The sequence below is a fragment of the Harpia harpyja genome, chromosome 14, assembly GCF_026419915.1.
Source record: "Harpia harpyja isolate bHarHar1 chromosome 14, bHarHar1 primary haplotype, whole genome shotgun sequence".
NCBI classification, from domain to species: Eukaryota; Metazoa; Chordata; class Aves; order Accipitriformes; family Accipitridae; genus Harpia; species Harpia harpyja.
In genome coordinates this window covers 37,800,153-37,941,580 of record NC_068953.1, presented here as the reverse complement: position 1 = coordinate 37,941,580, position 141,428 = coordinate 37,800,153, and the positions used below count along the sequence as shown (strand labels likewise).

General features: G+C 48.4%; 4 protein-coding genes across 7 annotated transcripts in view; 2 read left to right on the top strand and 2 right to left on the bottom strand.

The window, feature by feature from the left end:
• Positions 1-47,189, bottom strand: part of NPTN (neuroplastin) — a 59,115-nt gene extending 11,926 nt beyond the window's left edge. Inside the window, exons 1-6 of the mRNA XM_052807093.1 lie at positions 46,950-47,189; positions 21,613-21,960; positions 15,894-16,062; positions 11,355-11,449; positions 2,112-2,245; positions 296-569 (exon numbers count right to left, since the gene is read on the bottom strand). Of these exons, the coding sequence (XP_052663053.1) occupies positions 296-569; positions 2,112-2,245; positions 11,355-11,449; positions 15,894-16,062; positions 21,613-21,960; positions 46,950-47,037 (1,108 nt within the window). The 5' untranslated portion in view covers positions 47,038-47,189. The remainder of the gene's footprint in view (positions 1-295; positions 570-2,111; positions 2,246-11,354; positions 11,450-15,893; positions 16,063-21,612; positions 21,961-46,949) is intronic.
• Positions 47,190-64,639: 17,450 nt separating this feature from the next.
• CD276 (CD276 molecule) lies at positions 64,640-75,554 on the top strand. 3 transcript variants are annotated; one of them, XM_052808771.1, is made up of 8 exons: positions 64,640-64,701; positions 67,229-67,376; positions 68,780-69,130; positions 69,526-69,822; positions 70,674-70,814; positions 72,468-72,509; positions 72,990-73,025; positions 74,417-75,554. In XM_052808771.1, exons 2-8 carry the CDS (start codon positions 67,328-67,330, stop codon positions 74,437-74,439), a joined length of 939 nt encoding a protein of 312 aa, XP_052664731.1. In that variant the 5' UTR covers positions 64,640-64,701; positions 67,229-67,327; the 3' UTR covers positions 74,440-75,554. The 3 variants fall into 3 exon arrangements, with proteins under 3 accessions (XP_052664731.1, XP_052664730.1, XP_052664732.1); XM_052808770.1 differs by lacking the exon at positions 64,640-64,701 and adding an exon at positions 64,717-64,834; XM_052808772.1 differs by lacking the exon at positions 64,640-64,701 and adding an exon at positions 65,095-65,406.
• A 5,760-nt stretch (positions 75,555-81,314) lies between these two features.
• LOC128150664 (zona pellucida sperm-binding protein 3-like) lies at positions 81,315-84,629 on the top strand. Its single transcript, XM_052807025.1, has 9 exons — positions 81,315-81,722; positions 82,564-82,682; positions 82,767-82,870; positions 83,078-83,255; positions 83,331-83,451; positions 83,555-83,646; positions 83,716-83,861; positions 84,144-84,263; positions 84,499-84,629. The coding sequence occupies exons 1-9, from the start codon at positions 81,315-81,317 to the stop codon at positions 84,627-84,629; spliced, it is 1,419 nt and encodes a 472-aa protein (XP_052662985.1).
• Positions 84,630-97,912: 13,283 nt separating this feature from the next.
• INSYN1 (inhibitory synaptic factor 1) lies at positions 97,913-110,978 on the bottom strand. Of its 2 annotated transcripts, none has more exons than XM_052808767.1 (4): positions 110,793-110,978; positions 109,919-110,084; positions 108,839-109,601; positions 97,913-98,862 (listed from the first exon to the last, which is right to left on the bottom strand). In XM_052808767.1, the coding sequence occupies exons 3-4, from the start codon at positions 109,019-109,021 to the stop codon at positions 98,182-98,184; spliced, it is 864 nt and encodes a 287-aa protein (XP_052664727.1). In that variant the 5' UTR covers positions 109,022-109,601; positions 109,919-110,084; positions 110,793-110,978; the 3' UTR covers positions 97,913-98,181. The 2 variants fall into 2 exon arrangements, with proteins under 2 accessions (XP_052664727.1, XP_052664726.1); XM_052808766.1 differs by having other exon boundaries at positions 110,808-110,978.
• Between the last annotated feature and the right edge of the window lie 30,450 nt (positions 110,979-141,428).

Below are 141,428 nucleotides of genomic sequence, written 5' to 3'. Positions count from 1 at the left end.
CTACACCCCTTGTGCAACAAAAGCTTTAAAGATAGTGAAATAACCACCCTCCCACCCCATAGTCTGAGATCTGTGGGAAATCCAGTGTTAGGACTTCGGACAACACTTGGACCCTCTGTGCTTGCTGGGCTTTATGTCTGGAGAGGGAACAGATGAGAAAGCAAAGGGCTCAGAGCTGAATTAACTGGGCTGCTGATCCTTCCTGCCACAAAGCCCCACTCCGTTCTGCTTCCATAAGTTTGCTTTGCCTTTTTTTTTTTTCTTCCTCCTTACAAGTGGCTTTGAGCACACTTACCATCTGGGACTTCATCCGGCCGCTTCCTTTTCTCATAAACAACTATGATGACAACGAGGATAACGATTTCTGCCAAGATCCCCAAAAAGGGCCAGAGGGGAGCCAAGTGGCTGCGGACACGGAGGATGGTTGTGACCGAGACAGAGCCGACCTGGTTGGTTGCGTTGCATTGGTACTCGCCAGGATCCTCGTTTATCTGTAGGTTTGTGATGCTGAGCTCAGTGTAGTTGTCTTTATTTGAAATAAAGAATCTGCCGGAGGAGTTGTTGATGTCCTGATAAAAGAAGAAAGGTGGAAAAGGAGAAGAGCAAGAATTTTTGTAAGTTCTGGTGCCTTTTCATTTCTGTGTCACGGCAACTAGAAGAGTTTTGAGGGATTCTTGCAAAGAGGCTGGTTCCTTAATGCAACAGAAAAGCCTACTACTAGTGTTTATTCTGTATCTCTTACTAAAGTGAACTGTGCTTCAAAACAACAACAAAAAATGCCAACTTAACTGACAACCTGTATTTTCATCCTACTTTAACAGTATCAGCGATGAAATGCCAGTGCTTGTGATCATGTAAGCTACCATGTTATGTTCCCACCCTTTTGCTTCAAGAGAAACCGTTACACTCCATTCACCAGTGAACAGCAGTAAGATGACACAGGTTGACCTAAACAGATGAGACAAGTAACAGGAGAGAGGATACATTCCCTAGCAGGGGACAAAACAATTTCAGTGTAGAGGGGGGAAAAGAGAAAAAGCAGTACCAGTTAAGATTATTCCACACCACATTAGATAGCATTTTCTAACTGAGGTACGATGGCCCTAATAAAATTTTGCCTTTGCTATGTTTTTAAAAAGAAACACGCACTGCTCACAGATTTGTGGGCAGGGCAGCCTAAGCCACTGACTTTAGGAATATTTATAAAAGCTGGAATTCAAGGCACCACATTCTTTCTGCATTTGAAAAAGAGAATTCCAGAGTTGCTTACATTTAAAGAATCAAAAAGGGGCAAAACTTTGACAAAATATGGATGTTTGACCTTCCTGAAAGTTAATCTTGATAAATTTATCAAATAACTTCACCAGAAGAAGTGTGAAGGGAAATCTGCACACCACCACAGAGGACTCTGATGACTCACAGCACTTGGTAAGTCACTCATATAGCACTGTCCCATAAAAATTTAAGCTCGCACTTAACAGTGAACAATCAACCCATACTGTTATTTGCTTAACATTTTTTCTTCATCTATCAATCAAATTGCTACCTCTCTGGCAGATCGTACAGCAACGTAAAAATAGGTGGGCTGAAGGACTTAGCAACTTCCAGCTTCTCTTCTGCTATTCCAATTGCTGGTCAAATTTTCTTGCTCGCTAGGTCAGTTGCTACATGGAAAAAATACGATCGCTTAAAACACTAGTAGGTATCACTACCACATCCTCATAGTAAGTGTTGTGAGCTCAACCAGTAAAACTGAAAAACAGTTTAAGAAATTTATAACCAAATGCATTTTTAAATCACATTTCATAACTCACGTCTTGCAATTTGTAGCAGATACCCTGAACATCATATCTTTCTGGACAGTTCATAACTTTGCCCAGCAGCAATGCAATGAGCAACTCTGTTCACACAACAATATAAATACCCATTTTATACTCACTGCTGCTGAAAAATTTCAGCTTCACTCACTAATGTATCAGACTTTTGAGGAACTGCATTTTGAGAAGTTATAAGGCACCCTAAATAATACACCCCTAAACCCAAGGTGCTCATTTCCTTCCTTACTGAGGGTTTTGGCAGGTTAATACATGCCCGACATGCAGTTTTCTTACCTCAAATACTCCATTGACCTTCTTGCGCCACACCCACTCGGGATGTGGGAAGCCCACAGACTTGCAGTACATGAGGGCCTCCTGCCCCTCATTTTTATTTTCACTTCGCTTGTGGCCAGTGATGTCAGGAGTAGCTACGAAACAAAAGAAAAACTGTGTTTACAAGCTGCTTGTTAAAGAGAGAGTTATTACAAGCTCTGAGAATTTGAACAGAAAATAAGTGCCAAGTTCCCTGGAAGCTGTTCCTTTCCCACATTGAGCCTATCTTAGAGAAGAAAAATTGTGATTCCCATGTCTCTCCACGCAGCATCTCAACTGAAGATCTGCAAGAATGTCCTTCAGGCTTGGTTTGCCAGACAAATTGATGGACAAGGGAGAAATCTCAACATCAGACTTATCTACCAAAAACCTACAAAACTAAGACAGCCCAGCCGTTCCCCAGTGTGGGAAGCTGAGAAACATCCATGTCTTGCTCCCCACTGCTCAGGAGGTCCCTGCGGCTCTGCAGTACCTTCAGCTTTAAAAGACAGCTGTCAAGAGATTCTGGTTACAACTTGCCCATGGCATCAGGACTCTGAACTGACACTGTCTTAACAGGAATTTCTGAAAGCTGAATCAAGGTACTCTTCCTTGCAGCAAGATTTGGTCTGCACACGTGCTGTGACTTGTTACGCTTTATGCTTGTTACACCTTACAGTGACACTACTCCTGGGTACTGTTGGGTATCTGTAATGCAGCAGAAGTCAAAATCCCTCCAACACAGAACCATTTCATTTAGCCTATGCACAAATACATATATTCTAAGGAGGGTTGCAGGTGAAGCTGGGCAACCACAAGCAAAACACAGCCCTGAATACCAACAGAAGGTTTTCTGAATTAATTTCTCTATAAATAATGTCACTGCTCTTTGCCACATTTGTCACAGCAGCCCATTGCAGCCTAATACCTCACGAGAGATTACAATGGATCAATGGACCGCCTGAGCTGAACCTTGGTTTAAGCAGATGGCTCTGGTGCGGTAGTGATCACCTTTAAAGCCCATTCGCTTTCTAGCTTGCTAATTATGTCACACATGGCCTGCTGTGTGATCGCAGGACACTGATCTGTTAATCCAGTCAAAGTCCTATCTGAGTGCTCCAGGAAAAGACCCCCAGACACTGGAATTTATTACAAGGGTCTATTGAAGGAGAGTTCCCTTTACCACCAGCAACCCCTACAGACAGATATAGAGAGGGAGCACAGGTTTGTGACAGCTTATCTAGAGCTGCAAGCTAAAAGAATTAAGCAAATTTCACAGTTCTGATCAGTTGCAGCAAACAAAAACAAGTAAAACATCTTGTGCAACCAGACAGCATCAGCTGAACCTGCTCTTTCCCCAAATTACATGACAACTCTTTGGGAAAGTGTTCGGCAAGTTTAAGTGCTAAAGGAATTATCCTATTTCAAAGGCAAGGGCTTTTCAAATGCAGAAAGCATCCCACGCCTTACTCCTGCAAGATTCTTTTTGGACAGTAATGCAGCTGATTGATAATGTTGTTAGAGGCAGAATTAAAATAAGCCTCTGAACAACAGAAAAATCATGGTTGTAAGAATACTTAAGCTACAGCCTTCCTTAGTATGTGTGTATTCATCTGAAAAGACACCATCAGGAGAGGCTGATCAACCCAGGCTTTTCTCAAAATGCCTGTGTAAATTCAAACAGGATTTCCAACATATGCGTGAGCTTTGCAGAAGTTCTGACCATTTGCCATATAAAGAAACATGCATTTGCTGCTTACAGAATTATTAACTCTTAGCTGCATTTTCTAAGGCATGATTTCGCTCCAACTCAGGAACAGCCAGAGCTGTCAGTATGCACTGACAAGCTGAACAGATCCTCCACGCTGGATGCTGCTGCAGAGGATGCAGAGGCCAGTTTCCTTAGCAGAGATACTGCTCACTGGAAATTAAAACTAACTCCAGGCCTTCTGGTAGAACCCTTAAGGAAGTTCTGCCACTTTAAAATATTTTAATATGTTAAGCATCTTCTCTTTTTTTCTGATTTTTAAGTAAACATCTCTTCAGCAGGGAGCTGAAAAAGAGCTCATTACCTAAGAAAAATACTATGGTTTTATCATCCCATAAGGATGATAGAATACCTAAGAAGGTAAAGGAAATACTTGACCAAAGTCTGTAAGCATCCACACAGGCAAAAAATGGCTTTGCTAACAATAGTCAATATACATGATCATATAGCAAGACCAATGGATGAAGCTAGACAAATGCTGACTAATTGCAAGATGATGCTAACCATAACCATGATATACAAGAACAAGGTACTACGGGTTTTATTTATCTTTAAGAAAACTGACACCTAAAATCTATCTTTACACACCAAACATGAAAATACTTTGCGATACATTAGACACAAACTGAATGAAGACACCAGATCATACTAATTCTCTGGTCTTGTGCAAAAAGAAGCTGTCAGGTATAGAAACTGAAGCAAGCTGGACAGGAAAGAACATTCCATACTTGCTGAGTGATCACATACTACCTGTCCCTACAACGGGCAATAATACTTGGAGGAAATTAAGTTTTCAAGCTGAAGGTCTCCAAGCAGAAAATAAATCAGCTTTAGCATTGAAGGTGCTACATTACATCTTCGGGATACTAAGCACCAATATGCACCTGCAATGTCCTTTCAAACCACCATCTGCAGCCTCAAAGAGGAATATAACATTTATTCCAAAAGATGGTGGCTCAACAAGAAGTGAGTTTCATCTTGTTATCTACTGAAAGGCGTCATCTCTTCCTTGCTAGGCTCACAAAGTTCTCTTTTAAGCAGAAGCTAGGTAAGCCCAGTGACTTCCCTGCGGTTTTTGCTTACTTGAGGATGATATGCAGAGATCTCATCCAACATAGTGAAAATGAAAGGCCAGCAGAAGCATAGCACAAGAGACAGACTTAAGGTGGCAAGGTGATGGTCCCAAAACTGGCACTGATGGGTTGTCAAAAGCGATTGCAAATTACCCCCATTAGGAAAAGAAGAAATAGGATTCGTCAGCTTAAAGTTGAAGCCCCATGGAGTCTCCATCTGTCAGCACTTTGGTCTTCACTGCCATCTACCAGCAGACAGCGAGTCAAAGCAGAACCTTGCAGAGGAAAAGGGTACAGTAAGTCAGCACTCTGCAGCTGGCCCACTTTTTCTATACGGCTGCTGACAGAGAAAGAAAGAAAAGAAAGAAAGAAAGAAAGAGGGAAAGCTTTCTAGGACACCTTAACTTCTACTGCAGGGTGACCTAGTGTTCTCCTACAGCCAAGAGATAATTATATTTCTTTAAGAGGACATCTTCGCCACGTTATCCCAATAAAAGCATAAGTGACAAGAATACATTCTGCTCTTTCCTTGCCAGGCACAGTTACACAGCCGCCATTTCCAGCTCTACTAGGACAGGGACTATTTTTGTACACAGTCTGAGGGGAGCACTACATGAAATATTAATATTTCAGGGCATGATGCTAGCCAGTTTCAAGCTATGGCTGATTCAGTACTTATTCTACCAACCTATTTGGCTAATTGTGTTTTGCTGTACAAACTACAATTAAAATAACGCTGCAACTGACCTCAGTCACAGATTTAGCAACAGAGCAATGTTTGCTTGTGAAGCTTTTCAAGTCAACATTCTTCTTAACACCATTCTGCTCCAGTGCCAATAACAGATAAAGCACAGAATGAAGCAGGTTTTGTTCAGAAAGGATTTAGATTTCACTTCAGCTTTTAAGCAGCAGAATCCACAACTCTGTTCACATACAGTTGGCTGTGGAGACGTGGGCACAAAATGCTATGTCAGCTCCGACATCAACGAAACCAAGATAATGCCCCTGATAAAAGAAAGCAAGTTTTTTATTCTTACATTGTGAAACAGGAAAACTAAATACTGAAGGTTTGTTTGAAACAGCATAAGGAAGAACAAAGAGAGGCAGGGCTAGGTTAAATTAATTGCTACCAAAACCAAAAAAAATCAAAATACAGATTTAGTCATTCTTGACACAAGAGTAAACTTCTGATAAGCATCATTCTTTTGATAGGCTTAAACTGAATCACAACAGAAAGCGGGTTTGTGCCAGAGCAAACATTGGACCTCCATGTTTCAAGTACCCAACAGGCACAAAATACACTGTACAGCAACTTTCTGAATGGTATGCTTTTAATACAGCCCTGAAAAGAGGGGGTTTCTTCTTGTTAGAGGGCATGCAATGTCTTTTCTTGATATATAGGAGGTATTCAGCCCTTAATTTCCAGGTATTTTCAAGATATTTTACTAGCATTGCTAAAAAGGAGAGGAGCACTAACTTGCATAACACCTCCAAACCATGTCCCAGTTCACAAAACCCCTTCAAGTTTTCCCATTAACAGACAAAATTAAAGCAAGGGCAAAAGCACCTAAAAATATTCTTGCATGTAAAAACTATTATGTCTTATGGGTGACCTACTAAAAGGGCTCTGGAAGATTTATTTTTCTGCATTGGAATTCTAATCCATGTCTACCTTTATAGCCTGGGTGGAGAGCTAAGACACCAAAGGTACTGCAAGAAGGGAGAACGTGACATGCATTTTCTGTGTAATGCTTAAGATCACTCTAAGATGCCATTGTGCTAAGAGAATGCCTGATTTCTTAATTAATTTCTGGTACAGCATGGTGAAACTGCAGCAGAGTTTTCTTAAGACAGCCAGGATTCAAGAAACCAAGATCTTCCGAGGCTGCTGAAATAACCACTCATTTTCCAGCATGCTGCTTGGGCTGGAGCCAGAGCAAAAGTGGAAGAGTAACATTCTGAGTGCAGGCATTGTTTGTGAAACAAGAGCCCCTGGCTCAGCTGAAGTTAGGGGGTATAATAAGCATTTTTCAAAAGTGGTAAGTTTTATGTCTCTCAGAAGGAGCTAAGAGGACTGGTCTGAGCACTTGCCATTGGGAAATCAATAGCAGCTGGGGAGGATAGAAGAGAAAGGTGCAAAACAAGCAAGGGCTGAGGAGGGAAGTCGGAGGAATCCCCTTGATGAGATAATGGCAGAAACGCCTTATAGGAAGAGGCATTAAAAAGCTCTACCTGTCCAGGTGCACAGAAAGAAGGGAGCCTTTCATGGGAAGGCAGGGCAGAGAGAACAGATGCCCTCCATCAATATCTTTCTTGATGCTTGCACTACTTCTGGGAAGCCAGGGGGAACTGGAAGCATGTTCCTCCCCATCTGGTTCTCACTGCTGCTTCTCTGCACCGGACGATGGTTTGGACTACCAAAAGACAGAAAGACAAACTTGTTTCCTCCTCCTTCTACCAAGATCTTCGTAAGAGCAGAAAGATTGCAGAGGCAGAATTCTTCAGGGTTGCATTTTGGGGTTTGTTTGGTTTTTTTGTTGTTGGGTGTTTTTGTTTTGTTTTGTTTTAATTTTAATCCTCAAGTTTTCAGAGCTCTAGCATCACAACAACACAGCAAAAGCACCGCAGGTATTTCCACCATGTGGCAACGGAGCAATTAAAAAAGCCTACTTCCAGATGGGGAGTAGACAGCACACTGCATTTTGGCTACTGCCTGGCATGATCATCATCGCTGTTCCTGCTGAAAATAACCACATCATACATCACAGCCTGCTTACCTGCAACGCTCTCAGCCAGATGACTTCACTGCAAAAGCAAAGGGTAGGAAAAGATCCCTATTTCAAGGCAGAATCTTCCCAGTATCAGCATTTGCTCAGCCTGTTGTTTCAGGCTTAGAGCTGCACTCACACAATGCCCCTAACAGCTCTGAGAATTTGAGCAAGAATACTCAAAGTCTCCCCCAGACACTTCATCCAAAAGCCAACTGTATGAGGGAAACCAGACTTATGCCATTCCTGGGAATTCCGACAGACTGACTTAAACCCCAGTATTTTCAACTGCTGTTATACTAGTGCTGCCCTAGTAATTTTTTTACCAAGAAAATCTGCTTTAAGTATGCAAGCACACCTAGCAATTCTAACAGCGACGCTCGTGCTTCTGCATTTTTATCTTCTTACATAGCACATACAGAGATTCAGGAAGAAAATAGGCAACATTACATAAAAGGCAAATGGCACTGGTATATCCTGGATTACATCTGCTGCGAGGCATTTGTTAAAGTTGTTCACAAGTTGTCAGAAAGTCACTATTTTGGTCCACAAGCACTTTCATATTCAGAACCATCTTTTCTATGTGCATCAGCAGTTAAAAATTGCAATATAATTACAATTAGCAATTAAATTTGTGCACAATTGCTTAACCATAAATACTGTGACAGGCCACACATGCAGGTAAGCATTAAATTATGGCATCTGCATGGTCAAACAAGATTCGTGCATCACTGATACATCACATATGCCTTGATTAACAACTAGGTAACATCTCTACACATGAAGTAGTATCAAAAATCTGTTTGCTTTGAGAACTAGAACTGTTTTGGCAGAATGTGTAGAATATTTACACCAAACTGCAAGAATCGCAGAGAATGGCTCCCTTTGCAAAGTAAAAAAAAGCCTGTGTATCCCTTGCAACTAGCATGGATATTATTCAGAGACATTTACATCCAAGAAAATACGTGCAATACCATACAAGTTTAGCTGTATGGCTCTTCCAGGAGCAGTAACTCAAATGAGTACCCTGATCAGAATGAATTTATGTCAGTGCTAGGACTGCAAGGAGACTGCAAAGCTCTCTAACTTGTGCTTTAAATGCAGTCCCAATTTACCACTATGTAAGTTTCCAAGTAACAGGAATTAGATAGGATAGATCTTTTCAGTCTTTTCTGTTTAAAAGTATACATGCGTTCCAATTTCCAATTTTCTTTGTGGAAGACTTGACAAGGCACTTCCCACTCTAGACAACCCCTGGTACTTCTCTCTGCCAAGAAGGAATTCGAGGCCCATCAGCCACTCTTGTGATGCTGTAAGGAGGAGCTGGAGCGTAGGGTTACTGAGTCCTGAAATTGCAACTGCTGAGCAAGCTGCAGGTGTAATACCTCCCAAGAGCAGTGCTGGAGTCATTAACTTTTAACTGATGACTACTCATTTGTATTTATACATAAATTACCTGTGAAAAGTTGTTAGTAGGATTAGTTATTTTTCTCCCTCTGCCCTTTGTGCCAGTACTTCAATCAGATATATTGGCTTTTCTTTCTACAATGTTAAATCCTATGTCCCTGTAAACCTCTCTGCCAAGTTCTCTTGGTGTCCCCGCCTGGCACCAGACAGCAGAGAAGCCCTAAGCCAAACACTTCCAAAAGGTCTTTTAAGAGATTATACAAAGCTAAAAAAGGTCTTAATCTATTACCAAAGTTAAATTTCCTGTCTCTGGAAGTGGTTTGACACCCAAAGCAGACTAGAGAAGGCAGAAAGTACTTAAGATCTTAATTAAGATAATATTGGAAGATATAGCAATTAGAGCATAAAAGCAGAATGCAAAAAAATCCCAATACAAGAAAAAATGTATGCCTATGTACCTTGAACACCCAGAAGATAAGTTCACCAGAAACACAACGTAAGTTTGAATTCAATTTGCTGTAAGCAAGGCAATAATTATTTTTAGAGGTACAGTTGGAGTCTTTTTTAATCCTAGGCCAACAGGAACTTCTGGTGCATTTGCATGAGCACATATTTTAGATTTCCTTTTTCCTTGCAGAGATAGCTTCTGCACCAGATTTGGTTAAACACTAGATATATTTTGATAGGTTGTTTTATGCAAGATCATTAAAAAAAAAACTTTTTAAATCAACACAGGAAAGCAGAAAGCTTTTCTTGGTACAGTATCACTCAGAATGCTTATTTATATGACAATATTTCTCTTCCCCAGGAAACTGTTTGTATGGTTCAAAAGATGCTGTTCTCTAGAGAGGGAAGATGTATTCAGCATAATACTGTGCATTTGTCATTTCACACAGACTGCTGTATTACTCCCACTTCCTCACTTCGGCTTCAGGAACCTGACCATGCAGTCTTCAGTGAGGCACCAGAAATTCCCAGGAAAGAGGTCAGCTTTCAGCCTTTGCTGCATATCTGTGGTACCTAATTTAAACAGTAATGATAATATAGATCAGGATAGGCTGCATCACTGCTACAGGGATGCTAAGAAATAGTGTAAAGCACCCTCCTTCCCATTCACTATTTTCAAACAGCAGCAGATGAAGCTCTACATTTAAGCTGCGGATGTAAGGAAGATGGTAGGTAATGTGAACTTAGATTTCAAGCAAGTTTACAGCATGCCTTCATAAAACAAGCATCAGTATAGTCCCAGGCACGCACAGGCTGGTTGCAAGACTTTTTTGCACGAACTCATCTGCCTTTGACTAACAAAGCTGCCATAATGCATCAATTCCATCTTACTGCAGCACCTAAGGGGCAAACCATGGCTACTGCAGAGCAGTGGGCCAGTAATTTCCACAGTTATTGAATGAACAAACCACTGTATTGTGGCAGCAGTTTAACACTGTATGAGACACCATCATCTCTATGTTACCTCTATGTTTTATGTCTAACAGAAACACTGTTCTTTTTTTTCAACAATTACAGTAAAACTCTGTGGAAACCTTTCACATTTTGCAGTTTCTATCCACTACTTTAGGGTCCTAAAGATGTCAGAAGACTACTAACGTGCACAAGACAGAAAAAGGTGCATGAAAATAGAAAACCCCAACCTGGTACAGGGCACCTGTCCTAACCAGAACCCAGGCTTTCCCAGCAACTGAGATAGTCTCTGCAGACAAAAAACAGTTCCAAGATGCCACATGCGAGATATGGTTCTTCTTTTTTCCCTATTCAGAACAGACAAATTCAAAGTACATTGAAAACATTCACATGGCCTCATTTACTGTGAAACAGGGAGGAATCCACAGCTGTCTTTGCATGAGCACAGACGTATTCTACAGCAACCTTGATCCTGCTGGACAGGCACACTCTCTTGTGATAGCCAGATTTACCAAAGGAGTGCAGAAGTGCGTGCTAGAAGGTGTTGTAGTATCCCCTGTGTGGACCACAAATGCAATGGTGATATTCCCGTATCTGTGAGATGTCACCCCTACGACTGCATGCAAGACTTCCCCTTGAAATTATAACCAAGGATTGGACACAGGCTCTATATAATGAGGAAAGGCCTCCTGAGTTAGCTCTCTTGTACGGACACCGAGCGAGATGGCAGAGGCAGTGAAAGCACTTCACTTTCAGGGAGAGGAAACAAAACAAAACAAAACAAGAGTACCTCTCACTTCTATAGTGGCGTTGGCTATAGGAGAGTTTGAAAACACAAACACGCACAAGTATTCCCCTGACTCTTCTGCTCTGGGCTTCAAAATCCTGCAGACAGGGAGAGAACACATGAGCCATGTTAAGTACTGTGTTAGCAACCAAAAATGAGCAGGCTAGGAATTTATTCCACCCCCACCCCCCCCCCCAATTTAATCTTTTAACTGAATTTCACAGCTATTACTTGTTAATTCAAGAGATGTTGTACAGACGTACCTACTTGAAATAAAGGATGTTGTTTGCCCAGAAGAAGGGTGAGCTCTAGTCTGGAAAGTCAGTATCAATTTAGCTGGAAAAGCTGCATTTAACTGAAAAGCAAAGAAGGAGCCTGACACCTGTTAATTATGCACTACAGTTAGCTTGATACAAGTCATCGTCAAGTCACTAGCCTATTAGGCAGGTATCACCTCCATTGAGGGAGAAATGTGATTTGTGTGTACTACCTGCATTGAAAAAAATCATACGTGGCCAACTGGAAAGCGACAGACTACAAATACAATCAAGGCTTACACTGTCATCTCATAAGCTGTTTTCTTTTTTTTCATAACCAAAATGAAACTGGTCCATTAATAGTTTTCTCTGACTCAGAATTGATGCAGAAAAACTGCAAAAGCTGGTCAACTCATGAAGGAAGGCACCACACAGGAACCTGCTGCCACTTAAAATTAGGAAAGACTAATACAATAACAACTAGTAGAGGAAAAAACAGATGCAATCCAGCCAGAAGAAAATCAGAGCTGCAACAAATGCAAATGCAAAAAAAAAAAAAAAAAAAAAAATCAAGATGAATTTACACTCGAGGTGGTGCTAACTTCAAGTCCACCAGCTTTTGCTGTCCTTTGAAAAGCTTTTGGATACAAATGACTTAAAAGCTCTATGCATATGTTCTTCAGATTTACCTACAAAAGACATCTTAGACTACAGACGCATACGATGATGTGAGGCAGAGTTTACATCTCCACACATCACAGAATAAGGCAGACTTCTCCCCACCTGCCCCTCCCATTACTGAAAGGCTGCTTGGCTCTCTTTTTTAATTATTAATTTTTTAAAACACATTAAGTAAATAGCATGGAGATGAATAGAAGCCCTGCAGAAGAGCATTGTAATAAAATAATTTAATTACACATGGAAACTGCGTAGACACGTGGAAAAAGCTGCTCAGTTTAACACAATACTTTGACTCAAGTCTTCACTGTGTTTACAGCACTTCCACTACAGAGTCGCCAGTGAAACTTTGAAGTTAGTTATAAAGTTAATATGTCTTTCAGATAAACAATAATATTACCACTTTTCACAGAGTTAAAGATTATCTTAATGACAGAAAGAATGATCATTTAGTATCAAACATCAAAGCGGTAACTGTGTTTAAACTGTAGGCAGGTACAGTATCCTTAGAAAGTACACAGCAACCCTGAACTAGTGCCTGCTGACCTTGCTGGAAAAAGGTGCAGTCCTCACCCAGCTGCAATGGGGCAACTCCACCCAACTATTTCCATTACTAAGCTATCCTACAACTCTGCAATAGTGAGGGAAGGCAGAGAAAAATACCTGGCTTTCTGTAATAGCATTTAGGACCTTAATAGTTAAATAATCATAGTCTGGCCACTGCTTTTTTATCCACTACAGTCAACGCTTAAAGCAGGGGGGAGGGGAGTAAGACATTGTATTCTTTCAGTTCTACATAAGCTTCTTTTTAAAGTGTGAAACTATGGCAGCGTCTACTAGAGTATTATTACTGTAAACCATTAAAGCAAGTGTAAGTTGATATAGCTGAAAAGTTTTATAGACAAACAAGCACCTGAAACAAGTTTGCTTAGCCAACAACTTCTCTCAGTCCTGTGGTTTTAGGAAAAGCCCAGCTTTTTGTAGGTGTAGACTTTTCAGCAGATGCAAAACCACCCAAAAAACCATTTTCTTCAATTTAGCTCAGTAACCTGCTACTTAACTCTGAATTAACTGATGAGGAATTTGAAAAGAAATCACTACTTTTCTCCTCCAAACTATGAACATAGACTAGGGGACAGGTCTCCAGAATGAAAGCACAGGATGGCCAGAACCACTTCCAGGTACTTTCTGCTTGTAGAAGAATACACTACAAATAATTCTTCCTCATTTTTAATTAAAATGGTGAACTAAAAAGCTGTACTTAACTCTGAGCTTTCTGACTATAGCTGCCTACCAGCAAGAGCAGCTACATCAAGTTTGAATGAAGAATTCTGAAAGATGTGTTCAATTTCTAATGTTGTATGATGCAGGATTTTTAAGATACATGGTTTCACTTACAAATTCTGAAGCTTTCTGAATGGTAAACAACACTGAACTTCAATGAACTAACTACATTTCATAGTGAAACAACACATCTTAATGACTGAAACACCAAGAACCTGAAATATTTTTTAAGAAAAATAAGTAGAATGCAAAAGACTAATCAATCATGTAAAAAAAATGCTGAATTAAATAACCTCTTTTAACTATAACTATGTTGACAATGCTTGCATGAATTTGGTATTTCTGGATCAAAAAAAAAAAGTAACCAAATCAAGCTAGAAGTTAAGGAACAAATCAAATGCAGTATGACCACATGCAATGAAGAAATGCCACAGAAAGCCTGAAACCACAACATACAACAAAGCAGCTTATAAATGAGCAGGAATTTGAGGTCTACATTGCAAATGGAAATTTTCCCAAATTCTCAAGCTGTCCTGTGATTGCAGCATGCTCTACCAACCCTTCATTCATTGGGAACAAAGTGACTGTCTTACAGTCTGCCCACCTTACTTCCTCCTTCTCCAGAACATTAAAACTGAAGGCAAGTTTAATTCTTCCTTTACTGAGAAATTTGAAAGGAAAAATCCACCCTAGCTTGGAATAGATTAGAGAAGTCAGCCTTGATACTTAGTTTCCTGAATAATAATGTGCAAATTTCAGTAATCTTGATGCAATGTACCTTTAGTAGCACTCAAGCTCATGCTTTTGAACAAAACTGCTCATCAAGTTAATTACCAGATAAGAAAGCAGAGCCTTTAAAACTCAGACCCAGTGTTAAACATTGTACTGAGGAAATAACAGGATGTAATTATGGAACTAAATGAGACTTTTTTTTTTAACTGCAAAGCTGAATAGATGATGCAAAGTGAGCTAAAGTGGAAAACAAAAGGAAAAACTTGAACACATCTTTATCAGAATCAAACACAACTTCCATAATCCTGTGGATGAAAGGATGCTTTGCTAAGGCACTGAAAGCCTTGATTATTTCTTAATCCTGTGCCAGTAAGCAACATCAGCATGGTAAAGAACCCACAGTACTATGCTAGAGACAGAAAAAAGCCAGTTCAGTGTGTAGGCATGTTTCCTTGCTTTAGTGCAGACAAGGCACAGTAAACAAGATGCACTATAATACAGTGGGCCTTGCCCAGACATAACAACCTCTTTCTGACATAACAGCTGAGTAAGAGGGTCTGAAGTGGTCTCATGTCTCCAAAGAGTAAGTTACCACCAGTGGTTAAGACAGTCCTTAAGTGATCTTTATCCTAGCTTAACACTGAACAGAAAGTTCTATTTGCTATCCATGCTGGCATCAAGAGAAGAAAATGGGGGGGGGGGGGGGGGGGGGGGGAGGAAGAAAATTACACATACAAAACAGATCTCTGATAGCATCACTGAGCAAGCTTCATATGCTGTCATCAACTCCATGGCAAGAAAGCCCCGTTTCAGGAATACAGAAACCCTCAAAGGATTTCTGCTCAATGCAAGCTACAGTGAAACAAAAGAGGTGGCTGCACATGTTCTGTTCTCCTTCACACCCTTAGATGGAAGGTAGAAACAAAGCTAGAGCACGTGCACATGGAACAGATTAATGCTGAAAATGTGGATGTGCTGACAAATAAGAAGCACAAGTGATACAGCTGTACTGGTTTAATCAAGATTTGGTATAATTTTGTAGTAGTGGTCTGACAACTCAGCAGTCACAACTCAGACAACACCATCTTTCATCTCCCAAGGCCAGAAAATTACTAAAACAGCTTATTTCAGCAGTGATTTATGTGCTGCATTTCCCTGCACACTAAAAATGCACAGCTGCAGATCCATCTTCACGTAGACATAAGCAAGACTAAGACTGCACAAGATACTCAGAGGAAAACTAGACTATATGTCTGTGCCTATGTCCACACATTATGTATACTCTAGAAAAGAACTAAATGAGTTTAGATTGAAAAGAGAAGTTTACGGTATGTTTTTGTTGATATTATGTTTACATGAGCTAGCTGGGACAGCTGTAGACAGCAATTTTTCCAGAATTGTTCTTTTAACGCTATTCACAGATGTGCTTTTTGTGGAGCCTCTCATGCAGATCAACTCAATTTGTCTGACCACTGTGAAGCTGAACCAGGGACCTTGGAGTCCCAACTTCCCATTGTCTATTCCAAAGCCGTATGTCTACCAGGCTTGTTGTTCTCCAGTGTAACATGGAGGTTATTCCAAAGAGACTTACTTGTATTCTGTAGTGTTTGAAGATTTTCTAGTGCCAGGGATCTCCTCTCCGTTCTTCACCCAGTAACTGGCAGAAAGGGGGCTGGGACTTGTGGTGAGGTTACACTGCAATGTGACAGCCGGACCATACAGATGAATGACTACATCCTCGCTGGCATTGATCCTGGGCTCTGAAACAAAGGACACATTAAATAGCAACAAATCTTCACTGGCAATTGTGCCACACTGGTCTAAAATTCAAAGGGAAATCGGGAAGGGAAAAAGACTACACAAGGAATGTCACTGCACTAATTTGGGAGACATCAAGAAAGTCACAAGAAAACAGCTGACCACTAGTGAAGGCAACACCTTATGGATCAGCAACCCTATATGGAAAAAAGAAATTTGTTTAGATTGTTTATCTTAATATTTAACATCACTACAGATTTCTGTGTAACACCATTAATCATTTTTTACACACTACTGACCATAACATGGGAAAACACTTGTCCTCTGACTATACATAAGAGATCAGCTGGCCTCAGCTGCTGGAAGCAACTTCTTTCTGGCTATTACTTGGTTCCTCTACTTACTTTGAGGTTTAAAACAAACCCATTTCCTATATAGAATAACCCTCAAAATTAGACAGTCTTATGAATAATATTTCTGGACATCCCCCTGCAAAAAGACTAATGTCTACCTAAGGAAAACATCCTGTGCACACAAGGTATTTCAAATAGCACGACTTTTCTGATGTCTGAAATTCAAGCAAGCACCCAGTGTGAATAAGGCACAAGTCTGATGAAGAATGGCTGAAAGCAGCCCTTAATGCTTAATAATAAAAAGTAAGAATATACACCATGTTAGAGTCGGGAACAATTTAATTTCTAAAGTAACCTTAATCATAAACATTTATGAAGGGAAAAAAAAAAAAAGTGAGCCTCATTGCATAAACAGACCACAAGAGTTACACACTTTGCTGGTTGCATCAGGAACTGAACTCAGGCTGTTTTACATTACATTTGATGGTAACATCAAATTCACATTTTTTAGGGGAAAGCCTTTCAGTAGTGAGAAGATTAGTATGAGGGCACTGTCCTTACATTTGATAACCACGTTTTCTTAAGACGATGCAGACAGATAATACTCTCCAATAAATAAGGCTGATGAATTTTTAGAATAGTTGGAGACACACTTCTTCCCAAACTTGGAAAAAAGACCTTTCTCTTGAAGGTCTCATGGCTCACAGCTGGTTTCAAGTATTCTGTAAAAAAAAAAAACAAAAAAACAAAAAAAACCAAAAAAACCCCCAAACCAAACCCCTAACACAGGATGACAGAGCTTAAGGGAAATTTAAGAATTCTTGCTATTTGTCTTCCAAAAATATCTAGATTTAGTATTGGCTATACTTACAGCTTGAACTAAAGACCACTGCTATAGCAGTCTCTACCATGTAAATGCTGCTGTGTGTCCTCTCTCTGATGTATTTCCTTACTTTGAATTCCAAGGAGGTAGCTGTCGCCAGCTGCTCTTTTCAGCGACCACATTCCTGCAGCGCCAACCTCTCTGAATGCAAGGGCTGCCTCCTCTGCATTCTGGTTAGCAGCAAAGGGCAGGAGGGTGAGAAGTCGGTCAGTAATGAACATCTTCATGATTTTTGCAAGTCAGCAAAGGATTTTTAATTCTGTAAATTTTGTTATGCCTTGTGGTAACATATTTGGAATATAAATTTTGTCACATCCATGCAGTCTTTTGGATATTCATCTGCTAAGCACTTGGAACACAAATTATGAAACGGAACAAGGGGAAGTGGAAAATACCAGTACCGTCAGAAACACTGCATTTTTCATCACATAAAACATTCACCTATCCAATAGTACAGTACTTAGATTATTGCCCAGAGAGGCAGGGAGAAAAATTATCTACCTACTAATAACCTGACAAAGCCATTCGACTCCTGTATATCCTTTCCCCCTTTCTTCAGCAGGCCAGCTACATAGCTTCTTTTCACAGCTATTTAAAAGTAGGACTATCATTTAACTGCAGAAAAACGCAGATACTGTAGTAATGGAGTGGTTTTTGACACTTCTCATAGACACTTTGCTATTATCACACATTTTCAACTGTGTTTCTGCCTCATTGTTACCATACTGGGAATTTTAACCATGCAAGGATCTGTTTGGGTCCTATGGGGTACAAAATTGTTTTGTTAATTTAAGCCATACCATTACTGGACTGCCCTAAATGCTTCTCCATACCCAACAAAAAGCTTGTGTCCATTCTCAGAAAAACACTAACAGAGCTCTGGAAATATTTTTAGTAATGTATTTGGAATAGTAATTCAGTGTCAGAACACTTATCTAGAGAAATAACTTTTGGTGGAATACACTGATCATACTGGGTTTTGTTTTAAACGTTTTTCTTTGATGATGAAAGCAGTGTCTTCAAATCTGTAGCCTGCAAAATAAATGCAGTGGTTTCCTTTCAGAAGGAGGATGCTGGCAGGACAGGCTTCAGGCCGCTGTAACAGACTGCAACACATCTAGCGAGCATTGTTACAACAGATGCTGATGCTGTCTGTGCTGTGCTGAGACGCAACCTAAAGTGCTGATCAGCCTGCAGCGATCCTGGAAACGGAAAGCATGCATACAGAATGCTACCATCAGAAAGCATTACACAAATGCTAGCAACAGGAAAAAGTCAGGGAAAAAAAAAAATCTGAATCAAGTCCCTAGAGAAACTGGAAAGTTACAAGACTTAATCCAGAAGGGTTTTGACAGTGGTAATCTTCTGGCTTTCATATTCTGTTGATAATGGACTCTTCAGCCTCTAACACTGATGAACCAGAACATAGAAGAAAAACCTGCCTGGAGCTCCAATGACTACTTCTGCCAATTCATACCTATTCCTACCTACATCTCTGCTAAGCTGCGATGTTCAGAGTATATTTACAGCTGTGTCAAGCTTGCTTTGCTGGGAGTTTGCTGGGGCCTGTTGTTTCTGACTTGCAACTTTTTAAGTTTTAGGGGAAGAAAATTAAAGGCAACTGCAGTCTCATTTACATCTTTTACCTGCATTTATGTTACTTTAGTTTATTTAAAAAAAAAAAAAGCAGCAATCAGGCAGTCCTAGCGTGATTTAATTCTAGAAGACAAACTGCAAATGGAATACTACTGGGACAGCGACATCCAAAGAAGGATGTCCACTTGGAAGAGCAAGATGCTGAAGAGTCTTTTCTTAAATATCACTTAAACTGCCCATTTTATGTAAGATCAGGTTGTAAAGTTAAAAAACCAACCAACCAACCAAAAAAACCCCTACCATCAGTAAGTGAAATTCTTTATCCAAATTAGGAGTAAGATAGAAGCCAGATGCTAGTTCTTGGATGCTAACTTTTAAAAATCAAGTTCCACTTTAACTCTCTGCATTCAAGTTCTGGTATTTGAGACAAGATGTGATTTAAAGGACAGTGAAAGAGGTTGTGCTCTTCTGATACATTTAATGTTTCCTTTCAGTGATGTTGATGTCAAATAAGGCCAGCAGCAAAATGTCCACCATTAGCTGGAAACTCCAACACTGTTTAGTCAGGAAATGCCCATTTCGAAGACAAATTGTGTTCACACACACAGTACAGCAGCTGAGACATTTTGGGCAGCTTCAGATAAGATGGTCTCCACCTTCCAGGGACAGCTTAGAAACCTGCCTCCCCCCTTATCTCCGTTTCCAGCATGGTCACGCAGGAGTTTGATGTCCAAGTGGTCTGTTTCCCAAGCAGTAGCTGATCGGCTCTCTTAACATACACAATATTACAGAGTAAAAGCATTAAAGTATTTGGTTCAACATTTCCCCGCACCATGAGTAAAACACAAAAGCAGAAGAATTATCCCAGGCACAAGGCACTTAGCAATGAAGTCACAATACACACACTCCAGAATTAGTAGCACCAGATGCAACAAGACAATGTTAACTGGGGAGGAAGACGAAAGGTTAAACTTCAATCCCTGGAGCAGGTTAGTATCAATGGTCTGAGAGAAGAAAAACCCACTTTCCATATGGACACATTTTCACAACAATTCATTCCCAAATGGTGACTTTTCATATGAAAAGGATTTTCTCCCTCAGTAGGTTACTAAAACTGACTGGACACAAAGAGAGGAACACAGGACCACCACAGACTTGCCACACTCAAGAAAAACTAAAGGTCTCAACAGGGGCAGAGGAACATTTGCAGGAGACATTACTTCCTAGAAGACAAATTTTTTTAGCTTTGTCTTAAGGTAGTATCATTTCCTAAAATTACATGGCTCTTGCTGTGGTAGGTGATGCAAGCAATGTACCCATCTGAGTCCTTTGGGACCTCAAAGGACAAAGGAGAAATCAAGCATTAGGACTGAAAGCTGAGCAGGTTTGAGCTGAACGACCCAATGCCACTTAAGTTTTCAAGTCAATCCACATCACTGGGTTCACTGTCTATTTTTCCACATATATCGATGTTGTTTCCATGTTCCAGAGGGAAGGTCTCTGATCCAGCAGTGCCAACTGCAGCACCACACTTTAGGGAGAGTTTTGGGGTGGTTTGTTGTTTTTTTTTTTTTTTTTTTTTTTTTTTTTTAAGGTATCCAAAAACCATAACTGAGACATAATTACAGAGTTTGACAATTTTGTACCCAGACAAAACTCAAAGTGGTACAGAAAAGGTTTATTTATGCTATTGTGCTCTGTGCTAGACAACACCTGTGCTCTATTTTTTGCCATCTTAGGTCACTGAGAAAGCACTGAGAAAGCAAGTTCAGTACCTCCATGCAGCAGGCTCATGTTGCAGATTTAATTCACTCGACCTATAACTCATTAGACATTTGCTTCATCTTGCTAGCAAATGCAAGAGTTTTGCATCTTACACAAAATGAAACACGGTTCTTCTCTACTGACTCTGATGATATAAATTTTCAAACTCATTTGGGACTGCTTTAAAAGCAAGCTGAATGCAGAAAAGCCTTGTAACAAAAAAGAACAAAAAGCAATTCTGGGTCAACCATATTCTCTGCTTTTGAAAGCTTTGCTGCTGCCAAAAGTTGCATTCTCAGATGAAAGTCATTTAGCTAAAGTTATTAGTTCAACACTGGGGAAGGATATTCCCCCCCCCCCTTTCATAGGCTGGATTAAGAATAGCTGCATCAGTTCAGTGCTGCTGCATCAGAGAACTCATTAGGAACATGCTGCTGTTCAGAAAGGAAAAGAAACACCACGACTTCATGGAAAAATCCAAACATTAACAGTCACAGGTAACTGAAAGGGAAGGATTTGTACAGAAGCACATATGCAACCAAAACCATGTGAGAAGGCATTCAGAGAAATTCCAAGAGAACGGAAGAAATAAAACAGTTAGACCTGGGAAGAACACCGAAATCAAATACAAAGGCACTCATGGAGAAGCCAGCATTAGCGTGGCTGGAAACCTACTACAAAACTAAAGGGAGTAGGGAAGAAACATAAATTCAACACCAAGCTTGTTTTCACACAGAAGCTATAAAACAGATCCATAGATTTTCCCAAGTCCTTTGATCCTAAGGAGAAGAGACACAGATGGCAGACAACGTCAGCACTACAGGCAGAGGAGCAGTCTCAGGTTCAAAACAACAGGACAAGGTAGCAGAGGGTTTTTACTGGGGTAACGGGAGGGTAAGGGTCACCAGACTGCCTCTAGATACTACAGTACCACTACTGTAGGGTGCCGGACTCACTCTGAAGGACGCTTATAGTAGCCTGGGCTCGAATCCACGTTATGGAGGGATTTTGCCTCAAGTCATTCCTCCTGGGATCGTTGCTGGCCCTGCACTCGTAAGTCCCAGAGTCTTCCAAGGTAAGGCGGGTTATTCTCAGCACACTCACCCCATTCGCCCCGTAGGCAGTGTTAATGGTGACACGGCGCTTCCGAGCGCCATCCCACAGCTGTTTGAAAGACTCAGCCCGGTTGACTTCAGCATACCACCACTGGATCTCTGGAGTGGGGTTCCCAACCACATCACAGTACAGTTCAAAGGCGTCCCCCGTGAGTTTAGTTTCTGACATGGGCGACTTGACAAACCCAGCTAGAGGGAGGGGCAGCAGAAATGCAGTGACAGAGTGGCAGAAAACAAAAGATCTTATAAAGAACAAAGCAATGAGGTGCAGAAAACAAAGTTAGATAAGACATTAGCATCTACAATAACACAACTTGCATAGAAAAAGCACAACACGGAACACGTGCGGATGGAGGTCAATAGTTTGAGAGCAGCGCGCTCCCACTCAGAGTATTCATGGGAAGCACAGCTTCACGGTATGAAGTGCTTATCCTCGCCACTCCGGGCGATCCATCCATGGCAGCTGTACTTGGGAAGCCATGGGCTGCAACGCACACCAGCTAGGAGGTACCTCAAGCCGCAGAGCAGACTGATGGGTTTTCAAGCCTTTTTCAGTCACGTGGACCTTGTAATTGGCAAATGTTAAGTGTTCATGACCAGATGTCTTTTCTCTGAAGAGTTTTCTTGCTTTATATGACCTATTTACAGGGGGGAAAAGGGTAAAACCCTAACCTTCTGCCCTACGCAGCTCACAACTGTGAACTCTGCTTTGACCTCTTCTTCCATCTATTTTGGACTTCCGAGGCAGGGAATTCCCCAAGATACAAGCAACCTACTTTCCTGAAGTAGCTGGATCACCACAGCTCCAGGAGTCTCATAACCTTCTAAGGTGAGGGGAATTTCAGTGATATATATATACACACAGATCATTTCATTAGTTACAAAACAGACAGCAAAGGTACTTCAACAAACCACATGATTTTGGCCTTCTGAAATGAGATGCCATGCTGACATTTGTGACCAGGCCAAAATATCCTTATTATGGCATGAAATCCTTCAATACTTACCAGCTTCAGAGCTGTGTTAAGAGCACAGACATACTAAATTGTCCTTCAATCCTATTTTCAAAGGTATCTATTGAAAACAGTGTTGCCTTAAAGCTAGTCTCTTCCCCCGCCAGGCCCCCCCTAAAACTAAAAGATTAGAATACAGCTGGCCAGACAGATTATGCAGCAAAACCCGTCATATTGCTGTGTTCCCTGGGCAGCAGGACTTCTCATCAGCAAGCAGAGCTAAGAGTGCCACACAGCTGATAAAACTCAGATTGTTTCATCCCTTTCCTCAAATTCACAGCTTATTTTCAGGAAGAGGATTGAAAGACAATTCAAAGGATTTTAGAAAATGGAAAGGTGGACTTAAAGCCTTGTTCTGATGCACACTCATTAAATAGCATTCATTCCCCCCTCATCATTTGACCACACACACTCATGAAACAGTGAAACAAACAGTTGTACACTGACAGACAATGACATGGGAAGTTTGCGCTATAGATGCATCTCTAAAGAATCATTTGGGCAAGAAAAGACCAAGAGTCTCTAGAGCACACACACAAACTGTTCCTTGCCGGCACAGTCCTGTTTGAAGAGCAACTGTGCCGCAGCTGTGAGTAACAGCTACAAGAACAAACACTCAAAAATAAAAAATACTAACCTCAGAAATTGTTTCAGTTACAAACTCATTTGACAAGGATTCTCCAGCGCTAAAGGAGATGAGCTCTACGCTCAGTACAAATACTACAGCAAATAATCCATTGCTGCAGGGAGAGAGAGGAAAAGCTATTGCTCTAGAAGTGCCCTAATTACTAGCAGTTACAAACTGCATTAAGACCACCGTTGTTGTTTCTTGAGGTTAACAAGGATCACACTGTTTTCACGCTGCTGCTTGAGGTAACACAAGAGACCAGGTTATGATCTTGCTCTGCTGGACTGTCCCCATTTCAAGGGATTCTGAACGAGGAAGGCTTTGTATTCCCATAAAGGCATAAATCAAACAGCGAGACTGGCATCTATCTCAATGTGGTTTACTAGATGCAATAGGCTAAAGCAGTAGCATATGGCACAGGCTAGCTTCTTTCCAAATCTTAGGGGTTCTCTGTCCTATACTATAGCCTTTTTTTTCTCCTACCTTCCACCATAATATTGAAATGCCACTCACAGCTGAAGAGATGACTAGCTCAGGGAAGACTGCTCAGAAAGCGATCCCCCTCCTATAGGTTCCCAGTTTCCACTAAACACTGATGTACAAAGATGATGAACTCTCCTGTTGTGAAATGCATCCCTGAAGTCAAAGGCCAAGTGACCCAAACCCGTAAAGCTGCAATTCAATCCTACTTCTCCAGCTGTCCTGGCTATTAAGCAACCATTTCTGCAAGAAAAGGCTTCTTACCTAGCCTTTGTGGCAGGGATAAAAGGGTGTAATTGTATATTTTAAAATAACTGTGAGCTGCACTGTTGCTGGGGCTACACAATAGACATATGTGGTATGAAAGAGTACTGTAAATCCTCTTATTAAAAGGAGTATCAGTAATTTGAATAAAACAGGCTGTCAAAAGCTTTTGGTTTTGAATCTGATTCTGTATTTGCTAAGCTGTTAAAAGTATTATAACTTTTGCACAAAGCCTAAAAATAATTTAAAAAGATTAAACTGGACAACTGCATCAAAAGGTCTCTTTAGTAAATATTATCCCAGTTTAAGTTTTAAACCCTGCCATTTCCATCAGTTTCAAATCCTCTTGAAAAACAATGTCTCAGATTATGATATATTTCAATGCAACACTCTCTCTTTATCTGAGTAACCATGTCATCAGCACAGATAACTCCATAATGATGGCAAAGAAAAAACAAACTGGATTTGGTGGCCCTCCCCACCAAAAAGTGCTCTTTAAAAAGGTATTCCAGGTTAGAATAAAATCCTGGAAGGACAAATGGGAATGAAGGTGGTAGAAAAGCCTCCATATACAAATTAATAAAAACTTTGCATTACAAAGGAATGGCAGTGCTATTAAAAACCCTACACAAGAGCCTCAGATTAATGTTTTGCATTTTCAGTCGTTCAGAAACAGCAAAGGCAATACATCAAACAGCATTGGTAAGTTGAGGTGATGCTTCCAGCTACAGTGTATCTGCCAGAAGGCCATTTCCGATTAAGATATCTAGCCAGAAGCTGCAAAAAGAGCTGAAGTCTGCCAGTACCAAGCAGACATGTTTTTAAAAAAAAAAAAGAAAAAAAAAAAAAAAGGCTAAATATTACAGAGAATGAATGCTCCCTGTCACACAACAGGAGTCTGGAAACTGAAGTACTCCTGCTTTTTGGCAATTGTCAGTGATTTCCATAATTGTTCAAAACCAAACAGAAAATGATACCATACAGATTTCATTGCTTACATAAGAGGCTTTCAGAGCCCAACAGTTTCCTTACTTGGTCTTCTCCAAGCACAGTACTTGCTGCTTTGTTATTACCATGTTCTGCACAATTCTAGACATAAGAGCAGCAAAAGAACAAATATGTACCAAAATACAAACAGATCAAGCCAAGAGGTCAAGGTTTTGTTAAAGTGATTATACTATATCTGTTTAAAACTGAAAACCTGCCCTTCTTTGAAATTTATAGCTGTCTTCTTTCCAAAGTGTAAACTGTAGGAAGCACTGGTTACCAGAATAATTTTCAGCCTCAGCTTGCAAGTGTCAGCCCTCTACAGAATAGCAGAGCAAAACTGCTGCCAATATTCAAAAGCTCACAAAGGTCAGGGCTCTTGGGAGGGTGGAGGAAGGAGGCAATAATCCACAGATCACACCTTAAGATCACATAGACCCATGGGAAGCAGCAGAATAGCCCAAATCTTAAGTGAATCCTTAATACCAAATACAATAGGAATAAGCACTTTTAAGTGCTTACAAGAAAATATTCTTACGAAGTTTTGATACTGTAAATTTTCATTACATTGACAGCTGTATTTATTTCATTATAGTCATAAATGAGTTATTCTGTTACACAGTCTGTTTTCCTCATTAAAATAAAAACACATTTGAGGGGGAGGGTTGTTCAGATTTTGGATATTTTTAAAGCTAATGGCTATCATGCATAGAACAAGGGAAACCTATTGTTAAATACCCCTTACAGGTCTTCATGACATACCAGAATGTAAGAAAAATAACGCACAATGGTCCAGAAGGCGTAGCTATTCAAGTACGCTATTATGTTTCCAACCAATTTTTTTTTTAATTAATTGATGGTTATCTGCCTGAAGGACAGAATGAAAAAGTAGCGGCAATAACATTAAATCACTTCTGAAGTGATGTTTGTTGATTGAAGATTTGATCTCATCCACCAATTGTGAGGATGAAGGTGAGGAAAGCAATGGACTAACGCTCTAAAACTAGAGAAGCAAATTAGTCTCCACATACAATTCTGCCAAAGACTAATGAAATCCAGTGCACAGCAGGGCTCTTCATGTTTACAAACCCTGTATGTTAAAATTTGTATGGTAGTGAAGAACCACTAAATCCAGATTAAGAAAAAATGCATTTTGAAAGACAGGTGCACTTGAACTGGGAGCGAGGGAGAAGCTGAGCTATTCAAAAGGGCAGCCAAAAATTTCCATATGCAGCAAGAAAAACATGTACAGCAAACTCCCAGAGCCAGAAAGCTGGAAAAGCTCCATATTCAACAAATGCAGAGTTCAGAAGAGGAGAGTGGACGTGAAGCCTAAAGATGGAGAGTTTAAATAAGCGTAAAAGCTTAGCTTTACCACTCCTAAGCAACCTGTTTTCATTAATGAAGCTTTATCAATGAAAGACACCTTTTCAGATTAATTTTTGTTCTGCCAATATTTATGAGCTACCTGTTGGCCAAAAGCAAGCAAGGCCAAGCCAAGCTACATTCCAGCTTTGGCATATAACTAAATCACAGCTTTACATACTAGCAATACCCCTTCCAACTTCACACAGCAGCAGCACCTTTTCCAGCTGCAGCTATTTCCCTCATCGACAGAAGCCAGAGAAGAGTCAGTAACCGAGTACCTCTGGAAGAGGTGCAGGTGGGAGAAGGACAAGGCTCATCTTCTTGCTGACATGATCATGTAACTGTAGGATTAAATATGCATATGACTAGAAATTTATACATATAAGAAGTGTGTGGAAATATTTAACTGTAATTTTGACCAGCTTCTGAAGCCTGTAGAGCAGCTAGTGTTCTACCTTGGCTGGAACCCCCCTGAACAGCTTAAAAACAGTATTGCAATGACCAAAGAGCTTCCCAACTTCCTCGCCTGCTAGAATGAACACACAAAATAGGATCTTGATAGAGATCAACAATTATTATAGACTATCCTAACAGTGATCTACCAGTCTAAGAATATACAGAAAGCAGTACCTGACAAAATCATCCTTGAGCTGCAGAAATGATTGCACTATTGATTTAAATATCCTATGTTACTGAAATGTAACAGCGGGTGCACTAGGTTGTGAAAGAATCAATGACAACGGCACTGGAGAAGCAAAGCAGGAAGAATATTGATCTCCCCAAGTTAAAGTCCAGTCTAAAGAAAGGGTTTTAAAACGTAAAGCTACGTTTTGCCTTAAGAAAAAGTAGGTAAGTACTAGCTGAGGAAAGGAAGTGTTAAACCAGTCCTAGCAAAGACAGAAAGAACCAGGTTTAAATGAAATGCAGGTATTGCAAAAAGCCCTAACAATGTAGAACAAACTAATTTCTCTTGGTTTTACGTTTATCAAGCATGAAGACTAAAGCTGAAAACAAGCACAAGACCATCAACATCAAATAGAAAGAGGAGACAGTCTTGAAAAGAGTCTGCAAAGATCAGGAAACAAGCAGCTATGAAGCTCCAAGAGCACAACAGGCTGTTCGGAGAGGTTCAAAGCAGAACACACACACGAACATACAAAGGTGACCTAAACGAAGGAAATACATTGCATTTCCAAGGATGTTTTCAACCACAAGGAATATAGCTGTAACAAAGCAATTTTATATTTGGGGGCAAAGCAGCGCACCTCTCCATCAAGCAAGACAATGCTCCTATCCTATCGTGATCCTGTCTTTATCTTGTGGAGAATTCCACTTACACAAAGAAAGAAAACACAGTTCAAAGCTCAAAAAAAGAGAGTTTGCAAAGCTAGTGCAAAAATAAACCTGATTTTCAGTACGAACCCACAATACACAGATAAAATCTAGACTGCTTAGGGACTGAATGCTTTACTGATTGTCTATATTTACAGTGAAAACTGTCATGTAAACAGCAAGAGGCTGATGTTTCCTATTTGTCCTATTAGACCACCATAAGTGTGTATTTCACTGCTTCTCCACTGCTCTCAGGTGTTTAGCAGAGTTCTGGAGACTTTATTTCTGTGCACTGGTTGAGAGCTTAGCCTGCAATTCCACTTATTTATGGACTGAATAAAGTAAAGCTAAGCTAGCCCTTTTTTTGTTTCCCTTTGTCTCTGAAAACCCATTAAAAAATTTCCTATTAATATAAAGTAATTCATTTTTGTAAATACATGCCTTCAGGAATGCCCTTCCTAAATGGAATATCAAAAAGCCAAATATCTTTGCCAAGGTGAAGTTTTTTATGTTCTATAGACCAGCGTTATCCCAAATGCTCCGGGTGAGATATTGGTATGTTACTCCAGCAAATGCTACTACCCTTGGTATCAAAGTTCTGCCACCAAAAACAGGCATTAATGGTGGAAGCTTTCAGCGAGGTCTCTTCATTAAACTGTTTTCACACCTTTTTCCTAATTGGCATCCTGGATTGTGCAGTCTGATTTTTTAATCTAAAAAAAAAAAAAAAAAATTTCTTCCAGCTTTTCCAAGTACCCTAGGCTCTGCACAGGTAAAATGAAACAAAGCTTTACCACTACTGGCACATGCTTCAGAGTGACTAGATAAGTTGCTTGATCTTCTGTAGTGGAATTAAGAAAAAAACTGCAGTTATGAGGATTCAAAAGGGAAAAATAATATAACCAGATGCAAACAGTTCACATGCTCCTGAAACGCTGCATTTGTACTGTCTCAGAGACAAACTACCTCCTTCTAAGGGAAGTCTGGTCCTGTCACCAGGACTCAGGGGCTGCAGTTTCAGGCAAGAGGATAAAACTAGATGCTAGCTGTAAAGACTTCATTAAAATATGAAACCATAGATGATCTTGGGCAGTCCACAAAGCGCTTCTCAGCTGGCTTTGCTCTGCCCTCTCTTTAGCTTACTTTCACCTTTATTACATAGCAACAGTCTCACTTATAACTTGCATCAGAATATCAAAGAAAACCACAGTAAGAAGCTGCCCTCCTCCTCTCCCCTCTCCATTTTCCTACTGCACCCATCATCTGGGCTTTGAAAACCCGAGCACCAGGTGTTTGCTACTTAAACTGGTATTCTGTCTAATTAACACCTTTTTCTTCTTCACTGAAGGGTGTTAATTAAGTGATAAATTTTTGAGGGCAGAAAAAACCACCATCACTTTGTCAAAGTACTGCATTTTTAATTCATTTGGGATGGAAAAAAAGGCAGCCTAATTAATGTTTAGTTTCTTTCCAATGCTCACCTTTACTAAACCAAAGTATTTGAAATCAGTCGAATCTACAAAACAGTGACAGCCAGCACACCAGCTGGAGGAGAAGATACGTCAAATCCATGGAAAACACTGAAGTATCCTGCCTGTTTTCGCCTATTATCTAGTAGGTTTGATGGTTTCCCATTCTTTTATCACCAGAGAACATCGTCTTTAATCATACCACTGATAAGAAGTGGGTTTGGTCTTAATCACTTCACTGATAAGAGATGGGTTTAAGTTTTACAGTACACTCCCTGTCGTCTTTGCTGACTATGACTCACCAGCTGCCATAGCACCGGTACAAATTATGTGCCACCTCAACCTTTGGCTATAGTCTCCTAAATGCACTGCACCAGTGCCACTAACTAAAAAAACCAGCATTAATTTTCTTGGTCTGTTTTGCCCTACTCTTTAGCCAACTACAGAAGCAGCTTTATAAACAGCACTTTGACATGCATATCGGATACCCAGATGAGTCTATACTGCCTATAGGCATACCGAGAAATGGAGCAATACATGAAATTAATTACTGCAATCTCATTTTGCAGCTTTATATAGCTGAAGGTAGGTTATGACTTACTACAGAGAAACAGTACCCAGAGAGCATCATATAAAACACATGGGCCCATGATGTAGCATTAGATTCATTTCACAGTGATGGAAACCTAAGGATTACTTTCTCTAGGTCCACAGACATAAGGATTAATATTTTCTGGATTCAGACCAACATTCCTCATTTCTCTGTGCATTAGAAAACCCTGCTTAGTTTGACATGCAAAAAGATTTATGGACAAACTAGTTTTATTTGTTTGCTGAAGGAAAATTCAGACAGTCCTTAAGTAAATGGATTCAGAGCCTTTGCTGCTGTGAGGCCATCCTGGGAATATGCCCCACTTAGCCAAGAGACACTTCTCTGCACAGATGGATAAAGAAAGCTGCCCATTCATCTTCTCCCACATACATTCACACCATGGATGCTTTTATTCAAGAGTTTCCTCGGAATAAAAAAAGCAGTGCTTAACTTCACACCACAATGACTTGCAAGTGCAACTATTATTTTATGGTCACTTTTATTGTGCAAAAGCTGATCTCAGTAACCATAATTCACTGAAAAAACACATCAAAGCACAGTTCATAGAGACACTACTGGGTAGAAAAGACACTGGCGTGTCATAGCAATTACAGCTACACACATCCAATTTCAGGAAAGTACTTTCATCCCGAATACATTCTCATTATATAAACTGTTTGGGTTCAGAAGCCTTCTCTGGACATCCTTCTCATATTCACACATAATTTCATGAGTTGTGGACAGTGTTTACAATTCTTCTACTTTTGCAACAACCCCATACATGTATGTTTGATACCATAAGGTAGAAGATGTGAAAATAGATTCAAGTCTGGAATATCCAGCAAGAGAAGAATAGTCAGAACAAGAAATTAGTATCTACTCCCTCATTTTGGCTCCATATTGATGTCAGCCTGCTAGCTATAGTCATATGTTGAAGTGTAGATGTTCGCAGATCTTTTTTCCTAGTTCTCTAGCTGAAAAGAACAAAGCTTTATAGTACCAGAGAACCAGAAGAAGAGCATAGTCTAAAGAGGTAACTTGAACACCGACTTAAGTCTTTTACAAACAACTGGGAAACTTGGTATTTCACTGAGTTACTAGAAAAATGATGGAAGAAAACTGAAATACATTCCACTGTAAAACAGTAAGCAAAGCCTGATATCAACATTTAATTGCTCTCTTTGTTAAGGACCTCTAACTCGCCAATTCCCATATTTTTTCTGCAAAGGACTTAAAAGTGCTGATAACTAAAGCAGTGGTTTACATGTATAAACTAACTATTCAGATGACACATGAGGAGCAGACATGGGGTAAAAAGATGCTATTTTTGCACAAACTTGTCCCTAAAGTGTGTTCTGCAGTCACTACCATAGCTCATTTTCTACTGAGTGCAAACTCTATTTTCAATTTATAGCTTCTTCTTTATCGAAGTCTGCTTTTTCTTTTAAGCCCATCTGCTTAAGAGGTGTTGAAGGAGTATAAACTAAAAAGCTCCAAGACTCTCTGCCCTGTGAGTTTATGTATTAAAGTGATTCTCTCTGCTTTGGACATCCTGGTTGGAGAGACATTTTTAAATATCACTGCAGACATGATATTAAAGCATTCACTTCTATAGTAAGTATAGAAAAATCTCTCATTTGCTTATAATGCCCAGACCAATGCTCTCCAAATAAACAATAGATTGACAGAGAAATTATGAAGCCAGCTCTGATCACTATGAAGCACACGTTAACTTGCCTGTGAAACAGTTAATGGTATCTGGATCAACAGCAAGTCCATGCATTTGTTCAGTGCCTTAAAAAGCGCATACCTTCATATTTCAAAGAAAACGTTAAAAGAACATCAGTGAAGAACTGCTCCTAGCCATCTTTGAAGTAGTTCACATACACCCCAAGTAGCACAGAAGACAACATCCTAAACAGAATGATATTGAGCTATGTGACATTTCAATCACATGCTTTAAAAAAGGCAAGTCTGGGTAACTTCATTCAGCTGTTCATGTAGACCAACAACTTGCCCAACACCAATTAAACAAATGTGGATGACAAAGCCATTTGAGCAATTCCAGGAAAATGGCAAGTTGTTCCTCACAGAGGACACACATCTCAATTCTGGCCAGCACCAGCAGAACACAAGCCAGGCCTAATATTAAAATATCTTAAAATCCTAAAGAGGCTTGTCATCATCACGTTCCTGAATGCTACACGCATGACTAGAAAACGTTCCCCTGGGCTGACTGCAAACTGAAGGGCTCTGCGTTGGAGGATTGATGCAAGAGTCAAGTGACTTAAGGCAGTTTTCATTCTCTAGTCAACTGATTAGGGATTCAAAGCAGACATATAAGTGGTAATCAGGTTCACTAAGTATCTACGCTCTCCCTTTAGTAAGACCTTGAGCTATAAACTATTCTAATCTGAAGGCAAAAAATCCCCTTATCTACAGACACTTACAGAACAAACAAACTGGCTGCTGGTATCAGGCACCCAACCTAATCACCTTAAGGAGCTGGGACTGTTGCTTGCCTGATGCTGGCATAGCACAGGATGCTATGCCAAGCCTTTTTAAAACTATGTAATTGTGTAGCAAACACTGCTTTTGCATGCCTGGTTGTTCTAAAGAGTGCACGCTGTCAGGAAGCTGGTTCAAACGCATCAAGAAGCATTTATCACAAGAGATTTCCTTCCATGGAGAATTTGTAGACTAGTTTCTCAAAGGTTTTTCCAAAGATTAAGCTTGCACCATTCTCAGAAAAGGCAGGCATTATTCTCCTGTTATTTCCATTTATGCTTCTCCCTGGCACAACTTGGGAACAAGACGACTTACAATCATCCACGCAGGGAGGAAAAAAAAATTAAATAATCCAGCATTTATTGGTTTTAATTCCTTTTAAGTCACTACAGAAATATTATTGTTGCAGCTAAGGAATATGCAAGAGTTTCTCTAAAGCAGAAAGATACAGGAGCAAAAAGGCTCCTGTAGATTGCCAAAAAATAATTGTTGACAACTAGGAACCCACTCCCTTGAAATAAGTGGGAAGGAATTCAGCTTCACAACACAAAAGCAGAGTTACAGTAGACAGCAATTTAAATTTGTCCAGTGCTTACATGTAACACAGCAACTGAAGCCTGCATACTAAAGATCTCAAAAATGTTTAATACCACTAGATTTGCATCTTAAAGATATTAAAAACGCTATAAAATGCTGGTGAGGATAACAAAAAATATCTTGTGTTCAGATTAATTATTTAAAATCCTCAGACTATGCCATTAGAGAGCTAAAGGTTTAAAGTACTCCTCAATTTTTTCTTTGACCTTTCCTGATACAACAAATGTGTGTTTGAAAGGAGACTGATTACATTTCTCTTTAGCATGAAGGAAGCACATACTGAATGGCAAACCTTTTTTTTTCTGCTTTTATGCATTCTGCAGAAGTACAAGCTGCTCCATCTCATCCGTGATGAAGAAGCAGGACATTTTAATACACCAACCTTTTAAAAGAAATGCCCTTTGCAGAATTGTTGGATTATGTAACAGGTCACACAATCTGAGGCAGGGCTGAGAAAAAGTCATTCAGGGGGAAAAAAAAAAAATCCTCTATGCCCACAAGAAATGCTATTAGCAGAAGGTATGATACATTTTAGGTACAATACATTTTTAAATGTAAATCAGAGTTCAACTTTTAACAGAGCAAGATCTGCCTAATAATAATGTTTAAAATACTGGCCCCACTGCAGGAGATGGGGTTAGAGCAAGGATGCTTTATTTACTTCAAAAGTTTATGCTCTCCGTAGCTGGACAGAATTACTGCCTACTAACTTCTAACTTCAGGGTAACATCTCTAGCAGGTCAGGTCTTGATCTCCCTCATCAGACAAGCTATGCAGTATATACATGCAACAGTGGACAGCCCAAAGACAGGCTATTCTCAGGAGAACATCATTATGGCATTCCAGTTACAGGGAAGAAGGCAGCAGGAAGGAAATGTATTAAAAAGTAGCAGAGATGCCACTATTTGTTTGCCAGATTTACACTCCTTTGCAAATTGAGAGATACTTGTTCCAAGTTGCATTTTTGAATAATATTTTTTTCCCTGAGCCATTTCTACAGAGCAGTTCAGCTTCTCCCTGTTTTGACACATCTATTACCCTAAAAACATGCCTTTGACCAGAGGAAGGCTTTGCTAACTCAGACATCCACATCAAGCTGTCTACCAACACTTACCACTTGTATATAGGACATGCCAATAGAAATAGCCTTGCCCTTCTCACCGCTTTGTGCCAGTACATGTGGCTGCATCAGGGTTATGTCATAAATCGGATCCTAACTTGGACCGGGGTTTGATCTCACATGGCCTACTGACACCGCTTAGATTATTAGTACAAAAATAAACTTCTGAGGGCAGCTCTTCTACAGCATCAAATATCGCTATTTGAGATGAAATTCAAGTTCCATATCAGCCAAGATTAACGCAAACCTAACTGGTGATTACCCACACTGCGCATCCTAATCCACACACAGAAATCACCTTCCTGCAGCCAAAGGTTGCTCATCACAGGGGACTGAGCCACTCAGATCTCCTGACTTTGTCCTCACACCTCACACAAATTACGTGCTGAAGGGCAACAAAACCCCCCAAAATGCCAGTCATGGTTAAAAGGGTCCATTTTTGAGCTTCTGGGTTTTCTAGCTAAGAGACTCAGCCTTCCAGCTTTAAACACAGCCTACAGGCCTCTTTACTAGATTCCCCTACTCCTACTTCTTTTGCAGCAAAAGCAGCAATCCAATTAAGGGCCAAGCAGATTTTGACTCTTCAAGTAGGCAGCATAAAAGGGAGCTGACATAAAATACTGGGAGAAACCTGTTCCTTTGTTCGGAATAAAGAAGAAAATTTACAAAACACCACCACCATGCTACCAGTACTAATTATGGGACAGGGCGGGGGGAGGGAACCCAAAACTGTATCTGCTGTAAAGCTTCTGCAAGAATAAAACAGGTGAAGCCCCCTAACAGTTCACTAAGCAGTCTTTAAACATTAATTCAGAAATTCTTCTGATTTTTTTCAACTCAGCAGCAGTACCACCACATCACCGATACAATGCATTTACGCAGATAGCTTCATGGAAGTAAAAACCAGAAGCTTGAAAGGCAAAGGTCTGAGATGGCTTCACTACAAAACTGATGAGAAAGGAAAGAAAAAAAAGTACCATACAGAAGTCAGTGGCAAGATCCAGCATGCCCCAACCATTAAGAGAACACAAGTCCAGGCTACTCAAGATACCAGGGAATCCAGACCCACAGCTGAGATATATTTAAATATAAGTGTTCAACTACATTTTAGAGATTTTTTGGTGTTTGAGAAGAGTATAAATGGTGACCTAAACAATTTGGTTAAAATCTAATTTGAATCATCTCCCTATACTCAAGTAAAAAAGGTACTACTTCTATTTTCTATTACAGCACTGTTAAAGAGCTGTTGTACTTAACATGATGACAACACTAAAAAGTCTTTCACATGCTCTTGAACCAAAGACCACATCAAATCGTGCAGTCATTTTACAACAGCATTAAAAGATATTGTTTAAATATCTTACTAGAGACCAGACAAAAGCACTGAAAGAATTTATCCTGTAGCAGGCCTTTAACAGTGGTGGTCGCAGCAAGAATGTAAGAACAGGGCAAGCTGTAGTGATCTTCCGCCAGCCGTCAAAAGTTTGCTGCTGAGGGTTTTCCTAAACTAAAGGTGTTGTTTTCATTGCCATCTTAGAGCAAGTTTACATTTCCACAAAGAAACCAAAAAGCTTTATATAGTAATTTTCCATCTCTGAGAGGCAAGAACTCCGTTTCAGTTTGCAGAAAGAGGACAACAGTGTAATATTTGGAAAACCCTTTGGGAATTATAAATCCACTTCATTTTGTCACACTGAGGCCCCAAAACAGGAGAGCAGCAATGCAGGACAAAGCATGCTTATACTGGTACTGACTGGGCAGCCAATGCCAGATTAACATTTGGTAGGTGCTGTTAAAAGGATAAATCATCTCTGCAGTTAATTTGCTGCCTAGAAGAGGCATAAATAGAGGCAACAAAAAAGAATGTGATAATGCTTAGCTGAAAACCATTAATGCAGGCCACTGACAAACAACTATAACTCCCAGACACTTACTGTGTACTAAAAAGCCACATAACTTACTGTATCTACTTAAAGCAAGATTTGAGAAGATGAAGATGCAGGTACAGGGAAAAGAGAATACTCTAACAAGTACTGTATTCATCCATAGCCTTTTGAAGTTCCTGCCTTGGCTGTTATTTATAGCTCCTTAAAAGCTATTTTTCTCTTTCCTGTCATTTTTGCTCCATTCTCCCAACTAATTCCCTTCCTAGAAACCAAACTGACTCCCCCCCCGCCCCCCTTACTCCATATGGCTCAAGATTGGGGTCACTAAATTGATCCTGGTATTGCTAAAAATAGGAGCTTCAGGAGTCTGAGACCCAAAACATGCAGCTTTGCTTAAAGCTATCTTATACCCCTAAGTGAGACCATAAGTTGCTACTGAGCAACACAGAACTTGCAACAAAGCGTTGAAAAACCTGTCAGTTAAAAATTTAACAAATTAAGTCTGAAAGTCAACCATCTATACTGTATATCTAAGTCTCATATTAGGTTCACTACCCTCAAAACTGGGGAGAGATGCGAACTGTCCCGTCTACATCAAGCAGTTTGTTTCTGGAAGCAAACAGCCAGGAAGGGAATGCTGCATTACCACATGCTGTCCTCTCTGCCAAAGTTACAGGGGAAAAAATGGGGAGAGTTGCACTGTAACCAATCTAAACACAAATAACACAATAGAAGGAAATGAAAATATTTATACTACTGTCATGTTTGACAACAAGCAGAAAAGGTCTCACAGTACCAAATGGTTACAGCCAGGTACTCAAGCATCATTCCCAACCATTGTGCATAAAGAAAGAGTTGGCACAAATATCGTAAAGCTCAAATAATTCCAAAAATACAAGGGTTAGAGGTGATAGCACTTCCACTGGAAGGGGAAATCCAAAGGTGAATGTGACCTAAAAAAGCATTATACGATGGGTGCCAGTCATCAACAGAAACACAACCCCAAATTTAGAAGGGAGAGAAGACAATTTTGTGAAACGCAACTTTTTTTGGCAGTTCTGAAAACGCTGGTGTCAGGCCAGAGACTGATGGTCACCCCCAGGCCTGCGCAAAGGGGTGAAGCTTGTAAGAGCAAAAGGGCAAGTACCCCAAATGAAACAAGATAAACAGAAATAACTTGCAGTGTTAGTTTCTAGATTACGGGGACCAAACAGGCACAAAGTACAGCACTTCCTAAAGCGAAATGAAGCACAAAGAGAGTGGCAACCTGAACGTATTTTTCTTAGTGCAGATGTAGAACGATTATACAAAAGAAAAGCTCTCCAAGTAAAACTAAAATGTCTATTTGTTCAAATAACTGCCAAAGACAATCCTTTCACCTGCAATTTGGAAGTATGTGCACCAAGTCCTCCGGTATGCCTAAGACATACTCAGATTTTACCATTAGGTTAAACAAAAATCACTTGTTTCTAATGGGATGGGTCACATACAGCATAGCAGACAGTAACAACTCCGCTCACTTTGTCAGACTCCCCCCCCCCCCGAAACATGCAGTGGGGTGGGGGGGAAGAAGCCTGACCAGGCAAGGCAAGCCCTAGCTTTCCAAATATACATAAATAGGGAGGAGTCCATCCAGAGGAGACTTCCAAAGACCAGGTGCAGACTGGCTCTGAGTCACAAAACCAAGGTGTTCAGCTGCTTTGGGATTTTGAAAACACTTCCCCAAGGCAACTCTCTTCTAGTGAAGTGGTAAGCCTCAACAGCAACTAACCGCTGAACTCACTGTTTATGTAGCCTGGCAGTCATACCAAGAGGAAGAAGTTAGCTGCAGAATTTGTCTTACCATATGCAAACACCAAATAAAATTATATCTCCAAATAATGAGCTTCCTATTTATTTCCTAGAGTCATTAAGGTAGTTTGTCACAAGTGTAAACTAAGCTGCCTGATAGAGCCTACACTGCAAGTCCTCAGCTACAAACTTGAGAAACAGGATAATGCCTCACTCAGAATAAAAGTTTGCTTATTTGGTGACTATCTGGCTTAAAACTGCAGCTTGTACATCCTGTTACATTTCTTACTATACTAAATCCAGCTGACTTGCTTTATATTTATTTATTTATTTTCTACATGTCATTTATTCCTGGCTTTGTTTGATCTCAACCTCTTAACCCTATCCTCAAACCTCACTGGAATAGTTTTCAATCTTTTCTGCTATACCGTCCCCTTTCTAAATAAAGATTACACAGGACTGCACAGAGTAAGAATCAGTGCAGAACTAAGAAACATTTCAAGTTACATACTGTGATATAAGTTTTTCCCATTTCAAACTAGACCCCCAAAATGTGAATTAATATGTCATTGCACTTCTAGAAAAATCATACAGACACGTAATACTATAAAGTGTGAGAGTGGGAGTCAGCTGCTTGCAACCTTGGATGCTTAAAGAAAAGGAGAGAGGACAAAATAATACTAAGTTCCCTGAGAAAGACTGCTTTAGGTAAACTTTCTGTATATACAGGTTAGAATACCTCAAGCAGAAATCAACAACCAAAGTGTAACAAGCAGAAATCTACTGCCCTTGCTTGAAGATACATAAAGACAAGATCAACAACATACTGCAAAACTGTATGTTATGGATCTTCTAATTCCTTGTTCCATCAGCCTGCATTACCTCCTGGTAACAATGATTCTAACCTGCTCAAACAGGGAATTAAAATCGGTCCATCTTCTGTAACACTATGGATTTTTAGCACCAGGCTACCCTCACCCCACCAATAATTCAGTGGAAAAGATAATCCTTGCACACACAGTAGCCTGGCTAATCTTGTCAGTCTTGTGCCCAAGACAAGAGACCAGCTTTCACGGTGCCATGGAAAGCTATGTATCACAGATCAAAGTAATCCCCATGTAGCATTTATTTTGTCCTCTACTACAGTTCTATTAATTATCCTTTACTGTACTGAGAAATAAAAAAACAAACAGAAAACAAACACACTCATATCCAATTCTCATGGCATCTTTCCAAATCTTCAGATGCTGTATCAAGGCACCTTCCTTTCCTTTCCAAGCCAAGCAACCTTAACTTACACAACCACCTCTGGAGCAACTGCTCTTTTAAGCTCTGGACTGTAATATTAATTTCAGATGTTCCTCAAGCAAGAAGGTATCACATAATATTTTGTACACTTATGTCAGTCATTACATACTATGTTCAGCATCACAGAAAGACAAGAGCTTCTTAACATTACAACACTTGCATGAATTTAACGAGACTAACAGAAACAGTGCAGCTGAACTCCTATTTATAACTGCATTTAAAGTGGTTTAGCATCACTTAATTCATTATTAGGAGTTTTGAATGAGTATGACAGGCATTAAAATACTTCTACATTCATAACTTGAACCTTCTAAGGTAGATTATCCTAGTTAACTACCACAAAGCTTTTCTAGAAAACTAGGCCAAAAAAAAAAAAAAAAAAAATCCAAGAGTGATCAGTCAATATGGTATCTACTTGCTTTTTAAAAATGCACTCAAGCATCTGCTTTTTCAAACTCCTGCTGTACGCCTTCACCGAATTATTTCAGTCTGCCTTTGGTCTGCCATGATGTCTGTTGGGAGCCTACTGCATTGCCAAAATCCTTGTCAAGCTCTTTTCTAGGCATTTAAGTTCAATTTTCTCTTTTTTAATTTAAAATATATTCTTTGTCAGTTTTACCAACCCCCCAGAATTAAATCCTTCTTCACCCACTTCTACTGCTGAGGTTTTGGACTGATTGTATCTTTTCACACCTTCCCTTTTCTAGTCCATTATATTCCCCTTCCTCTTATTTTCTCATGTCTTCAATATGACTGTTAGAAAATGCATTTAGTTTAGGTTTCCAAACAAACGCACAGGCTATAGGGATAGCCACCATGATCCCTCTGTGTACTGAAAGCTAGCAATAATTCACCAAGCGTGGGAAGTAGTAAGTAGCTACACTACTTTGCTACGCTAAGTAGCACTTCGGCTCAATAGATTCGTTAATGTGGCATTTTAAAACATGTAATGTTAAACAAGCCTATGCTAATTAGAGCAATCTAAGACCTTCTTTTTTTCTTTATTCAAACCAGAACAGGACATTATGATCTAATTTTCCTCTACAAAAAGGTCTCACAATGCAAACCCATTTAGCTAGTCACCTACAGTCTTGGGCACTTTCTTCCTCCTCATCTGGAAAATTTATTCTTTCAAAACATCCCTGCTCCTGCTTTTTCTTTGATATATCGAAACGCTTCCAACCTGATATCAAAAACTAACACAGTTGATATAAACATTGTGTCCCTGAGACTCCATCTTACATACCGAAGTTCCAACTACACCTACAAAGAGCAGTAGACAGACACGATGCCTCTTCCTCCCTCCTTCAAAAGCAGCTGCAAAGCAGAGATCTCTGCTATCCTACCCCATTTCAAGATCAAAGCCATTAAGAAGAGGATAAAGGCTCTCCTATCCTACAGCTCTTCAACAGTGTGCATTTGGGGTCATATTTACTCAACGTCTGCTTCCCAGGATCAGAGCCCATTGTTCACACTTTACCCCACGCATACACACCTTCCAGCAGCCAAAATACTATGCTGACATGATGGTGCTGTTTTTCACTGCATTCTGAACAGGAATGGTGGGGGAAAAAAAAAAATAATCCCATCTTGCTCTCAAAAAACTTCTCATTCTTAATTATAGCAGACCTACAGCTTCTGACACCATATGATGAAGAACCCTTCACAGCTTCAAAAGTTATTGTCTTTTTTCTTGAATGAGTTTGCGTCAGTGAGTAAGTGGTGACTTCAACCACACAGATGACCCAAATAAGCTTCAAGCTTATCAACAGGGCATGAATTTTTAAAAGTCTACAGTAGTTATCCTACTAGGGGATAAATACCTCCAAGTTTTGACACAGATACAGACATTCAATCCACGTTGGAATTATATTTAAACTCAATGTCCTTCAACACCAAAAAGACCATGCAGTACAAGACATCAAAAAAAAAAGTGTTTAACTTAGAGTGAAAATAGATTTAACATATCAAGTCATATTTTTAAAGGCACACAAATAATGTTTCAGACAATTATCACGATTTGAACAACTGGATGTTATATTTGATACAGAGCTTTGATAACTCCTGAGTTATAACATCCATTCCCCCTCCTCCAACTTTATACAAGTCAGGTTTCATATTCTAGAATTAACAGGGAAAAATCACAAGCCACTACAATCATTATGAAATACTGGTAAGCAGCTTGTTTTAAGAAGTTTGACTGAACACATAAAGGCTGTCCTCACGCATCTAATGGACAGTGTGCAGGATCAGATACTAAATCTGCACATTCAGCCCCCAGCTCTGGCAGCAGGGGCAGCACCGTAACCACTGATGGGTTTCTGCAAACAACCTCAGCACAACTTTGGCAGAAAGCTCAGGTATACAGAAAAGACTGGAAGGAGATACTATCATCACATATGCCATTCAAAACAAAGTATGATCATAGTGATAAACAGTCTCAGGGAAGAGCTCTACAACCAGATTACAGGTTGCTTTGGAAAGTTTGGGGGTGTCAAGCTGCTGGGTTTAATTCAACTCCTTCTGCAGTACTTGTGGAAGATGGGTGAACGGAAAAGGGCAGACAGTGCCCATGTTTAAAACATTAAAATGGAAAGACCGTGGAATTGCAGACCAGTCAATCCAATTTCAGCCTCCAGAAAGAACAGAAGAAATCTGCTTGGAAGTGCTCAAAAATGGAAAAAGGCTCAGGGGAGGGAGGAACCGAGCTGTATTGCCTACCTGAGGTTTGAGACAGCTTGCCCACAACAATCTGACCTCCTACTGTAAAGATAATAAAAACCAAAGGTGACTCTAGAGGAGAAAGAACAGACGCAGTTTTCCTAATTTTAGTAAAGCTTTTAATACTGCCCTATACAAGCGCCTCATAACCAAAAATAAAATCTCATTAATGTAGCTTGGTGTACCATGTGTATGATTTTTATGAGATAAAGTACATGAACAAGTAGATGGAAAACAGAATGAAGTAAGACTGATGATGGGCTAGAGGGTCACTTAAGCTGATAAAACCAAAGCAAGCTAAAGTAGGGGTGCATGCTCGAGCAGGTAAAATAGGACTTTTGACAACTGGAGGAAGACATCAGAAGTAGGTGAGACGCCACTTAATAAGAACATCTAAGAACTACTTGGTTTAGGCAGTAAAGGAATGCAAAGTAGCAGTCCTGCAATGCAAGATCCAACCACCATAAAGGATCCCACTGGATGTGAGTCAATCATGTTTTACTGTAAGAAACCATTTGTCCCATGATGCAAACGGGAATGCCATATGCAAGACACATTGAGTGATCCTTCCACTCCACTGAATCTCAGTCTGGTCCCAACTGGAAGTGTGTCCAGTTTTACACACCACACTCCAGAAAACGTGACTGAAGAAAATCTACAGAAAAGCACCAGAACAGCCAGGAAAATACAACTTACCAAGAACGACCATGACAATTAACCTGGAGAAGTACAGAAAGTAATTGCTGATGAGAAGGTAACACCCTCTCCCCCACTCTAAATTGCATGGATAAAAAGAATAAAAAGCCTAAAATGATAAGAAAGCAGGTTTAGAGAAGAACTTCACTGCTAATAGATAAGCAGAAACAGTTTATCTAATTTTCAGTCTTAACTGTGGGAGCTGCAGCACCTCCAGCACTTGAAGTTAAAAAGAGTTTGAACACTGGCTTTACAACCCAAGGATGAGTCACAAGGCTAGCATTGTCCTTTACAATACAAGTTTTTACAATTGCCTCCTCTAAAGTAGTACTTGCAGCAAAGAAACAGCTCATTGTGAAGGAGAGAATGCACCTCATTCATGAATTTAACAGGAAGGAGTCTTCATACAGTAGTGTGTTGTGAGGACAGTTAACACTCAGTGTATTTCATCATTGAAAAGTAGTTCCACTGAGTCCCTCGATTTGAACTGTTTCTCAACATAACTAAAACTATTGTTTGAAATGGCAATAACTGCTAGTACTGACTTTTTACCTGTTAGCTGAGATCTGTCAGAATTTGGTGCAATTTTCAAGTGTATAGTCATATTGCTTGTATTTAAGTTTCCTATGCGGGAGTTGTAGGAGGAAGGAGAATAGCAACGGTGGGAAAGAGAACAGAACTTTGAACATTTTCCTCGATACTCAGCCCACACTCACACTCTATAAATGCTGTATGAAACTGTTTCTTAGTTTTATCTGGGGACGTTTAAAATCATATCAAAATACAATCAGTGCAAAATGGATGAGAATCAGCAGTCAGAAATAGCATTACAAGGATAAAAGGAAGGTTTTTCACTTGCTCTTTTAAGAAGAAACTCATTTTAAGAAGCTACTCTTCCTCATTTTATGGTCATTTCTATACTGGTTTCTGCCAACAGAAAAGCCACGTTCTATTTTCAGCCAGCTTGTTATCTCCTTCTCACTCATCCAATCAGAGGAAGAAGAGAGCAGAGCTAAACAAGTACCACCTAACTTAGTTTGATTTTATTTCCACTTATGTCTAGCTTTGAATAACCCAAGCAATTTTATTAAGTCAGCTTTCCGTTCTAAAAAATGTGATGAAGTTTAAGAATTCCCTCCTCTATACAATATGTGATAAAGTCTGGTTTTAAGTGCACTTTGCCAGACCAAAGCTCTGAAAAGGGAAGAACTTGAAAAATTGCTAGCAATTCAACTCACATGTTGGTGTGCTGTAGAAACACTGCAGATTTCATGGGGGCAGTCCAAGCATCTATTTTAGACAACAGTAAAAATACAGCTATGGTCCTTTAATTCCAAACACTCTAAGGTGAAAGTATTAACACACTGAAGTCTTTATTTTTAAACAAGCAGCTGGAGAAACAGAGATATTGCAAAGGTTAAAAAACAAGCAATATGTTATTCGTCACCAAACAGTAAGTCAAGCACCATTCCATAAGGAGGATGCTGTCTGTTTTGAAGCGCTAAAGTGATTTTCCAACAAATACCAGTTGGAAACCACAGGTTTAACACAGATCTTCTTGACAGACTGGCTTTTTCCAGCTGTTCCTCCTCATGCTTCCTCATCTCTCTTCCAACCCTCCTTTCAGTCACTTCATCTAAACTATGCTCTGGATACAAGTGACAAGCTAGCGTGCATCAGAAATGCAGCCTCGAAGAACCTGACAAGTTTCTCAGAAGAATGTTCAGGAAAAGTTAAATTTCTGACACGCAAATTTTTCTGTGATCTTTAGGTGTTTATGCAAGAGCTTTAAAAATAATCCATACAAGTGTCAAAAACCTACTTCCAGTTTTCGTAAGCTTAAATCTATAGGTGACTCTGATTCAAAACTTTCTGAATTACATTCACTCTGGAAAAATCACTGGCAATTCAACAGTGATCTCCTGTCAGAAGCAGAAAAAAGGCTGCTTCCCACAGACATTCAGGATTCCACTTGGCATTTTCTGTGCCAGGTGAGTGGTGACCTGCCCTGCAGTTTCAAAAGTACATTACCATTCCTTTATCATCCTAAACTCACATGGTGTTACTGTACATTCAACAGCACTTTGACTATCACCTTTCACTACACTGACAGCTCCATATCAATAATAGATAATGCGATTCTTGCATATACGCTTTGGGATCCTTCCATATACCTTCAAAGCACACACCTGTGTGTTAGATACACTTTGTTTTTAAAAGAGCTGTCACCGACATACTTGCATGTGCCTGTTCAAACCACCAAAATAATTTTTCTAATGACTGACAAGGAGTTTACATAATTCAGGAAATGGCTATACCTATTCTTCATGCCAAAGCAAAAGAGGAATTGTTCCGTTTCATGAAGCAACTCACTGGCCATTATTTGCTGAAAGAAAACAGCTCCTCTGTGGCAGGGCCTACAATCTTTAAATGTTTCCCTCTGTTACAAGAGCATTCAAATTGGGGTAAAAATTCAACAGCAGCAATAAACCTTATTCAGAAGGATCTCTATCTTTCACTTGGCTTGAAAGTGCTCTGCTCCTTTCCAAGAAGATTTTCACTCATCTGTGTAAACTCCTACAGCAGTACAGATACTCAGAGTTTCCCTTACCACTTAATTGCTTGGATGACCCTAGTTAACCAAATAAAAATTAATGAGCTTTCAGGATACACCTGGGGTCTGCAGTCTTACTTCATGCCAAGATCTGCTACTGCTTGGTTAGCTTCATGTCAGGAATGGAAGTCATAATTAAGACATTGAAAGGCTAAAGCTTTCCATTTATCCCAAAAAACTTATTTCATTGTTGACCTCCAGACAACTACAGTCAAACACCAAATGTTTGCACTGCCTACCAGCTATTTGGAATTGTTATACCAGCTGCTGGCATTTGACACCTTGCCTGCTAACTCTGCACAGGAACAGCTTCAGGCACACAACCCATTTAACTTGCATGTCAGAAGACCGCTCACCTCGACTGCTCACCTCGCTCCACCTAAATACAAGGGGAAACACAGCATCGGCAGATTAACCCTGCCACAACGATGCTCAGATGGCACAGCTATCACAGGAAGCAGACAGCATCTCTGCAACAGAGAACCAGACTTTATCCACAACTCGGCCCAAGTAGCATGGTCCTGGGAGCTCATGGAAGTCAGGTCCTTAATTCTCACTGAACTCCAGTGGGATTTGCCAGACTCTTTTAGGTTCCACAAGTAGTCCCTTATATTGCAGAAAGCCTACAGTTTTCATTCATGTAGCGTGGATGCCAAAGCTTCTCCTGTTTGGTTAACAGAGACAGACATGAGGCTCAGTTCTGGTTTCAGACTGCAAAATCTGCACATACTAAGGCAATAATTCTGATCTGGGATCTTTGGGACATTATTTCTTTCACCTACATCTCTCCTATCATCAAATATGCTGAAAGCCTCAATGTGTCTTCTAGAGCAAACAGCCAATGAAGCTGACCTCATGCTGCAAGGCAAAATTCACCTCAATAGAAGGAAAACACTAGGACTGAATATCTGCAGAACAGAAAGGAAGGAGAGAGAAAGAAGGATGAAACAATGAAAACTTGCGTGGGATTAGTATATTAGTAAGGTATCCCTTCCTTCTAGGTAAATTTTCCCAACGCACATAGACCGGAGTCTCTTGTGAGCCAAGATCCCTGCCCTTCACAGCATTTACAGGCCAAAGCATCCCTGACATTCGTTTCACCATGATGCTGCATAAGAAGGTGCTCCAGAAAGACTGTGCTCGGGCACTTCTGGAGCAGACAAAACCTGCCTTCGTGGCTCGCTCTCCTCTTCAGATGGCACGATAAGACACGCATTTTTATAAGCGCTGCAGGACCTTCCTTCAAGCAGAAGGCTCGCGCTCGGTTAGGCCAGCCTCTTGGCCCTGCTTCATTCTGCCACTAATTGTCATGCACTTGGCTGCAAACTCATCAGGGAGGAGGCATGCCGCGCTAGATTTAGCTCATGCTATCCTACAAGGAAGAGAGAAGGGTGGTTTTTTTTTTTTTTCCTCCTTCTTTTACGCTCCTATCAGAGGACCTCTTTAGTTGCTAAGGAACTACGGTTTTATTGCATTATAAATGATTTAAGGCAGCCCGGCAGATGCAGGTTTAGTAGGCGGGAGGAGATGTTCCATTTTACCGGCAGCACGAGACGCCTCAGGAGAAGCGCGCGGGGCGGGGGGGGGGGGCGGAGAGGAGAAACCGCCGCGGTGCGGCCCTGTCAGCCCCCCCTTCTTCCCCTGAGGGATCCGAAAACACGGGGGGGGTTCCCCCCCCAAACCCAGGGTCGGGGACAACACCCCCCCCCCCACCCGGGCTGAAGGGACGGCCGCGAAGCCCAGGGTCGTCCCCCCCCCGCCGTAGCCGCCCCCATAGCAACGCACCCACCCCCGCCGCTCTCACCGTTCTGCGCCGCGGCGGGTCCCGGTAGGATCGCGGCCGTCACCAGCAGCAACGAGAGGGCAGCGGGGAGCGGCCCGGAGCGCGGCATCCTCCTGTTCCGCGGCCGGGGAGGGGAAGCAGGAGGAGGAAGGGAGCGGCGGAGGAGAGGAGAGGAGAGGGGAGGGGAGGGGGGGGGTGAGGCGGGCGGGCGGCGGGAGCGAACCGGCTCCGGCTCCGTCCTTCTCCGCCGACCTCCTACCGCAGCGCACCACCCGCTCTCGCGACGCCGCCGCCGCCGCCGCCTCTCGCGAGATTTGGGGGGGGGGGGCGACGCGCGCGCGGCGCCGGGGAGGTGTGTGGCGGGGGGGGGGGGTGTCACGCGTCAGGCAGCCCGCCCCCCCCCCCTTTCCCTCCCCTCCCCTCCCCTCAGCCGCCATGTTGTCGCCGTTCCCTCAGGCCCCGCGGTCTCTCTTCCTGAGGCGCTGAGCTCCCGGGACGGCGGCGGGCTGCCCGGGCCTCGCACCGGCGCTGAGGGTTTCGCCTGAGGCTGTGGTCCCCTCAGGGGTGCTGGGGTGGCATGGCGGGGGGGGGGGGGAAGTCCATCCCGCTGGCCGGAAAGGTGCGGTGTGAGGAGCACCACACACCTCTTCACTTCTGTTCTTCGTGGGCTTAAAATGCTGGCAGATGGAGGGGAAGGCAGGCGACGGGCCAGTACTTTGGCTCCAGTCGGAGTTGCAAGGGTAGTTAAGGAGTTTTACGTGCCCGTCTGCAGGGGCTGGGGGTGTTGGAAGAACGCAAAATCCACCCCAAAGGGCTCAGCTTTAGGTCCATGTACCCATGAAAGACTGAAGTGACTTTAAATGCCATTTTATCAATCACTGCTACTCGTTTATATAAAAAAAATTAATGTGTTTTTTTCCAAGGGCCCTGTCCTTTTTGCACAGGTTGGAAACCAAGGAGGGTGTTTGCCCCAGGTTAGTGGTGGAGTTGGGGGCAGAAAAAACAAAAAGCTCACTCACAGTTCACCAGACCTGTCAAGCATCCCCAAAAATGACGGCTGATGAGCTTTGGGCAGGTTTTCTCTTTATTTTCCTGTCTGTAAAACACAGATACCAGGTCAGATCTACTCCTTACACTCTGGTTGCTTTGTGCTGCGCTGGTGACCCAAGCTGATGGTAAGCCCAGTGTTGGTGCTTAAGCTGGATTTCTGACTGCTCTCCCTCATGGGACAGCACAACCGGCTGGAGCCTGCTGCTGAATGCTTGTCACTCTGATGCGCATCCAAAGCAGGGAGATACAAGAGTTGCAGGAGACCGTGGGACAGACCAGCAGAGAAGGATGCCGGAAAAAAAGCAGAAAATCTCTCAAAACCAGATATTCTGCTTTCTGCCAAGTCCTCTCTTTCCAATCTTCTGCAGGCATTCGTGAACCCACAACGGGGCGGACTGGAGGAGCGGGCGCAGCACCTGCTTGCCTTGTGGTGCTAACATCCAAAACAGTCATAATTCCTCGCACCACTCTACCACTGCAGCGAGAGCTTGTTTGACCAGGGCATGGCCTGCAGCGGGTGCACAGATCGTGCCCTTGCTCCCCCTCTTCCCTCAAAGCAGCTGCTTGACTTTGCATCCCACATCCTTTACCCTGGCCTGGTAATTCTCAGCTGATCATTAGCAAACAGACTCAGAGTCCTTTTACTGTTGTTGTGACTCAAAACACTGAAAAGGAGGATCAGACACACCTTTTTCACGAAGACCCTGCTGCTCGCTTGAAGCCAGTGAAATTGCTGCTCGAGCACTTCAGGATTTCCACGATGATCCTGAGCTTAACGACTGCAGCTTCACAGGGATGAGGTCACGTGAGAAGCATTTGGGCACGTGCTAGTGCTGTAATAATCCTGGCTGCCCCTAACTCTCCAAGGATGCCGTGGTGCTAGATTTGATGTGCATCAGATATTCCACTGCGCCGTGTATCCTGTGCTGGAGAATTTCCATGGTGCATTTCCATGACTCACTATTCATGCCAGCTGAATTATCTGTGACACTACTTTTTGTTTTCTTGCCGTGGTGCAGAAGCATCCTCTTTTTCCCCTCTCTGTGGGACAGTTCTGACGGTAGTCCTTGCAAACCAGAAGGAATGGGCAAAAAGATCCAGAAATTAGGGTTTCACACGGTGGTGTCCTTCTTTCTGCTTTTTGCATGCTGTTTTGCCTGCTGAATATTAGCTCCAGAGGATTTTGCTGTAACTCTCCTTTTTGCAAACACCCACTCGCTAGTAGGCCTTACCTACACTCGACTGTTTTCCAAGTTTGGAACTAGTTAGCGCTGTACTTGCCTCTCAGCATGGTTTGTATCTGCACAGTAATACTTGTTTCGTAACCATGGCAGCTCACAGTGACTCATGCTGCCAGAGGCCTGGGCTGAAGTTAGCAGAAGGCTTTTTTTTTTTCTCCTCTGTAACCAGCTCAGCACACTGTTGTTTTGCTAGATCTTCTCCCCATAATTGCATAACTCACCCATCACATTCGCATTCCTCTGGCTCTGTCTTGGGGACAACCCTGGGACACACTGCCCTGCTTACCACTGGTTTCACCCTGGTGCACGTGCTCACCGTGAGCTTTGCTCTGCGGGAGCGTGGAGCCGCGGCTGCTGGGGTTTCCCTCAAAGGCTCTGATCAGAGATGGTTACCCAGAACAGTTAACAAAGGCACTGCACAGACTGAGCTAACCTGTGGGTCTGTGGTTGTCGCAGAGGTGCTGTGAACATGCAACACAAGAAACCAAAGCAGAAGATAGCCATGGCCAGAAGAGGACTATGCTGACGGGCCTGATCTGAAGCTTGCTGTTGCCTTCAAGAGCCTTTTGGGGATCATAAACAGGGTTCCTAAAGATCCCTAATATATATAGTGAGATCTCTTAATATATATAGTGAGATCTCTTGCTGCCATACTCGGGTATCCAGCCATGGCTGGTACAGGGTAAAAACCTGTTATTGTACCATGCATGAGTGCATCCTCTTGAAACAGGTTGCACTTATAGTGGAGTTGTGGAGAAAAAGAGGATTTACCAGCAATGGATTCAACATAGTGGCTTGGTAGCGAGGAAAGAGGTTTCTTACAAAGGCTGGTATTCCACCAGACTGAGTCTTTACAGCCTTACAGGTGATGTGTTTTGCTTACATGGGTACGGCAATTCCTGACCTCATGAGTGGCCAGGGGAACTCAGACACGTCAAAGTTTCCAAATACAGTAACTCAACCCCCCTGCATTTTCCCTTCAATCAAGACCCATCTTCTTTTCACCTGGGATGACTCAGTTTTGATTATTCTCTGATTATTCCTTAGGACTGTGGCAAAAGCAGGACAGAAAATCTTGGATTCAAAACAAGCAAAGAGGAAGGAAAAAGCCCCATAATCAGCAGCAAATTTAGGAAAGAGTTTCAGTTCTCTCATTGCAGAGCAGTAAAGAAGCATCATCCTTTTTTCTGTATGATCTTTGAGCCTGTATTCTTGCAACTGGAAATGTTTAAGAGAGCTGTTATTTCAATGTATTTATTGATACGCTTTGGCACTTGAAGCTTTGCCTCTAGAAGTCTCACTTGCAGTCACCTTTTAAATCTATTATTGGCAAGTTGAAAATGTAGGGTAGAGCATGAAACGCTCGCTGACGTCTGGCAGTGCAACTGAGCTATTGCAGCTGTTCTCAGGGCTGAGAAACGCTGAATAATGTCAGTTAATACTTTGAGGGCGATATGCTAGGGAAAACACAGATCTATATCCAACAGGCTCAAATCAGCTTGTAGACAGGCACAGGCACGCAGTGTATTTGCAAACCAGGATGCCTCGGCACTGTAAGACTGCATTGTTAAGTGCATGATCAAGATAACGTGCTGTGTTTGTTTTGTGCGTGCGGGGGAGAGATGAATGAGCCAACACAAAACAATACATGTGTGCATTTATATACATTATAGAAGGCCAGCCAGACTCAAACTCCCAAGCTCAAAACTGTCGGCCCTTGGCGGTCCTTGCCTGCCTTGCAGCATGGCAGAGGTGTGCATCTCTGCAGCGATCAATACTGCTGGAAGTAAAGCATCCCAAGAGGTAGCTCTGCCCTTTGGGTTATACATATGATTAATGTACATTAATCTCCCCAAAGGCACAACAGCAGGCGGGGAACACCATTAACCTAATCAGATAACAGAATGGAGCCACCCAACAGAGGTGACACCCATCCCAGTGAGTCACCAGAAAGGCTCACTGGCTCTTACAGACAGGAGTGTGCTGCACAGGGGAATCCTTACAAACTTTCATCCTAGATAGCCAGAGAAATATTGAACTGAAAAAGTAGCGCTCTGAGGAATGAGAGGCAAAGGAAAAGCTCGTAAAAATCAGAGAAACATGCTCTGAGGAATGAGAGTCAAAGGAAAAGCTTCTAAAATCATAGAGAAATGGGCTTTCTGAAAAAAAGAGGAAACTTCCCAGGGTAGTAGTAAGAAAAGACTATAGATGTGCTTTCTTATTTTGCAGAAAGCTGGCTTTACACATCTCAACCCCACTGGGTAATGGCAGTTTGGTTATTTCAAGCAATCTCCCATCCTCCTACATGTTCAAATGTTCTTGTCAGAACTGGTCAAAATGTTTTAACTGATTTTTTTTTTTTTTTTCTGAGAAGAAATGTCTTTTCACACAAAACAAACATTGTGACAGAAAGGGTAATTTTGGTCAGAATGATTTGTAATGTAAACAAAGAGTCCAATGAGAAATACCAGCATATTTGATTTCATCTTTGTTATGACAGAAATCTGAAGTTCATCTAGCCTTATTTTCTGCAGAAGAGGAGAAAGAATGACAAAAAGAAAGTGTTTTTTTCCCCTCTCTCTGACCCAACCCCAAAGTTATTTCTCTTAACTGCAAATTTTTCATCCAGCTCAGCCATGCAGTAATGTTTTTCTCCACCCATTTTTTTTTTATTTTTTTTTTTTTAAGAGAACTGGGTCTGATAGCTTAGTTTCCAGTTACAGATGCACAAGAGCTATTCTCTGACCTCTTTATCCCAAGGAAAGGGATTACATTATCCTGCTCTCATTGGGAGCAGCCCCATCCAGCCATAGGCAGGATGCACGGGGACAGCTACGCTGCACCCCAACTTGCTCTCACACATTGTGGGTCCCAGCAAGAGGCCTCCAAGAAGGCACAGGGGAAAACCTGAACATCTGGAGCAATTTGCATGACGCAAAGGTGAAGTTGTGGATGATGCCATCAGAAGTAGACGGCAGGTGGCACCCATGGATTAGTGCAGGGCTTGCTCAGGGTGAGCTCGAGCCAGGCTGGGCAATGCCTGCATCTAGGGTTTAGCTTCATCTTGTTGAAAAGGTAGAAGAGCAGGGAAGTGGGCTCTTTTGATTGCATGCAGGGACATTTCTGTGTCCTGTGTGGGGTGGCCTGGGAGACTTCAACACTCAGGCTATTCCCATCACATTTTGTTAGCCTAGGGATCAGGCTTGGCTTTGGTCAAGTGGTGCCCACAGCAAGCAGGGGTATTGTGCCAGGAAGCAGCAAGGGCACTGCTCCCAAAGGGATGGGGAAGCAATGGAGACACCATGGCTGGCCAGGAAGGACCAGCCCCAAGATACCTGAGTAAGGAGAGCAGGAGGCAGCCAGGGTCAGCTAGGAGTCCCAATCATCAGGTATGTTCACAGCAATAAGGTAGGCTTGAGATCAAGCTGCGAAATGAATCCACAGGTCAGGAATGATCCTGGTGAGAGCAACCAGGGTCAGACACAGCCAGGTGATCCCTATGCAGGTCCAAGGTAGCAAAACAGACCTGAGTTCAAGATGGGCAATCAATCTGGATCAGGATTCAGATCAACAGGGCCCACAGTTAGATACAAGTTGAACTAGAGACCAGCACCCCAGAAGCACAGCTCAAATGAGGAGTGAGGGCTCTGGGCTCTGCTTAAATGGGCTCCCAAGCCCATGGGCAGGTGGGTGGGAGTCCCAGGTGGGGCTGTTCAGGGACGTTAGTGCCCCCAGGACCTGTCACCTGGCCTGCAGGCATAGGTTGCTCAAGAGGTAGAAGAGCTTGTGCCATCCCCAAGGCGCTGCACGCTGTTTTTTACATCAAGGGACACCTCAGTGAGCCACATGGTCCCTCCTCTGCTCGTCAGGCCTGTATTTGGCCGTGCCATCCGGCTCTCTGCTCTTCCCTCCTGGGCTCATGATTCCAGGTCCCAGCTCCCCTGCAACGTGCATCTCTTCCTAAAGGAGCACCCACATACAGCCATCACTGTGGGGGTGCTCAAGCCTGGTTTTGGGGGGGCTGGAGGCAGCCCAGTGACCCAAACGTCGATGACAGCTGTGCTATCATGGCTTCGCATTGACCGCAGTCCTCTCGCTGCCTCCCCCGGGTCCCAGCCGCGTGCAGCCAACCAGGCAGAAACGCCAATACGTTTGACTAAACACCGATGATTAAAATGAAATGAAGACGATCAGGCTTGGATCGTTGTGGTGACAACAGAGGGAACAGCCCGGCTAGGAGTTCGTTACCGAGCTGACAAACAACAGCCTGCGGCAGCACAGGTTGCTCGTGATGGTGGGCAGTGGGGGATCGCGCGTGTCGCAGGTGCTGGTTATCGTATCTATTGTACGTCATGCTTATTTTCAGCATCCCCTGCAGGTCATCCTTTACCAGCTAAATCAAAATTAAAGGTATTAGCCGGCCTTTACAGTATGGTAAGTGATACAATTAGATACAATTTTCCTAATCCTGTGTGATGCAGGTCAGATTAGACAGGTGGGTTTTTCTAGCCTTAATGGCTCTCTTGACTTTCTCTGGTCAGGCTTTCTGAGGTGGGGCTGTCTGTGCTGGCCTGGGGCACTTTTATTTTAGCCAATGATGCAATGGCTTAATAAAAATGATTTGATGAAACCTGAGGCTCCTTTCTCCCTTGAGAGTATGACACCTAAAATAAATACCAGTCATGAGAAAGAACTGCATAAAGCCATGCAGGCACTAATAGGCTTTAATGGCCTTGAGCAGCTTCACCTGGGACCCTCACCCACACACCTCCCTCTTCCCATTGCTCCATATAAGCTCAGAGCAAGGTAGTTCCTCTTGGTTTAAGCTGGAGTGTGGGTGAGTCTGTCCTAACTTGGGCTCTTGGACTGGCCTTTCTGGGGTGGGATCTACATATCTTCTTATAATTACCCTTATCTTCTGTCTTGCTGCTCTGGGATGGACCCCCAACACAAGCATCTTCCCTGGGTCTGCTTGGATTGTGCAGGATGCTCTGTGTTGGTGAGGTTCCTGCCTGTGCTGTGGTCACCTTTGTCTCTTGGTTCAATCCTACTGCTGATGCTCCCTGACACTTAGAGATGGCAGTGGGTTTGATGTCATTAAAGGCCAACTTTTCTCCTGCTGGAAGAGGAGGGATGGTGCATGGTGCAGCTGAAAACCTTCTAGAACATCACCTGTGATGTGCAATCCAGATCCAGAAACTTCCTTGCAGATGACTGGGGATAGCTGAAGTGCCTGAGTGAACTGGAATAGCCAAAAAGCATCTGTTTATAACCCCCAAGAACAGGATTCAGGGCTGGGGCTGTGTTGGTCAGTGCTGAGGCCTGGAAATGAGCTAAACTGGGAGAACTGGGGGTTTCTTGTGGAGGCTTTAGGCTGTGCGTGTGTTGGGCATAATGTTTAGGCTTCAGACCTTTTTGCACCTTTGAGAAACAAAAGCTACTGAGGAAGCTGTGGTGGAGAGGGCTTGGGAAGAGCTTTGTCCTGGTTTCAGCTGGGATAGAGTTAACTGTCTTCCTAGTAGCTGGTACAGTGCTATGTTTTGAGTTCAGAGCGAAGAATGTTGATAACACTGATGTTTTCAGTTGTTGCTCAGTAGTGTTTAGACTAATGTCAAGGATTTTTCAGCTTCTCATGCCCAGCCAGTGAGAAAGCTGGAGGGGCACAAGAAGTTGGCACAGGACACAGCCAGGGCACCTGACCCAAACTGGCCAACGGGGTATTCCATACCATGGGACGTCCCATCCAGTATAGGAACGGGGAAGTGGGGGGCAGGGAATCGCGGCTCAGGGGACTGGCTGGGTGTCGGTCGGCGGGTGGTGAGCAATTGCACTGCGCATCATTTGTACATTCCAATCCTTTCATTATTGCTGTTGTCATTTTATTAGTGTTATCATTATCATTATTAGTTTCTTCTTTTCTGTTCTATTAAACCGTTCTTATCTCAACCCACGGGTTTTGCTTCTTTTCCCGATTTTCTCCCCCATCCCACTGGGTGGGGGGGAGTGAGTGAGCGGCTGCGTGGTGTTTAGTTGCTGGCTGGGGTTAAACCACGACAAGCTTCTGGATGCAAATGCAAAAAGAAAAGCAGCTTCTGAGCAGAAGAATTTTTTATCAAGAGAAGAAAATGAACAATGGGGGATAGCAGTGAGTGACCATGGGCTCGGCTGAATATCTTCAGTATCTCACCTACAAAAGCTTGGAGGAGTGTCAATAGGGGAGGTTTAATTGATGGCAAACGTTATGGCTGGTACAGAATTAGAGGCGCTCCAGACTGAGCAGGGAGGACTTTTATAGCAGTGAACAGATGAGCATTGTAAAAGATGACTCTGATTCTTTGGGCATTTCTGGATTAGATTGCAGTAAAATTGCAGCAAAAAGCAATTTTGCTTTAATCAACTCTGTAACAAAGCCCCAACATAGGAAAGAGCAGAGGGCATCAGAAGATAGGAAATCGTCAGTATTGCTGGAGCTGAAAGATAAGATTGTAGTCCCTACAGCTACACCAAAAGAAGATAAATTATCCATAAGGGCAATTCAGAAAGAAAATAACGTACAATTAAAGTTGTTTGAATTACAGTTTTAGGGAAGTACTGGTGGAGGAAAAAGCCAGTTTCAGTGGAAAGTCTGAAACCTCCTTCCCATGTGCTTTTAGAAAGTAGAACTAGTTTTGGAAAAAAAGATGATAAACTGGGCAGGGCAACCCTTAAAGAAGAGCAAAGGATGTGTTAAAAGGAACCTTATAGAGAGATGCTGAGCCTAGGTGATGTATGCATGGAAAGGGAACCAGCTCTGAGCTTGCCAGGAGTAAGAGGCGAGTCTGGGAAAGGCTGAAGAGTGGCAGGAAGGCTGGAAATCTCATCTCCGGAGGTCCTTGCCAGCAGTCCTGGCTGCTTTGGCTCTCAAAGCCTGTGGTTGGGTGGGTGGCGGAGGACGGCTGTGCTCCAGCAAGGCTGGGGTGCTAGAAGCAGAGGTGGGTGCTTGTGCAGCTGCGACCAAGAGCATCTCTTCACCCTCCATCCCCTGCCCAAGGTCTCCAGGCTCCAGCATGGGGCATTGTACCCCATGATGCTGGTGGGCTTTGGGAATGGTTCCCAAACTTCAGATGAACCTCAGTCACGAGGCCATGTGGTCTCCAGAAAAAGCAGATGAGGAGGGTGCAGAGGTATGTGGTTATTTCAGGTTTCTGCTGACATCTGCCCTTCTTTGGGCTAGGTTTGAGTACAGTGCAAACAACCCACAGGCTAAAGGTTAAAAAAAAAAACCCAAACAAAAAAGCTGCTAGAGGAGTGTGCTTGCATGAGCTCAAATAACTGTCCTGAAGCTACCTGTGTTCCTGATGTGGCTTTGCCTGGGCAGTTTGCTTGGGTCAGGCAGGGCAGGTAGGACCTGTAGCCACATCCCCAGGTGGGTCCTGCTGTGGGTCAAGGGGGTCTGTGCTGCAAACCTCCCCTGAGGCTCATCAAGCTGCTGCAAAAGCGTGGGGGAATGAACAGCTGATCTTCAGTTTGTCGTGACAACATCTTTGCCTGGCTTTGTGAGTGGGAATCTCCTTGTGGGACTGTTCCTAAGCAGGCGGCAGGATATTTGGGAGAAAGTTGGTGTATCCTGTGCTGCAAGATCCCCTAAAAAGCTGACGGTTCCTCTTGCTGTCCCACCAGCCACCTGTCGAGGGGGCCCAGCTCCAAACAGATGGCAGTGGGGAGGACTGCGATAGGGATAATGGTGCGAACGTGGCATCTTGTGCATGATACGTTTGACAAGTTGCCATGGGACAGCTGCAATTTATAAGCCTAAAGCATCAGCTGCAGACAAGCTTCGTAGTGACTTCTGCAGTTGCCATATTCCCTTCCTTGCTGGCAGCTGCCTCGGAGGAAGAGGAGAATGAGGAGGAGGAGGATGATGATGATGGTGGTGCTGAGATGGAGGAGCTGCTTTGGGAAGGGCTTTTCTTGGAAAAAGCTCTGCTTGGTGCAGTACAAGGTGGGCTCCAAAAATGTGTGGGTGAGTCTGGAAATGTGGTGCACTAGCGCTCGGCTTCCTGAAATCAGCTGCTCTGGGAGCAGCAGCGTGGGGGTTATTCCCTCTCAAGGCTTCATTTTCCTTCAGATCATCCCTTTCCCACTGCTGTAATAAATCCTTCTCCCCTGTGACCTCTTGGGGCAGCTATGGCACAGATTATGACTAGGATGGAGCAGCTGATGGGCAGCCAGGACATGTGCTGCAATGCCAGCTGGCTGCCACCTTGGGCTGCGTGCATTGCTCTGACTCCTTCTGCTGAATTTTTACCCAAGCTGGTAGGAACCAAACCACCCCTTAGGCTTTGACCTCATTTCAGACTTAGGTAAAGTTTGCTAGTGCATTCCTGGGGAGAAGAGGGACAGCCAGCAATGTTATCAGCACTTAGTTTCCCTAGGAAACTGAGCTTAAAAGGGGTATTTGTTGTGTCCAACAGCAGGGACGCTAATGGAATCGTGGTCCCTTTACTTTAGGGATGCTGCTGTGCTGTAGAGGTTTTTGCTGGAGCGGTGGGGGTGCTGTGCAGGAGAGGTCCGGGCTATGTGTCCGTCTGCAGGCTGACAGCAGGCTCTGCCTTAGGAGCTCGCACAGCAGATGGTGAGCAACGACTGGGTGGTGGAGGCTGCCAAACGAGACCTGCCACCCATGGCTCTGCCAGGTCCTGCATGGTCTCTGGTGGGCATCTCCCAGGCAGGAGCTGAGGTCCAAAGAGTATTAGGTTGTAATGCAGCCTCAGACTCCCCGCTGCTTACATCAAGTCAGCCCCATGGATGGTTAAGGTTCTATTTTGGGGGGGAATAGCATAAAGCTTGGCATTAGCTCAGTCGTGCCCTAGTATAAGGTTTGGCCAACTTCATATACCTTGTAATTGTAAATAGAAGTGTTGAATCAACCATTAAGAGTTTGCATTAAGAGTCTGTGCAGCTTTTAGGCAAACCTGGTATTTCTGCACACAAATTGGGAGCAGCATGTATCCTTTGCAGCTTACCTTGTATGTAAGCGGGTCAAGTACCCAATGAGCCAGGCATGGTTTGTTTTTCAGCGGAGCGAGATCTTTTTAACTTCTGCATGGCTGGACTGTGGTGTCACTGCTTTCCTTAGGACGTGGTGATCCCGTCCTGCAGTGCTGTGGCTCCACTTTGGCACTGCCCAGGTATTTATTCTGCTTGATTTCCTTTGTGCGTGCACTTGAGGTTGGCTGTGCTGTTGCTGCTGTGCTGCCTACATGGAGTTTGCTTATTGTTGCAACGTGGGGTTTTGAATTTATTGAAGAAAACACTGTAAGCAAAGGCTTTAGAGATAAAACTTTTTTTTTAAATTGTGATTTGATGAAAGCCGTAGTGAAAGTAATCTTACAGGGGTGTTACTGGGGAAAAGAAAAGCCTTGTGACTTTTCTCTGATAAGAAAATACCTTGCTAATATTTACAGATAGCTAGCCTGCTCTGAACTGAATTAATTTCCTGGGAAATCAAAATGCAGTACATGCTTTGTAACTGAACCAGAAAACCCTGCACTCCTGTCTGCTTTTCTATGAACAGGCAATTCGTCTGGTGTGGTCAGGAGATGGAGGCCATGACGCAGCGATGATGCGTCTTGGGACACTGGGTAAATGTGCTTGCTAGCGATGATGGCAAGCAGGTAGGAGGTGGCCATGTGGCAGTGTTTGGAAAGCTGCATCTGGTGGTTGTCACTGGAAAGCAATGAAAGCTGTGGGGGTTAATATATCCATCAGGTAAGGCGGGGAAATGCACGGATGTGACCTTTGAGACATCCCTGCTGTGAAATTCCTCCTGCCTCTTCCATGTGAAATTGGGGAGGGAGCTGCCAGTGCTATGGGACCTTCACCCCAAGTTAGGGTGGACTCTGCAGCTTCCCATTTCTGCCCCCACCTCTGGCTCAGACTACATTAAAGAGGACACATGGCAGGACCAGAGCTGGGGTGTCCAGTGGTCCCAGTCACTTGCAGGACAGAGAGATGCCTTTTGCAAAGCTGTCGGTGCTGGACTCAGGGTGTTTCTCTGACCTCAGGTTTTGCAGGTACAATGCTCCTGCCTGCTCCCTTCCAGGTTGGCATCCACAGCCAGGCTGGAGGAGGATGAGGGGGACAGGCCCTGGCTGTCCCACTAAGAGGGTGGCTGTGGCACAGCAGAGGATACTGTGGGGGACAGATGAAGGCTCTGGTGATGCCTGGAGCCGAGCCCAGAGGAGCGATGCCTTTGGGGGGGGCAGTTCTCATATTTCTTAGATTTGGGAAAAAGCCCTTTTTTTTCCTTCTTCATACTGTCCTTGCTGGCTGTTTGGTGATGCTGAGTCCCAGCTTCCCTTAGTCCAGTGGGGTTGCTGGTGAGCAGATGTGGTGGCTGCAGGAGAGGTGCTTCATGCCGTAGATGCTGATGGCTACAAGGCTGGGTGTAAGGACTGGGGGATGCCTGGGAGGGTTGTGGAAAGAAAGGGTGAGGAAAGGAGGAGGAAAAAAGCCTAATTTTCCATGTCGGGGGGAGGGGAAGTCCTCTCCAAGGGCCTGGTGCACAGCTCATGCTAACAGCTTACTCTGTCCCTGTGTGCCTGAAAGGCAATGCAGCTGAAACAAAGAGGAGCCTTTTCATCCTGTGGTGTCTGCTCTAAGGCAGGCTGCAGAAAAACCTCTGCAAACAAGGTAGCTTCATCTTCCTGTTCCTGAGAGGTCCTGTGTGAAGTGAGGAGGCAGGCAGTGACATGGTTTTGGGGTGTCAATGGCAGACAGACATCCCTGGAGCCCAGATCTGGGCAAAACCCCCTTGATGTCCTCCAGCTCTGCTCTGGGGAATGGCCGGTCCCACCGAGGATTTTGCCTGAACTGTGCCCAGCAGAGCAGAGGCAAGGTCTAGTGAAGGGATCCAGTGCAAGGATTGCTTCCACCACTGTTGCAAATTTAATAGCATTTTAAAAAATAAATACCCTTGGGTCTGTGACTGGGAAGGCTGTGTGGGCTTGGCTGACTGCCGGGCACAGCAGGCAGATACCTGCCCTTGGCACGCATGTGTGTTGGGAGGGCTTTCCTGACATGGGCTTTCGTAAGCATTTTCCAGGGGGTGCAGACCCCCGTGTCGTGGGGTAACCCTGTGCTCACTCTCCCTCATTATGCCTTGCAGACCCCTCAGGGCAATTTCACAACAGTTTGGGCAAAACTAAGTAAAAGTTGTTGCAGTGCTGGCCCCTTTTCCCTACTCCACCGTGCATGCTCCCACCCCTTCCCTTGCACTGGGGCTCCCCAGTGTGAATTTGGGGTGCTGATCCCAATAAATTGTTAACTTTTCAAATAAAACTTGGCCAAGATTGGTTCATCGGCAGTTGTGGGAGCACCAGCACTGGCAACTCAGACCTCTAGCGCTTTCAGCTATTGCCATCCTGGGTCCCATCCAGATTTTAGGACAGATAAAGCCCCCCTGAATTTAGGGGGCAACCATTTGCGGTAGCTGGTCTGAACTGAAGGAGAGATGAAGGCTCCAAGCCCACATTTTGAGCATCTTCTGGTGGTGAGGACTTGCTGGGTCTGTGCTTGGGAAGGCAAGGGGAAAGGGCTGGTGCGTACCTGGGTACCACCGAGGTGCAGGATCAGGGCTTGGCCAGGCATCTGGGAACCCATCCTGATCTTGCTAGCATCCCACTGGGGTGGTTCGGCATCTGGAGTCCATTGCTGGGCTCTCTGCTTATGAATGACCCTTGTGTGCTGCAAAAATGCTGAGCTCTCTCCAAAGCAGCCTCCTGCCACATGCACTGACCTAAAACATCTGTGCTTGGGCGGTGGCAAGTGACTCACCATCCCCAGCCCTGACCCTGCATCTTGGGATGGCCACATCCAAAGTGTTTCAGCCCTGCTTCTCCTGAGTGAGCAGGATTGAGGTTATCCAGATGCAGCCTCATCAAAAAAGGCTCGGGAATCCCAGGTTAGCGTTGTGGTGATTGTTTTCTCTTGGGACTGGCTCGCTGCTCTGCCTCTTGGTTCAAAGCAGCTTCGAAACCCCCTTCCTGCTCCTCCAGATCCTCTGCTTTTTGCCACTGTGATGTTCCTTGCACTCATTTGAGGCTGCAGCGAGAGGACCTGGAGCTTTTTTCTGTATGTCCGAGGATCCTGCAGTGGAGTAGCTGCAGCCACTCACCCATAGATACAACACGCTTACCACTGTGTGGATGTGGCTGATGTTCAGTTCCAAGGTGCCCCAAAATGGATCATCGTGGCAGCTTTTGGGGGATGGAAATCTGCACGTAGCCAAGGTGGGATTTACCCTCCACCCCCTGCCTTTTACTGAATCAGTCATGAAGATGATGTGTGCCAGATGCCCTGTGCTGGAAGGAAATACAGCAGATCCTCCTGGGCATTGCATATTTGATTTCTGCGTTGTTAGCAGCTGGAAACTGCTGGTGCTGTGCAGTATTTCCATGCTGTTGATGGGAAGGAGAAGCAGCCATGCGAGCCTCCCTCGGATGTGCAGAGCTGACCTGCGCACTGCAGACACCTTGTTGGGAGGCTCCGGATTTGCCGTGGCACCTCCATCCATCCTCTCTGGCTATCCTTCTCCCCTTGATCAAATTCTGGCTGAGCATGAAGTTAAACTTGCAAATTGCAGCCCTCTTCTTTGCCTTTCTATATATTTTTTTTTTGGTCATTATTATGCACATTTCTTATGCACTTACCTTGGGTACTGCAGGGTTTGAGGAAGGAAAATTAGCCAAAAATAATCATTTGGGATGGAGATCATCTACTATTTAAATTCCTCTCCAGAAGCCCTTTCATTGTTAATTATAAGCAGACTTGCAAGCAGCATGGATTTTAATTTTTAGCTAGTTTTGATGTTGAAAACATGTTTTGTGCCTTTGTTTCCAAGCTCCTTAGTTTTTACTTTTTTTTTTTTTTCTTCCTGTGTTTTAACACTAAGAAAGCTCCTGGTGCTCAGATGCTCACTTTGTATCTTCAAAGACTAACAGGAGTGGAGTTGCACTTGCAGTTAAGATATCAAAGCTGTGATGCTGCTTTTATCATGTGAACTGTTGGGAGAAGGGACAAAGTGATGAAGCTGTGATGGTGTGAAGCCCTGCCCTGGGCTGGGAGTGCTGGGATTTTGCGTCTTTTTTTGTGTCTTTGTGAAACCCTTGGGTTTCACCTGCAGTTTGGGGTTGCTGGGCTTTGATGCTGGAGATGCCCATGGACCTATTGTTCCTGGGAGAGGGAATAATTGCATGGAGAAGGTCCCTGCAACCCACTTGTCTCCCTGCTGCAGCATTGGGGGCTGATGGCTGGATCTTTTCCATCAGCCCCCAAAAAGGTTGGGGACAACGGCGTTGCAATGGCTCATGTCTGGTCTGCAGGAGCTCCTCAGCCAGAGCCAGCACAGGCTGGGATCAAGCAGCTGCTCTGCACATCCAGCAATACCCACGCTAGGCTGGGCACGGAAAGAGAAATCCTCTTGATTTGCAGGGCACATCTGTGAATCAAGCACAGGGCTCCTGATTTAGTTGCAGGCTTTTGAAGTATATTGGCTTCATCCTTTCTCGTTCTTGCTGCTGTCACCCACGGTGCCTGGGTCAAGGCATACCAGCTCTGTCACTGCAAAATCCTTCCTTGCCTGCAAGGGAGGAAAAAAAAAAATCAAATGGTTTTAAATATAGCATGTTTTGGGTTATTTTTATTTGCTTTTTAATTTAAGCCCTCCAGGTTTGGTTGTTCCAGCTCTCCTCTGTAATCAAAAGGGTGAGGAGCTTCCTTTGCTCTGGAGCAATGAAAGACCCAAAACTCCCACGTGGGTACCTAGCTGTGGGGCACAGCCTGCAGCCACTGCCACCGGAGCCTCAGGGACATGGCGAGAGCTGCTGGTGCCGAGAGGCCCTCTGTGAAAACCAGGTTAAAAACAAGAAGCTGCTTCCTTTGGGGGAAACATCTGTTGTGTGTGTGTGCTGCTGAAAAATCACCCGTGCAAAAAACCAGCCTGACTCCCAGTGCCCTGCTCTTCCTCCTCCTCTTCCTCCTTTCCTGCTGTGCTCCCTTTCCTGGTCTCAATCCTGATGCATTCCCCGCCATGCGTGTCGGGGAGTGGTGCTGGGTGCCTGCCTGCCCGAGGCTGTATAAAAGGAGACGTTGTGTGTGGGAGCGTGGGAGGAAGCTCCGCGCTGCAGCCCTGCCCCGGCTAAAAGCGACCCGATGGGGTTGTGGTGGGAGCGATGGTGGCTTCCCCCCCGGAGCCCAGCTGGGCTTCGCCCCTGGGAAACCAAACTCCAAAAGGCAGCGAGATGGGTTTTCCAAGGAAACTGCAGTTACTTTGGGTGGCTGACAGAGCAGGGAGGCTGCCCTGATGCCTTGTGTGCCTGAAGTCTTGCTCTCCTAGATGGGGGACAATCATGGGTGTACCCTTCCAGCACCATGGCTCCCAACTATTTGGGGGTTCCCCTCTAGCGCCCAGCAGTGTTTTCCACTGAGCACATCGTGGGGGGGGGGTGCCGATGCCTCCAGGCAGCTGGTGTGGCTAAACCATTAGTGTTACCGAAAGCTGGAATAAAACTCCTTAACACCAATGTGAAGTTAAGAAGCAGGCACTTTGTTTATTGCAGCGCTGGGGACACAGGGGATCGCTCCTCCAAAGGCGTGTCCAACTTAATATCAAAATCCATCAGTTTTTATAGACTTTTTCTGTCAGGTCATTGTTATGTAAGCTCTTTACATAAAAATGCATGCTATGCTTGCTCTTTAAATTTAACCTTTATAATGATCGGTCCTTTGATTATATAACCTTATCAATATTCTTATTTAAAAACAATCATTGATCAATTTCACTTAGGTCTACTGACTGGAATCTTTGATACTCAAATTGAGATGGGAAGGGTAAGGGGTTTCCAAGCAGCATAACTGGTGCCCATGACAGTTTCCTTAGTTTCTTGAAACAAAGCATAAAAAACCCCAGTAACTTCCTGGTGAGGTTTCTATGGTTAGCTATTTCAAAGTTCAACAATATTAAGGTTCCTATAGCCACACATAACATGGTTCCTAAAGTTTCTCTGGCTACATTTCAAACTTAACAATCCTATACATTATGCTCCACAATTTTACTTCTTAATCAAACCTAACTCTTCTACGTGATTAAATTTTGATCTCTCTATCAAAATATTTGCAACATTACCCAGGGTTTTCCCCTGGGAAGCAGCCTTCGTCTCCACAGGGGAAACTCCAGCTGCTTTTTTTGGTTTTCCCACAGGAGATGGCTCGGCCCTCCTGGTTCCTCCCAGGCTCTGGGCACCCCAATCTCCCTGCCTTGGTGCTCCCCGGCCCCGTGTACCCCAACCCCACCCGGGCCGGCCCCGCCGCTCCTCCTCCGGCGCCGGCGGGAACCCGGCAGGAAGCGGCCTCAGCCAATCAGGGCCCGGGGTCGCCGCCCCCGCCCCGGCCCGCCCGCGGCGGAGCGCGCGCGTTCCCGCCCGTCCCGCGCCGCCTTCCCGGTAAGTTCCCGCGCCCGGGGCTCTCGGCGTGGCGTGTGCGCGTGTTTGGTAATCCGGGCGTGGTTCCGTGGAGGGCGAAATGAATGAGGTTTTTACCGAGCCGGGATCCACCGGGGCGGCGTGGAAGAGCCGGGTAGAGCCGGTGCCCGAGGCGGGGGGGGTTCGGGGAGCCCCGGCGGGTGTTGGGGGGGGGGGGGGGTCCCGTCACTCTCGTTGCGGGGCCTCTCGGGGGGGCAGGCGGTGTCCCCCGCCGTTCCCCGTGCGGATGCAGGGAAGGCAGCGTCCCCGGCTGCTTATAAATCCACCCAATTTAAAATGCCATATTTAATGTATAGAGCTAAAACCCACCCTACGCGTGGGACAAAAAAAAAAAAACCGGCTCCGAGAGGAAGTGATTGTTCCCCTTTTCCCGGGGTTGAGCAAAAGGATAACCCATCCCTTCCTTTCTACCGCCAAATATCGCACCCCAAATCCCTGCCCGGCACCCCATCTTTCCACCGCTCCTTCGCAGGCCATCCCCCGCTTCCCTGCAGGGTCCTGCCTTGCAAGCGGGGAGCTTCTGCTGCATGCCGAGAAGTTAAGCGAGGACTAAAAATAGTCTGGAGCGGAGCCGGGCTCTTTGCTATCACAAAGCCTGGGGTAGAAGAGGAGCAAAGCGGGGGGCTCAGCCCAGGCACCCGCAAAAGCTGGGACCAACCCGGACCGGTGGGTGAGGACTTCTCCTTGGACCAGCAGATGTTTTCTTTACACCTCCAGCCATCTCAGGGTGATAATTTGGCAGCTGATAATCTGGGTATTATAAAAATGCAGTGTTTTGGCTGCGTGATAGTAAATATGAAATGGGGAACGGGTGATGTATGGTCCCTGGGGTCCCACTGCAGCAAGGGATTTAATTATTCCTTGGGTTTCTGGAGGGTTCAGCCATCCTGGCTTGCCGTGCACAAGAGCGTCCCTCTTCCAAGGGATGTGTTTGTGGGGTTCGTTATATCCTGACTTGCAACGAAAGCTCAGGTCCGGGGCAGAGCCCATCCTTCGGCTGGGGCTTACACCGCAGGGAGGGGGAAACTGAGTCACGGAAAGGCAAGAGACCCACCGAAAGACTCCCAACTGCAGAAGGAGCGTTGAGGACATGGGTGTCCCCTTCCTGTGACACCTCTGAGACGGTCCGGCAGGACTTGTAGGTCATGAAACCTACAAAATATAATTTATTTTAGCATCACCAGGAAAAGGAAAGAGCTCCAAGGGCGAGTGTGAGGGAGATGAGTCACGGTTTCCCTTGCCCAGGCAGCTGAGCGATGCCCCGTCACCCTCTCCCACCACGGCTCCCTCCCTTCCCGGCTGCCTGGGGTTTGGCACAGGACTGGCTCCAGGCTCGTCTGCTTGGGAAAAGGCGAGAGTCGGGGATATGGTTTAAGAAAAAAAGATGGATTATTTGTTTTCCCCAAAGGAGCCTCACGCTTGGGAGGGAAGGAGAGGGGATGGTCCCTCAGAGCGCTTGGGGCAGAGCTGTGCCTCAGTTTCCCCCCCACCCCCATGCTTCAGCTTCCCCCTACGCCTCAGTTTTCCCTGTGGGAGCTGAGCTGAGCGGAGCTTCGGGGCTGCCATTTTTCTGATCAATGGGGATTTAAGGAGGAAAGTGCTGACGGCTGAAGTTGTTCCCGCTGCACCCCAGGAAATCGGTGCTGCAACACTGATTTATTGTGAATATGGCCATTGCACCGAAAACTGTCGGTGCTAAAGGCTCTGTGTGGAGCAGCGGGGCTCTGGGATGTGCTGGGACAGGGACAGGACACGGCAGCGGTGATACTGGCTGCGATATCTGCGTCTCGTTTATGCTACAAGGGAGGAACGCGGGTCACGAGGGGCCTGGCGAGCTCTTGGCACGGCTGGGGAGGGATGCTTGGGAAGCGAGCCACGGTAGCCAGAGGTGCCGGGCAGCTTGCCATTGCCTCTCACCCCATCCAGCTTTAAGATGCTCTGGTTTTATTCCCCATTTTTTGGGGCAGCCTCGTGCTGGAGACTTTCCTGCCACAAGCAGGGATGAACCTCGCAGCCCTCAAGCTGCTGGCGGAGCTGGGAGTCCGCAAACCTCTTATGTTTGGTTTTTAGCCATTTTGGATACAGGGAGCAAGTTGCCTCCTCTTGGAGGACAGGGATGTAACAGCCCAACCCTGTGGGGAAAAGCTGGGAAAGAAAGGAACAAAAGGGGAGGAGAAGCAGTGAGGAGGGGAAGAGGCTCACGTGGCTTCCCTGAGCACCAGCCAGCGCTGCCGGCACAACAGCTGCCTCCGGGTCCCTCATGTCCCTGATGCAGGGGATGCACCCGTCCCTTGGCCGGTGCCAGGCTGGAGGCAAACCCCCTCCTGTGTTTTATGGTGGGGTGGGTGCTCTGGTTGCCGCGTGGCACCCAGAGGGGACGGCTGGCATGGGATCCTGATGCGTGGGGGATGCCGGTCTCTTGCCCTCTCCCGCTCTCTGCCCCTGGTTCCCAACACCATCTTAGTGTTTTCTTATATTTTTTCCCCAGCTCAGGGCACTTGATACGAGAGAAAAAACTCCCCGTGAGAAGGACGCCCGGGGCCGTGCTCGCTTCTGCTTTCTTACCCAGGCTTTGCTCACCCCAAGGATGCTCTGCCCGCTGCTTGCCCTGGGAGCGCTGGCGCTCAGCCTGGCAGGTGAGCGGGGCTGGAGGGGGTTTTGCATGGTCTGCGTGTCATCACCCTGAAGGAGATGTCCTGAATGTCACATTCATCCCAACAAAGCTGCCTTTGAGCCGTGGTTCCTGGTGGCAGCGCCCACGAGGTGTTTCTCCTGTTTTCGTGGTCCTCCAGCTACCCAGGGCATCACCCTGTGGGTGTGATGGCTTCTGGTGCACGCGGGCCACCCTTGTAGCAGGGGACGCCACGTCCTGTGTGCTACAGCTGAATGGCGAAACCGTGGGATGACTAAATCCTGAAGGTTTCTGACTTACCTGGGTCTGTCCCCATGGGCTGCAGCTCCTGGGCCCCCAGGTTGCAGCACATCAGCCTGGGAGAGACATTGGGACTGAATCCTCTCGGGATGCCCAGCAGCTAGCAGCAATTTCGGCCAGGCTGGGTAGCGTTCCCAAAACCCGCTGGCATTTATTATTAGCCGGAGGGAGACGTGACGCTCTTGAGTCTGCCAAGAGCCAGGCAGGCTGTCCGAGTGCTCTTCTCCTGCCTGTCTGCCCGTCTGCAGCCCCTGGCAGGTCTCCTCCAGCCCGGCTCCTTCCCGCCGCTCCTCATCCTCCCCATTCAGGCTCTTGCTTAAAATTTAATGTCACGTTGTTGCCCTCGTCCCCAGGGAGGTAATTGCTGCAGGTAATGGCTTTGCTGTGTTCTGCGATGGTGTTGAGGTCAGAATATAAAGCAAATGGTCCAAGGCGAGATTTTTTCCCCTTTTCCTCCCCATTTTGGGGTTGGGGGGAATTGGTGAATGAAGCGCTGATGGTGCCCTGGGTCTGCTTTGGGGGACATTGCTGCTCGCTGCCAGCAGGCACCCCAGGACCAGCTCCGCGTGCGGAGGGTCTGGCAGCCCTGGCACGGTTGGCATTGCTCCCTGACGGAACGGCAGGGTTGGCATCCCGCCGTGGCTGGGCGACGTGGTCGGCATCGTGCTGTGGTACTGGGACGAGGTTGGCATCTTGCCGTGGCATGCCGGTTGGCATCACGCTGGAGCACTGGTGCCATCTAGAGCTGGCTCGTCCCGCGTCCTGTGCCCCTGCTGCTGTCACCCACCAACCTCCTCTCCCTGTGGGGAGGAACCAGGCTGCGTGTCCTGGGTGGGTGCAGGTTTGGGTGCCTGTGGGCGCAGCTGGCAGCTGAGGGCAGCGATGCCCCAGGTTTGGTGCTGGATGTGGGGCTGTCTCGCTGCCCCACAGAAGGGTGGGCTTGGCTGGGCGTTGGTGCTGGGGAAGGTCCCGAGATGCCACCTGCCAAGGGGTCCCTCCCATGGGCATCCCTTGATTTGCTTAGATGTTATCCAGATGGAGAATTTAAGGAGATGCTTCTGCAGGGTCTCACCACCACGTGCTTTTGCCCTTGCCACCCTCCTGCAGGTGCTATGGAGATCCAGGTCCCGGATGAGCCCGTGGTGGCTCTTTTCGGCCGAGATGCCACCCTGCGCTGCTCCTTCTCCCCCGAGGCCAACTTCAGCCTCAATGACCTGAGCCTCATCTGGCAGCTGACAGACACCAAGCGCTTGGTCCACAGCTTCTCCGGTGGCCGAGACCAGCTGGCAGACCAGGGTGGGGGCTACGCCAACCGTACGGCCCTCTTCTATGACCAGCTGGCCCAGGGCAATGTCTCGCTACTCCTCCGACGTGTGGAGATCTCGGATGAGGGCAGCTTCACCTGCTTCGTCCGGGTCCGGGACTACAGCAGCGCGGCTGTGACGTTGCAGGTGGCAGGTGAGAGATGGAGGGTTGGGGTGTCCCTATGCATCTCCCCAAAGAGAAGGGTGCTCCATCATGCTTTGCTCCTTTGTGGAGCCTCTTTCTCTCTCCACCCTTGCCGTGGTTTCCCCATGAAGTCAGGTCTCTGTTAGACACCAACCAGGCGCATCTCCCCAAAATATTACTGGTGGGGGGTGCAGTCCCTTCCCTCCCATGATGGAGAGGCGCTCAGTTGAGAGGCCACCTGGAAGCATGGCCATAAATGAACCAAAGCTGGGGAGGCTTCAGCTGGTTGGCCTTATCAGCTGGAAGAGTCTGTCCTGGGGCTTGTCCAACCTCATTGGGTTGCTCCAGATCCCGATCCTTTGGTCTTCTCCATTGCGTCATGCCGGCTCTCCTCTCCCTTGCAGCTCCCTACTCCAAGCCCAATATGAACCTGGAGCCCAACAAGGACTTGAAGCCAGGAGATCTGGCAGCTGTGACTTGCCACGCTTCCCGTGGCTACCCTGAGGCCAGCGTCCTCTGGCAGGACAGCCAGGGTGGTAACATCACAGAAAATGTCACCACGTCCCAGGTGGCCAATGAAGAAGGTCTCTTTGATGTGCACAGCGTCCTCCAGGTGCTGGTGGAGCCCAGCAGCACCTACTCCTGCCTGGTGCGAAACCCGGTGCTGCAGCAGGAGACCCAAGCTTCCGTCACCATCACAGGTGAGCCAGTGAGGGCCAAAATTGGGGGAAGCGAGGGATGGGATCTGTCTGAAGAAGGTGACCGTGGTGGCACTGGGTTCCCTCCTGTGGCCCAGAGCCACCCTGGGGGTTGCTATGCCATATCTCCGCTCTACCTCTCTTCCCATGGACCTACAAGGGTGACTTGAGGCTGTGCTGTCCTCCCCTTTCACCCCATGCCAGCTAGAACCAGCATCCGTAGTTCTTAGTCTCTAGCTTTGCTAGTTGCCCCGTTCCAGTCTAAACCACCCCGGAAAGCCAGCACAGGGCATGGTAGTTGTCTTCTCAGCACGTGGCCATGGGATGCTCTTGATTCGGGGTTCTCCATCCCAGCTGCAACAATTCTACTTCGGAAATACAGGCGGGAGGAGCTCATCAAACACATTCAGCCTCGCTGCTTCACTCTGAGCTCCTCCCGCTGCTCGCCCGGAGCTCTTTGTAACCTTGTGTGCTCCCCAGTAGCTTTAATTCGTGTTTAATTACCCTTGGTACGGCACTTGCTGGCTTGGAAAGGTGGGTCCCTGGTGGAGCATAAACTTTTTGGCTGGATGCACCAAACTCTTGCAGGAAAACTTGTGTGGATGCTGCTGGTTGGGGACAGAAGGGTGGCTTTTGGATGGACTCCCAAGCATGCGAGCAAATGGTCAGCCTTGGGGTGATGTCTGTGGGGGGGACAGGGTTTGGGTCAAGACTTTATTTGAAGAAAGAGCAATATTATGGGAAAAAATCCAATTCCCAGCACTCTGGGAGATATCCCCCAAGCCCTGGTGGTCCCCGACAGGTCGGGCAGCAGTGCTCACTGTGGTGGTATTTCTCTTTCCTCCCCCCGCAAGGCCAACACCTCGCCTTCCCCGCCGTGGCTCTCTGGGTGACGGTGGGACTCGCCATCTGTGTCGTGGGGCTGCTCGCCGTCCTGGCGTACGTGTGCCAGAAGAAAATCCGCCAGAGCTGCGAGGAAGAGGAGGAGAATGCAGGTAATATGGCAGCTACCTCTCCCCAAAGGGGATGGGGTTTACAGGGGGTGACGGAGGGTGATGGATGGGGGGAGCTGGTGCAAATTTTAACCGGCATGGATTTGCCTTGGTGGTGGCATCTTTTAAAGGATGAAGGGATACTTGGAGCTGCTGGGGTTGGCAGGCACCAGCAGATCCATGCCAGAGAGCCTGTGCTCGTGCATCGCTCCAGGCGGCTATTTCAAACATACGCCTGGTTTTCCTGCCACCCAGCGTGTCCCTGCCTTTCACCTTCCTTCTCTGAGCATCCTCTGCATGTCTGGTACCCACAACCAGGCATGTGTGGAGCATCTCTGAGAAGGTGCCTCTAGCACTTGCCACTCTGCCACAAGTGCTTTGACACACAGAAATAGCACGAGAGAGATGCTCCGTGCTCTTGTTTTCTGCATCCGTCTCCTGGTTTTTGGGTTTTTTTTATTATGGAAAGGTGTTTGCACAAAAAGGGGGGCTTTGTTGCTTTAAAAAAGCTGCCGTGCTCTGAAAATGGCTGCAGAAGCAGCTTTGCTGGCGTTCCCCTTTTGTTTTCTCTCACTGCCTCCGCTCTGCCAAAGCCTTTCCCTGCCAGCATTGTGCTGCGGGCCGGGACCCGCAGGCTCCAGCCCCAGGGGCTCCCACTTTGCTCCTCCTCTCTCTGCCAGGGAGGACGTCGGTGCGGATGCCACCACGATGCCTGGCTGTCAGGTGTCCTCAGCAGTGGGGACCGAGAGGGTTTTCCCCTGGCAGATCCCAGGGAATCATCTGCAGGAGATACATATAAAAAAATATGTTTTGGGTTTTTTTCTTCCCCTCTGTAACACAGTATTTTCGCCTTGGCCAGGGGATATGCAGTGCCGTGACACTCAGCAGTGGCCCCGCGCCAGCTGACCTCAGTCCTTTAGCATCAAGACACAGCTCCCAGCCTGTGATGTTTTGCACCGACGGCTGCACGCCCTTAGCAATAACCTTTTGCTGTGGCTCTTGGTCAGCCAGAAACGAGGCAGGGACCCTGCCTGTGAGCCTGGCAGCCGCGGGAGGCAGGAGCAGCGATTTTTGCTGGTCTTTCTGGCTGGGAACTGCATTGTGGCAGGTCTTACCCTTGGGTTGCAAAGCTCCTGGGCTCCAAGACAGGGTGGCAGCCTGGTGGGTGCTGTGGGATGGAGAAGGGGATGCTCATCTCTCGGTGCCGATGGGGTGTCCCGGAGGCGTTGGGGGATCCGTGGTCTCCTGGCTAAGCCCCTCACCGAGCGCCGCTCCAGATGGCAGCTGCGCTATAAATAGGGAGGCGAGCGGCTGCGCTGCGTCACCCGGAGCTGTGGCTTTTTCGGCTTTGTTTGTAGGGGATGTGCCACCCTGCCACAGCCTTGTCCTGGGGGAAATACCCGCCATGGGGTGCTAGAGGGGGGTGCAGGTGGGTACCAGTCACCTCCTCCCTGAGCATCACCAGCAGCTCGGCAGCAAATGGTCCCGAGCAGACCCTGGGATATGGGGTGATCGTGGGGGGCTCCGAGCGGCTGGGGATGGTGGCGATCCAAGGGGGATCCATCAAACCCGGCTGCCCGGGGAGGTGGGATTCAGGGTGGGCGCTGGGGTGGAGCCTGGCAGATGCTTCACACACTCTGGCTTGCTCTTCTGCAGGGACAGAGGAGCAGGATGAGGAGGGGGAAGAACCCAAGACAGGTGGGTGCATGATGCTTGCTTATTGTATATGTGAGTGCATTACAGTGTGTGCTTGTGCCACTGTCCCCTACGCAAGGAAGCACCCCGGTGTGCTTTGCACCCTCCATCGGTGCTCAGCCCTCCCGTGCTCACCCGCTCTTCGACGTACCCCCTCAGGCTGGCAGCTCCCTGATAAGCCATCCTATCTCTTCATAAAAAAGCACTCGTGGTGCTCTGCTGTCATCAAACGGGTTAATTATATGCCCAGTGATTGCCTTTATCTGCTGGTGCAGGAGCAAGCCTGCTTGGAATGCCGGCTCCTTCACTGCCGGGGAAATTTAGGGACCGGGGGTTTGTTTGCGATGGAAATTGGCGGGTGCAATTATTGGGGTGGGTTCCTCAAAATGGGGCTCTTGGCTGTTTCCTCCGGGGAGCCGTTCCCTTGCAAGCCCCCCATCCCGCACAGTGGGGACTGACCATGTGCTGTTTTGCTTTTCGCAGCTCTGCAGCCGCTAAAGAGCGTGGAGAGCAAAGACGGTGAGTGCGTTTGCCAGGCAGTGGTGTAGCACCATGAGCTGCCTCATGATGAAAGTTTCTTCCTAAGCACGCTGGAGATGATGCAATAGATGCTTTACACTAAGATCTGAGCATCTCCATCATCCATCATTGGGTTTTGGGGTTGGTTTTTTTCCCCCTCCATTTTTTTTCAATTTTTTTCATTATTTTTCCCCAGTTTTCAATCAAATTTTCCCAGATCAATTATTTCCCAGCACCCATTTCCACTCCAATTTGGGCTGCGCTTGCCCTGGCTATCACTTGTATCTCCCAGCAGCGGTGGAGCGATGCAACCAACAGCTCTGACGTGGCATTTCTTCTGTTATCCTTCCTTTTCTTGGGCAGCTTGGGGCCGAGAAAAGCCTCATGCCACCAACCTGGGTCATTGCGAGGAATTTGGGTCTTTTTTTTGATCATTGCCATCAATTTGCTGAGAGGAGGGGAATTGCTGGGGTCCATCCTCACCTTGCGGAGAGGGAGGCATGAGCTTCATCCCTCCCCATGCAGAATTCCCCACCAGCAGCCTGGTACCAAATTTCTGGTGGAAGTTCATGAGAATTGGAGTCCCAGCTCCTGTTTCTGCCTTTCAGTATCTTCTTCCAACCTCCCAGCTCGATGCTGCCAACAGCCCATCACCCAGCCCAGCCCAGTGATGGGCTCCAGCACTTTCCGTGCCTGGTCAGCCTCACTCCTCCCTGGCTCATCCTTGTCCCAAGATCTCAATCTTTTAATTTATTTCCTTTCTTATTAAAGGCGGAGGCTTGGCCTCTGCTGCTGGTGAATCACTGCTAATTTAACCCTCCCTTCCTCTTTTATTAACAGCCCTGTTTTTTCTCTAATGCTGTTTTCCCCCCCACCCCAATAGGTTTATAAAAGCCTTTTCTCCCTTCCCCTTCACACCTTTAGTGAAGCATCAACTGACTCAGCTTTTCCTCTTTTTTTTTTCCTCCTCCCTGCCCTTATCTCCCCCTCGCAAGCCGCCACAGCCCGTGCTCAGCTTCCCGGCCCCTTGGCTTTTCATCCCCTGATGCAGCCTGTTTGCTTAACCCGATGTGCGAGACATCTCCTGCTTGCTCCTCGACCACTTTTTCAGCAGAAACAAAGCTTGAATAATAACATCTCCCAGGGTTTGCCAGCTGCGGGGGCGTTTCTAGCCGGGAGGATGGATGGAGGGATAAAAACACACCTACGTGTGCCTGGTTGTATTTGCCTGAGGCTGGCATCAGCCCTGGGAGTGGGGATCTCAGTTTTCCAGGGCAGGGAGAGCCCAGAGCTGTCAGTGACCAAATTAACTCATTAATTTAGACCTGGGAATTATTATTCTTTTTTAATGTCTTTGCCAATTTGTATTTAGTCTTTTGCTTTCTCCCCAGATAACGAGCAAGAAATTGATTGATGGGAGCTGGGACACCCCCCAAACAGCACCCTGTGCCCTGGACCAGCTGAGATGTCCCCAGTGGGGACGAGCTCTGGGTCCCCTGGGGAGGGCACAGACCTGCTGCCACCCTTCATCCCGGGGCCCCATCACCCTCCTCCTTCCCCGGCCATGTCTTCGGGGCGCCCTGGGGCTGGAGAGAGGCTGCGTCTCTTTATCCCTGGTGAGTCCCGAAGACTGGTCCATCCTTCCCAGGGATGGTGTGCGTGGGGTGGAGGCTCTTCCCTGTCCGTCTGTCCGTCCCCACGTGGGGCTGAGAGCAACCGGGGTCGACCGTTCCCCCCAGCACCCTCTGTGCCTGCTCACGTGTAGCCACAGCTGAGCCAGCCGCCTGCCAGGTGCCTTCCAGGGCAAATTTCGGTGCCCTTTCCAAGCCCAGAGGCCTTGAGAGGGGTGATGGGCTCAGCGACGTCCATGGGAGCGACCGATGGAGCCCTGGAGGCTCCGGGAAGATGGATGGGACCTGCGGAACCCCCAGGCATGGGGGGACAGAGCCGGTGCTCTCAGCCCTGATGGATGCACCTCTCTGGGGACGTGTGGGGACGATTATTTTTTCACGTTGCACCACTGTGGTTCCCGCTGGACTTTTATTTTTGCCTTAAATGCAAAATCCCATCTGGGCGGTTATCCCCTGCCTCAAATTAACCTGGGTTTTTTTTTTTGGGGGGGGGTTGAAAGGCAGGGCTTGGGGGGGGAACCTGCCGGACAGGTGAAGCCCTGCCTGTCCTCCCCATGGTGACAAAGCTGATGCTTTGAGGGCTAAAGCACTGGTGGGGATGAACCTGGCTGGTGCGTGGGGTCGAGCCCTCATGTTTCGCATGGGATCGGGGGTCTTTGCCCCTGTGCATGTCCTGGGGGTCCTTCCTCTGCTGCTGGGTACCTGCAGGGTGCATGGGGGCACCCAAGCCATCGGGGTGAACAGGGTGGCATGTCCCTGGTCCCGTTCCAGTGGGTGGAGAAGTTCCCGCTGTGCCCCTCTAGCTCTTCTGCTGGTTTTCGTCGTTATTTAAAATCCAGAATCTAAAGGGGATTTTTGTGCCTTGAACAAATAAATTCGGGAGTTGTTTTGGACAATGCTTTCTGGGCTCAGTGTGGTCTCTGGGATGCAGCTTTAGCTGTAATTAGTTTAGATATTAAAATTCCCAGAGCAAAACCTTTATGTCCCCCTTTCAGCCCAGCCCCATCTGTCCCTCGGTCCCCTGCTGCCACCACAGCACCTTGCACCGTGCTGCCCTCATCCATCACCCAGCGCGGGGAGAAAACTGCTCCAGCGATGGAGCAATGCCTGCCCTCATCCCTCTTCTTTATTTTAATACCTTGAGCAGCAGAACAAAGAGCAAAATCCCCAAGGGACGTCGTCATCTCTCTGAGATCGCTCCAAAATTCGGGCTGGTTAATCCCATCGATGGGATGCAAGCGGGGTCTGATGGGGGCCGGCGGGGAAGGGACCTTCCTAAATCACCCATGGAGGATTATTTTTAGCTGTCCTTCCCCGGGCAAGAAGCCAGGCTCTGCATTTCAATAGAAAAATATTTCTAAAAGCGAGACAAGGGAAAGTGTGCTGGTATCGAACACAGATTAGGGAGGGGATGGATGGCGATTCATTTAGGGGCTTTAATGTACAGCCTGAATTAAGCACCAGTGCAATTTTTAACAAGGTGCCAGGAGGTACCATTAATATTATTTAGCACCCAGACGCTGGGCTCGGGGAATGGAGCCATTAACCACCTCCAGCTCCTTGGCGGGCAGTGGGATGAGTTGTCCCCACGTCCAGGACATCCTTAAAGGTCCTGAGGTGGTACCAGCAGCCCTGGGGATGTCTTCTCCAGCTAGGAGCTTTTGGGGGCATTTCTTTGGGCAGATTTGAGGTTTTTTTTGGCAAAATGCAGCCTGGGGCATGCAGGGAAGGGATATCTTGAGGGTGATGAGGGAGAAAATCATAATTAAGCTGTGGCAGCCCAGGGAAAATACTGCTTAGGTGGCTCAGGCTGATGAGCCATCCCAAACTGTGAGTTTCTGCTCACTGCTGTCCCTGGGAGGATGCGCTGTGCTTTGGGATGGGATAAAGCACCCCAGGAGGAGCTTAGTTGTCCCCCTTGCCCCCAGGTGCCATCCTGGGGCTGTCCAGGTGATGGGTCTTTTTAGGGGAGGAAACCATCCACCCTCTTCTTCAATGTCTCCTTAATCCAACATGCTTGTTTATGGGTGCTGTGGATGAGACCCAGGCAGGGATGAGGCTGGTTGGCCGTGATGTCGCAGTTCTGCGGGGTTTTTTCCATTCCCCCAAATCCCCAACTTCCTTCTCCACCTGCTCCTGGATAATGGCGAACCTGGCAGCTGGGAAAATGGGATTTAATAGGGATGCAGAGTGCAAAGGATCCGGTACTGAGAGCTGGCAGCAGCTCAGCTGCCGGAGCTCGCTCATGTTTGCTCTCATTCCTCCTGGGAGCAGGCGAGGCTGTGAGTTCATCCAAACACCCTCGATGGGTAAAAAACAACAAAAAAATCACATTTGGCAGGTTGTTTCAGAAAATGCTGGGATGATTCTCTCCCTGGCACTGATCGATGGTGGCTTGGTTTCCCCATCAATAATAAAGGGCTTCTGCTTCTTCTATTGACCTAATTCCGGAGGGAGGGGAGGATAGAGATGCTGAGCCTTGTTGCTGCCTCCCCCTCTGAGGACCGCATGGGATGGATGATGGGATGGGATGGGATGGGATGGGATGGGATGGATGATGCCCCCGCAGCGCTGGGGCAGCATTGCTGCCTGTCCCTGTTGTCCCCTTGTCCTGCCCTGGTTTACGGATGGGGCCATGTCCCTGCAGGCAGCAGGGATGCTCTGGAAACCCTGCAAGGTGGGTTGGACACAAGAGCTGCCCCACACCCATGGGTGCCCCTGTCCTGCAGTGTGTGTCAGCGGTGTTTTCCAGAGATGAAGGATTTTCAAGAAGCACCATTTTCTACATGGGCTTGCTTCTGTGGGGTGATGTGCCTTTCATCAGGATGAGCAGGATCCGGCTCCGACACTGCCTCCAAATACCCAATTCTTGGCCTCAAAATTGCCAGGCTAGACCCGAATTCAGCTGGAAAGCTCAGAGCAACCTGGCTGAGCTGCTTTCTGATTTTAAGGCCACTACAAACGTAGCATCTGACTTTCCCAGGGAAAGCAGAGCCCAGAAACAGCCCTGGGGCTGGGTCTTCCTGCAGCTCAGCTGATGAAGGCAAGGAGCAAAGCCCCGAGACCAAGGCTGTGAGCCTGGGGGGGAGCTCATCTTAGGGAGAAGGAATTTTAAAAATCACTTTCTACCTCTGCTCGTAGCTTTTCCTGGGAAGCAACACCCAAAAAAAGATTTAAATTGTCTAAAAATTCAGGATTTGTTGTGAACAACTAGTTTTTATTTTATTTGCCTTCTGTTTCCTCCCAGTGCAACAACTGGGATGGAGAACCAGCCAGCTCTGTGCCAGCTCTGCTCGGGGAATCTGCTTTCCATGGGCAAGCAGGAGCCAATGCAAAGCACTGGCATGCTCAAAAGCTCTTTTTCGGCAAAGAAAGGCCTTGAAAAACTCTCCACTTGTGCCATTGATCCTGGTTCCCGAGTCCTTTTGATGGGGGATGAAGAGTGCCGTGGTATTCCCAAGGGAACCGCATGGAGTCGGCACTTTCAGAGCCAGTTTCTTCCTCCCAGGACCCATTTTTGGGAGCCCAGTCCCAAGCGGGTTATTCCCTGCAGCCACAATGCATCTGGTCCTGCTAGGTCAGAATTAGTGGAGGGGTTGAGAGACATTTTAATTACAGATTCGGCTATCCTGCATGATTTATCCCAGGTAACTCAAGCAATTTATCCATCAGCAGTTATAAGGGATCTGAAGCAGAAAGAAAGTGCAGGGAGTATTTATCGCGGTGACTCAGAAGTCGTTTAAGAGAGATTTGAAACGAAACAGTGATGTTGCTTAAAAACCCCCTACCTGGCATTAAGAAGTTGTCTCCAGCCAGGAAAATTAATGAGCGATATGATTTTCAAACTCCAATTCACCTCTTTTCCTGCGTTAGCCAAGCGGGGTTTGTTTCTCTTTGGGACGCGCAGCCGAAGCGTGGCATGGGGATGAGGGAATTGGGGTGATGTTTCAATGTCATTTTACAATCATTACTCACGGTGGGTGAGACAAAGCCCCCCGGCAATGCTTTTCCAAGTGGGATCTGAGCCGGCGCGCTGCAGGCTCAGTGGTAGCATCATTTTCTCTGGGACCATCGAGGAGAGGTTGGTGTTGCTTAATGAGCCTTAGAGAAGCATGTGGTATCTCAGGTAAGGAGATGTTGCTTGAACAGTGCCAGAGAAGTATTCAATTCCCCTATTAATACAGTATTTAACACTCCAGTGAAAAAGCACCCTGGCAAATAAATGGATGCCTTCAGATGAGCCATCTAGAGAAAAAGTACTGATGGTGCAGTTCTTTTCCGTGCCCGACAAAGAAATGCTTTTTCTTCTCTCAGTTGGTGAAGTTGTGTACAAAAGTGAAAAATTCAACAGAAGGCCCATCCCAAAGGGAGGGTGTGATATTGCTTCCTACAGCATGGATCAAAGACTTCCACCGTGGGACTCATCCTGCTCAACCGAAGGCTTTCCAAGGAGTGTGGATGGGGCGCACGCAACCGTTGACCTTCCCCTTCTAGCAGGGACTCAGTAAAGACCCCGAGCTCCTGTTAGCCCAGGGAAGGACAGACTACTGCAGCAAAAAGGAGATGGCCCCCAGTGTCCTTCATTGCTGGAGGAAATCTATAGTGAGAGGACTTTGCAGATGGAAAGGGCTATTCCTTCAGAGCTATTAAATACAGATTACAGTGATGGATGCGGCACTTGCTGCGGCATGAGGGCTGGGATGTGGTGGATGTTTTGTTTTGTTTTTTTTCTGCTTAGTGATCTCTTTTGCACCCAAATGAGAATAAAAGCTGTTCCTTACCCAACAGGTTCAGGCTTGTAAGGCCAGTGAATCTCCCATCTGCGTTTGATCCCACATGCCTGAATTTATTTTCCACCATCTCGCTCCCGCTGCTTCAACCTGTCAACCTTTGGCTAGAGCTATTGCAAGGTGCGAGAAACCCATCTTTGAGCAGAGAAACTTTGGGCTGTGGTAGCGTGAGACACGGGGCTTGGGCTGAATGTGGCTCCTTGGGTTTCTAGATGAGCTGCATCTCTCCCTTTGGAACAGGAGCAAAGGTGTGTGGGGTGCAGGCACCCATCCGCGTAAACCTGGTTCCCCATAGAGATGGTTTACAGGAGGTTGGGTGAATCAACCCCCGGACCTTCAGTGCTATGTCCTGCTGCCGGGCTGGGTGATGGGGCTGCGGGCAGCATGAGCATCACCTCCCATCCTCCTGGATGCCTTCAGCTGCAGGAGCCGCCTTGAGCAAACCCAGCTTGTGAGGTAAAAGACACCAACCTAGCACAGGGATGAGCTGGGTTTGGAGCTAACCCACTGCTTGCTGAATTAATAAAGAGGGCTTGAGCCGCCGGAGAGGTTTTTCTTGTTGTATCATTTATTCATCACTCATGAAAATATCAGGGGCAAGGCTGGGACATGGAGATCATGCCACAAAAGGATGGTGTGCGTGCGTGTGGCATTATTCATGCTTCAGGGAGATGACAGCCAATGCCTAATGCACAGGCCAGCAAGGGAAGGGGATCCCACCAGGAATTTGGGTGCACCCCCGCGGTCCTGGTGGGAGCTTTGCTCATCCAGCTCATCGCTGCGATCTCCCCTACAAGCAAACGGTGCAGGTCACCCCCACCCCAAACCCATCCCACAGATCCTAGCAGACCAGGAGGAAGATGCTTCAGCCAATAAACCCCATTTCCCCGGGCACCCGTGTAAAGCACCATTAGAAATTCAACACGAATACAACCACTCAGGCTAAAAAAACCCTCCCGGCTTGTTCAGCTGCACTGTTCAAGAGCAGGCGTGCACAGGGCATCACCCCCATGTCAAGGGGACCCCACTCACCAGGCTCTGCCCCTGCAGCAAGCAGCTTTGAATGACCCCCCAACCTCTTCATCCAGCTCAGCCATGTAGAGCCATTAGTCATCGTACTGTACACACGAGCAGCTGTGCCAATTAGCATAATTAACACATGAGGGCCAATTAATCTCTTGATTATGCCTGCCATTCACTTATCAGCTGCTATTATGGGAAGATCGGCTTTTGTACCTCTGCTTTCTATGCAAATAAGCCGGTTATGACGCCTTCATTACTTGATATACAATTACCCAGCGCAGATACCCATGAAATCGAGCACGGACAGATTGCCAACACACACGGTCCAGAGGCCAGGTGGATTTTGCAGCTAAAGTCCTCTCCGTTTCTGAACGTGCCACCTCGAGTGGTGCTCCAGGACCTGGGTTTTGGGGAATTGCTGATACTGATGATGTGGGGGAGACCAGAGGAGAGATGCCTGTGGGACTCTGACCAAGCCCCTGCCAAGTTGGTGGCCAAAATTGGCTCCACCTCATATAGCGAGAAGGACACGGGCAGAGGGCTTGTGGGCAGTTGGCCACTGAGGTGGCAGCAGCTTGCACGAACAGGCAAGACGGAGGGACGCAGGACAAACTGCTCCAGGGCAATTCCCAGTGGCAAGTCCAGGGAAATCACCCTCCATGCCCTGAGAGGGAGGGATGGTCCCAGCTGGTTCCCATTGCCCTGGGCTGCTCCTGGCTGGGTGGGGGCCTGCCTGCAGCCCCCAGGTGTGTGGCTGGGCTGGGCTGGGCTGGGCTGCTGGGAGTGCTGGTATAAAAGGCTCCTGAGCAGCATCTCCTCTATGAGCTGGTTTTCCTGGAGGCAGGATGGGGTCTGGAGGCAGCTTGGGGGTTGCTCTCTTATGCTGGGTGCTGGCTGAAGCAGCATCTTACAGCCCCTGGGCTTTCCCTCAAAGGGATTCAGGGGTCTTGAGGGTCCGGGGGGACTCCTCTTGGAGCTGGCCTCGTGTGCCTTCCTTCTCCCAGCCCTCTCCCTGGGCATGGGTGGATGTCTCCCAGCTCCAGGCTGCTGCCCCGCTGCACCCCGTGGCCGTGCAGTGCCAAGAGGCGCAGATGGTGGTCACGGTGCACAGGGACCTCTTTGGCACGGGGCGCCTGGTCAGGGCTGCGGACCTGACCCTGGGCTCGGATGCCTGCCTGCCTGTCACCCAGAGCACTGCTGAGAGCACGGTGACCTTCGTGGCTGGACTGCACGAGTGTGGCAGCACCCTGCAGGTGAGGTGGGATGCTGGGGTGAGGGGTTGCTCCGTCCCTCGTAATGCTGCGTAGGGAATGGACCTTCACTGGGCTTCGACCAGCACTGGGTGGGTGAATAAGAATTATTGTGGACAGCTTAACTGCTAAAGAGTAATGGGCTGTGATGCTGTCGAATTCATCTTGGCAAAGGTCTCGGTCCTAGAAATGACCTGGTGAAGGTGATGTCAGGGTTTGGGTGAGGAGGGCGTCATCTGGTAGCAGCAGCTCTCCAGTGAGGGGTGGTATGACCATAGCAGAGCTAGTTTTCAGAGTATGGGTACCATCCTCAAGCCCTAGATGAGGTGCACACTCAACAGCAAGCAAGGCTTGTAGTGGTTTTATGACTCGGATCCAACTGGATGCATGAGTCTATGAGGGAACTGGACATAGCTTGAAACTGCAGTGACTGTCACTGGGGAATTAGGGAAAGGGGCTTGCTGGGAGCTTGCTGACCTTCTCAGCAGGAGAGGAGAAGGGCTGCCTGGAGCTGGTGTGCCCCAGTTAACCTGGGGGCAGCAGGTTTGCAGACCTACTGTCCTACAGCCCCTGCCCACCTGATGTGGGTACTTGCCGGAGTGCCGAAGGCCTTGAGACTGGCCTCCTGCAGGGCTGGCACCCTTCTCTTGTGTTTGCATGCCAATACAAAGCTTTGTGGCATCCTATATGTACTGGCCTGGGAATGTGGAGGACAGCCTGTGCCTTTACAGCTGATGGACCTGTGTGTCCTAGCACAGTCAGTGCTGGGTACCCGATGATGCTGAGCTTCTAGTTGACTAGTTTGTTTTACTGACTTACCAGCTCTCCCACATGTCCTTTCTAGATAACCCCAGACTCCTTGATCTATAAAACAAGTTTGTCCTACAAACCTACTCCTTCTGGGAATCTGGTCATTGTAAGGACCAATGCAGCTGTGGTTCCTATTGAGTGTCACTATCCCAGGTGAGCAAATGGGGGCTGTGTCTTTGCTCCTATGGACCCGAGGTGATGCTGGTGTTTTAGTTAACGCACATATCTTCCATTTAGGAAGAGCAACGTCAGCAGTAATGCCATCTGGCCCACATGGGCTCCCTTCCGCTCTACCCTCTCAGTGGAGGAGAGGCTGATGTTCTCCCTACGCCTCATGAATGGTGGGTGCAGCCCTGTTTCCCTCGGGTCCCTGCTCCTGCCAGCTCTTGGCCACATGCAGAGAGCCCAAACAGAGCTATAACCGGGGCTAAAATCAAATCCTGCAGAAGTGACACGTGAGATTGCTGTTCAGTTAAGAGGTCCCATGTGCAATGGAGGGCAATGTGCTTCTCTCCAAATTGACCTGTAACCTTGACTCTACCTTCCAGATGACTGGAGCACTGAGAGACTGTCCAATGGCTTCCAGCTGGGGGAAAGCCTGCACCTCCAGGCTGATGTTGTTTCTGGGGGCCATGTACCTCTAAGGCTCTTCGTGGATGACTGTGTTGCTACTCTGAGTCCAGACAGGAGCTCCTCTCCCCGATATGCCTTGATTGACCTCAGCGGGTAAGGGGTGCAGTGCTCTCTGGGTGGTACTGCTGTAGCTGGCTGGGATGTCCCTGACTTCTGACCCTTGTCCAGGTGCTTGGTGGATGGGAGATCGGATGACACCACTTCAGCCTTCATCTCTCCAAGGCCGAGGCAGGAAACGCTGCAGTTTGTGGTTGATGCCTTCAAGTTTGCGGGAGATGACAGAAACTTGGTGAGATGCGGTGCCCAGCCCTCCTCCCTCAGCGTGTTCAGAAGCTATGCTGTTCCGTGTGAACAAATTTAACCTTGGATGTTGGTTTAATTTTCCCTTCCAGATCTACATCACCTGCCACCTGAAGGTCGCCCCAGCTGACCAAGCCCCAAATGCGTTGAACAAGGCCTGTTCCTTCAACAAAGCCAGCAGCCTGTGAGTAGCTGGTGCGCGTAAGGAGGGGACCAGCCTGGAGAAGAGGGCTTACAGGTAATTCTGTTTCAGCTGGGCTCCTGTGGAGGGTACTGGAGACATCTGCAGCTGCTGTGAGACTGGCAACTGTCCGTTGTATGGAGGATACTCCTGGAGAATTAACCCTCCGGCCAGGTGGCCAGGGAGGCGCTTGAAGAGAGACGTCTCTTCCAAGCAAGGTAGGGCTCTGTGTGTCCACAATGTACCCCCAAGGCAGGGTGACCCTCCAGGTTGGGATGGCCAAGATGCTGGAATATTTTTAGCAAATGCATCTCATCTTAAGGACAAACCCAGCTCTTCTCCAATGTCCTTGGGCAAGTAACTGTATCTGTGTGTCCTCTTATTTAAAACTACTAGAAAGCTGCTTTTGCAGGGTCCATCTTTCTGTAAGCCCTGAAATCCAGACTAAGCAGGAATTACCACTTCCCCTGTGTGAACTCATTCATGTCATCTCCTCTTAGGTGGGTTCTCAAAGGCAGCAGAGGCTGAAGTCTCAGTTGGACCACTATTAATCCTTGATTCAGCTCAGGGATTATGGAGTTCCTCAGGAGGCCTTGCACCAGCAGGGAAGACCCCACCTGGTATGTGGGTTTTTTTGGCCATTTGTTTGACTGTGTCTTCAGGTATCAATTGAAGGTGACTCCAGGTTGATCTAGTCATGAATCCCCCATGATTTCACACCTGGACAGAGACTTTCTAGTATAATCACCAAAAGACAGTCTGGGGGACTTCTTCCCAAAGCTACCTGCGAGTTCACCCACTGACAGATGGTGGAAAGCCATTAAATATGTAGTAATTGGCTCTTGTCTCTTCCAGGTGCTGCTGAAGGACTTCCTATGCTGGTCCAAGTTGCCATGCTCACAGCAGCCACTGTGCTGAGCTTAACTGCTCTTGGATTGTTTCTTGTGTTCAGAAAATGTAGCTGCCCTCCTGGAGCGTCATTGTAACTCCCCAGCCCTAATAAAGAGAAATGTTTCTGTCCTCCCCTTGTGTCCTTGGTGGGGAGGAGGGACAGCAGTCAGCCTTTGCTCTGGTCTGCTGGGATGGGAGTTGGGGTTGTTCTCATACACCATCCTCCAGGTAAGCCATCTCCCGGGGTGGCCACAAGCTCTTGGGAAGCCACCATGAACCAGTGGTGGGACCAAAGACGTAGAGAGAGCTGTCGCTGCCTGAGAGCATCTCCCAAACCACAGCACTTGGAGATGGAAGGTACCTCTTTGCAAGAGGACTTTCCAAATGTCCAGCACTGCTGTTGAGGCTCCCTGTGTTGTATGCTTGGTGTGCAATGCTGTGCCTGACAGTGAGGAATCCTAAACACTGGCTGCAAACAAGGTATGGCTCCTATTTTCAGGCAACAGAGGGAAGAATTGATGCTGCTAACAGTTGCTAAATGGATTCTTGACTCTAGAAGTCCTGTTTGCTCCTCCTTAGCAGGGGTGATACTGGAGGATGTGATAACAGCAGCTCTGTCTTGGGCTTGTTGGTGTGAGTTGTTGCAGCCTTGGTGAGGAGGCACTACCTCTTGAAGAACACAACAGTAGCTCTAACTCTAAGTAAAAACTAGCTCTAACTAAAACTAGCAACTTTTGTGGGTGCTGGGGCTGAGTATGGCTTCTGCTGCCAGGAGAACTGGGAAAAACTTGGTGTTAGACATGGCCGAGGGCTGAAGATGGGTCTTGCTTCTAGTTGGTATGGCCTCTGCTGCATGGAGAGCAGGGAGCAATGGCTGGATGGGGAGGTGGAACTGGTGACTTTGTAATTAAGAGAAAGGGGACAAATGGGGAAAGCTGTTGGTCCCCCCACTCTGAACAGATAAGTTTTTAAATATAAAGGCGGGGGAAGCCCTCAGCCAGTAGGTCTGCCTAGATTATCATTAAGTCTCCTTTCAGCAGCCTTGGGGATTCTGTCCCTGCTGTGCTGGAAGAGCTGTGCTATAGGGCACAGGATTACTCATCACACTTAAATGGAGTTGATATGCACAAGACAGGCCTTAAAGCTCTGTTAAATTGCTCTCCTTGCTCTGTGGCTTGCTCCTCCTATAGAGCATAGGCCTATCCTGACCTCTTGGCTTAGGCTGCTGAAGGCTTGAGATGTCTTCTGCCTGGTGGAATTCAAGCTGGGTATGAGCTTTTGGTGTCTCAGCTCCTAATGTGGTGAGTTGTACACCAGTTGCACTTAGGAGCTTGACTAACAAATACTTCTCAAAAGTGGTTTGCTTATCCTGGGCTGTGTGCCACTTGCCAAGTGCCCCAGGGAGCAGTGGTCACCTCCAGTCCAACCTGGAGGCTGCAGGGTTTTGTTATCCCATGGCTGGAAGGCCATGTGCTTTGAGGTGCTACCTGGTATAAAGATTGTAGCTCCGCATTGGGCAAACTAATCGACTGGGTGAACTAATTGCCTTGTTTTATGTAACATGGGACCCTGTGCTCCTGGGTGAGCACAGTGATGGGGTAGGATTCCTTGAAGCGTGAATGTGCCTTGGTTAGTGCTGGTGACCCTTGTGTGCTTAGCGGGGAGAATCCCCAAGCCTGTTGACTTCATCCTTCTGGTCTGAATGACTTCATGCTTCATGTTCTTGCTTTCTATATCCTAGGAGGAGTCAATGACCTGATGCTTGCAACAGCCTTTTCTGAGCTGAGGAAACTGCTTTTGGCCCTGGATAAAGAGTAAAAAGGGGCAAAGCAGCAAGGCTGACTCAGAGCAATGCCAGCAGCCTCAGTTCTCAGATGTTTGGTCCTTTGCTTCTGCTAGCGCCTTCTGAAAACTGCTGCTGTTAAAGGCATTGCCTAAATTTGGCAGCTGAAGGCTGGAAACAGCACTTCTGCCCTGAAGCTCTTGGGCTGCAATTCCCTAACCATTAGGCTGCAATCTAGTGATGCTGATTCTCCTTTCAATGTACTCCAACAAAGCCTGGGTGCAGCTACAGCTCTGCAAATGAGCCTTCCCTAACACTGAGAAATCAGCTTGGCATTTGCAGTCCATGGGCTCTGCAGGGTGTAGAGCAGGAATCCCCTCCCCAGACAAGCTTGTTTTGAAAGCCCAGGGATGATGTGCTTAGGGGGAATGTTTCCTGCTTCTGTTTTCAATGAATTAAGCAGCTGAGCTGAAATAATCGGGTGGAAAAATGAGGCAGCCATGTAAGCTTTTTTGGCTGAAATCTTTCCAGATCAGGCTGTCAGCCTTCATGTTTTATGCACAAGCTCCTTCCTGAAGGAGTTACAGAAGATTAAACCCACCTTTTTTTTCTTAATTTTTACCTTGACAGGGTGACATGCACTGTGAGGCTGGGCTGAATGTGAGGCTGGGCTGAATGTGAGGCTGGGCTGAATGTGAGGCTGGGCTGTGATGCTACCCTTCCAAAATGGTTTTGGTGCTCCTCCCAAGGGCAGGGAGACCCAGCCATGCCCTCTGGTGGGAGCTGGAGGTTGTCCTTTACATGAGGTGCCATGTGTGTGGTCCTTTTCTAACCAGCTGTCTTAAGGCTCTTCGTTTGTCTGTAAAGGCACTTTCTTCCCACCTTCCAAAGACATTTGCCACTGGGTGGCACCTGCTACTCTTGCCCTGTGCCATAGGGCTTTGATGGAGACCTGTGCTCCTCTGGGTGTCCCATCTCTCCTGCAAGCTCTTCCAGCTGTGAAAGCCCAGTCTCATGCTGGGCAGGTGCTGCCAGCACCACTTCCCTGCCCAGACCCATGAGGAGTTTAATAAACAAACCAAGCTTTGTGGTTATTTCTTCTAAATTCAAGATGTGGACTTGTGATCTCCTCTGGTGCAGGCTCTAAGGAGGCAGCTATCACCATGGGACTTCTCCTCTCTAAGGGCTTCAGCATCCAGGCTAGAAAATGGGGAGGAAATGTGGATGGGTTTTTTGAGTTATGGCATGGAAGTCCTCCTTTGCTATGGTGCTCTCCCAGAAATGCTGTGTGCAGGGAGCACATGAGGAGTCGCTGGGCTGATGCCAGTGGGGAAAGGGATTGCTCCGAGCTGTGCCAAGTATGGGGCTGCATGTGTTGCTTGTTGACCTGTACATTCAATTTGCTTATTGTTGGAAATGCCTTCTTGAGTTACCCCTCTAGCTGTGATGGAGAGAAACCTTTATTAGTGAGCTGGCAGGTAACCCATGCCCAAAGCCTGAACTCTCTTTCCCTTTTGACCTGTGCCCATGATGCTGGCAGCACCCAAAGTGGCTGGGCATCGTGTGGGCAGAAGAGCCCGATTTTTGGGCTCTGAGCCGTGTTGGATCTGATCCTATTAGCACTAATCCCTCAGTCTGTGCTCAGATCATCTTTTGAAGCCTGTCTTTAGCAAGAAGGACTTGTGCTAGGAGCTGCTGTCCTCCCCTCCTGCCACCCCCCTTCCCAGCCCCGGAGGGGGTTGCACATCAGCTACTATTGCTTATAACACTGTTGGCTTCCCCTGTGATAGCCAGCACATCGGTGGATTTTAGTTTTATAATTTAACACAGCTATGAATTCTTTAATAAATTATTTATCCCAAACCAATATTTTTTTTTTCCCTTATTTACCAGGAAAAAAACCTAATAGGAGTGCTGAGGAGAAGAGCTCCGTGGAGAAACGGCTCCCAGAAATCCAGCCCTGAGCTAAGGCTCCCAAAGCTGGGATTGCTGTAGGTGGATTAAGGAGCTGGGGAGGGAAAGGTGTCTCATGGGGGATGACAGTGTTTATCTGATTAAGGGACCAGGCAGGAATTTGCCACTGGATGTTCTTAAGAGTTGGGCAGTGCCAGGTGCTGCTCCGCTGTCCCCGAAGGCACCGACACCTCTTGCTGGAGCTGTAGTAGGTGATATTGCTGGTCCATTTTTCTTGTCTTGTTTAACATAGCCCTGTGCAATTGCTTGATGAAGAGAGAAAGTGCATGGCACGTGCTGGTGGTGATGCCCAACCCACCTGTGAGCCCCATCAACCCCAGTCCCATAACTGCTGCTTTTGGACTTTATTAGCATTTGTTTCCCTTGCACATGTGAGCATCTGAGTAAAGACTTAATTAGGAAGCTGTAAGATGCTGGCAGAACAATCAATTTGTGGGAATTAATAATGTGAACAAGGGTGCATCGTGGTTATTCACGTGTGTCTCCAGCTTGCTGTAAGTGCCCTGTTATATGGATATGTTGGTGATAGGCCCCGTAGGTGGCCTTCAAGGCAATTAATTAAAAGAAAAATAATTTACCATGTAGGAGAACAATCAAGTGGTACTTACAGGAATTTCAGGGTAAAAGTGAGCTGCTTGGTATGTTCACTTGTAAATTTGCACTGTCCCGTGGAAGTGGTGTGAACATCAATGCTCATCTCCCTTCTGCACAGCAGGAGCTGCTCTGCCCTGTTCCTCTCTGGGCATAGCCCATCTGGTATCAGACAGCAAGAACAATTAAAGGTAGGGTCAAATAATTAATGGAAGGCTTTCCCAAGAAGTGAGTTGGGGCTTGTAGCAACTCGCTTTTGCAAGCCTGCAGGGAGTCTGGGTGGATTTGGAGGTCCTGTTGCCTGTGCCTTGGTGGGTTGCCTGGCCATATCCCCATGGGATTGATCTTGGAGAGATGCCAGCAGCCCTGGACCAGCCTGGACACAGGCACGTGGACAACCAGGGAAGGGTGCACAAGCTTTTTGCACCTCTGTGGCATCTGCAGGCAGGCTGGAGGCAAGCTCCTTGGGGATGCAGCAGCAACCAGGGAAAGGGAAAATTGAGGGGAAAGGAGGAAATGTTCATTTTAGCCATTCCTTAATGGCTTGTTACAGCACCCAAAGGGTTTGCCTAGACAGACGTCCTTCTCTCTGACTGTAGTTCACCCTTATCCTCCAACTCAAGGGGTTGCAGTTTATTTTTAAGCAGAATATTTGACATGGCAAGACTTGAGGTGCTTCACTTCATCCCATGGGACTATCCCCTTCATGGCACTGCCATCTGTCCTACAGCAGAAGGGACCTCTCTGCAAAGGATTCCTGGTCTGTAAGGTAGGTAGCTTAAAAAAAAAAAAAAAGCAACCAAAATTCCAAATCTGATTGAAACCTCCAGGTTGCTGCAGCCAGGCTGTCATTTCAGGGGTTTATTTTCTAGTTTCAAAAGGAAGGAGCCTCCCCTGTTATCCCTGAGCTGTCTGCCTTGCAGTTAAACACAAAGCAAGCCGTTTTTGTGGAGCCCTGCAGCCGCAGGGAGGTACATCTGCCCAGCCCAAGGACTTCCCAGCCTTATTTATTGCCTCCCCCCCCCCCCCCCAAGCCAAGAATCCTCTTGCCTTAAATGCTGCATGTGTTATCGCTGCAGACCTGGTCATTTAAATAGGAGGCTGCAGACACCCACGCCCTGTGGTGCAAGGGGCTCCTTTCCACCCTCGTTTTACCCCTGTGAATAAGCTCCCTGAAGTCCCAAGGATCCTATTTCTGCCCCAAATGTCTTCTGGATCTCACCCTGCTTTTTTAGCTGCACTTTGACCCCAACTCAGGGGCTTTAGCCATGTTCTCCTACTGCAGAGGTGTCCCTGCATCAGCAGCAACTGGAGTCCTGTGAACACATGGGAAGTTCATTAAAAATAAAGAAATATTCCCTGTACTGAAAAAAAGCAGGAAAAATACCCTCTGGTGTTTTAAAAGTTATCTTCTATTTTTTCTTTTTAAAGCTAAGAGGTTTGGGGAGAGGGCACCTGTGAGAAGGGTTTTTCCGTCACTGATGTTATGTGGGGCTGGCTCTTGCACCAGCCCAGATGCAATGTGCTTGGATGCGAAGGGTCCGGGGATTTATTTCCTGAGTCATGTCAGGCTGAGGACATGACACGATGTGAGTTGTGTCCTTTCTCAGCCCTCTGTGTCCAGACATTAAAGAAGCCATTAAACTTTGCTGCCCAAATTTATGCATTAAGCATGTACAAACTGACAGCTGAGTAACAGGGCTAATTTCCCAATGATGTACATTATTAATGCCCTGCCTGCACATGTTCAAGGAAATTGCTACACATTTTTTATTCCTCCTTTTTCCCTATCTGTGATGATTGGCAAAGCAGAATGTTATTCTAAGCCCTGAGATGCTGCTGGTGGAGCTTTTACAGGCAGTGACCTTTGCAACGGTGTTTCCTAAGCACTGAAGTTGTTTATTGTAAATAATATCCATTTTCCCTGTGCAGACCTGGAGAAGAAGCCAAAAAGGAAAATTTCTGGTCTCTATTGCAGGTATTTATTCCCATCAGAGACAAAAACATTTCCCCAAGGAACTAGAGTTAATTCACTTCTCATGTTTTTGCTGCTAGAAAAAATGTGCCGCGGTGTAAATGGAGACAAAGGAGCAAAACCTATTTGAAAACACCGCTGGTAAATTAAAGTTTTGTCGTATTTGCTGAGATAATTTAGCGTAATTCCCTGCTAATGAATTAATGCACCACTTCTTGTTCATTATAGCTTTCCTAATTTGATTGGAGCTCTAAGTGCTAGCTAGCTTCATTACCGGCAAATATTAATGTAGTAAACTGGGTTTTGGTGGAGTCCTTCATTCCCAGAGAGCTTTGTACCCAGGTGGTGTGTTGGGGACGGGCTGGGAGGAGGAGGAGGAGGAAGGTCAGAGATGCTGCCCACCAGTGAGGCTTTATGGGTGCCCATCAGCTTCTGGGTGAGCAGCATCATCTCTTGGTGGCCACATCCAAGGGGCATGGGGTTGCTCAATCCTTTGGCAGAAAACATTCCATTTCCCTGCAGCATCGCAACCTTACAGGGAGGAAAACCAGAGCTAAAAATATGATTATTGCATTAAATCCATCATCAACTGTGGGCTCATCGGTGGAGCAAGGGGAGCAGCTCCATCCCACCACAGCCCTGGCTTTGCTTTTTACTAAATATAGCTTGCTTTTTAATAAATACATTGTAGGAAAGATAAAAAAGAAGAAAGCAGAGCCCAGGTGACATTTATTTCTGAAGCCTGGTACTCAAGTGGCTTTGATGGCCACGCAGGGGAAAACATCACTCTGCAGCCCCTCATCCTTCTTTTTTCATTTTCTTCCCCCCCAGACTTGCACCAGAGGCTTTGGCCGAGGCTGATGCCGGGATGAGGGATGCATGGTCCTAAGGAGCATTTCTACCATCCTGCCTGCGTGGCCGGGGAGCCGGGAGGGACAGGACCGGCTCTGTCTCAATCATGTTCTTTGATGGCAACGGCTGCATGCATAATTTAAGCTCTGTGTTGCTTACACTGAGTAATCATCTCTGCTCTGGCTAAGAGGGGATGGGGAGGGAGAGCTTTCTTTTTTCAAGCCTTTTTGTTGTTATTTTTTCCCCAAAGTGTTTCCTAAGTGCTGGGTGAACAGATTTTCCCATGCTGCATCAGGCACATGCCAGAGCCTGAGATCTGGGCATCGTCCAGCATCCCAAAGGTGACTGTGGATGACGTCCCAGAGGTGAACCATGGATGATGTCCCAGGGCTCTGCATGAGCCAACCAGTGGGGAAATAATTTTTTTAATCTATCGTTTGAGTCCATGGGTGCTAGTTGTGAAAAGACACGCTTTAATGTAAAGCTGAGATAGGGATGTAATCCCACGACTCCGGGTATGAGGTTATGATGTTCCAAACCTCCTCCTCCTGACACCTCTTGGGACTTTGGGCACAGATTTTGATGAACATGTTGGGTACCACCTGGCTCAGGTGGCCTTGTGGACACAGCTCCGCTCCCGCCTGAGGCCAGGGCATCGTCAGACTCAGCAGCAGTGCTCCTTATTATGGGCTGGCGCTGACATCTTTGATTTTTCATGTTGTTGTGGGTTTGTTTTTTTTTTTTTCCTTTCTAAGAGCCCCAGCGTTTTAATTATTTATTTGGAGCGTGATTAATGTTTTGTCTGACGTTGTTCTGCCAGGGGAGCCCCGGTACATTTTGGTTTAGCGAGATCTAATTAAGAAGTCCCATCAAGCATGTCATCCCTTGTCTTACAAGTACCTCCAGGGCTCCTCTGGCGTGACTGCATTTCGGCAGGCTCAGCTGGACCCGACGGCTCTGGGGGGCCTGGGGCTCTTTTGGGGGGGTGCTGGCCTGCAAATGGGAGGTGCCCCAGCCAAGCACCCCTTGTCCCAGGGTCAAGACAAGACGTACATTGCTGCTGCCTCCAGGGTATGGAGGTAAGAGGCACTTTTTGGTCTCAAATTTGCCCTTTCTGGCTGCGTTTTGGGGAGGATGCTCTTCTCCTGAGAGCAGGATGCGGCCAGGCTGAAGCCGCCCGCTCCCCACATCCCCACCGGGGACGAAGCGTGGGGTGATGACAACAGTCACGCAAGGAGATGATGCAATGTGGGGCCACCACGACATCGGTACCCGGCACAGGTCTCCGAAGGGGAGGTGAGGATGGAGGCAGCCCCTGCGTGGGGGGCACACGCGTCCGTGTGCATGGGTGTGCGTGTGTGCCCACTGCCACCCAGTGGTGGGAGAGCACCCGGCAAAATGCATTTTATAAGGTGAGAGAACATCATAAATAAATACACAGTTCCCATTGACGTAGTAAGGAGTCTATCCAGGTACCAGAGGGTTTTGCTCCAGGAGCAGCGGCCACTGGAGAAGCGGGTTTTGCTGGGTTGGAGGTGGTGGTGGTGGAGCTGCCAGGTAGAGACCCTCACCTCGAGTCTGGCCTCCCACCACCCTGGGGGCATTAAATGGCCTGGGCAGGCTCAACTAGGGACCCCCGCACCCTGCCCGTGGGCTCAGGAGCCCATTTAAGCTCAGCCTGGGGTTATCGGTCCCTGCTTGAGCTGTGCTGCAGGGATGCTGCTCTCCAGCCATGCCCATTGACCACAAACTTATTCCCACCTTGCCTTGGACCTGCATCATCCTCACCGCCTTGCCTGATGCTCCGAGCTCCCTGGTGACACTGGTTTCCCCCTCATCCCCCCTCGGTCTCTTGCTGAAGGTGGGATGAAGGTCCTGCCTCCCCCCCCAGGCACGAAGTGACTGGCAGCCGTCCTGCGGTATGGAGGCCTCCAGCAAGCTGTGAAATTACAGGCTGGCAAGCGCCAGGAGCGAACGAGGATTAATTAGTGTGCCATGGCCACGAGCACCCATTTCAGGCCCACGTCTGGCCGGGCTCGGCTTATACATCTCCATCCCGCAGCTGCCGGGAGGGCTTGGCTGGCAGAGCCTGGAGGGGGAGCGCGAGCAGGGGAGCTGCTCTGTTGGGTTTTTAGTGCCAAACTGCATCGAGGTGAATCCATAACCCAGTGCTGAGTCACTGGGTGCCCTGATCCATGGCTTGGGGGTGCCCTTGAACCTGCCTTTCTCCTCCGATGGGGATGCCCTGGGCTGGGGGCGAGGAGGTGAAGGGATGCAGGATGCTGCAGGATGCTGCGATAACGCCCCGGGGAGAGAGGGCTGGGTTTGTGCTCGGGATGGGCACAGTTTTGGGGTGCTGTGAGCAGCATGGTTATGCTCTGCTTGGTGCAGAGCTCCTTACCTCCTCCCCATGCAGCCTTTTCTTGCAGGGAGATAACAACCACCAGCCAGTTATCTGGCTCTGAGGCTGGAGATAAGCAAAGGTGGGGACGATGCGACCCCTGGCTCACTGCACTGTGGAGCAAAATCAAGCTGGTAAGATGCAGCAGAGCTGCACCAGCCCATGGGGGCCATAGCTTTTGGGGGGATGCTCCTTTTCTCCCCGTGGAGCGGAGCACCCTGCCCGGAGAGGTGAAGATGAGGAGGGAAGAGCCTTCATGATCCCCTTGCAGGGCACAAGATGGATTTAACTCCTGAAAGCTGGAAAGCAAGGATGAAGGAGGGCTCCTCTTGCAGCTATAAAGAAGCAGCATTGTACGAAGCGCTGGTACATCACTTGTAGTAATTCAGCTGTGGAACAGCGAGGAACAAATAAGACAAGATGCTGTACATTAGCAGAGGCAGGAGGCATAGCCTCTTCCTTCAAAAACAAAGCATTTGTCTTCCAGCTGCAGCGAGCAACCAGCCCCAAGCGGTGCAGGGTGGGGGCCAGCTAAAATCCAGGGATGCTTTTACCAGCTGATGAGCTACAAGGGGGCTGGTTCTAGCCTGGTCTGAGCCAGGGCTATGCGAAATAAAGCCCGTCTCTGTGGGGGGAGAGGCTGCTGCAGTCCCCTGAGAGCGGATCATAATAGATTTGAGCAAAAAAGCTGCATCTAGGTATGGGGAGAGCTTGGGTTTTGGGCTTCCAGTGGTGGTTGGGGTGAGTATAGGGGCCCGTGGGTGCAGTTTGGGCTCCCATCCCCTGTAGGACTGGCCTTCCCAAAGCCCGACCCCAAGCCAGAGCTCTTCCTTAGGCTGGAAAATATCCTGTTATCCACTTTGATGGTTGCCTTTCATTTCAGCGAGCTCAGAAGTGAAGTCTCCAGGCAGTTGGGGACTATTTTCAGCCCTCGCCGAAGCGAGATGTAGCGAGACGTCTTCTTCTGGGAGGAAACTTTTCAGCTGGATTTCACGAGCCGGAGGGATTGGGTGAGCTCGGAGGAGTTTCTTCAAAACACAAGCCCCAGCAGAGCCTCTCATAATTCAGGTCAACATAAATAGGAGCCGTGGGGAGGGTCAGAACTGGAGGATTCGAATGTGAAGCTGAAATTCTGCTTTAAACCCTATCAAACCCTGGCTCTTGCCGGAGCAGCCGCTGAGCATCCTTCCCAGCCAAAAATCAGCAGGATACATGGCAGAGGTATCCACCATTCTGGATCACTGGCCAGTCCGTGTCCTCGTTTTATTTGCTGATGGTTTCTTTATTGCTTCTTGGAGGAAACATGAGCCCTTTGCCCCTTCCTTTGCCGTCTCTGGCAACTTTCTGGTTGCTGTTTTGGGTGTCCCTGAACAGGTTTTGGGGGCCAGGGAGAGTTTGGAGATGGAGGACAGGGACATTGCCGGGATGCTGTGGAGGAAAGGTTCGTTCATTTGTTAATATATGAAGTCAAGAGAAAGACGAGGTGTTTTCCCAGTCTGGCTCTGGCTGCGTCCCCCATCGCCCTCCTCGTGGCCACAGGCTAACCCCGACAAGCTGGATGTTGTCCCAGCAAGAGCAAAGTCCATTAATTCGACATCATTAATAACTAGGTTCGTGGTGCAATTAACAACGTCATTAATAACCTTGTTACTGGTGTAACAAAGCCATTTTTAGTAGTTTGAATGGTTTCTCCATATTTGTCTTAATAATCATTCCCATCCTCTTGAATTTTACCCTAAAAAACCCCAAACCCAGCAGGTTTTCCAGCTAAATAATAATAATAGCAAAACCCCTCTGGGTGTGCAGAGGAGCAGCAAGGACATTGCCTGTGGTTCTCCATATATCAGTGGTGGCTTTTATTACCCCTTACACCTAGCAAAGGGGAGTGGAGGAATTGCCCCCGTCTCTGTTTACCCCTGTTTTATGGAGGTTTTCCATCCGTGGGCCCGAAAGGTTAATACAGCGCTTACCACCGCCGTCACTTGGATTTATCAGAGAGCATGAAATAAAGCTTGCACGGCTGTAAATTCATTCCTAATAGAAATGTGGGGGAAGAAGCTATTACCCTCGTCCGTATGGCCCTGGCTGCAGCAATTGGCTTTAAATCCCCGGCCCCAAGGTGAGTGGCTTTGCCCTGAGCTGTGCAGGAGCTGGAGCTTTGTATCCCTGTGTTCTGCCTCAGTTTCCCCTCTGGCTGCTTTTGCAGGTCATTCTGGGGCTGCAGGCCATGCGGGTGCCCCCAAATCTGGATCAGCCAGAAAGCATCTCCTCGTGCAGCTCCGACTGCTCTGAATTTTTGCCTCGTGCTCTTCCTGGCATCCTTTGGGAGGAGTTATTAAAGAACAAAGCTACATCTATTAATCATGCTTTTACAATGGGGCCAGGCTGTAAAAAGCTCATAAAAATAAATAAGTAACCAGCTGTTGACATGCAGAGTAATGGAGGGAGTGGAAAGTCCCACATCTTCCCGTGCTGGTGCTGGGTGAGCCTGGCTGTCCCCTCTCTGGGATGTGGGATGGGGACATCCCATCCCTTGTTGTGAAAAACCAGGAGCTGATGCTCCCCTAGGGGTCCCAGCCTTGGGGGTAGGGGCAGACGTGGAGGAAGATGATGCATCAGCATCATCAGCATTATCTTCCCCCCCATAGTCCCCTCTGCAGGGCTCTTCCCTCTCCCAGGGGCTGGGATGTCCTGGTGGGAACCCAGATGGATGCTCCCTGGATGGGAGACACCAGACCCTCCCAGGCTCTGCACGTGGTGGGAACGTATGCTGACCCCCCAGGTGATGCCATGTCCCTTGGGTCCTAAAAACTAAAAAAACCCCATGTAATTCAACATAATTTGGGTGAAAGGCTTTTCTCCTGCTACGATTTGGATTGGATTTAGAGTGTTTTGATCACTGCCGCTTCCTCTTTGACGGGTGTTTTGTACAAGTGTCCCTTGCCCGCAGTAGCTATGCTACTGGCTGTGGGGTGACACTCAGGGTGGCACCGGGAGAAGGCTTGAAACAGATCATCTCTGACCTGGATTAAAAACAAGGAGTCAAGATGGTGGTTTTGTGCTGCCAGTCTTGGAAAAAACACCGTCATGCTGGGGATGCTCGAGGGCTGGTGGTGCAAATGCATCTCTGCAGGAGGAAGAGCCAGTGGGGAGGACACGGGGTGTTTGTCTCCAGGACCAGGTGCTGCACCAACCCCTTTCTTTGGCAAAACCTGGAAGCTGAAAAAAATGCCAAGGGTGGATTTGGAGGTCCAGATTCCTTCATTTTTTAGAGCAAATCCAGTTTTTTTCCTCCCAAATCGGGGCTGCGGCTTTTGAAATGCAAAACTAGAAGCAGGTACCTAAAGGAAAGCTGGAGGCATTTCCCACATCATTTCAAGACGATCACAAGACTTGGAGGTCACTAATATTTCCCCTGCACCTGGTAGAAAGGATGGAAATTGTGTGTGTGTGGGGTGTGTGGTTCCCCACCCTGTCTCCTCAGCACTGGTGTGGTTTCACTCTCCGCAAGCCCCTCTCCATCCCTCTTGGGCTACGTGCCGGCCGGGGGGGGACATCCCTGGGGACATCCCTGCTCCACTCCGACATTAGATATGACAAAGCAGATCACACGGGCTCTTCTTAAGCTAAACAGGGATAAAATGTCCCAGGGAGGGACATTTGCCCTCCCTGGTCCAGCCATTCCCCCCTCCAGCATCCCCACCTCCCCATCCATCCCCCAGCCACAACCTCAGATGTGCTGGCTCTCTCCTCCATATAGGCTTCCCTCTCTTGGTACATATATACATATAATATATATATGTTATTGTTATTATTTCTCCATGATGGACGGTTTATTGATCTGAAGCTTCTGTCCACAAAAAAAACAGTTTGAAAATTCCCTGAGCCTCGAAAATGATGGGTAGGTAGTTGGGACATTTGTCTTCTTTGCCACCTTTTCATGTTGATTTTATTATTAGTATTGATTTATTTAAATATATATTTATATATATATATATTTTTTTTTTCTGTCCCTCCCCAGGAATCCCCCCATCCACCCGCCCTCCCCAAATCCGTGCGGCGGAGCTGGCGTCAGTTTTTATTTTTAATTTTCTGCTTGGCCGGGATATAAGGCAGCACCGTCTGGGTGCTTTTATCGGCTACGGTCTGCGTGCTGCTGTTCCTCGTCAGCCGCCGCGCCGGGGGTCCACCACCACCACTGGTGGAAGGATGCTTCGAGGGTGGCCCCGCCAGCACCTTACGGCCAGGCTCCTCAGGGCCATCATCCCCCGGAGACACCGTGCTGTCACCATCCCGGTCGTCGTCGCAGCACAGAGCGTGGTAAAGCACCTTGTCGCTGAATCGGACCCGTTCCCGCGTGCCAGCCGGCCGGTGATGCGAGATCTTCTGGCCGGCCGTTGTGCCGAAGGCTTCCTCGCTGGATGAATCCGGGGTCCCCCCACCCCGAGGACCGTTGGTGATGGGGATCCCCCCGTTCATCAGCCGGTAATCGGGCTGACGAGCCGGCGGGGGCTGCGGACGGGGGGGCTCGGGACCATCACCAGGGTCGGAAGGGGTGGAAGCATCCAGGAAGGAGCAGAATTCCCAGCTGTCGGAGAGGATGTCGGAGGCGACAAAATCGAGGGGTCCCAGCTCGAAGGCGCCTCCCCCCTTCTCGCTGCTGGAGGTGCTGCTGGCCGTTGCTGTTGTCCAGTCGTCCGGCTCCAGCTCGAACTCGAAGTCGGATGTCAGTCGGTCGATCTGGCTCACCACCTGCAGACAGACAGACGGACGGATGGGCAGAGAGGAGCTGCTGGACGGGACCCTCCCATTTTTGCTCCGTAATAACAGCACATCCCTAAATCTCTGCCATTTCTCCTGGCGCCACCAGTGTGATGAGTTGGGAGGTCTCAGCCTGAGTGGAGCCGCTCCAGGAGCCCCTCAGCAGGGACCAAAGCCCACCCAGTGGCACAGCACCCATGGGCCCCAGGCAAGCAGCGAAGCCTTGGGTGCCCCTGGGTGCTTGGTGCAGCAGGGTGGGCCCTTCCCAGGGTGGCCCTGGGGTCTGCCTTGTCCCCTGGGACCACGAGGACCACCCCAAATCCCCGTGCACATGGTGTCCTTCGGTCCCTCGCACTTGACCATGGGGAGCCACCAGCGACTGCTGCCTATTCCCCGTGGAAAAGGCACCACCGTGGTTGGGGAAACTGAGGCAGGGGGTGGAAAATGTCCCAAGGTGGTGGGACAAAATACATGGGAAGGTGGGGAGGGGCTGCAGGGACAGTGCTGTCACCCCCTGCCCTGGCTGGGATGCTGACGGGCTCAGTCCCCAATCCTCCATCTCTTGCAAGGTGTTGAGTATATCAAGACCCATGGTGGCTTAGGGAAGGGGTCACAGCCCTGCCACGCCGCAGGGGATGGACCCCACATGGGGCATGAATAAAACAAGCCCTTAAAATGATTAAAAATAATAGATGTAATGTCCTAGCTGATGTTGAAGCCACGGGCAGGGCTGGAAGGGGAAGACCTCCTTCCTCCCATGGCTCCCATGGACCATGGTCTCCATCTGACGACCTTTGGGAGCAAGAGGGTCATCACCCACCTTCAAGTCTTTAATCCCACCCAGCTCAAGAGCTGCCCAGCCCTGAGCACAGCACTAATCCTGCCCAGGGCTCCCCAATCCCAGGCGAGCAGCCTGCTGCCGTGGCATCCGGATGGAGCCATTGCCGTGTCTGCAGGAGCATCGTGGTGTTTCTTGGCTGGTGGTTTCTGCGCGTAGATACGCGTGCGGGGGTGTGCGTGGCTTTAGTTTGTGTGGGAGGCAGAGCACGACGTGAAAATTCAACTCGGCAGCAGTTGGAAGTGCATATTTTTGGCAGGGTTGCTGGCTTGCCTCCCCCCCTCTCCGGGGGAGCTGGCAGAGGGCCTGGCTGGTCCCGGCGCTGCCAAGCAGGAGGTGGGCAGCGGCAGACAAGGGGGGGGCTAGGGGGAACCCCTCGATACCCCTTGTACCTCTTTATGTATCTAGTTGATGCATTTTGTGCTCCCCCTCCGCCCCCAGCACGGGCATCCAAGGGCATCGGTGCCCCCCGGCACCCCGGGGCTGTGTCCCTCCCGCTGCTCCCTGGCCCCCCCAGTGCTGCACACGGAGCATTTGGGAGCGAAAAAAACCCCAAACCCTTTGCTTGGCTTTTTCCAGGTGGTTTCTTCATGCATAAATGGTTTTTTTCTGGTTATTTTTCATTATTGCCTTTCTCTCCCCGTCTTTTTCCTTCCGCTGCCCTTCCGCATGCCCTTTTGTGGTGGAAATCAGCCACAAATTTCCCAAAATAAGGGAGGGAAGACAAATCAATGGGCAATATCTTGCCAAACACGTTTCCTTTCCTTCTTCTCATGCCACTGCAAAACCTTGCCATATCTCCACCAGTCCCATGGTTCATCAATGGGTGTTGGACCTCCTCATCCACAATGAGTAATTAACCATGGCACATTTCTCTGACATTTTTATGCTGCTGTTATCCCATAACTCCATTTTTTCGAGCGCTTTTGTGGGGAATACTGAGTCCTTGGGCTCAGACACCCCATCCCATCCTCATGTTGGGTGGCCAAGGGTGGGCACCCCGAAGCTGCTGTCACGGTGCCAGGTTGCCCTTGGTCTCTGCATCCCTTTGTTAGATGCCGGCGCGCAGAGGTTTGGGTCAACACCATAAATTGCTAGAAATGCACCATAAACCACAGCTCAGCAGGACAGGCTCCTCGCAAAGGCCTCGCAGTGGATGAGGACGCGTGGGCATCTGAAACTAGGAGCCTGGGGGATGATTACGCTGCCAGCAGCTGAAGTGGCTCCATTACATTCTGCTGACCTAATTTTAATAAAATCCCCATATTTGAGCTCCAAATTTCACTTTTTGACAATCCTGCCCGTGCAGCTCTCCCGCTCTGCCAAGCTCCTGAGGAGATGGCACGAAGGATGACAGACCCCAACCGCCCCAGTTTCTTGTTGGGGGGATCCAGCCATGGGCACGCAGCACCCCCTCTTTTAAATCAACTGCAGGTCCCCGTGGGACATCTCCGGGCTCTGGCTTCAGCTAGGACCATTTCTTGGGCTACCAAACCCCGTGTGACAACCTGGGGACAACCTGGATGAGCATCTCTAGAGGACAAAATAGCATCACCTCCATGTGGGGACACAGCCCCAAGGGGCAGAGGGGTCCGATACGGTTTGGGTGAAGGCTTTGATGTGTGCTTTTGGGTTTGATGGGGCTGGATGTGTGCTTTTGCTGCCTGCTGCAAACACAGAGCAGAGCAACTGGGGAGACCTGGGAATGGGGAGACTTTTTCCGTGATGGGACCAGCTGATGCCACCAGGAAAACGCAGGTTGAAGGGCTGGGGTTTGCTGCCTGGGAGCGTGTTGGACACGCTGGCAATAAAAGATGCCAAAACCCCCATCTTTCCAGAGAAAAAAGGGTGGGTTGGAAATAAAAGGACCTGAGCCCATGGGGATGGTCACTAATACACCTTAATGGCCCTGATCAGCCCCGCCTGGGACCCCCACCCCACTCTGCCCATGGCCCAGGAGCCAATATAAGCTGCTTTCCTGTGCTGCATGAGGACCTGTCCCCAGCCCCACATGCTGGCCCCACAGATGGTTTCTCTCCTGGATGGATCTCTTGAAGCCCATCCCTGGTCCTGCTTGTGGGATGGACCTCGGACCTACATTGTGTCCCTGTCTCCTGGGGGGAATTTGGGTCCCCAAAGCAGGGTAATGCCAGGGATAGCGAGGTGAATGGTTCTCATCCCAGGCAGCAGAAGGCAATGGGCTTTACCTAAGCTCCTCAACCGTGATATCCGACTTATTTTTCCTGCCTCCTTGCCCACACAAGACCTCCAGGGAGGATGGGTAGGGGCCCATCCATCCTTCCAGCTTTGGCTTTGAAAGGTGCTGAGGGCAAGCTGGGAGCATCCGCACCAGCATCTGTAAGAAAGTCTTGAAGTTAGAAAAGGTGATTTCTTCTGTTCCCAATGCACCATCAGATTTCTTTTTTTTTCTTTTTTTTTTTTTACCTTTTTTTTTTTTCACCTTTTTTTTTTTTCCTCTTTTCTTTGGGGGACAAAGGGTGAAACTTGAGGAAAAGAGGAGAAAAAAAAAAAAAAAAGATGATGTGACCTCTTCTTTCTTGGTGACAAGAAAGAATTAGGAAAAAGGGCAGGAAAAGAGCTGCCTTTGGGAAACACCCAGCTATTATTATTTTTTAATAAGGCAGCAAATGATTCTGCTGAAAGCCTCAGCTAAAATGAGATCACCTCTGTTTTCACAAAGACTCAGCGATTACAACACTGGGTTCAGGGCGAGCATCTCCCTGGGCTTTGAGTTGGGTGCCTGTCACCCAGGGTCCCTGCTCATCCTCATCATCTCCTGCGATTCGGGCTCGGGTCGGTGCCAGGAGGAGGCACATCCCCATCCCGGTCCTCATCCCCATCCCGGTCCTCGTCACGGCACATGGGGATTAGTGTCACATCAGCAGTGGCTCACTCAGGGCTATTTTTAGGAATGCTTTCTATTTTAAACGGGTGGTGGTGGTGCGGGGCGGGGACATGTTAAATACCTATGTGACACTTGGTACCCGCTAAGGATTTAAATGTAAAGTAGGATTTGGGGTTTTCTCCCCCCTTTTCTCCTTCTTTAGACAGGTTGTCAAAGCTTGTTTTAGCTGAGGCCATCGCTGCTGGCAGCGGGAGCCAGGGTGAGAGCAATGGGGAGGGAGGGATGGACCAGATCCCATCCCACTGCCTGGGATCGGGTGGTTTGGGGTGAGACCCTGGTGATGCTCTCATCTTCTGGGAACCAGGGCGGCTCTGTCTCCCTACAAGCAAGCAATGAAGGTAGAGGTGTCCCTGGCATGTGCTGGAGGTGCTGAGGGGTGACTGAGAGAGGACGTGTCCCCATCCTCCCTCCCCTTTAGGTTTCACCTTGTGGCAAAGAGTCACCTTTCTGGTGACAGCAGAACATCCCTGGTCAAACCAGGGATACCTGGCAGTGGGAAAATAAGGAGCAAAAAGAATTCCCCTTGACCTCGTGTGTGGTGTCACCAAGGGGCCTCATCCTGCTGCGCCCAAGTGCCCTGAAAGCAGGCGCTGGGTGGCCAAGGGTACTCAGCTCTCGCCCAAAGGGATGAGCTTTGAGGTACCTGTGATACCCCACAGAGATGGGCACCGAGCAGTGATGTGCTAAACTGTGGCGATGACCAGTTCATCCCCCCACCAAAAAACCAGCTCCCACCATTCAACCCAACTGGGAGTGCTGGGTGCTCCACTCACCCCGCGGACGTTCCCCCACACCCATGGCCGTTGCTGGCAGCCAGAAGCTTTTCAGATAAAAGCCTGGGTGCCCCAAATTGGGTGTTTACCTCCCCAGCTAAGGCAGATGTTGAACATCTGGAGCATCATTGGTTTTTAATGGGATTTTTGGTTATTGGCTGCAAATCAGGCACGGAGGTCCCTGGCTGCGAGTTGGCTTGGTGGCTCCAGCTTCCACATTTTGGCCATGCTGTTTCCTACCGAGGAGCTAAACGTCCAGGAAGCTCAAGAAGATGCTGGAGAGGTGAGGGACGAGGTGGGAGGATGAGAGGGGACTTCAAAGGCTTCATGGCTGGTAATTGGTAATGCATATTCCCGAGGCCGGGGAAGGAGCTGGAAGATGCTGGGATCAAAGTGGTGCGATCTAACAGCCCCTTCATCCCGGCACGGCCTTTGAAGCGGGTGGATTGGCGCTCAGGGTGGGTACCACTGGGCGAAGGGGGGGTCCAGGGTGGGGACATCAAAGCAGAGGGATGGGGCACTGCGCTGCCTGGGGTGTCTTTGCTTCAAGGATGGAGGGACCCGTGTGCGTCCCCTCAGCTGTCCTCCTGCGAGATGCAACTGTTTTTCCAACCCAGAGCCAAGCCTCTTGTCCCCAGCCGGGCTGGGAGAGGGGAGCAGGGATTTTTGTGCATCCCCTCCCAGACCCCACGCTCCCTCGGCTGCTGGCTTGCTCTCCATCCCCAGCACCCCGCTGCACACCAGCAGCGGCGCATTTTGGGGTCCAAAGTGTTTTCCCATGCGACGCAGCTGCTTTCCCAGGCTGGATCTGACCCGCCTGGCCCTGCAGTGTGCTTTGCTGCCAGCTGATGCACGGAGGGGATGTGCAATGGGACCGCGTGGCCCGTGCAAAAAATCCCCAACACTATTCCCAAAGCATCAAATCACCCCGGAGGCATTTGACACCATCAATTCCTCCCTCCATGGGGGAAAAGAGCCACCCCAAAGCCCCATGACCCCGCAGCTAAACACTCCTGGAGCAGGGACCTTCCCGCATCTCCCAAACCACTTCTTGGCGCAGGCAAGGTGAGTAAATATTTAATAAGGAATAAATGATTAATTGGAGCTCGCAAACTGAAGCTGCGTTACAGGGGCCTCTCTTCCCCGAGCTGATGCTTATAAATGAGTGTGCCACAGATCTCGGGATCATTTGCTAGATCATCAGCCGCTAAATAGTTCAAAATCGTCGTGCAGATCTCTAAAACATGTTATTATTAGAATAATAAGCCGCCTTCTCGCCGTGAACTTTCCCAAGCGTTCCCAGCTAATCACCTATTGATTACAACGTTATTAAGGTATTTATTATCATAAGGGGTTGCAGGGAGGATTTTCCTCCTGCCAAAGGTTTAGAGGGGACCCCTCGGTGCTGCTTCCCTTGGTGGTGGGACCCCACTGCTCCCATGTCAGGGGGCACAGGAGTGGTAGGACCCTTCCCGTGGGATTTTGTGGGGTTTACACCTAGGGAGACTCGCACAGACATTTGTTTCTGTTTCCCACCTCTGAATATACCCCGGGGATGGTTTCCGACCCCCAGCACTAATCCCCCAAGGTTGGAAAGGAGCTCAGCCTTGCAGTGGAGATGGCTGGGACCTCCTGGGGTATCTTTTTCCCCATGGCATTGCTCTTATTCCTGCGGGAAAAGGCCAGGGCTGGCACGAGGCATGTGGGAGGGCAGGCAGAGTGGCAAACGCTCGGCGGAAGCGCCTTCCCTGCCTGCCTCCTGCCTGATTTCTACTTCCAGTGTGTGATTTCAATCAAAGATTTTAATAATCATTTTCCCCGCATATAATACAGCCCTGTCTTGGAGTGCTGGGGAATAATTATATACACAAAAGGGAAAGAGGGAGGGAGGGAGAGTGGGAGCGGAGAAACTGGTAAAACAGCATCCCGAATCCAAAGGACATTGGGAATGACAGCCTTCAGGTGGGAACCACTCCTGGGAGCTGGGGATGGAGCCTGAACCAGGGTCTGGTCCCACGTCGCATCCCCAGGGATGGGCCAGTGGAGCGGGGCTGCCCTGGGGTCCCCCACTGAAGCCTCCCCCCCTGGAGCATCCCGCAATCCCGCCCGAGTCCGGGACTCAAAATCTCTGCTGAAGCAGGGACAACCTGGGAGAAAAGCCTTATGTGAGCCAGAGCCAGCTGCACCTGGAGCTGGTGAGTGGTTTTTGGAGCAGGAATCATCCCCAGGTGAAAGCCCTCGTGCCCACACAGGGGTCTTGATGGCTTTGGGGGTTGTTTTTGCAAGGTGGTTATGACCTGTCTGCTTCCTTCAGACCTGTAAAGTCCTGGTACCCAGCTCCTCTTGCAAGGAGAACCTGGAAGGAGCAGGTCCAGCATCACCCAATGGCCTCCAGCATCACCCAGTGAAGGTTTTCTGGCTCCACAGGTGCCTCTGGTGCAGCAGGATCGGGTCCACCACTGCCCTCACCGAGCATATCCAGCCCTGTGCCTCAACCCGCTGGCCAGGCTCTGAGCAGAGATGGTGGCAGGGATGGACATTTCCGAAGCCCCCATGGTGGCTCCGTCGGAGAATAAACCAATATCACAAGTGCCAGGGCCCTGTGGGCAGTAAAGGGTTTTGGTGGCCCTGAGCAGCCCCTCCTGGGACTCCCACCCATGAGCCCATTTAGGCTTGGGGCCATCAGTCCCTGCCTGGGGCTGCGGGGCTGCCTGTCCCCAGCATTGTCCCCATGTCCTGGCCCTCACCTCCAGCCGAGGAAGAGCATCGCTATGTACGAAGTAGACAGCTACAGGGGCTTATTATTTTTTCCAGCTTCTCTTTCACGAACATCCTAGAGCTTACAATTTGCCAGCCTCGTGTCTACCACATACTTGTCTGGGTGGGCTTGAAAGAGATTTCCATGTAACGTGCTCTAATCACGCTCTCTCTGAGCGATCCAGAAGATAAGGGGTTGAATTTCCAAAGCCTCTAATGCTCAATGTCTGCTTGGTTTGGGGAAAACCAGACCTGTGTTTCTTCGGAGTTGCTGGAGCCTGATTTAGCTGGACCGGTGTGTTTTAGCTCCGGAGCCTGCTCTTGTACTGAGTTTTAAGCTGTTTTGTATAAATTCAACTAGTTGCTGCAAAGTTATATGGCTGTGCTGTAGGAGTTGTTGAGAAAGGTTGAAGTTTAGGACCCACCTCGTGGTGGGGACCTCGTGGCTGGCTCTACACTGACCTGGCCACGTTGTCCCATGATGCGAGGGGCTTTTCCAGGGTGGCTATGGGACGCAGCCTGGGAGGTCACCAGTGTCTGGGGACGTGCCAGCTCTATGGAAAAATCATCTCCAGGCCTCGGTGCTTCCCAGCACCCTCTGGAGAAGCCATCTCATGGGGCATGGACACCCTCCCTGGCACAACAGTAGGGTCTCCCTGGGGTGAGGGGCAGAGGCTGGGTGTCCTCTGGCCACCTTCTGCTCCTCAAAGCACAGGGACCTGCCGCACCCAGCTCAGCTCTTCCACCTTCCAACGTTATTCCTCCTCCTTTAAGCCTGCTTCCCAAAACGTATCTTCAGGGAATGCCGAGAGCCCTTTACCCCTCCCCTGTGTCCTCAGGCCACCTTCTCCTCTTCTCTGCTCCGACACGCACTGGTACAACCTGACCTGGGCAGCCTACCAAGGATGCTGCAGAGATGCTCAAGGTCCTTCTGGCCCCAAGAGCTGGACGGGGACCTTGTGGAGCCACATGAAGCTTGGTGGGCAGCATACCCCGGCCTCAGCTGTGAAATGGTCAGAGATTTATCCCATCCCGGTCCTCCTTATCCTTTGTATCCTCAGCAGGAGGGATGCTTGTATGATTGTGCTGGTCCCACCTGGCCTTAAATCCGTGGGCTCAATAAAAGGGGTCAGTTGCCATCATCCTCACTTTAAAGGCCTCTTTAAGCTTCTGGAGGAGCATGAAGTGAGCTTAGGCTAAATGGAAAATAGCTCTGCCTCCCGATTATTACTATTATGACCATTTTTAATCCATCAGAGATTTGTCAAAGGGGTTTTGGACTCCCCCGTTGGTGTTGTGGGGACTGGGGGGCTTTTTGCTTTGGGTGGCAAGGTTTGCTTTCTGCTGCAGGAAGGACCAGCAAAGCCATGGGAGAAAGGAATACCCCTAGGGATGCCACGGCCAGGTCGAGCCCTCGTGGGGACCCATGAAGCGTGGTGGGATGTGGCATCCCCCGGCGCTGGCTTTCCTGGTGGGACAGCCTCTCTAAAATCTCCCGAACTGAGCGGAGCCATCCCAAAGGAGGACACTGCATCCCAGGGGATGCTTCAGGCTGGAAGATGTCACCTCCCTGACCATGGCCACGTCTGCACCGAGGATGACATTGGTCCATCTACATCAGCGCTCTCTGGGTGGCACCCAAATGTCACCGACCCAAGCGGGGCTGCTCCATGGTAGCCCCATGGCAAAAGTTCCACCAATTTCTGCCCTTCCTGGGGGAGATGAAGTTTCACACGGCTCTGGATATAACCCCGTGCTTGGCTCAGGCCACAGAGAGGATGCAAATGCCCGCCTGCCCTATTGCGAAAGCAAGCTGCCACGCCGTGCTCAAGGCTACTGCACACTTTCTGTCCACCACTTCCCCTGCCACCTGCAGAGATGTCCTAAATTATCAGTCCCATCCAGGTCCCCTTCCCCTCCACCTTGTAGACGTGTGGCCCAAACACTTAAGCCGCAGAAATATTAAATTCCCCACCAATCTGACTCTGCTGTGCCTCAGTACTGGGAGGAAACTACAACCACACTTTATACGTGTATATATGTGGTTTTGGTTTTTTTTTTGCAGGAGCAATGGACCCTGACAGCCAGGCTACGGGACAGCCAGTTGCTTTGGCCCCCTGCCCGCCCTGTGGACCCCCCCCATCGCACCCAGGGCTGATGCCATATTTTTGGTGCTCTCTGCAATGCCAGAGGGACCCGCCGTCCCCTCTCCATCCACCTCCCTGGTTTGAAAGGGGCCTGGAAACCCCCCCCAAGCCCCCACCAAAGCAGAGCATAGCTAACTGTGGCATGGTGCCGACGGCACCCCCCCAGCTCTGGCGTGTGACCCCGCAGTGCTTCTCCCACTGCCGGCACCCGCAGGGCCGGTGCCTCGGCCGGGCCCCCTGACCCCAAGCAAATCCCGGTGTCAAGGTCAAGAGCAATTTTGCAAGCCGTGCCTCTTTTTTTCTCTCCTCTCTCTTTTTGAAAATCCTATTGCGTATCAGCCAGGCTGTACCACCCCAGGTCCCTCCTGGGGCTGATGGGTTGCGGGTGCTGAGCTGGCTCTGCTCCCCCCAGCCTGGCCCTGGAGGCAGGGGACAGGCAGGGGGATGGGGACAGGCACCCTCATTTGGGGCCAGCAGCTACCGTGACCCGCGCAGGGATGCGATGCCACCCCGGGGGCTTTCCTACCTCCCGGAGCTCCTTGGCCACCTCCTTGAGCTCCTGTAAGATGCCTTCTAGCTGCCCGATCACCATTTTCATCCGACTCCGGATCCTTTCCCTTTCACAATTACTCTTGCCGCTGCTACAATTGCTGCTGCTGCTGCTGGGGTGGTCACTGGGTTGCCTGTCCTGGCAGGTCCGGGAGTCCATCCTTCCCTACCGGCCTCAGTTCCCGGCCCCAACGGCTCTGTCCATCCTGCTCCCCTCTAGCCGGGTGGCCTGGCGTCCACGCAGCCCCTCTCGGCCGGGGAGCTTTCAACATCTTAACGTTCCCCTGCCTCCAGGAAAGTCCCAGCCGCACGCTCGCCTCCCTGCGAGGTCGGGGGGCTCCGGTTTGGAGCGGGGAGCAGGGTCAGGATGCACCATGCGGAATCGGGAATGCTGCAGAGGGGGCTCAGCCGGTGGCCGTGGGGAGATGTGGGGTGGCCATGGGGCGAGCGGAGAAGGTGAGTGCTGCCTGGTCGGGCAGGGTTTCACCTGGCTGCTGCGGTGGAGCTGGAGGAGGAGGAGGAAGAGGAAGAGTCCCTCGGATGTCCCAGGAAGCTAAAATCCAGCGGCTCACGCCTTGCCTGCTCCCCAGTGCCGGGGAGGGGGACGCAGGGCTGGGTGTCCCTGCGGAGCGATGGTGCTCCCTGCGTCGGGCCCTCACTCTGGGGTCGCCAGCTCCAACACCGGGTGGTGGGGGTCTCCCAGCTGGGTGCAGGCGTCCTGGGGAGCCCAGGGTCCCATCCTGCAAGGACAGACAGACAGACAATGTGAGGGAGCCATCCCTTCTGGAGCCAGAAAGCTGGGGGGAGGGCTCTGCCCACTCATGCCTTGCCTTAATCTCAGCCCCGGCATGAGGACAAGCCCCTGGGTGCCCCCACAGTGGCCCCCCCTAATTGAGGGGGGGAGCAGGATGGAGCCTGGCACTGTCCCTGGGACTCCCCCTCTTGCCCCCCCCCTCCAAGTTTGAGACCTGGAGACTGGGCACAGTGCGGTCTCACTGAGCCAGATGGATGGATGGATGGATGGACAGCCAGACAGCCATGCAGCTCAGGAACTTACCGTCACGATCCAGACCCCCTTTGGCTCCAGTCCAAGCGCTTCCTTGTCTTTTTTTTTTTCCCCTTCTCCTTTTCTTACTTCCTCCCCCTCCTCCTCCTCTTCTTCCTCCCCTCTCAGGGCTTTTGCGTGGCACAAGAATTGTCCGGGGGCCACTTTACTTCGGTCGCTGTTGGAAGGGGTGAGATGTTACCAGAGGTGACGGGGAGGGGGGGCACGTCCCGGGGGACCCCTCCGCTTTGTTGTTGTTGGTGGGGGTGTCAGGCAGCCTCCTCCCCCCGCGGGAGCCATCCCGTCACCATCCTCCTCCCGGCTTCAAGCCCCAACCCCACCTCGGCCGAGGAAGCGGGGAAAACCCACCTTGCCCCCAAATGCCCCCCCCACCCCCCCCACCTTCCCGCGGGGGGTGGGAAGCAGCATGGGCGAAGGCGGAGTTGGGGACGGGGGGGGGCATCCCCCCAGCTCGGGGGTGCGCACAGGGAGATGGGGGGGAGCCCCGGCATGCTCGCTTCTCCATCCCCGGTACCCACATCCTCCATCCCTGGTACCCGCATCCTCCATCCCCGCTGCTCGCATCCTCCATCCCCGCTGCTCGCATCCTTCCTCCCTGGTACCCGCATCCTTCATCGCCGGTACCCGCATCCTCCATCCCTGGTACCCGCATCCTTCATCCTCCGGTCCCCGCATCCTCCATCCCTGGTACCCGCATCCTTCATCCCCGGTCCCCGCATCCTCCATCCCCGGTCCCCGCATCCTCCATCCCCGGTCCCCGCATCCTCCGGGGCACCGGGGATGTCGGATATCGGTACTCTCATCTTCCATCCCCCTTGCCCTCACCCCCGCACCCTCCCCCGGTGGCCTCCCCCCCGGGACAGACCGACGGTAGCGTTACCGGCTCAGGGCCGGCCACCCCCCGGGCGCCGGGCGGGCGGAGCGGGGAGAGCGACGCCCGGCGCCCCGGGTAGAGCCATGGGGCGGGCGGAACGGTGATGGGCGCCCGGCCCCCGGCCCCGGCCGCAGCCTCCCCGCTCCCCGCGGCTCCCGGTTCGGCTCGCCCCGGCGGCTGCTGTGTCAGAGAAAGGGGCCGAGCCTCCGCCGGGCGGCGGGGGGGGGGGGAGTGGGGGGGGGGTTTAAAGGGGCCGGGAGCCCCTTTAGCAAGGTGCAGAGCGGGGAGGGGGGGGGTAGCGTCTAGGGAAACTGAGGCAGCGCTGGGGAGGGGGGTGGCGCTTGCTTGGAGGGGGGGCCGTGCCTCAGTTTCCCCACTCTTCCCCCCCCGCCCTTTAAATAATAGGCTTATTAAGGTCGGTCCCTTCTGAGTGCAAAATGTCCGTCCCCGCCCTGTGGGTCATATTTGGGGCTGATTTCTGCAGGATTTGTAAAAAAAAAAAAGCCAGTGTGCCTGGGATACAGGAGCATCATCCTAGCAAAGGTCCCTGCTGCAGGACTTGCCTGGGCAGGAGGAAAATAGCAACCACGGGCCTGTATGTGTGTGTGTGTGTGGGGGGACACCCTAACGAGGGGAGGGAATCAGCCCAAAGCGGGGATCCAGCCTGGGAAAATTCATCCAGTTTAGCAGCAATGGGAGCAAGGAGAGATTCTCATCCTAGAGTTGAACCGCGACGATAGGTGGCAATCCCAGGTCTGCAAGAGGCGAGGCAGCGTGTGCGCATACGTGTTATTTATTGCCTCCTATCGGGTATGTTCAAAAGTGCTGAACACACTTTTTGGCGTGGACCCGAACTGACTCATCCTTTAGTGAGCAGCTCATCACAAGATGATGCTTTGGGGGCCCTTCTGATTCAGGTTGGGGTCTGGCAGTGGCTCCCCGGGATGGCCGGGGTGCGTGGCGGATGTCGGCGAGCGATCCCTCGGTGCACAGCCTTACTGTAATGATATTTTCCAGGGTAACCACACGACCAGGGGGAAGTTTTCAGCAGGAACTTCCTCCATGCAATAATTTGCACCTGAAGCTCAGCTGGGGACAATGCGGCCACCCGGGACCCCGACAATTGTGACGCTCCTCCGCTCCCAGGCTCTGAGTTCCTCTAATAGCAGGTTAATGCCAGCTCATGCTTTGCCTCTGCCATTAACCAGGCAGAGCTGAAAATCAGTGGGGATATTGGGACAGTAATTTGAGGAAAGAGTGGAGGTGGTAAAACTGCGATGGAGATGCTGCTCCTGGGAAATCCACCTTGGACCGGCGATGCGGGACTGGGTGAGGTCTCACCTCCAACACGCACGGTGGATCTGGCGAAGGTGGTAAAAGATATCAAATTATTTTGGCCGGAGGAGGACCTGAATAAACTACAGTGGGGGATAAAATGAGCAGCTGAGACGTGAGCTGGGGAGGAAACACTGCTCCATCCATGACTTGCTCTTCCCCTCTCCCATAGGCATCTGCTCGTCACCTCTGTGATGGATACCAGCAGCCCAGGGAGTTTTGGTCTGAACCAGGTTGATAAAAGATGCTTGTAAATAGCCAGTGCTGGAGAGTGGAACCCTGGGTGTCAGCACTGCCCAAAAACCCACCTTGGAAAGTTTTGGAAAACATAAGGCAGCAGAAATGTTCCTGCAGGGATGTCCAAAGCCTCCAGCGTGAGGTCGGAGGCTGGAGCTGTGTTTCCTACCACCTTCTGAAACTCTCTGGATGGTGTCTTGAGGATGTGAAATGAGGGGGAGCCAGTGAGCTCTGCCCCTGGAAAGGGGACAGAAAGGCTCAGCCTTTATGAGACACCCGAGAAGCCAAACCCACAGCATGCCCCACCTTTCGCTCCTGCTTTCCTTTGCTCCAAAACCCAGGATGACCATCCTCAGCAGGTCCCATGGATCCGTGGCTCCAGGCATCACCAGTGCCAGGGGCAAAGTGGCGGCTGCGGGGAGGGATGTCCTTCCGTCCTGCCTCGCTCCTGCTGTGAAAGCCATCATGTTTCCAGCTGCTGGTGGATTCATCATTTGTGGAGGAAGAATAGAAAGAGGGTATTTTTTTTTAATTATTTTCTGCTTTTATTTGCTGCTTTGCAAAGCCCGAATTCCTCCCCACGAAGAACTCGGTGAAGGACACAGCTTTCAGCAGGAGCATCCCTGAGAATGCTGCTTCCCACCTGTGCGTCACAGCCCAGATTTGGGGCGTCATGGACCACCCCGCTCTCAGCATCTCACGTCCCTTGTGACTGATCTGTGTCCCCCACCTCCCTGCCAGATCCTCTCCTATCCCATCCCACCTTCCTTGGGGTCTCCCCGAGGAGTTGGGGGGGATCTCCAGATGCTGCCCAGCTTTGGTACCCCCGCTGATGGAGGGTCGGGGTTTCCCCGTGGGAGGGACGTGTCCGGAGCGTGATGGAGAGAGAGGAGCGGTTTCATTCCCACTTCCCTAATCTCTCTCCCTCCCTCATTCTGCAATCTTTATTTATGCTTTTCATTAGATCTGATTTACCAGGGATTTTCCCATTCCATCAGGAAAACTGCTGGGAGGGGATTTCTCTGCAAAGCTTTTGGGCTCGCAGGCATTTTATTTTCCGGGGTTGTGCCAGGCTGGTTCTTGCAGGGTGGCTCTCGGCTCGCCAAGGCTTAGCGGGGGACCCCATGGCAGGGGGGTCCCCTCTGTCCCCCCAGAATCTCCCGTCATGGCCCCGGGATGGAGCTGGTCCCCATTGTCATGCTGCTGGCAGGTGCCCTTCGCTGCAGAGCCCGCTGATGTATCGCTTCCCCGCCGTGACTCACTGGCACAGATCTAATTTCTAATTAAATAGCGATTCTTTTCAGAGCCATTTATTTCTGTTTCTTTTGTATTTTGATTGGAGTGTCAGTCAGTTTTTCACCAGTTTGTCAATTTCTCTTTCCCTAAAGATTAGCTAGGAGAGATGTGAGAATACAGAAATACACGTTAGCAGTGCCGAGCCCGGGAGTGTGTCGGGTCCCAGCCGCCCGGGGAAAACCTGCAGAGAATATGATAAAAAGCCAAGAAGGAGGAATAAAATAGTCGCTGTTTAGAGCAATATTTCAAAATCTGTTTTTTTCCCCATCTCCATCGCCCTTCCCTGGCCTGCAGACCCACAAGTCCCATCCTGCCGTGTTCCTGCAGCAGCAGACGGTGCCTTCTCCCAGGAGAAATCCCATGGGATGCTCGTGGTGAAACAGCCTTCTCCGGGATTAACTTTAGCCTTGGGCCATTTGAAACATGGGATGTGGAAATTCATCTCTGAGATGCTCCAAAACGTGGTCCTTGATGCTCAGCAAGAGGCTTGGGGGAGAAGGGCACTCCCCTGCCTTCTGGGGTCTCGGCTTCCCAGGGGAAGGGCTGGGGTGAAATCAAAATCCCTGCACTCAGTGATAATTAGGGATTTTTTTGGTGAGATGGTCAATGATGGGCTCTTTTGCAGGGCTTGAGTCCATTGCTCACCAGGAGAGTCCAGCAGCTCCAGCGCTGCCTGCTCTGCCTGGTGTTGGTGTTATGGTTGGCATCCTCAACACCACGCTCCAGCTCAAAGCCACATCATGGAGGGTCCAAATCCCCCAAATTCTCAGTGTCTGCTCATCCCAGCGAGCAGAGAATCCCTGAATTTCAAATCACAGCCTGGCCGTGGTGAGGATGAGGAGCAGAAACTGCTGCAGGTGTTGAGCAGCAATGGTTTTGCTCAGCCAACGTGCTCAGGCCACGTGTTGCAGCCGGGTGATTTCAGGTCGACTTATTGCTTTTAAGCGGGTAGAAAGAAAAAAAAGCCTATTAAAATGGAGTGGCAATGTGGGCGTGACCTGTAAAACCGTCTGCTTTATTGGGAATGGGACATGGGAAAATTCACAACTGCTTTCCAAAGAAGCTTTCAAAATGGGAAACTGCTCCTACCTTGAGGAAAAGGTTATGTTTTAATGAATTTGTCTTTCTCGATGGAAAACGTGTATCCCATGACATAGGGCTGTTGGCCTGCATTATACTGACTTGGAGATGCTTGTATAAAAAACTGGAGCAAATCACCACCCCAGCTGATAGCCCAAATCAACCCAAATTCACTCAACCTCCCTCCCCAGGGCTTTTAGTCCAGACACATCCCACCTGCAGAGGATGTGACCATCAGTATAAAAGGATTCAGGGGCCCTCAGCATACTTTTAAGGGGTCTCAGAATAAGGGCAATTCTTCCAGTGCTGAGGTTTTTGGCAAGGGCAGGTTGTCCCCATGCAAGTGGCAGACGAGCCGGCACTGGTGAGCAGCGAGTAACCCCAAAGCAGAGCTCTTTTTCCTGGGGTTTGGTCCTGTGGAGTTTATTTCTTGATTTCCAAACTCTTTACAGGCTGTGGGATCTGAGCTGCTTTTAATGAAGCTTTTCTATGTTAATGAGGTCCCTATTGCTGCAGGGCTGGGTTGGGGATGGATATGGGACTCTCTCCATCACCAGGTCAGCTAAAAGTCCTGTGGAAATGTTGCTCTTCTCCTTAATATTAAAAAAGTTGGTCTCAGATGGAGACAGGGCATCCCCAGCATTTCCACCTTGTTCTGGGCTTTATCCTGTACTTGGATGGATGGAGCTGGGAGCATCCTTGCTTTCACAGCCAGTGGGTTTGAGTGTCTCTGGGTTTGGGCAGACCGATCCCCTGTAGCAGGGGAAATCAACGTGGGTTCGTGCCCTTATTAATTTCACGTTGGGGAAAGCGCACTGGGCTTGCATTGAAGTATGAAATGAAGTAGGCAGGGAGTAGGGAGAGCAAATATTAGCGCTCTTAATGGCCTTTTGTTTTACTAGCAAAACTGCTATTAATCACCCCGGTGAGGGGAACCGAGTCTGCTCAGGGATGGCTTATCTGTGCAAACAGCGTGGGAAATTAGCAGAGGGGAGACCTCCGAGCAGCCACGCTGGTGCTTGAGTGTGGAGTGAGCATAGGATCTGGCGGAGCCCTAAATGGGCAGCCTTAAAAATGCACATTTTTGGCTTTGTTAGAGAGGTATAGAGGTGTCTGTGAGAGGGGCAAGAGGCTCCAGTGGAGAGCATGGGGCTGAAAACCCCTGCTGAGCTGGCAGGTGGCATCAATGCTCTGTGCCTCAGTTTCCCTTTGGTTTCCATGTTTGGGCTGAAAGTGCTCCAGGAGAGCAGGGAAGGTATCGGGAGGCTGGTGGGCAGCAGGCAGATGGCACCAGGGATTGGGGTGAATAAAAGTTATTCTGGTCTTTAGCCTGGGCTCAGAGTTGAGCCCCTGGAAAGCATCTGCTGAGGTCAAGCACTAAAGCATCTTTTCTGCCATCCTCAGCTTGTACCCAGCTGTCTTGTTTGGAGTTTGGTGTGCCATATTTTGAGTGGAAACCTTTCATAAAGGTGCTGATTTGAAGTGTGGCTCAGCAAGCTTTGTGTTGCTCTGGGGCTGCCCAGCTGGGAGGACTGGGGATGTACCAGGGATGCAGCAAGGCTGGGCTTGGAGGAGCCCCAACAGTGGCCAAGGGCTGTGGGCCAGCGCTGGAGCTCAATAGCAAAGCGGATTTTTCCAGCTGCTTTTCAAAAAAAAAAAAAGCAAAACAAAAAAAACCCCAAACCCTACCCAAATAAATGCTGAAAGGAAAAATAAGCCTTTCCCCAAAGCTTTGGAAGAGGGTTTTCCAGCTTCCCTTGCACTTTCCTTTCCCTTCGAGGGATGCAGCATCAGCAGTGATGTTCTGTGAATGAAATGCTGATCTGGCCCAAAGCTGCATCTCCCCCCACTCCTCATTTGACACCTGCCAGGACAATTATGCCCAAATAGGATGGTGCTGGGGCAGGAGATGTCCTTGGGAGCTCTGGGCTCGGTCCTGTCCTCAGGGACACCCTCTGCAAGGAGAATACCAAGCAGATGGACCCGACCTGCGCCAAGGGGACCTTCTGCTAATCTCATTTCTGCATGTTGCAGAGTGCCTGCCTGTGGGATTAGGCCAACTCCTTGGGCTTCATTTACATTTTTAAAAGCCTTGTCCATGACCTTATCTGAGTTTCTGGCTCTCGTCTGTCTTCTGTAGTTCTGTGGGGACCAAGCTGTGCTGGTGAGGGCTCAGAGGTGCTCCGGTGTGGCCGGGCTGGGGAAATGGCTATAAATAGGAAGGATGAAATCAGCGGGTTTAGGGATGTGCTGCCTTGTCAGCTTTGAAGACCCCAAATGATTTAGGGGGTTCTCCAAAAGCAAAGTTAGACCTGCAGCGCCAAGTCTGTAGGAGCCAGCTGAGCATCCCTTGGGACCAGCGGTCCTGGCAGAGCCCGGCCACAGCAATGCTCGAGATGACTTGAATTTAAGGATTCCTTGATGTTCCCTGATAACTTCACCCCAGATCCCCTTTGTTTGGATCATTGTGGTGCTGGGGTGGGGAAACCGAATCTCCGCTTGCCTTATGTGACCATCGTGAGGGCTGGATGTAATTACAGCATCTTTTCTCGCTGGGCTGGTATCTTGGTGTTGAACCGAGGAACATGGGAGCTGAGCACAGGCAGGGGAAAGGTGACCTTGCTTGTGTTGCATGGGAAGGTTTCCATTTCAAATTCTTCATGATTTATGGTGTGCAATGATAAATAATTAATCAGGGGGACCTCTAGCCCCAGAGGGTGGCAGCGTGGTGAGTGGGCTGCCGCAGAGCTGGCTGCGGGCACGGGGATGTGGCTGCTTCTGGGGCAGGACTTAGGATGGGGGACAAACTCTGCTCGTTTTGGCCACCACCTCCTTATTTCACTGATCAGAAGCTGCTTCTACCTACTTGGAAGTATCAATATTAATGTAGGTGGTTACTGCTCCCTTCTCACCCAGCAGTGCCCATCCCTGTGGTATCTGGTCCAGGACGGTCTGAGCCATCCCGTGGTCCTCCAGTTGTGACTCACTGGTTAGCCAAAACAGAAATTCCTGTCGAAATTGCTTTCAAACTAAATCTTTTTTGCAATAGGAATGGAAAAGCAAAATCACGGGGAGTTTCCGAATGCAAATCTCCTTTTCTGTGGCAGTGGCTTGTTTAAATGCTGCAGCGAAACAGTACTGGCATCCTCCAGGCACAAACAACTCTCTGAAACTTGGACAAAGGCATGGAAATTTGGGGGTTGCCAAGCATTCTGTGGGTTTTTTGGGCTGAAATTTTTTTCCTGGAAAACTTTGGCTGTCTCCGCTCCAGGGCCCTGCTTAGCATGGTGAATTTGCAAATGAAAATCCTTTAAGGTCGGTAATAACTGACGGGTTTTGTGCCTTGGGGCTGGCTGAGTCCACTAATGTGATGTATGAAAGGCTGTTATCAACACCAGTGACATTAGGGGTTTCTACACCTGCCCCCCAAAAGTATTAAATCTGCTTTGTTTCCCAGCAGGATTAATTAGCAGTAGTCAGAACTGCCCAAGATGGTGGGAAACCCATGTGCTTTTTCACGTCATCTCCCTTGATTGCTCTTGCCCAGGTAAGCTTGCTAGTTAAAAAATAGAGAGCATGACACTATGCCCTGTCTTAGCATGTGGTCTGGGTGCTGGACAAGGGCAGGGTGCCCAGCACAGCCTCATACAAGACAACAGAGAATCTTCCCTGCTGCATGTGTGGCTTTGAAGGCCAGGAATAGCTTAAAAAAAAAAAAGCTCAAAACCCCATTTTGCTCCTTCTTGTGCTGCCAACTTATGCCACAGCCTGGTCCCATGTCTGCCTGGGGCATCCTTGGCCAGGCTGGGGGGAAATTTAATGCAGGATTCTCCTGGAGTAGGGACGATTTCAGCAGTGTTGGGTTTCCATGACGACCTGTGCAGCATCCCGGGAGCCAGGACCGTGCATACATGCACACCCCAAGATGCAACTACCTGGGAAATTGGGGGGGGAATAGCTACAGCTTTGCTGAGTCACTGCTGGCTCGTATTTATAGACACTGGCAAAGCTTGCTTTGGGATGCTAATAATATATTTTGTTAATCAGAGGCCACAGCGGAGAGCTTCTTGCCTCCTAATTCCCCACCGTGGCAGACCTAGGTCTTGTTAAATAAACAGCCGTGGTGCTTTTGAGGGGGGAGAAAAAGCCAAGAGTTGCCCCCAAAATCTCTTGTGAGCTGGTGGGGAGGAGGAAGGGACTTGTGCACCTTTTGATGCCACAGGGTTTGCACATCACCCCGCACCATGCTGCGGGGACCCGCAGGTGCGACCAGGTTGGAAAACCAACATCAACAAGGCCAAACTGTACTCTGGACTTTACTCCTCCAAAGCTGGCAAGGGGCTCCTTACATTGCTTGTCCCTTCCCTTGGGTCACCCTGTGCTGTTGTCCCTGCTGCCACCTTCACTAAACCCACTGGGAGGGTGGTGACTGCCACGGGAGGGGAGTTTTGATGTGGCTGTTACTGTTTTGCAGCAGCTTTTAAGACACAGTGGCAGTTTTGCATAAAATATCCTCCAGATGAATATTTTAAATGGACTTTAGTAAGATGCTAATGGGTTTTCACAGCTGATGAAATTAAGGCCGTGTTCCTTCAAACCTTGAGGAGCTGACTTTGACAGGCTTCTATTTTTTTTTATCTTGCTGCTTTTTTGTAATTGATGTGATGTTTGCTTTCCTCCTTCCATTAAGAAGTCTTCATTTTGGTCTCCTCTGCCCTGGTGGGATGCTCCTAGGCAAGGTCTGTGGAAAAGAACATCTCGGCCCATTGGAAGAAAGATGGGAAGCTGCAGGTAGGGTTGTGTTGGGTTTGGCTTCGTGAGGAACCATCCACACATCAGCCTGGTGGAAAGAGATTTGTAGCCTATGGAAGCCTGGGATTTCCAGGTTTTTTTGGAATCGTCTCAAGAACTTAGGAAATGAAGATGAGTGAGGTGCTGTCCCCATTTCCCAGCTCTACTGGGAAATGAGAAAAATGGGCTTTAGATGTCCATCCCTTGTCCCTTGCTCTGCTCCTTGCCCTGGGCTTACAGCTCTTCCACCAGCAGGTCCTTCCTACTGTCTGCTTTTTGAGTCTTGGTCCTCACATGGCTGTGGTTACCCTGAGTTTCTACCCCTTGTTTATTGATTTAAAAGCAAAAGCTGGTGTTCCCAGGTTGAGGATGCATGCTACCCATGAATGGGGTGAAGGAGGAATTTAATTCCTTTGCTGATGAGCCTGTGAGGGTTTAACGGTCCCCGCAAGAGTTGTGTTGTGTCTCAAAGCCTTTCTTACTCCAGCACTGCCTGCAGAGGAGAGGCTGGGGCAGGGAGCTGGATGAGCAGATCTAGATGATGCTGAGAGCCCACCAGAACAACATGTAGCCTCTTCTCCCTCTCCTTCCCCCATCTTGAGCCCCTCCAAGAAGCAACGAGGACCCTGAAGCGCATGGGACATCCCAGTGGGCTGTGTCTGCCTGGGGACTTCCCAGCTGCTTTGTTGCTGCAGTCATCCTTAGCTTTCAAATTCATCTGGCACGTGTTCCAGCTTTGGTCTCCTCTTTGTTAGGGGCCTTTTGGGACAGGCTGAACAAAATACAGCTGGCTGCTTCTGAGCTTTGGGGAAAATAGACATAAATAATTCTGTGACTGATTTATTTTTTTGCTGAAAGGTCCTGTAAAGGATGGGATGTGTATAGGACACCGTGAAAAAGTGCTCCTAACCCCATGCAGGCTTGACTCTGCTCTTCTCAGCGTGCTTAGAGAGGATCAGTTCCTCCTTGTGAGCTGGAATACAGTTGATGAAAATGCAAAGGATTTAAATCTTCATAACTTGGAAAGGATTAGACAAATTTTCCTTAAACCTTTGCTTCAGAGATGATGGCGAGATGTGTGTGCCATGCCTGAAACTTCAGAAGGCATCACTTTAGTTGCACGGGTTCAGCCTTTCTGACTCAAAGATGTTTGCTACAAGGCTTGGATTACCCATTGCTATCTGCCTTGCTCTATCTCTTTGGTAAGAGCCAAGTGCTTAAGTATAGAAGCAACTGCAATATATATATATATATTGCTTCCCTTAAACCTCATAGGAAAAATAGGATGGTTTGTTTAAACAGCTTTGCAGGTGCGTGGGCAGGAGCAAGGGAGGGTGCTGTGTGTTTGGGTGAGGTGGGGACATGTTGCTGAAGTGTCTGAGCTCTCGCTTCGGGGGTGGGGGGGAGTTGTAAAATTGCACACGTGTGTGTGCACAGACCACCTTGAGTTTTGGCTGTGGTTGAGTTTCAGCTCTGGCGGTGATGAGCTGCTGGTGCACTGCAAGGTTTCAGTGCTGTTGGTGCATCTGGAGGATGTTCTCCCCTCCCCAATAGCAGCGTGTCTGTTCCGCTTCTGCACAGCAAAAGGAAAGCACCAGCTCTCCCCATGCTGAAAGTCAGACAAAATTAATCCCTGTGTGTGGAGCTACTGGCTGGTGCCCTGTGACAGTGCTGCGAGCTCCAGGCTGCCCGCCCCCCCCCCAGCGTGTATTGAGACTTTGAAGCTGTGGTTGGGCAGCTTTCCGTTGTGTTTGGGGTGCACGGCACCCCACAAACTCCCAGGGGCTATGGGTGGGTCCTGCATCTTGGTGCGATATCCCCTCCTCAAAACTTTGCATCTGCTGGAGGGGGACAGCCATGCTCCTGTGGGATTTGGGTGCTGGCTGGAGGGGGAGGGCTGAGGGTGCTTGTGGTTGGCTTTGGTTGCAGATTGCCATCTCACCAGGGTTTTCTTCCCTTGTGCTCCCACCTGAAACCCCCTCCTTGAGCCCTCCCTGCCTAGCAGTAGGAAGGGAAAGGAGGTGCTGGGACCAGGCAGGAGGGCTGGTTTTACTCTGAAGGCACATCCCATCTGCCCAGTGGGAAACCCCAGGGATGCTGAGGCTGTAGGAGCAGGACTACCACAGCCTCTTGTCAGACCCTGATGCCGGGACTGGGGCCCATCCGCCAACTTTTGCATGCTCCCTGGTGCACCCAGAATATGAGTGTACACTTATTTTGTGAATCCAACAGCTTGGAGATGTCCAACAAAACCTCCTCAGCCTTCGCCCTTTGTTTCATGCGAAGAAGTGGGAGAGCAGTGGGGAGAGCTGGGAGCTCAAAGGCAGAGGAGGATCTCGGAGGACACGCTGCCCTTCCTGCTGGTGTGGCAAGCCTGGAGGCCAAAGCTTGTGAGATGTCTCCTGGACCTTGTCCTTGCCCATCTCTTGCCCCTGTGCTAGCTCTGGATGCGGGATGTTCCTCCCTGCTCAAAGAGGTGTCCTGGGAAGAGGGCCCCCCAAGAAAGGGGCAGTCCTGGTCTTCCCTGCTCACCAGAAATGTTCGAAACCCTCAGCTCTGGTGATGTATCCCAAAATGAGTGTGTCTGGGATGGGTTCTGGGAAGGAGAAATTGTCCCCAGCAGTGTCCTCCAATGAGCTCAGGGGTGAAGAAATGTATCAGGAAAGCCAAACTGTTTTTTCTCCCCTCTCCGGCTCCCTTGTTTCTGTTACAAAAAAAAATCAGTTATTTTTAGAAACTGTTTCAGCATGTATAAAAGGTGACCAGCCAAGGCTGTGCCATCTCTCCCAGAGTGACGCTACTGTGCGGGAATTACCCCCTGCTCCCAGGATCAGCATCTGTCCTGAGATGAAACAAGTCACGAGGGCCTAAAAATAGCTTTGAGAGGTTATGTCATACCACTAGAAAATGAAGGAGAAGGGGACGGGGGGAAGCCCCAAACTCTGCAACCTCCATAACTTAGTGCCTCCAGGCCTGATTTCTCTGACGGTAATTCCCTGAGCCTGTATCCCTGCCTCTGTGCATGCCTTATAGGAGATTTATCCCGAGGTCATGCCTTCTCTGTTTTGGGAAGGCACAGTGTGACAGCAAGAAATAAGTGTACTGGGTGGTAAAGGGAGGAATTGAAATAAAATGAGCCTGTAAAAACATTTCCTAATGTGCCGTGCTCAGTCTGCTGCTTTTAATATTTCCCATTTTTTGTGGCTAGATGCTTAAAAATATAACTTTTTACAGGTTTTTTCCCTGTCTGGAGACACTAAATCTGTCTTTTTATTTATTTATTTATTTTTAATGCTTTGTGATGGTTTTCAGAGCTGGATGAATTTTTCCAGCCTGCTGCAGGCTCTGATTTGCCTGGGACAGATGCTGAACAGGCTGTCCTGCATGGGGACAGCTATCCTGGGCTTTGAGAGGGCACATTTCCTCACTGGTAAAGAAGTTGAGAGTAACTTTGAGTTATTCTTAAGTGATATCAGAATGTCTTTTAAGTAGTGGAAGACATTTACTGCTGGCAGCTTGAGCTTAGGCAGGAGGGGAGCAGCTGGAGCATGGTATGGGCTGGGATCTGAACTACAGTGTAGCATCTTAAGGGACGCAAGAACAAATAACCAGACCAAAAAAAAAACCCCCAACCCTGTTGCCCTAATCCTGTGCTGGCAAAAGGGCTGAGTGCAGGTTCTGGCTGCTTGGTTGCGTTTGTGGTTCCTGGGCACGGATCTTTGCATTGCTGGAGAATGAAGCTTGGACGAGCAGTGGTGGGAGAGGGATCAGACTGTCCTGGGCTGCAGCATGCACTGAGTGTCCCCTCTGCTGCTCTACTTTTTTCCATGCTTTGGGGTTTGGTGTTTTTTTGGTTTTGTTTTTTTTTTTTTTTTTTTTTTCATTCAAGTTCCCTGGTCCTCAGCATGAGCATTGCATCTCCTTTAGCTCTTTTAGTTTGCTCCTTCCTTGAAATGTGTGTAAGGACCAGCCCCTTCTCCAGCCATGGGAGCTGCCAGGGCTGGGCAGGCAGGTCCCCAGGAGACACCCCCAAGGTGGAAGATCACCCCATTCCCACCCTTTTATGTTATCAGCACAAGACCGAGGCAAGGCAAATAAAATCTTTGCTCCTAAGCCATGTTTTTCAGTTGCTGGCCTGCCTGAGTGGGGGGCTGTGATTTGTGTCTGCAGCAGCAGCTCTAGGCAAGGGGGAGGTTGTGAAAACAACTTGAAATGAGATTTTTTTTTTTTTTTTTTTTGTAGCTTCCCTGACCCAAGAAGCTTCAGGCTTTTCCCTGTTCTTTACCCTGAAGCATGCATCCTCCTCCTGCTTGTTGCAAGGATGAAAAGGAGAAAAAACAATCCATGTTTTGGGGGGCAGAGGCTCGTTCCCGAAATGCCTGAGGGCTTTGCATTGCAAGGCATTCAAGCTGCTTGGTTTCCTTCTTGTTCGCAGGTGGAATAAAAGCCAATGTTCTTGTCGAGAGGAAAGCTGAAACGTGATAACAGGGCGGGGGGGGAGGGCAGATGGGGTTGTCCGAGTGGATCAGAGCATTGTGTTCTCCTCTTGCCTTTGAACAGATGTGTATCATTGTGTCTGCTGCAGCACAAAATAAAAAATGGAGCCGAACCAAATGCCTTTTCAAAGGAAATAATCTCTCGTGTGGTTCCTACCTTGGGAAAGAGCTTGTTCCCTTTCCTTCCCCCTAGTAAATGCCAGTAAAAACAGCCTGTTCCCCCCAGAACAGTATTTCCCAGCAGGGATATGTACAGACAGGAGGATTTTTTAGCCGGCTTTTTATCAGGGCAAGTTAAATTCTTTGGAAAATGTCACCTTATGTGACTTTGCAACGTCTGGCCAGGCTGATGGTGCCAGGGAGCAAAGCCAACCCCTTGGATGTGCCTGCTGGGTAATGTCACCTGGATGTAATGACCTTGGCTCTGGTGCCGGTGGGTCCCTGCGTGGGACATGCCGCTGTCCTGGCTGATGCAAAGGCTGGGACATGAGCGAGTTAGCAAAGCTCTGGCGAGCCCAAAAAGCATCCCTTGATGTAAAAAATACCTTCAGTTTCCTTTTGTCTTTGAGTTGCAGGGAAAGCAGGAGGGGAGAAGGATGCTGTGGCAGAGCATGCTGTGTGCGGGCAATGTGCTTTTATCAAAATTCAGATGTCTCAGGGGAAAACGTTTCTGGCCAGGGCTGAACATGCTTTGGATGGTGGTTTTGGGTTTTTGGGGTTTTTTTCTTACCAAAATTAAAAACCACTCGCTGATGGATGAAAATGTAAGGTCATCATCTCCTTCCCCAGCTTGCCTGGGGAAACGGTGTTTTGCCCCATGCAGGGAGGAGCTGGGGCTCTGGAGATCCTTGGTGCACAGGAAAGGCTGGGGGTTGGATCAACACCTTTCTCCCGGCATCTTGGGTTACAGCTTGGCTCTGGCTCGTCCTGGGGAGATGCAGGGTGGGTGGTTTTGGTCGGTGAGAGGCATGTGGCCAGCAGAAGAGACATGTGATGTTTTGTGGCCCTTGCAAGCAGCATCTAATGGTCCATAGTGGGTCAGTGCTGGGATGGAGGGACCAAGCTGGGCTTTTGTGGGTGCCCAACACTCTCAATCGTCTCAGAAACCATCTCCTGCCCTGTGCTGTTCCCCTCAATCTCAGCAACGGTGGCTGCTTTACATAACCCCATGAGCCAGTTAAGACCTTGGGATGTGTGCTGGGGGGGTTGTGGCAGCAGAGGAGGTTAAACCAGGGAGTTTTGATCATGTACCTCTTGGATTATCTGACTGTGGGTCAAGAGGCCCAGCAGCAAAGCTGTTGATTAAGTTATAAAGGTTTGGGGAGGGGATCAGGGTTGCGCAAAGCTTGGACAGAAGTTTGATGCTGAGTGATAAGAACTGGGGCAGGTTGGGGCTGGATGTAGAAGAAATCCAGTGACAGTTGTGGAGGACTGTCCCCCACCAGCTTGGGAGTGAGGTGAGAGCATCTGGGTGCTGGGGGAAAATCCCCATGCGGTTTCCCTGGCCCTCTCCTCTGGGTGCTGCTGATGGGTGAGGTGGGTATTTGGCCAGACCCCAAGCAGCCATCATGTAGGTCCTGAGTCCTCTGGAGAACCTGTGCTTGGGTGGCTGGGTGCTGGGAAGAAGTGGAACACGGTGTGTTCTGACTCTGCCGATGGTCCTGGCAGTGAGATCCTGGGGATGGGGCAGAGGGTGGGGAAACCGCTGTGGTTCTGAGGCTCCAAATGACAAGGTCTCATTCCTCCCCTCTGCCCGAACCCTGCTTTAATGGGAACACGCAGTGAAACAAGAGTTGTTAAAGCTCTCCTTGCGCTGGGGCTTTTGATCAGGGAAGTATTAATTACGTTCGAAAGCAAAGGAGAAAGACTAATGAAGGGGAGATCAAAGGGAGCGGCAAGCATGCTGAGTTCAAAACCACGGCTCACCGTGGGGGCTGCTCTGCAGGGACCTGCCCCAGGATCTACCGAGAAGGTCCTTGCCCTTTTCTGGACCGTCAAAGGTGATGGGGCATCTATCAGAGGCTGATCTCCATCAAGAAATGCTCTGTGGTGCGACCTTGGCTGCTGGCCATGCTAATCATATCAGAGGAGTGATTATTAATTATTTAGCTGGGGAAGGGCACAGGGCTTTGTAGCTCTTGAGTTGCACTGGCCCAGAAACACAATGTTGGCTCCAAGGAGGTTGTGCAGCCCACAGGCGTCGGGCAATGCCCTGGGTGGGAAGGGACCCAAGGATTGGGAAGAGGTTAAGCTAAAAGATAATATTGGCACAAGAACAAATGGGGAAAACCCAATGGGGAATAGATTTAGGCTGGAAATGGGGAGAAAATGTACAGAGGGAAGATGGATCGGCAAAAATGTAAAGCCACCACAATGGAGATGCTCTTGGGGACGCTTCCTCGCTGCTGAGGACCGGGAGCAGGTATTGCCTGATAATTCATTTGCTAGTTGATGGAATAAAAATGCAAATATTTGCCTTGATGAATTGCATCTGGCTGCGGGGGCCGGTTGAATAATGAACTGCTTACACATAGATATTTTGTCCATGAGCTGGCAGGAGCTATTAGTAGTGTAACCTATTTGGGAAGATGATTTGACCAGCGATGGGAACTCCTGCAGACAGGAGGGTTCCAAGATGACACCTGGGGTCATCTCCAGGTGTTGGGCTTCACTGCTGGTCGATGTCCACTTTGCCAGCCCTGACCCTCCTGTCACAGGTATCTCATGCTTGAAATGACCTCTTCCACCCCTTATTGTCCCTCCCTCATCCTCCACTTTCCCCTCGTTGCCTTCATCCCTCCTGAGCTCCCCATCGCAGAGCATGGACCTGCTTTGCCTTTAATCGGAAAGAAGCTCCTCCTTAATGTGTCTTAAATAGTTTGTTGTCTTGGGCAGACAGGATTCCCCCAGGAGCTGTATATTTTTAGTGCCCAATATTGTTTTAATCATAGCGAGGAGTGCTGCTTGGCAAATATTATTTTGGGATGTGCAAAATTAGCGATCCTGCTGTCAGGGAAGAATCAGATGGTGGCTAATGAGTTTGGAAGCATGAGCTGGGTGGAGGATCCACTAGGAAATTAAAGCAGCTTTGAATTTTCCCTCTTCCATGAAGCTTTGTCTTTTTTTGTGCCCTGGGCTTTTATCAGAGGTAGAGAACCCAGTTCCCTGATACTTTTTCCAGGACCTGGTTGATATGTGCCTGGGCTCCCTGGTGGCTTTCCTCACCAGGTGTTTCCCCATATGTCAAGTCCTGCAGGATTTATCTGGGTTCTCCTACTGGCCTTGCCTTAACCCATGGGGCAAAGGGCTGACCTGATCCTGTACCCCATGGGGGTGAGCAGAGGATGGGTTTGCCTTCAGAGGGGTCTTCAGTTGTTCTTGCAGCTGGGCAGCTCTGCTCTGCCAAGCCCTGGCTGACTTGGTCTCCTCCACCTCTTGATTTTTAGGACGCTTTGCTGAAATGTTGGGTTATTTGTGTCCTGCTTCCTGAGAGTCCATCCATGTTGTGTTTTCCAGGCTTTTTTGCATCAAGGGGTGAGAATGCCAGCACAGTCTCTGAATGCTGCAAGAATGAGTTGGGGATCCCATGTGTTATGGGGGCAGCAGAAGGCATTGGGACTCCTTTGCTGGGCTACTGGGAAGGTGCTGGGAGCGGGAGAGCTGCTGCAGCTGCCTTCTGCATCCTCCCAACATTCCTCTGACTCTCAGCTGTGATTGCGGAGCAATTCCCAAACCAGAGGGGTTGCACAGCAACAGGAGCTGAGAGCAAGGTGGAGAGGAGCGGGGGCTTTCTGGTTAACACCGATGATGCCGTTTGATCCTCCCCTTTGCTTCCTCAAGTTTAAACATTGCTTTGCTGGAAGAAGCAGCATCAATCAGGGCAGGGAGCTGCTTTTGCCCTCTTGCAGCTGTGTTTCCTGCATGTGGAACAGAGCACGGTGTGTGGGAGCAAAAAGCACATATGGGGCTTGTGGGGCTGGTTTTGGGGCTCCTGTACCTTCTCCCCAATCCTGGGTGGGTGGATGGTTGTGGCTGGCTGGCAGCTAGCTCCAGACCTGCTTTTGTTCTGGGGATTGCGCTCTCATTTCTATCCAGCTACTGATTGTCTTGACAATTTGTACACTGAAGTGTCCAATTCTGGGCTGAAACAACCCCAAATGAGAATCAGCCTGATCCTATCAAATTGCCGGTCATATTGATGATGCTTCAGCCTTGCTTGGAAGGGAGCTGCAGAGCGAGCCCCTCCTGAGCACTAGTAGTTTTTCAAAGTTGGGGTTGTGGGGTAGTTTTTACCAATGATGATAAATTGTAGTGTGTAACAAGCTGGTGGGGAGAGGGGTGTAATCAGCGTGGGTGACAGGTCCCTGAAGCCCCTCAATTGCCCCCAGCCTGCAAAGTGACCTTTGTGGGTGCCAACCTGGGGTGCATGCTGACATTAGGGTTTCCCCAGCTTGGTTTCCTCTCCAGGTGCTCCCCAGGCCTGGCTCTGCTGGGGTGATGGTGCTCCAGACGAGGATGTATATGTAGAAGGGCCATGGGGGGTTGGATCTTCTGTGGCTGGGCACGGTGGTCAGCAGTGAGGCATTGTGGCCATGCAAGGGCAAGTGGTTGAGGTGTCTTCCCCTGTACCTTCTCATCTCGGGCTTGTTTCAAGCAGGTTTTGCACCTTGTGAAAAGTGGATGCTGAGTGTCACTAGCAGTACACTCTGCTCTTGGAAATTACTCTTCTAATAATTTGCATAAACAATCCTTTTTCTACTGCTCATTTATAAATGACTTATTGGGACAACCCTGCTTTGGAGTGCCTGGGTTCAGCACCAAGGCCCCAGCAGCAGGTCTGTCCTCTTAGACTCAGTGAGTCTGGGCTTGGTGCTGGTTTGCCACTGATTGCAGATGCTCTCTCTGTGACTATAGAGCCTTAAGGATGACCTGCATCATCAGATGCTTACCCTCAGATTTAGAAAGCCCACAACAGAAAGAGGCTAAAGCGGAAGCTGTGATCACTGTGCCCTGGGGATGCTGCCCTGGAGCCCACCCTGGAGGCTTTTGGTAGAGAAACAGGACCTGCACCCTGTGGTTTTTTTTATAGCATGGGTTCCTCACCCTTGGCTGCTACCCATCCAGAGAGTTTTGCATCTTCACATCTCGGCAATCGTGCCGGGAAAGCCCTGTGCTGGCCATGTGCCTGGGGGAGCATCACCTTGTACTCTGATGCGAGGGATGCTGTGTAATCCCGTCCCAAAGGGCTGCCCTGATGCTGGCCTCGCAGCGAGGCCCCTGCTCCCTCCTGCCCCCCTCGCTGCCTTTCGCATCTGGAGAGGATGGCTTTTTATTACAGCAATTTCCCTGTATTGCATAGCCAGCGCTGGGGAGAAGTGCTTTTGAAATATAATTTGTGCATTAGCTCCAGAGCCCACTTGTGGCTTTGCTAGTAGCTTGCGCTTAAGTGATGCTCTTGCTGGGGAAATGAAGGGGTTTAACAGCCCCAAGGACGGATGCAGAGCCATCTGTGTGCAACTGAGCGAGCGCCTGCCCGACCTGGAACTGCCTGCAAGCGAACAGTTCCTCTTGCAGCAGAGGTGAGCTTGTCCTGGTGCTTCACTCTGGCCTCCATCAACTGCAACCAGTCCCTCATCCCAGGCCACCAACCCTCGGGAAGTCTTCATGCCCTTAACGGGGGGCTCTGGGGTCCTCGGCACTTCTCTCAGGGTTGCCACGATGTTTTGGAAGCTGGTGCTGGTTGCACCACTGATAGATGCAATGTCAGATTTCCTGATTTCAGATATTTTTAGAGTACCCAGGTAGCCTGTTTGCTTTTTGTAAGTGTTTCTGGGCAACGGGCAGGTGTTTTCCATGCAGCTCCTCAAACCTTTCTCATCTGCTGCCCTCCCCGGCGGCATCAAGGAGGCCAGCTTGTTCAAACAGATTGGTGTGGAACCTCATTTATTTGTAAAGGTCTTCAGCTGCTGCAAGGGAGAGCAGGGAGTGACACCGGGGACTGGCACAGTATGGAGCCACCTGGCATGGGATGCCCTGGAACAAGTGCTGCTGGTGACAAATGATGTGTTTTTGCAGGGCTTGGATCTTTCTGAAAGAAAGAGCAGGACTGTGTGGTGGCCCCCATGGTCCCTTTGAGCTGGGAAGCTGGGCTGGATGTGTAGTGGTGACTGGCTGCTCTTAGAGCCCATGGTAGGGGCAGGGCATTGGGGTCTGCTCTTGGCTTGACCATCAGCCCATGTCTACCCTTGTGGTGCAGTTTCTCTGTGCTTGTGTTGTTAGGTTAACCTGCCTCCTAGGAGGATGGGGGAAGGATTTGGGAATGGATGTTCCCACAGCATTGCATGGTGATGAGGGGGGGCTCCCGGGCTCTGCTCTACAGTCCCATCTCAAGTCAAGTCACCTGCTATGTCAAGGTACTCCACTATGTCCAAGCAACCAGTGCCTTCAAGCAATTTGAAGTCAGGCACCTAATGCTCTTCATCTTGCTTAAAAAGCTCTGTGAAACATCACTTGCCAGATTTAGTCTGCTCCTGAGAGCTCTAATGTCTCCAGAGACCAGTTGGGTTCAGTTCAAATGACCCTACAGATGTGGTGACCAAATTGTCAGCAATGGAGAAAGGACCTGCCTGGAGTGAGATGAGTGGTGTTTGGCGCGTGGTTGTGAGTGAATGATTGGAGTCCTCATGTCGAGGACAACTCCTGCAGGTCATAAAGTTATGCTGAGAGCATCTGGGTAGGTCTAGACCTTGCCCTTGCCTAGGCTTTTAAACTTAAAACTACAGGGGGAAAAGGGACTGGATTTATGGAGCTGTCCTCACTAAATGACCCTCAAATTCCTAATTTACAAAATACCTCTTTATATACAGCTCAGATCTTCACCAAGCTAAATCAGAGCTGATTTTTTTAGTGTTTATTGGCCTGATTTAGGGTGCTGCAGCTTGCTATCCAAACCAGTGGCTGTTAGCACAGTGAACCTAATCGATCTTTCCCTGTTGGAAACTCTCTTCTGCTGCCGCCTTCAATGTTGTGCTCCGAGGTTGGTGAGTACAAGTGCTCTCTGCGTGTCCAGACACCCAAACCTGCATGCTCAGAGCAAGCCACCCCGCGCTTCTGCATTTCAATAATGGGACGGAGCTCACCTCTCACCCTCTGTTAATGACATTTCACAAGGTGATATTACAACCAGCTGATTAAACAGAGGCTATTTGAGTTGAAAAATGAAGACAAGCCCCAGAAGGCGTCTGCTGCTCTCCGTGAGAGGGAAGATCATTTTGTTTTGCGAAGAGGCTATGAAAATGAACCCACCCTTGGAGCTGCTGTTCCCTGCTCCTTCCATGGGGACCCATCTGCAGGCTGGGTCCCCCCAGGCATCAGAAGGGGAGGTTTGCAACCAAAGCCATGACTTGGGTCCTTGATCTGGAGATGAGACTCATTTTCCTGGAGACAGCAGAGGATTGGGACAGATGTTCTGAACCGGGCAGGATGGGGAGCAGAGCTGCTGGGGATGTGGCGTTGGTCACCAGGGAATGATGCTGCAGGTGGCATTGGGCCAGTTTGTTGCTTAGGTGCCCATTGGATCTTCAGGCACTTTGAGCTTGTCCAAAATTCACCATTTAAAAAGCCACAGTTGCAGGACCATCCTTTACTGCCAGCGGCTCCGTTTCCAGGGGCAAGCTGGGGCAAATGGCACTTTTCCAATCTGCAATCGGACCAAAATGCTCCGAGCTGAGAAAACTGTGCGCAAAACAACTTCTTTGGGAAGAAAACCAATTATTTTCCCACCCGAAATACATATCTCTGGATAATGCTAATTGCATATCTCTGAATAATGCTAATTGCATGCAACCTCTGTAAAGACATATGTAGATAATAATACCTCAGTCTTCAAATATCCTCTTCAGAAATCTCATGAATATGACTAAAATGCCTCAATTTTGTCCCTTTAAACACTCCCCGCTTTATCACGAGGCTAACGAGCGTGGCGGGGGGCGGAGGAGCTGGTTTCCAGCAGGCGATGTAGGTCATGCTCCAGTTTTTCTTTCTCCAATAAGCAGCTGTGGGACCTTCCTCCTTCCAAACCTATTCATGCCCAGACCCATGAATGCAGCATCACGGCTGACAGCACCGAGCAGCGGTTTCGTGAATTGGAGAAGTGCTGGAGCTCACTGGGAACCTTCTTCAGCCCATGGCTGTAGAGATTTGTGCTGTCCAGATACCAGGCTTGGAGGACTGGGCTGTGACCACTTGCTTTTGGAGAGATATGGGAAGATGGGTTGGGGGATGAGTATCTCTTTTGGGCGCTGCTTCTTTGGGAGCTATGCAGAGGGGTAGGACCAGGAGTGTGCTGGCCAGCTGGGTGGCCTCATGTTTGTCCCACATGCATGTCTCCAAATGGAGATCTTTCATTTTCTAGATGGTCTCAAGCACCTTCTGGAAATTAATTTCCCCACTCTTGTGTTCCTCACCCCATTTCTCTCCGTGTCCCCAAGCTCCCGGGGATGCTCAGGCAGGTCCCTCACCACCACTGTGGTGCCTTCCCGGCTGTGTGAACCCTGTGTGCTGGTCCTGGGGGGGGATGTATGGCTCATATATGGGAATCTGACTGTCTCCGAGACTGGTAAATATAGCTTCAGCGAGAGCATGTCTGCATGCGTGTGACAGTCTGTGCAGCCAAGCTCTATTTTTAGGAGCGCTGGCAAAGGACACACACACACACACGGATCTAATCACAGCTTCTCCCAGGCAAATGTTCCCTTTCTCTGGGTTTCAAGCCATGCTTATCAATTTCCTCTGCATTGTTTCCTTCTCTTCTTCTGTGACATGACAACGCACTGTGGGGAAGAGGGAGAAAATGAGCCGTGATGGGGAAAGAAAGTTGGGAGTAGGAAATACCTGAGTGGGAGCAGGGTCTGCCCCCCAAATTGGGGGATGCTCTTCCAGCCAACAGCCCCATCCTCATGGGTGGGCTGGGGATGCTCCAGGGGCTGGGTGTCCCCTGGGACAGCTTGCATTTGGGGGAGCTGGGATGTCCCCAGGATGCCCAGTTTTGCTTTGTGGGGTGATGGAGGAAGAGCATGATGCAAGGAGGAAGGTTGGAGGCTGAGTGATAAAACAAACATCCTCTGGGCTGCGATTTAGTGCTGTTGGCAGGAAGGGGTTGTTAATTTATTAAGACTTGCAAGACGTCCAGCTTTTTCCCCAGGGTGTTTTCCTCTTGGCGTGGCTCTCCAGGGAGGGATGACATTGGTGACAGGTCAACAGCATGGTCATTGGAGGTCCTGATGTGTATCCAGGCTCAGTTGTGCTCTGGGCTGGACAACCCCCCAAAATCTTGCGGTGCTGGCGAGAAAGCAGCTTTCCCCGGCTGTGCTGCTCACAGCTCCCCTTGGAACAAATATTCTGACTGATTTAATTCACTCCAAGGGCCAGGGAAACCACACGTGGTTGAATTTCACAGGGTGACGACCTCTGACAGCCCCATGTCTGGGGGGTGATAACACCTGTGCCAGCTCCAAGGCATAAATATTTCCATAAGTGATGCACCGCAGCCAAGAAAAGTATATTTTTTTTCCCCTGGCTGATTTGCAGGCAGTGGAGAGAGAAGCTTCCCAGGGTCTCTCCCTGACTCATTAAGTGGTCAGAAGCAATTAATTTAACCCCTCGCTTTCTCCATTTGGAAAGACAAGGGATTATTAATTGCCCTCGGAGGTGGCAAAGATGGATGAAGCCAGTTAATGCTCACCCTGAGCTTTCAGTGTAGTTTCTGTTTTCTTCAGATGGTGAAACTAAACCAGTCTGATCCCCCAAATTCAGCAGAAATCCTGGCGTTTTAGCTAAAATGCTCCTTGTCTGGCATTAACAGAGCAAGTAAAAATTCATCATAGTCTACACAGGACTGTGGTGTGGAGTCTGATTTTGGGGCAAAACCTGCTTTTCTCAGAGAAGACTACAAAATAGACTTTTTTTTTAGTTGAGTGGCATAAAGATATAAAGGATATTCTGAAGCAGAATTACAATTTTTTAAAATTCTTAGTGAATGAGACCAAAATTGTCCTAGCAGGTATGTTGATACTGTTTGCTTTGACAGGACTTTTTAAAAATTCTTAGTGAACAAGACCATCAAAATTGTCCTAGTGGGTATGTCGGTACTGTTTGCTTTGACAGGACTTTAACTTTTGATGTTCAAATGAAAAGTTTGAAGCTGTTTTGTCAAGCAGAAAGCCATCCTAATTAAAAAAAAAAAAAAAAATTAAAATGCCTAAACAGGCCAATTTTTTTACTTGAAATTTAGCAGAAAAAGGCAAACTGGGTGTTTACCAGGCAGTTGGGTCAATAAATCTCCTTTTTTTTTTTTTTTTTGTTTTGTTTTTCTCTCTATTCCAGGAAAAAGGGTGGTGGGGGTGGCCAGCCTGGAAAAGCCACTTCCAATTCCAGGCTCGAACCAAAAAAAGGCATCACGGGAGATATCAGGGAAGGGAAGAAAATGGCTCTCAGCGGCGATGCCACCCAAAGGCCCTGTCCCTGCCAGCCCTCCACTCCTCCAACTGATGTGCCAAAACCCCAAAGAAATATATTTTCTAAATGGGCTATTTGCTTTCCCTTACCATTCACCATAAACACAGCTTTTTGTCTCATAGCAAAGATGCACTCTTGCTTTTATAAGCCTGTCTTAAGCACCACTTCTTACATCAATGGTTTTAAATGAAAAAAAGAAAGCTCTTTTGAATACAAATGTGGCATTTACTTCCTTAATGCCTCTCTTGCGCTAAGCTACCTTCAAACCCATCAGAGACACTTTAATATATTGAACAGAACTCCCCTCATTTTGATGCTAATGCAGCATTTCATGCAGATAATGTGCTTGAATCATGTGCTGAAATACATTAAAGGTGAAATCTAGAGCTTCAAGGAAGTGTTGGTGGCTCAGGTCTCTCTTCCTTCTCCATTTGCATCAGCAAGCTAGGTCTTGCCAAGGTCTCTGGCAGGTCCAAGGCCAAGCTTGTCCTATATAACATGGTTAATGTCTTTTAATCAATTAAAAAACCCCAAATCACCTGATTTTTTTCATGCCATTTCATTGCAATGGGACGTTTACTTGCGGGACTCCTTGCTGCAGGATGCTCTGGAGGACAAAATGGGTTCCACCAGCTTGTGGAGAAGATGTTTTAAGGGGCTTTTAAACATCACCGTCTGGATACAGCTTCCAGCATCCCTGTGCCAGGACATGCTAATAGCTAGAAATGAGTTTTTAAACATAGGAAGGGCATCTACATGCTCTTGGTTTGCTGCTTGCAAGCCTCCACCTTTCCTCTTGGCTTCCTTTAGAGGCAGGAATTGCTGACCCCACCTGGATGGTTTATAATGTTCCTGTTCTCATAATGCTTGATAGCATCAGCTGGGTGTCCCCTGGTGATGGGAGAGCGGCTGCTTCCTCCATTCAGTGTCCTGAGTCAAAACTAATAATAAAAAAGCTCCAAATTTGGGTCAATGTAAAGTGAATCTTTTTTTGGGGGGGGGAATATTTTTTTAAAAGTTTCCATTTTGGGTCAGCAGGTGTCAGAGGACTTGACAAGAAACTCCTTGTTAAAAAGAAATTAATTTATTTGTGGAAACCTCATTTTGTTTTGAAAAAAATCAAAGGCAGGCAAGTCAGGGTTTGGAAAGACTTTCAACTGTGCTTTTCTGTGACTGTGTCATTAAAAAAAAAAGAAAAAAAGAGTCTGATTTCTGCTGAAACTCCTGTGATCTGGGTCTGCAAGTGCCTGTGAGCCCCAGAGGAGCTTTTTCATCCTAGGTGGGCCATACTTGTGTCCAGTATTTACTGCCCTCAACATGGTCTAGTGACTGAATAATCCCCTGCAAAGCTGCTTGCTGGTGCAAAGGGGAGCAGGTGGAGGCTGTTCACTCTGCTCTTGCAAATGAGGTTCATTCCTCTTAATTAGTGCCACTCACTAATGAGCAGCCATCCCTTCAGCGAAGCCCAAGGAGGGGCAAAGGGGCATATTACGTGTCCCGTGGAGCAGCCTGGCGTCTTCCACTTGCATGGGAGAAGAAAATACTGATGCAGAGAGCTTCATCGCTAGGGCTTTTTTTACTGTTTTCAGCCTCAGGAGGGCGGAGATTCCCTTTCCCATCCCCCCAAGGATGCCATTATATACTTGTTGACGCATTAGTCTCAAGCTTTTGTTGCTCTTCAGGTGATGACCCCTGTGCAGATGTGCCTGGATGAGCCCACTTGCTGCTCCATCACTTCGACCGTGCTACGGTGAGACCTGACTTGCCGGGGCACGGGCTGGATGCGACCACCCTGATGGGATAAAGATGGGACCCCTCTGTGTGTGGGTAACTCCGGGGTCCAAACTTAATAGTCTGGAAGGAACATGTGTCTGGAAGAGACCCAGGTGCAGGTCCTGGCGATGATGTGACTGCTGTGAATGTGTCTCCTGGGGGAATCTAAAGAAGCAGAGAGGGGAAATGAAACCTTTTTCACCCCTGATATGCTCAATCTGCTTTGCTTCATGGAAATCTTCTTTTTAAAGCAGCTCTGCCCTTGCTGCAGCCCTGTCTTGGAGGCTTTCCAGTGGCTCTGAGAAGAGGCATGGTCCCTGGTCAACGAGACTAAGCTGGAGGTGGAGCTGTGCAGCTCCGCCTTCCTTCCTGTATAAAGATAGGTCAGTCCAGGAGATGTGACCCTTGCCAGAGCATCCCACAGCCCTTCCCTTGCTGGCATTACCATCTCTGTCCCTCTGTCAGCCCAAAGTCCACCCAGGAAGGGTACAGGGCCATCAGCCCTGAGATTGGGGCCAGAGCTTTGCTTGGGTTGAAATGCCCTTGTCAAACACCCGCAGGCATCCGTCCTGATCTGAACTATCCTCTGCCCGACAAACCCGTCTCTCCCATTACAATAACTGCCACTGACATTTCAGTAACACGTTTCTTCCCGAAGGGATTCCTGTATCACTCCTCCTGCCGCTGAAACATGGCCACCAGCGAGGCTGGGCACCCATCCGTCATCCTCCCTTGCTGGCAATCGGGGCAGGGAGATACTGCTCAACACATCCCTGGGCAAGGCAGAGAGCATTGCAAGAATGACTCAGAGGGATGGAAAAGGGGATATTTTGGAAGGAAAACATGGCAAAATGTGGGTGAAAGCATGGGGATGGCCTCCATTACTGGGTCCCCAGGCAGGCTCTGGGGTGATATGTCGAGTGGAGCATGTCAAGAGGTCACCCCGGACCATGCCATAACTTTTTTCCTCACATCAGTTCATCATTAAAGAGTTTCAGTCCTGGCGAAGGTGTGGTATGGCCTCTCAGGTCTCAGCTGGAGCGGGGATGGCAGAGGCAGAGTTTGGCCAGTGAGTAGGGCACCCCAAAGGGAGGGGGGTCACAGGGTCTGGCTGCCCCCCAACTACAGCAGGAGGTCTGGGGAGACGATGGGCATATTTCAGGGGAGCTGGTGTTTAATGTGCCTCCCTGAGCCAGCTCTCCCAGGCTGATGCACTTTCTGTGTCCTGCTCACATATGTCTTCTCCTTGCAGGTGGCACCTCAGCTCATGGCTGAGCATCTCTGGTCCTTCGTGTCCTCCTGCCCTGATGCAGATGGGTACAAGCCAAACTCATGGAAGGAGCTTGGGCTGGACAGAGAGGTGCAACCTCTTCTCCCAGGCTAACCCCAGGTTTAAGAGAAGAGCCGCTCTGTCACCGCAGGAGGTGGAGGAGGGAGCGTGCAGCACCAAACAAATCCTTTCTGACAGCCGGGAAATGCCGTGGCCTTTGCGATGGAGCTGAGCTGACGGGCGGCACTGCTCCCAGGGAGGGCTGAGCCTCCTCTTCCAGTGCTGCTCAGCGGGGACCGTGCCTGTGGCAGCACCGTGCTTGGAGATGGATTCAGCAAAGGCAGGCTTGGACCCCTTGGAGCCCCCCTTGGAGAGGGCTTGTACTTTTGTATGCAGGGTGCAAGCTACACCCATAGCTTGTTGTCCTGGTTTCAAGCCTTGCTGCTGTTTTTATCCCCTTTCGCCAGTTGCACAGTGCTGGATGTGCATCCAGAGCCTTCCACCATAGCCAGCTCAGCTGGTGCCAGGTTCAGACCCGTGTCCTGGGGGACCTACAGCAGTGCCTGCTGAGATGCATGTGGTTTTGCATTAAGATGGAGGAAATCTCAGGCCTTTTTTGAGCACCAGCAAGGTGGTGGGCAGCTGGAGAGCATTGCTTGCCATCCGCAGTCCCGATTTGGTGCAGCCTTCGAGGGTTCTCCTCTCCATGAACCATCATCCTCAAGTGGGACGGCATCAGCTGGCCACTGGGACAGCCACTTTGGGGCTGGGAGACCTGCCCCTGGCAAATCATGGGGTGTTGGAGGTTCCCAGACAAGCATCCCCCTTCCTTAGGATGAGCTGAGCCCCTCTGCTCTATGCCCAGAGCCTGAGGGGGCTGCACTTGCCGAGGCTTGTCCTCGCCCCCGCCAGCACCACCAGCCGAGCTAATTTCCCCAATTAAACACTATTAGTCCTTGAGCGAAAGGAAGAGGGAGGCGGCGAGGAAGGATTTTTATTGGGAAGTCGTTTGTTCCTTAATTGAATTGCTCCCGTTAACAGCGGCGAGGAGAAGAGGAACAAAAAGCCAAACGGGAGGTAAAGGCGCTTAATTCACTTCTGCTTGAGAGGAGCTAATATTAATAAACTTCTGGATGAAAGGATTTGCAAGGGTTTGTTAGAGGGATTAACTCCAAAATGGTGATTAGATTTCCCAGAGTAAACTCGGCGATAAACAAGGGAGACAGCGACACGCAGATGCATCCCTGTGAGGAGTGGGGTCCCTCCCAACTGCCAGACCCGGAGCATGGAAGAGTCGCTCCCTGCTCCGGGGTAGGAGACTTGCTCCACATTTACCCCCAAACCAAGCAGAGATGATGTCCTGGGTCCTTACTAAGGGGGCCTCGACGTGACTCACCACAAGGACCCTGCAAACTTGAGCTTGGATGGAGGTGGCACCATTTAGAAGAACCATATGGACCAAGGAGCAGGATCTGGGAGTCGCTTGGGTGTCCATCCTCGCGGTGGTCCCACCAGCCAGGTGCCATTCCGGGGCTGGATGCTCAGAAAAGCCTGTATGTGGCCATCCATGCAGCTTTTTCCGTGAGTACAATATGTGGGCATTTGTGTTTCAGGGGTGTGGGGACCATTGGGTCAACCTTCACCCTTGGGGGAAGAGAAGGAGGAAATTCTGAGATCTTTCAGCTTGCCTTTTGGTTTTCCTTTTTAATGAAATGTTTTGTTTCAGGCATCCTGGCACACTGCTAATTTCAAAAATCAACTGGTTTGACTTTTGTCTTTTAAATTATTATTTTTTAAATTTTAAAATGGATCTAAATAGAGGATATTAAAAGCCTGAAATAGCACACACCACGTTGGGCCAAAGAAACACACATTGTCTAAAGGCAAAGAAAATATCTCTGCTTGTCCTCAAACCATTTTTTTTCTCTTCAATTTTACTGAAGCTTGCTGCAAGTTTCTGTTTCACATCAGTGCAAATGTTTATTTTTTTTCCTCAAGTTTTTGGTTTGTTCCCTGAATTAACTATCCATGCTGCTCCATGTAGAGGTAGACACAGACCTTCACTGGTACCTTCTCTCCTTCCTCGCCCAGCTGAAGAACATCAGTACTAGAGGGCTGATTTGGACGAACCTCTGCATCCCACCATACTGCACGTTCAAACCCTGCTCTTCAAGCTCCCATTACCCATCCATCATCTGCACCAGAGCCACCACAAGCCATAGGAGCACCTAGGAGGCTTTTTCAAGTTATATCTGCTGAGGTAGTTCTGTGTAGAGTCCCACACTATGCTCTTGCAAGGACCAAGCATGGAGAAATCTACCCTGAATCTCAGCCAGGGTTGCTGGCATTGAAGGAACGGCCAGCAGTTGCAATCTGTTTGCTCTGCTTGATGCTGGACCAGTGTGAGACCTTCTCTGGTTCATGGTGGGCTCTTGAGAATAGGCAAATCTGCTCAGTGAGGGAAGAGAGAACCAAAAGCTGGTCCAGAGGTCGATGTTGGCTGCATGTTGATGGTCTTCAAAGTACTGCTTGCATGGTACAATCATTGAGCATCCTTTAGCATGTGGAGGCACCCAGCCAAGCAAGCGCTTTGGAAACAGCAGTCTAGCCATTTTTTCCCATAACAGGGTGAAAAATTGATGCCGTCTCCATTTCTCAGATAGAAAAGGGGGCCCAGAGTAGCCAAGACCATCCAACAGAGAGATGCCCAAATCTGCTGCTGAGCTGCCCAGCCCTGGAGATGCCCATCCGAGCAAATCCCGCTGCAGTTGAACAGCTACGTCCCAGCATCAATGGGCAATCTGAGCTGTTTTGATTTCGTTATGCAGACTTGTTTCCTTAAAGTGGAATATTTAAGAAGGGAGGGGGAAAATCATTTAGAGGGTTGCCGTCAGCCTCCAGGCATCAAATTTTATCTGCTTCCAATTATTACGATCAGATAGGGAATGCCATCTGGGGTAGCGCTGCTCTGGTGCCTTCCCCCCTAATTCCTGCTCTTGACAGCCTGAGCTTAAACCCCACACTGAGTTTATGAAAAAGTAAACAAAAAAGTCAAAACCAGCAAAAAAAAGTCCTTGCAGGGAGCTGGGAATGCTTGGCCAGGGCAAAGGTGAGATGGCAAGTGCAAAGAAGGGATTTGGTCCTTGCTCTGCCCTGGGTATTCGAGGGCATTGGGGTATCAGTGATGCTTTAGGGATGGGTTGAAGCCAGAGAAACGTGGTTGAGAGAGTATGAGGCTTGTTGTTGCTCTTTCCCTGGCACATCCTGGATTTGTTATTCATTTTAATGCTTTCAAACCACCCAGAACAAAACATTTTGGTGTTATTTTCTTAGGGCAGAGCACAAACCTTACCCTTCTGGGGTGGGAAGGTCTCCCCATCTCCCACCTGAATACTCATCATTCCCAACTTTATCCAACAGGACAAGTCTGCTTTCTCCTCCATAGCCTGTCCTCTCTCTCATCCCTTCCTTTCTCCTTGCTCTGCTGTTCCCGGTGCTTGAGAAGCCCAGAGAAGGAGAGGCCTGGCAGTCAGGATGGTTTATAGCTGATGAGGTCCTTTGGAGAGGAGACTCACAGGGGGGATGCAGGGACGGTACGGTCACTTTTTTGGGATGCTCGTGCATCACTGGAGATCGGCGAGTGCCGGCTCTGGGGGTGCGGTGACTCACCGGGACCGGCAGCCAGTGACTCATGGGCAGGTGCTGCGGGATCCTCCATGGGAAATGGCCTTGATTTGCTCCAGCGAGGATGGGGAGGCTGGAGGGAAGGTAGAGCCCCCTCCAAATCACCCCTCACTGCAGCCATGGCCCCCCTCGTGTGCTCACCGGTAACCC

Excerpts from the sequence above, each read along its gene's own strand:
- CD276 (XM_052808770.1), top strand. The coding sequence starts at position 64,781 with ATGAATGAGGTTTTTACCGAGCCGGGATCCACCGGGGCGGCGTGGAAG. Across the intron at positions 69,131-69,525 it reads TGTGACGTTGCAGGTGGCAG|CTCCCTACTCCAAGCCCAAT; the intron begins GTGAGAGATGGA and ends TCTCCCTTGCAG. Across the intron at positions 73,026-74,416 it reads GAGCGTGGAGAGCAAAGACG|ATAACGAGCAAGAAATTGAT; the intron begins GTGAGTGCGTTT and ends CTTTCTCCCCAG.
- LOC128150664 (XM_052807025.1), top strand. The coding sequence starts at position 81,315 with ATGGGGTCTGGAGGCAGCTTGGGGGTTGCTCTCTTATGCTGGGTGCTG. Across the intron at positions 82,683-82,766 it reads ATTGAGTGTCACTATCCCAG|GAAGAGCAACGTCAGCAGTA; the intron begins GTGAGCAAATGG and ends TCTTCCATTTAG. Across the intron at positions 82,871-83,077 it reads CTCCCTACGCCTCATGAATG|ATGACTGGAGCACTGAGAGA; the intron begins GTGGGTGCAGCC and ends TCTACCTTCCAG.
- INSYN1 (XM_052808767.1), bottom strand. The coding sequence starts at position 109,021 with ATGGACTCCCGGACCTGCCAGGACAGGCAACCCAGTGACCACCCCAGC. Across the intron at positions 98,863-108,838 it reads TGGCCAAGGAGCTCCGGGAG|GTGGTGAGCCAGATCGACCG; the intron begins GTAGGAAAGCCC and ends GTCTGTCTGCAG.